This window comes from Leptidea sinapis, chromosome 1, assembly GCF_905404315.1.
Source record: "Leptidea sinapis chromosome 1, ilLepSina1.1, whole genome shotgun sequence".
NCBI lineage: Eukaryota > Metazoa > Arthropoda > Insecta > Lepidoptera > Pieridae > Leptidea > Leptidea sinapis.
Genome location: NC_066265.1, coordinates 23,066,858 through 23,211,036, shown reverse-complemented (window position 1 = coordinate 23,211,036; position 144,179 = coordinate 23,066,858). Strand labels below are relative to the sequence as shown.

General features: G+C 35.0%; 1 protein-coding gene across 1 annotated transcript; it reads left to right on the top strand.

The window, feature by feature from the left end:
• Positions 1-69,985: 69,985 nt before the first annotated feature.
• LOC126978742 (elongation of very long chain fatty acids protein AAEL008004) lies at positions 69,986-136,917 on the top strand. The gene is made up of 7 exons (XM_050827828.1): positions 69,986-70,146; positions 115,404-115,469; positions 123,335-123,525; positions 129,130-129,210; positions 129,813-129,975; positions 132,597-132,733; positions 134,636-136,917. Exons 2-7 carry the CDS (start codon positions 115,424-115,426, stop codon positions 134,885-134,887), a joined length of 870 nt encoding a protein of 289 aa, XP_050683785.1. The 5' UTR covers positions 69,986-70,146; positions 115,404-115,423; the 3' UTR covers positions 134,888-136,917.
• Positions 136,918-144,179: the final 7,262 nt, after the last annotated feature.

Genomic DNA, 144,179 nt, shown 5'->3' with positions numbered 1-144,179 from the left:
AGCTCTGACACCACGGGATGGTCGGCGGTGTTTTTCCGTTGTCGTCAAGAGTCGAGTTAGAGGCGAAAAGAGTGCACAAGAGATCGGCTTTCTCTATTGCCGTATGGGCCAGGGTGTCATTCCTCATGTGCAACGGCGGCATGGACGGCTGGCTGAAGTTACCAAGAGCAGCTTTCGACAATGACCAGAACTTGCGTGTTCCGGTCGGGTAACTGGAAAGCTGCTCGCCGATTTTGAGGACGTGTTTTGACTTTGCACGGGCGATTTGCCGCTTAAAAAATCTGGAGGCACGGTTGTATTTCCTCTTAAGAACTGTACAGTTCGGATCCTTTGTGCCCAGCGCCGCAACCCAAGTTCGGTACGCCTGTTTTTTGCAGTCAGATGCTGCTTTAACAGACGCATCGAACCAGGGCTGTGATCTGTCACCGATGGGTATTACAGAGTTTGGTATAAAAATATCCATACCCTGTAGTATCACATCGGCTACTGCAACGGCGCAGGCACTAGGATCATCCGAAGGGAAACAAACCCTGCCCCAAGGGTAGGATGCAAAAAAGGAACGCATCCTATCCCAATCTGCTGACTTGTAGTGCCAAACGCGGCGGGTCGCTGGTGGTCTGCGACGTTGGCGTCGGATAGGCACTACACTCCTGACCAGGCAATGGTCGGACGTTCCGAGAGGGGCGTCGATAAAGACCTGGTAGCCATCGGGATGTGTAGTCAGCAGAAGATCCAATAAGGACGGCATGTGGCTATCCACATCCGGGAGCCGCGTTGGCGACTCAACCAATTGGGACAGACCATACATTTTTGACATTCAATAAGTGATGTCACATCCTATTTTAAATAAAAATATTTGAATTTGAATTTGAATACATTTTCTTCAAGCATATTTTACGAAATAAATGCCACACAAAGTTTCGGCCCAGTTGTTATATTAATATGAACGTACATTTCGAAAAGGTGTGATACCTAACATTTTATAGTATTTGTGCGTATTATGTGGCTGTAATAGCTTCTCTAATTGATTGTCAGCTGGTCATCAAACACGAATTAACTAACCAGTAATTGATGTGTAGCAACCAATCTATTCTTATTGTTATATAGTACAATGCGCCCATCACACAAATTATAATAGAGATTGTATTTAAATTTTGGGATAACATATTCTAATATAATATGTGTAAATATTAGAGAGAGTTTCTTGTGCCCGTTCTACTCAGATCTCTGTATGGAATCCTAGTTATTTAGAATAAAGTTCGAATTTTTAAATAGAATAGGGGTATAAACAATTCTTTTATGAAAATAAGGGACGAGACGGGCAGGAAGTTCAGCTGATGGTAATTGATACGCCCTGACTATTACAATGCAGTGCCGCTCAAGATTATTGAAAAACCCAAAAATTCTGAGCGGCACTACAACTGCGCTCGTCACCTTGAGACATAAGATGTCAAGTCTCATTTGCCCAGTAATTTCCCTAGCTACGGCGCCCTTCAGACCGAAACCCAGTAATGCTTACACATTACTGCTTCACGGCAGAAATAGGTGCCATTGTTGTACCTATAATCAAGCCGGCATCCTGTGCAAAGGAGCCTCCCACAGGTCAGGAATAGATTTGTAGGATCCCCAACAATAGCAGAACTGGGGAGGAGGCCTGTATCTATGGTCAATGGCTAATCAATGATGATCATTATATTGAAAAACGAGTAAAAGAGAACCGTGCTCTAAGGATTGTCTTTAATGAATTATTTTACACTGGCCTGCAAAAGTAAGTATCACACTTTTCAAATTAATTTTTTTTCTTAATTATAAAAGGTAGAGATTTAAGATCAAAAACGTTTTGTTGCAAATTTTATAGGCTTTAATTCTTAGAAACTAAAATTATACATTAGTAAAATTTTTAACTTAAAAAGATAAAACAATGAAAATAGACATTTTTAGTTTAGTGTTAAAAAAATTCAACTAAAATACATGTTATTTCATTTTTAATAACTGGTATTGCCTCCTTGAGCTCTGATTAAAGCTTCGAGCCGGTTTGGCATACTGAACACTAGGTTTCGGAGCCGATGTTGGAGAATATTCTACCATTCTTCTACCAGGGCCTGCTTTAGTGCCCTGAGGGTAGTAGGTGGTGGTCTGCGATTTCTGACTAGCCTCCCAAGCTCAACCCAGGCGTGTTCAATCGGGTTGAGATCAGGACTTCTTCATGGCCAAGCCATCACGCTGATACCGACCTCCTGAATATACTCTTGTACGATATGAGCCGTGTGTGGCCGGGCATTATCATACATCAGCATCGATACATCACCCATATTTGCTAAATACGGCCCTGCATACTCATTGACAATCTCTTGACCATATCTTTGCCCAGTGAGGGTGCCATTTTCTATGGCTACTAGCTCTGTGCGACCTTCTGAAGATATGCCAGCCCATACATGTACACTGCCTCCACCGTATTGGACTCTTTCTGAGATGCAGGCTTGAAGGTATCGCTCACCAGGTCGCCTGTAAACACTTCGCCTTCCATCAGAAGTGTAAAGGGAGAATCGAGACTCATCTGCAAATAAAATTCTTGACCATTCTTCTTCATCCCACTGCATGTGTTCACGGGCGTATCGCAGTCTCGCTACTCGAGTGGCTCAAAACTCTTTCGAGTTTTGAGCCACTCGCTGGTCTTCGGGGTTTCAAATTTGCTTCAGCAAGTCTTCTTCTCACTGTACTGTCACTAATGTAGTCCCTCCGGGTCTGAAGTAGCTGTTGCTGGACTTCTACTGCATTTTGGTGGCGATTTCTTAACACAGTGGAAATAATATAACGATCTTCTCGGGCACTGGTACACCTGGGTCTGCCATTACAAGGTCTCCTCAGATGGTGTCCAGTCTCTTCGTACCTACGCTTTACCTTCTGGACCGTTCGTACGGTCACACCCACCATTCCTTCAGTGCGACGCATACTGATGCCTAGTTCCAGAAAAGCCATGATCCTAGCACATTCTTCAACTGAAAGAGGCATAGTTAAAGAGAGATAAATAAATGTTATGTGCTTTTTACCATAAATTTTTAAAACAAGACCCATTGATCTTGAAAAAAATTTAAAACAGAAAGAAAAATGTGAAGGGTAAAATTGTAATTCGGAAACGTCCACTTTGAAAAAGGAATGGTTTTGTTTTTGAAGTTTTTTTTCAGCCAATTCTTAAAGGAAGGTTACCGACTATAAAGTTTTTATGTACAAAATTAAATTCTCTTTGGAGTCCTTTTTATTTCGAAAGTATATCTTGTGAACTTAAAACTTTATCCCAATTTTAAAAGTGTGATACTTACTTTTGAAGGCCAGTGTAGTTGTATTATCCTTAAAATTTATTTTAAGCTTATAGAAGACATAAATGTCTTCTATAAGTTATTCTGTCACTTATAATTTTTAATCGTGATTCCTGAACTATTGCTACATAAATAAGTGGATTTCAGAACGACAGTCAAATGTTTATCTCCAGAACTTTGATAGGATATATTCAGTACTTTAAATTTCTTTTAAGCCTTAACTCCGCTTGTTCACAAGTAAGAATTGTTTGAATTTACCTATCAATCGTTTAATATTTATCTGACCTATCTGAAGCACTGTGTTTTATACATAATTAACTAAAATAAAACAAGACCATAAACCGTCTTGTGCGAGGGAAAACCAAATGATTGCGAAACTGAAGTTGCAGTGGGCAGGGCACATGGTTCGACGGACAGATGGCCGGTGGGGCTGAAAAGTTCTCGAATGGCGACCACGTACTGTAAGACGCAGTGTTGGTAGCCCCCCACAAGATGGGCTGACGATCTGATCAAGATCGCCGGAATAGGTTCGATGAGGGCAGCGCAGGACCGATCGTCGTGGAGATCTTTGGGGGAGGCCTTTGTCCAGCAGAGGACGTCTTCCAGCTGAAGATGATGATGATGCAAGTGAAAACGATCACTATTAGCTTCACCAGTGAGACACGATTAAGTACAGGATAGTAGAGTCCAAGCACTACAATCTGAGGTCTGTTTTAAGGTCGTATTTATTTAAATTACAACGCTTATGAGACTTAAAATTTTATCTCTCTAAGTGACTAGCAAAATTGTAGTAGCGCTCAGAATTTTAGTGTTTTCAAGAAACCCAAGCGGAAATACGTTGTAATGGGAAAGGGGTTTCAGGTTTTTTATGGAAAAAGAGGATTAAAAGGTCACCTTATCTAAAGTGTTCACCGCTGCCCACAGTGTCCTACAACGCGGGATCACAGGAGCATTGCCGGCCTTTTAGAAAAATCTATGCATTTTTTTTTTAAGTGTACCCAAGTCGTATTCTGGATAAACTTACCATTAGGAAAAGTATTGCTTGTATAAAAATAATCTGACCTACCCAAATGTGCTTTTTTTCAGTTCTATAAAACAGTTTAACAAAATATACGAATACACAATCGAATATAGGTAACATTTATACACCTTCCTGAAAGTGGTTTCAAAAAACTTTCTTTCACGTGCAGCGAAACTTGCGAATTTCCTTGTGCGGTGTTTTAAGGCCAATACACAATAGTTCTTTTTATGAAAATAAGGGACGACATGAGCAGGATGTGCAGCTGATGGTAATAGAACCGCCCTGCCTGCAATGCAGTGCCGTTCAAGTTAATTATTGAAAAACCCAAAAATTATAAGCAGCACTACAACTGCGCTCGTCACCTTGAGACATAAGATGTTAAGTCTCATTTACCTAGTCTAGCCGGCTTCCTGTGCAAAGGAGCCTCCCACTGGTAGTTTCTTTCAAACAGACCCATATTATACTCTCGAAAAGACCGGCAAATGCCGGCAAATAATTTACTTGGCCGTGTTAGCGGTGAACACTACTTATCAGGTAAAATGTGTTCTTCTTTGTCTTCAAATAAACATATGAAGTTTTTTAGGCGGCTGGCATTTTTTAGTTTCTAGTAGATACCTAAGACCTTACCCGTGAGCCACAGGTAATATTTAGGAATGTGAGTATTATCGCGAGTGCATATTGATGTGTGATAATGAGTTTCTTGCTTTCAGACAGATGACAAAGGGAGACTTTTTAGTGGTGAACGCACAAACTTGTGTCTTCTTGGGGTTGAATTGGACAAAATTTTGTCGGCCCCATTCCGAGACTTTGCAAAGCATAGTCTCGATTTCAGACACAAGTTTGTTCCGGTTATCGTCGACGCTATCCCGGGACATGTTGGCATGGCCGGTGTAGGAAGCATACCCTGTGCTGTCGTCTGCATAGCAATGAATATTGCTGATTTGCGGCATATCATTAATATGCAGAAGAAACAGCGTAGGAGATAGCACGCAACCTTGCGGGACACCAGCGTTTATGGGTGTTAAGTCGGAGCATGCACCGTTGATGCTCCGATCAGCCAAAAAGCTAGCGACCCATTTGCACAACTTCTCGGGAAGCCCATAGGATGGCAGTTTCGCTATAAGCGCTTTATGCCACACCCGATCGAAAGCCTTCGCTATATCCAAACTCATCGCCAACGCTTCTCCCTTCGACTCAACCGCTTGCGCCCATTTATGGGTGAGGTATGCAAGAAGATCACCAGCTGAGCGACCTTGACGGAAACCGTACTGGCAGTCGCTGATAAGCTGGTGCCTCTCTAGGTATCCCAAGAGCTACCGGTTGATGATCGACTCCATTACTTTGGAGAAAATTGAGGTAATGGCAATGGGACGGTAGTTGGACGGATCTGAGCGTACACCTTTCTTAGGGATCGGGTGCACTAAAGCCGCCTTCCATAATTTCGGGACTACACCTGATGAGTAGGAGAGCCGGAAAAGACGGGTAAGGACCGGCGCCAGTTCCGGAGCACATGTCCGCAGCACTATCGGGGGAATGCCATCGGGCCCGCTCGATTTGTGAATGTCCAAGGTGAGAAGCGCCTTAAGCACGGCGCCATGCCGGATTTTCACCTCCGGCATGTATGACTCGCACCGCGGAATATGCGGTGGTGGTGCACCTTGGTCATCCAGAGTCGAGTTGGACGCGAAGAGGGAGCCCAGGAGATCAGCTTTCTCTTTCGCGTCATGGGCCAGCGTGTCATCATCCCTGTGCAGTGGCGGAATGGCTGGCGGGCAGAAGTTTCCTTGGACAGCCTTGGCGAGCAACCAGAACGCACGAGTTCCCGAGGGAAGGCGTGCAAGTCTCTCGCCAATTCTGCCAATGTGCTTCGACTTCGCGTCAACAATAACTCTTTTGAAGGACCTGGAGGCATGATTGAAGTGTTTTTTTAAGTTCGCTGGAATTCACATCCTTAGGTACCACCGCATTGACCCAAGCCTGATAGCACTCCTGCTAACGGCGAGAGGCCATTTTGCAGGAGCGGTCAAAAAATCATTAGCTCAACTCTTTACGAAGTAATAGATTCAATAAGAAAAAAAAAATATTTTTTGAACTTCATAAGTGCCCTTTCTTTGAACTACATAAATAAAGTGATTTTGATTTGAAAATTTGCAGACAAAATATCATATAGTATTATTTGTTCAACATTTACTTAATTACTAGTGTAGTATTAGTTAATTGGTGTAAAATTGTATAAAATAGTGAATAAATTAAAGACATAATGAAAAAAGTGGCTTCCCCTTAATAGAGACATTAAGGAAAGTGTTAATGGGCACATTCTTTGTTTAATATATCTAGTATTAAGTTAAAGTAGAAATACTTATCAGTCTAAGTTAAGACTTGATTATAATGCAAGTGAGCAACATTATTATACTGCTACTAGCTGACCCGACATACGTTGTTCTGTTTATAATAAATAAAATAATGTTTTTATATGAATTTGTCAATAATATATCATAACATCAAAAATTACTTCGTAAAATATGGACCCTGCTGTCGTAATGAAATTGTTTCACAGCAGAACTGTCAAACCGTGCGTCAATAAATTCTCTCATAGAAATTATGTATGGACACATCAAAGGAAAAACAAATTTGTTGTTTTTAGTGAATTTAGCAGCATTTTCCTATTTATTCACCTTTTAAACCTTCTCTGGACTTCCACAAATAATTTAATACCTAAATTTGCCAAATCGGTCCAGCCGTTCTCGAGTTTTAGCGAGACTAACGAACAGCAATTCATTTTTATATATATAGACTAGTGGAACCGACAGACGTTGTCCTGTACACACGTCTTAAATTTGAAAAATCGGTCCAGCCGTTAGGAGGAGTTCACTAACATACACATGAGCAGGAGAATTATATTATATGGACGGAATTGAGAATCTAAACCAATCTCAAATTCACTGGAACACACAAAAAAATCATCAAAATCAGTCCAGCCGTTTAGGAGGTAGATTAATAGTGAATCTAAACCATTCTCGAATCCACCTGAAGACACATACCAATCTCAAATTGACTGGAACAACCAAAATCTTCATCAAAATCGGTCCAGCCGTTTAGGAGGTAGTTCAATTGTGAATCTAAACCATCCTCGAATCCCCTTGAACTCACAGAAAAATTTCATCAAAATCGGTCCAGCCGTCTAGGAGGAGTTCAGTGACATACACACGCACACAAGAAATATATATATAAAGATTATAATATTTACTAGAGAAAAAAAAATATTAACTTTATTATTTGCAAAATTAAACAATAACTGAGATATTTGTAAAAAGCAATTGTGTGGTTTTATGAAACCACGATGCAAGTGAAACCTTTTTTCACAAAATAACAGGTATTAATATCAGCATAGAAAAAAAAATGAATTTATATATTATGCTTTACATTTTCATAAGATAAAAAACCTTTATCACGTGTGTGGGTTTCGAACCTACTCTTCCACCCGAACGCAATTGCATCCAATATGCGAACTATAGGCGCCGCCCGACCGTCACGCGACATGCAACACACAGACGAAAAAGTTTGAGACGATGTAATAATAGTTTCACTTAAATTCCCTCTCTTCATCTATACATATAAATAAAATTGGAGTGTCTGTTTGTAATATTGAAATAACCGTTTTATACTACATGTATATGAATATATGTATATATTTATATTCTATATGTATATATATACCAAAATAGCATTTTTTACATTTTTTGTCTGTCTGTTTGTGCCGGCTAATCTCCGAAATAGCTGGACCGATTTTGACGGAACTTTTATTGGCATGTAGCTGATGTAATAAAGAGTAACTTGGGCTCCTTTTATTTTAAAAAAATAAAGTAATGTTGCAATGTCCAAGAAACGGACTAACTCTAATAATAATTTATATGGCAAAACAACGTTTGCCGGGTCAGCTACATAGCTAGCAATATAAAAATCATAGCATTATCGTTAACCCAACAGATGTCAAAAAGTAGCACTGTTTATTATAAGTGAAATTTTCATCGTAAATAAAAGAATGAAACCGTCCATTATTAGCAGAAATCGTGGCTTAAATACCGCTTACTCGAGTTCTTGATGTTTCGATACTGCAAAACTTTGCTTCGAAAAGTTGGATCGTTAGTATTTTTGTCTCATTTCTCATGTTCCCGGTGGAAAAATGTATAACAACTTGTTTGAACATTGTTTTGTAGCTTTACGGTTATCCATGACTGGAAATAGATAAAAGAAAAACAATAAATATAAGGATTTTTTTTACAAAGAATAAGGAAATATTACCGGATATTGCCATGACGTTTCATAACGTTATGATCATGAAGAAGATCACATAAAATATAATACACTAACTGACCCAACATACGTTTTTCTGTTCATTATAATCAATTTATTTATAGGTGAAAGTGGTTCAAAATTATAAAGTTATACTAGCTGACCCGGCAAATGTTGTTTTGCCATATAAATTATTTTTAGAGTTAGACCGTTTGTTGGATATTGCAACTGTTCTATCTTTAGCGTATAGAATGGTGTATATTAAATGCCCAGATAATTAATAAATTAATGTAATTCAAAAAGGATGTGAATTGTACAATGATCGTAGGTCAAGTGACATGAGTACAGATTGAGAGTGACAGATTACATGACAGATGTATGAAGAATTTTCATGCGCCTGATGCGGGTGCTTTGGCGTAATATTTGTGCAGGCGTTAAGTCTGAACAGCAACATTAATTATTTTTTCTAAAATAAAAGATAATAAAATTGAAAATAAAAATAATTATAGGTCCCAAATCGAAATAAAAAGTATTCTATCTCTCAAGTTGGACTTAACTGCACTTCATGAAGTAATCCCCATTTAAATCCGTTCATTCGTTCAGGAGTCGATCGCAGACAAACAACATTAAATTATAATCGATACATGCAAATAAAATTGGAGTGTCTGTTTGTTATATTGAAATAACCACTTTTTACTACATGTATAAGAATATAACTATATACGGTACGGTACATAAACCAAAATAACATTGTTTACAATTTTTGTCTGTCTGTCCATTTGTTTGTTCCAGCTAATCTCTGAAATAGCTGGACTGATTTTGACGGGACATTTATTAGCAGGTAGCTGATGTAATAGGGGGTAACTTAGGCTACTTTATTATGGATTATTTTTTATTTTAGAAAAATAAAGTAATGTTACAATTTCCAAGCAACGGTCTAACTCTAAAAACAATTTATATGGCAAAACAAAGTTTGCCGGGTCAGCTATTAATATTATAAAGAGGAAACATTTGTGTCTGTATATGTATGTTTGTAATGTTTTCACACAAAAACTACTGGACTGATTTCAAAATTATTTTCAATATAAGAAAGCTGCATCTTTACTGATTTGACATAGACTATATTACATTTAAAAGAAATAGGGATCCCTAATAATAATGCAATAATATGATGCAAATTGTGAAAAAAAATGTGATAAAAAATCTGTAATCGCGTGTGCTGCGAAAACTATTGATGATCGAATAAAAAAATGTTCGACGGTATTAAAGAACGTATCATTATCTACAAAAAAGTAGTAGATACATTTAATATGTCCATCTTCTATAGTTATGCCACTACTATGTTATAATTAGATAGATAATGCTTTAAGATAATATAGATAATTAGTGGACCCAAAAGACGTTGTCCTGTACACACGTCTTAAATTTAAAAAATCTGTCCAGCCGTTAGGAGGAGTTCACTAACATACACATGAGCAGGAGAATTATATTATATGGACGTAATTGAGAATCTAAACCAATCTCAAATTCACTGAAACAAACAAAAAGTCATCAAAATCGGTCCAGCCGTTTAGGAGGTAGTTTAATTGGGAATCTAAACCATTCTTGAATCCACCCGAAGACACACATCAATCTCAAATTCACTGGAACACACAAAAATCTCATCAAAATCGGTCCAGCCGTTGAGGAGGTAGTTCAATTGTGAATCTAAACCATTCTCGAATCCACCTGAAGACACACAGAAAGTTTCAATAAAATCGGTCCAGCCGTCTAGGAGGAGTTCAGTGACATACACACGCACACGAGAATTATATATATAAAGATTGGCATAAGGCTATAATTGCAATGTCCGCCACTAAATGTTTTCCCAAAGTTTTTAAGGAAAATACTATGTATATTATTGTTATATAGAACCCACAGGCTATGGCAAGTTTGGTGATGGACAAGTTATCTGAAAAGGATTCAATAATATTATAGGAAACTCTGTGAGCGTATGTTTTTGCAAATAATTTAATTCTTTTTATTAGGTGCCGATTGGAATGAAACAAACACTCAAAAAGGATGTAAATACCACGTAGCGGTTGCTTAGCGGCCGTTTTCAATAACGTATCTCTAGTTACGGATACATTGCTGTCACCGCTTAATGACAAGATCTTATCTATCCATAGTTATGCCCAATATAAGTAGTTATAGTCCAATGCTTTATGTCGATAAATTATTGAAATGTAAGAAAGTGTAAAAGGATAGATTTGTCTACCTCCAGTAAGACACACTAAGGATAGGAATGTTTTTTACAAGATTATAGCCGTCATCTGTCATCTATCAATGACTGCACGTTTAATATAATTGAGTCAATAATTTTTTTCTTAGAGAATTTCCCTAGGCTACAAACACTAAGTAGTACGGGGCCATTCCTACAATACATCACTGAAAACATCACATTCAAATCAATCTAGCGGTTTCTAAGATTATTGTTCATAAACAAACCTATGCCTTTGGTAATTATTTAATTCACAGACACGCCATATAGTATTTATAGTTTAAGTATTTTAATGAAAAAACTATTATTACATTGATTTTGAGAAATCCCAGACTGTAGCTTCTCATGACTAGAATACGAAATGAACAATTAAAACTGCTGGGCTCAAATAAATCAATAACATTATGATTAATTCATCTTCACAAATTGAATAGCCAAATTATGTGTAGAGCATAACTATTATAAATAGTGAATCCTTGTTGAAATCCACATTGAGATTATATTTTCTTGGTACTTCTTCTCATTAAAGCTCAACCTTTTCCGATGTGTCGGCAAATATCAAAAGATAAGAAAACTTTTGACCTTCATAAGTGTCATTCCATGAGGTTTTTTTTTATGAAAATAAGGGACGAGACGAGCAGGACGTTCAGCTGATGGTAATAGATACGCAATGACCATAAAATTGCAGAGTCGCTCAAGATTTTTGAAAACCTCTAAAATTCTGAGCGGCACTACAATTGCGCTCGTCACCTTGAGACATAAGTAAAGTCTCATTTTCCCAGTAATTTCTCTAGCTACAGCGCCCTTCAAACCTGTTGGCGCCGTTGTAGTCCCCATAATCTAGCCGGCATCCTGTGCAAAGCAGCCTCTCACTGGTGCAAAGGAGCCTCCCATTCGTGCAAAAAGGAGCCTCCCACTGGTGTAAAGTGATTTTGATTTGATTACTTTACATTATTTACATATCAAAGCATTTTTAAGATGAAATATAAATAGCCCTAAATATACGAATATTTCTCTAATTTTTGTGACCAAAAATTCATCATTTTACTCTCACAATAACATATAATGATTCTGCAAAAAATGTTGTATAATGTAAGCGACAAAGTTTTAACTCAACTGCAGTTATATTAAAATGTTGGCACTAACGAGGGACGTGGCACTTTCGTGAGATTTGTGTTTAATGTTCAGAATAAAAAACCCTCTGTAAATATTCTTAAATCATGTTTATAGCGGCAATTAAAGTTCATTAGAAATCTTTTGTTGCGTCCATATAATAAAAACTGGTATAATTTTTGTTTAAGTTTGATTGACTAAAATATTTCTTTTTTGTTAATTTTTATGGAGTAGTTTTGGATTTTATGATTGTTCTAACAAAAATTAGATAAGATCATTTTTTTAAATTATTAATTATTTTAGACACTATAGCCAAGCGTCTGAATTAATGAATTCATAATACTTTACCAGTGGGAGGATCCTTTGCGCCGGATGCCGGCTAGAAGCTGAATGCTGCCGTGAGGCGGTAATGCTTACATTACTGTGTTTTGGTCTGAAGGGCGCCGTAGCTAGTATAATTACTGGGCAAATGAGATTTGACATCTTATGTCTCAAGGTGACGAGCGCAGTTGTAGTGCCGCTCAGAATCTTTGAATTTTTCAATAATCCTGAGCGACACTGCATTGTAATGGGCAGGGCGTATCAATTACCATCAGCTTAACGTCCTGCCCTTATTTTAATAAAAAAAACTTAATGTTTTGCTCATAGCTCTTGTATCTAGAACGCATAATATATACAAACGGTTAATATAATATAAGGTCCTACTCTAGTCCAGATCTGAAGCTATTGTCTTGAAGACTACAGTTGCTGGCTTAAGATACCTGGAGAACAAACAGTGAAATAAATTTAGCATCGAAACAGTGCTTAAATACATAGTTTCCGTAGTGGCAGACAGATTAAAGTCCTGCTTCAAATACTAATAATGCCGAAAGCACGTTCACCTTCCTTTAAGGCCGGCAACGCCCCTGTGATTTCTCTAGTGTCGTAAGAGAATGTGGGCGGTGGTTATCACTTAACACCAGGTGACTCGAACGATCGTTTCTCCTACATTTCCATAAAAAAAGGGAATGGAAATAGAACTAAACTGTTAACTAAATGTACGCATCGAATCTTTTTAATACAAACAGTATTGTAATCGTGATTGGGCTTTTCTGCAATTCTAATGAATTATAATGAAAACAGCAGCGCAGGACCGATCGTCGTGGAAATCTTTGGAGGAGGCCTTTGTCCAGCAGTGGACTTCTTCCGGCTGATGATGTAGGTACACTTTCTCTATAAAGATTCTTTTCACATTGTTAAATATTTCCGTTTGTAACAATAAGTGTATAGATTAACGCTATTTGTAGTACACTCGCAAATGTTTACTTATTCTTTGGACTTGATTTGACTTGGACTTATTCCTAACCAATTGCCGAGTTACGTAACTTTAAATTGTAAAATATACACCAATCTGTACAACTGCTTGAATTTTTTAATGAATAATAACCACCGTAACATATTTCTTATTGATTAATACGAAATTTGTACATTGAAATATGAAAACTGCAACAGTCGAAATATATTTCGTATTAATATTGCATTATTATTAAATTAAAGTAATTATAATAATAATAAATTTACTACCAGAATCAAGACACATACAAAGTAATTAAACTTAACACAAATACACTTTAACATAATTGTGAATATTTGAGTACCTTGTGCGTTATATGTACTGAGTGGTGGCTCTGCACTAAGCAAGGCGCTTGTGACACAGAAGCCGGGTAACACAGTTACTAAAGAAAGTTACTTCTATTTGACTCGCGGAACATAGCATGGTAGAAAAATAATAGTAAAATTAATGAAAAAATAAAACTTCTTAACAAACAATAAAGTGTTCGTGTGTGTGTGTGTGTGTGTGTGAGTGTTCGTGTGCGTGTGTGCGTGTGTGCGTGTGTGCGTGTGTGTGTGTGTGAGTCAGTGATTGTGTGTGAGAGTTTTAATCCTTTATATAAAATTGTCTGAATGATATTTTCAGTTTCTTGATAATCTAGACTCTTTAAGCATAATTAAATTTTTCGTTTTAAATCGCGGGTAGTAAGTTTTTTCAGATATAAAATACGGAAAAGTTTATTGTGGCAGAAGAAAATACGGTAGTTTTTTGATAAAGAGGCTATTAACCTGGGGGTTAGGGATTTTAAAGACTCGTTGTTTGATTAGATCATTGTATTGCGGAGAATCTAAAACTCTGCTGTGAGTTGTAATAGTTGCTCTCAGAATGAACAGTTGACGTACGCGGAGAACGTTACTCTCTTTATATAACAAGTCGGTACTGTATCTTTATTTTTTACGTAACATTACCTTTAGGACTGCACGTTGTGCTCTTTCCAGATTGATGAAAAGAATGTTTGCGGCACCTCCCCAAACAGTAATGCAGTATGTAAGTTTTACTTGGCACAAGGTTTTGTAAACTAAAATTAAAGTATCTTTCCCAGCAGAGTATCTTAGTTTTTTCATAATCATGATAATTTTTTGGACCCGTGATGAGAGATTATTTATTTGAAAAATTTGAGACAGGTGTTCATTTATTGTAATTCCAAAGTACTTTATATTGCTGATTTGGTCTATAATTTTATAGTTGTTATGACATTAATGCATAGGTGATGGGCAAGTGTGAAGAATTAATAGTTTATTAGACGGTGGTCTTGAAGCTTTAGTTTTATGAAATGCTATGTATTATAGTTTTATCAAAATTTAATGTTAGAATATTTTGCATGAACCAGTTGCTGTTAGAAATCACCTTTTTCTGCTTTTTCATAAACCTCATTCCAATTTCTCCCTTCGAATAAAACCTCTGTGTCATCCGCATAGCAAATAATATCAGCCTTAATGTTAGTTAGTGATAATAAATCGCTCATATATAGAAGGAAAAGTATCGGTCCCAGTATACTTCCTTGAGGAACACCAAAATCTATTCGTCGTTGGTCACTGATCATGTTTCCTACACGAACTCGTTGTGTTCGATCGAGAGAACCAGTTTTAAGCTAACCCTCGTATACCCGCAAACTTGAGTTATTTAGAAATATTGGCTTTGACACTGTATCAAAGGCTTTGGCAAGATCAATGAACACTTCTAAGCACGGTTTTTTTTGGTCCAAAGCCTTCGATATAGTGTCAGTTAATAATATAACTACGTGTTCGGTGGATTTTCCGCGCCTGAAACCGAATTGGTGCTCTGGAATGATGTTATGTCTTTCAAAGAATGTTATGAGTCTGTTATTGACAATTTTTTCTAGAAGTTTAGAGAATATACTAAGAAGTAAAATGGGTCTATAATTAGATGGGTTATATCTATCGCCGTTTTTAAAATAGGGGTAACGAGCGCTTGTTTCCATATATCAGGGAAGGTACCTGTAGCTAAACTTAGATTGAAGATATGGGTAAGTGGTTTAGTTATAACATGTTTTATTGATTTAATAAGTATGGGGGTGGATTTGTCTAGACCTGGAGCGCTGTGTTGTTTAAAATTGCAAGTAAGTTTACCGACTTCGTCTTCATCTGTCGGTGTCAAGAAAAACGAATCAGCAGGGGAATTTTCTAATTTTACCGATGATGTCAGAAGCTCCTCTGTAGTAGAGAGATTGTCCAATATTTTACTAGCCAAGGTTTGGCCTATTGAGTAAAATAATTGTTACAGTAGTTAGATGGGATAGCGTGATCAGAGTTTATTTCATTAAGAAGTGAAGATTCGCGTTTTACTTTATTAATGTGAAATATTTTTGATAGTTTCCCTAAACTTTTTTGGATTATCTTTATTACTAATCAGCAAATGTTTTTCGTAATCTGATTTAAGGCTTCGTTGAAGAGTGGTTAGAAAATTTCGGTACCTTTTATAAGTGATATGGATAATAGAATTATTGGGCTTTAGTTTTGCTTGAAGATGAAGTTTGTGCCTATTTCTTTGGCATCTTATAAGACCAGCGGTGATTCAAGGCTTAAATATTGATTTTAGAGCGCTTAATAGTTACTTTTTCATGTTACTTTTTATTGAATCTTCTATAAGTTGATTAAATCTATTTGCCGCATCGTTTACATTTAACTTATCTGTGACGGTACTCAAATCTATTAAAGATAATTCTTTTGACATTGACATGTAATTAGTTTTTGTATTTGAGCGTTTCTTAAATGTCTTACTGTTTCCGATTTTCATAAATAACGTACACATGTCATTATCTGTTATATCTGTTAAGCAAATTAAACCTACGGCTTTAATCGGATTTTTAACGAAATAATGATCGAGACAAGCACTGCCGCGTGTAGGCTTGTTAATTACTGATATTAGCTGGCATTCCAGTAATAACCATAAATAATCTGAGCATTGAGTATTCAAAGGGACGGAACAAATATCTAAGTTTATGTCGCCGGTTATAGTTAAGTTATTTTTAGAAGAGCTGTTGCATAAAGCATTGTTTAGTGAGAAGAGAAAGTTAACAATATCTTTGAAAGATGGGGAGCGGTATATAGCCAAAATGAGTATTTCTGTACCTAGGCAGATTTCAAGGCAATTACAATCGTCACATTCTGATTCATTTACATTTGCGTCAAATGAGTTCTTTATGTAAGCTACCACGCCGTCACTTTTATTTATTATTTTAGTTGCATCTCTGGTATTACTGTACTTTCATTCAGCCAACATTCTGTTAAAATAATAACATCTATATCAGTATTTACTATTTTTAGTGTTACCAAGAATTGATCAAAATTTTGTTGAATACTTCTAATATTAAATGTTATTTATTTGAAATTGTGTTCATGTTGCACAAAAGTACTAGAGGTTTCAATATTTTCAAGCATATGGCAGTCAGAAAGGGATTCGTCGAGATCAGTAAAAAGACTATCTACTACTATTTAAAAGTGACATTAACTATAAACATTACGGCATATTTAATTTGGGGACTGTGTATGCTTGAATTATTAGTTCGATATTTTGTGCATTTTAGATATTTTTGTGCGATTTACACAATAACACACATATTCCTTATGTGTGTTTCTTAAATGTGTATTTGTAAGTGTAGGTAAAGTAATTCGGTTGCAATATATAAAATAATTATTTTTAAGTTAAAAATGAACCTATTCTTTTTCTTCTGGCAATTTTGCAGCTCCAATTTTGCGTTCAAGGCCTTCATAGTACGAAATTTTGATTGCCGGTGTTCCATTATTTTTTCTGAAATATACCCCTCCGTTTCTAACCCAATAGTTTTTAAAATCTTTGTCTTTTGCTCGGATACGGGCTTCACGAAAAAGCCGCCTATTTTATTTAGTTTGCCTTTCGTTGAGGAATATTTTTGAGGGCACAGCCTGTATAATGTCTTCCGTTGATAGATTTTTTTTTCTTTTGCAGCATGCAATAACGCATCGCGGTTGTGTTTTCTCACTAGCTTTATTACAATAGGTCTGTGTTTGTTAACAATTGAAGGTGACTTTTGTATGATCTTCGGGTCAACTCTTATAACATCATTTAGGTCTGATTCGGATAAATCTACTCCAATTTTCTATGAGGCAACCATTACGATATGTGTCACATTTTCGTTGTCCAGTTCAGTGACTCCAGTTATTTCTAGATCATTTTGTAATAGATCTTGGTCACGTGAACCTATTTGCAGATGGAGTTGCGTAACTGTTAATTTAAAGAATGAGATCTCTTGTTCTGCTTTATTTCTTAGATCAGTATTATCATTCTTCAATGATTATATTTCTTTTTTCGCTTCTTCTAGCTCTTGTTTCACTGTGTCAAAGATACTCAATAAATATTCTATGGATGATTGTATATCATGTAAGCCTCAGCTCTTCACGAATTTTTGTTAATTCAATACTCACAGTTTGAGAGATGATTTCTTGTACTTCGTTACTTATCGCCGAAAGCCAATTACCCTGAGAAGCTACCGTTTCTTCCGTAGTTATAGTTGGACCTGATATACTACTTCCCAACAATGTAGGCGGAGATATTTTGTTCTTACAGATCGAACAAACCCACTGGCCTAGTATAACAGGTGTTTTAGTCCCCATTGGAACAATACATTTAAAATGGAATTTGGCTTGACACTTTACACAATTAATTATTTTTTGTGTTACTAATACATTCAATTTGCAGACGTTACAACTGCTTGACATTTTATAGAAATAAATACTTCAAAATATTTGAAATAAAAAATGCTCTTATTCGTAGATTTGAACCACGGACCTATTGATTGTATATCAACTAAAATCTATCGCTCGCCACACAAAGCTATCGAAGTGTTTATGAATATTTGAATCGAAGTGTTTATGAATATTTGAATTGTATCTTATGAAGATCAAAATTTTGTGTAAACTGTTATTGTATAAAATAAAATATATGGGTACTTCTATATCAACCAGTTGCACTATTAGTCTTTGAATCAAACATAAACACTTTTTCGAGTACAAATCTTTAAAATTTTTAACTGCAAACACTAAATTTATTGATAAATATTACTTATACAAGACGCTTATTTGATATTAATCACTTTTTACTACAAAAATAATTTATGATCACGGAGCTAACAAAGAATGACTGTACTGTTCTTGTTCGAGCCAAAAAAAAACGTTGTGATTAACTTGAAACATTTATTTATATAGTACGCACATTATATCTGTACTTTTAATATCGTTCACCTATAATAATATAATATTATAATAGCGTAAGCCAAATTTATTTTCCGGTGTTTTGCATAAACATCAAGGGACTGACGTGATAGCTTTACTGCCAAGTGCAAAGAGACAGGTGTTGACATATTGACGAGTTTATGAACGACAGGGATAGGATACATCAATGTTAAGGGAAATAGGATTTAGTCTTTCATCTCGAGTGAAAATCATTTAAAATTATTATTTATAACTTAGACTTTTTACCATTATAGACCATTTAATTAGGGATTGCTTGTTGGTGGATAAAAGAGAAAACGAAAGTAGAAAAGTAAATTAAGACATAGTTTTTTTACTAAACATAAAATGCATGGACACAATTTAAAAAAGGTTTTGTCTGATAAAATAAGTCAGAATTTTATCAATCCTGAAACAAAAAATATTTCGCTTATTTCGACTTATTCTTACAGCAAAGGAATTTCTCTTCTGAATCGGTGGATGCAAATGAGTTTTATATATATATTTTTAATCAACCTTTGAAAAAAATAACCTTAGTAGTGTTCAAATTACAGGAAGAACAACTACTTCATTCGCTCGATAGTCAGTCGTCGTCAAGCATTAAGGAAACGGAGATTTTTCATCACCTTACGTTGTTCGTGACATTCGTTTCGATTGCTCATAACAGAATTGTACATAACCTCAAAAAGGATTCGTTTGCCGTAATCTTTTATTTACATCTTTGGGTTGTGTATTTTGACCCTTCCCAGGCTTATAAAATTGTGCTGCTGACTTTCATAATTTGTAATGGAGATTGTTTTGTTAACAAGTTTTGTTGATTTAATAATATTATCTTTTACATTATCTCCTCGATCACTGTTTTTAGTATTTTTTCCAACAACATCTATAAAATATGTTCCGTGATAGTTTGGAATTTTACATATGATTTATTGTTTCACATTGAGTCCTAGCAGTTCATCGAAAGATTCCTGCAACGATACACGAATCAAGTTCTAGTTAAACCAAAGAATATGTAATAGTACAAATACAGAAGTCTCACTCCGCAAAATCAATTATTAAAGAAATAGAAATGCGGTCATACAATATTGTAATTGTGGTGTAATTCAGATCCCACAGCGCTATTACAAGATATGGTGTGCGTACCAAGTACACATGTCAGAAATGAAACTACTTTAGAAAACTAATTTTTAAATCTCGTTTATATCAATTATCCTAATCTGTTCTCTTAACCAAATGTTTTTTGTCAATATTAGAAATTATTAGGTGTTCTACTTACTCGCGGCCGTGCGCTAAACCTGCACGATACAAAGCTAGTGTGGAAGACGTTCTACGTTTTCACGGCCGCGCGCTGAACCTGTACGATATAACTCTGGTAGGGAAGATGTTCTACTCACTCGCAGCCGCGCGCTAAGCCTGCATGATGCAACGCTAGTAGCGAAGTTGTTCTACTACTTCTTCTACTGGTGCCATGTGCTTTTTGCTACGTTCGCCCTTTCTTACTCTATCTTAATCAGTCTGAATCTCCCTCTCGCTCTTCTTGGATAAAAATGTCACGTCACACTTTATTGGTACATATACACACTGGATTTAAAAAATGATCCCAAATTCGTTCCATGCATCCTCGAGAGCCTCGGATTCGATATCTATATTGTTGAAATCATATATTTCCGAGGCGGCCATCTTGAATTTTAAAAATGATCCCAAATTCGTTCTTTGCACCCTGGAGAACCTGGGATTTGATATCAATATTGTTGAAATAATATATTAGTGCGGGGGACATCTTGAATTTCAAATTAGAACCCAAATTTCTTTTTCTGCACCCTCGAGAACCTCGCATTCGAAATCCATATTGTTGAAATGATGAGTTTTCGCGGCGGCATCTTGAATTTCATAAATGATCAAAAATTCGTTCTCTGCACCTTCGAGAACCTCGAATTCGATATCCATATTGTTGAAATCATAAATTTGCGCGGTGGCCATATTGGATTTCAAAAGTCATCCCAATTTCGTTCTCTGCACCCTCAAGAACCTTGGATTTGATATCCATATTGTTAAAATCATAAATAAGCGCGGCGGCCATCTCGGATTTAAATAATGATCCCAAATTCGTTCTCTGCACCCTCGAGAACGTTGGATTCGATATCCATTTCGTTGAAATCATAAATTTGTGCGGCGGCCATCTTAGATTTCAAAAATCATCCCAAATTCGTTCTTTGCACCCTGGAGAAACCTCGGATTTGATATCCATATTGTTGAAATAATATATTAGCGCGAGGCCATCTTGGATTTCAAATAAGAACCCAAATTCGTTCTCTGCACCCTCGAGAACCTCGGATTCGAAATCCATAATGTTAAAATCATAATTTTGCTCGGCGGCCATCTTGGATTAAAACAAGATGGCGCGTTACCCAAAATCATGAAAAAATTTCTCTCATGCTTCGATAAAGAAGTTCCTTCAATAGTGTCATGTTTATACATGATATTATTGAAGGTCATCTTATAAAATAGCTCAGTTTTTTCTATAATATAAATAGGTATGTACCTAATCGTAAATTTAAATCATTATTCTTTCATTGCCATATCTACATTAGTTGCAGATAGTAATGTATGTGTTGAAAGACCACGACATAGTCGAACCTACAAACGGCCGTTCCCAATATTCAGTCTATCTCTTACTTGAGATAATAATCATAACTATCGTTGACTTTTCTGTCCCAATAAACTTATCGACGGTAACTCACCTAATCCGTGCACGCTGTTTGTCAATGGGACGACGTATAGCTTACCAGTGATATAAATTTTGTATGGAAATTGCAATTCACGCGTCCCAATATAAGGCGATAAGAATGACTTATCGGGTATATTGGGACAGCTTCAGATTATTGACAGCTAATTAATAACAGTAGAAGGTAGTAATTTATCTCTATCTGTAGATAGTATATTGGGAACTGCCGTTAGTGTATTATGAAATAAATAGGTAGCTATCAAGAATGGTAATCTAATTATATTAATAATCTCTTTAAATTAGATTGTTTCAGTGTCTTAAGATAGCCTTAAAAGATTAAATTTGGATCGCAATGACCTTTTATATTGTGGTTGCTTTATTTTATGTTTCTCCATTTTTAAAAAGATGGAAAGAAAGGAAAGGAGGATCAGTGAATTAGGTGACGAAAGAAGCTCGCGCGTCGTTCGTGAGTCTTTTCTGGATACTGGATAGTGATTAGTGGATAGCTATTAGCCACACTGTCGTGACTGCAACGCATACTAACGATTTCGATGCCTACACGGGGAGCGAGACAGGTCTTACACTAATTTTTATGTTTACTCGACGCAAATATACATCAATCACGCGTCGGTACTCCTGTGACGTCATCGGTAACACAAACGCTGCACGTAAAACTTTTACTGACGCACCAAGTTAATGTACCATTAATCTTATTGTTATTAGCGACAAAAATCTGTACGTATTTTATAACATGACGTATTTCGTTTAATGAAAAGACGTTTTTACAACAATATTTTAAATATAATCAAATTTGAATTGTCGTCGTTAAGTCACTGAAAAATGGGCTTTCTGACTATCTATTGAAGACCATATTATTTAACGTAAATGGCATCACCTACGTTCCTTGACATTATATTAAAATAATCAGAAGATTTTTTATGACAATAGCGGACGAGACAGTCAGGACGTGTGGTAATTGATACGCCCTGCCCATACAATGCAGTGCCGCTCAGGATTCTTGAAAAAACACAAAAATTCTGAGCGGCACTACAATTGTGCTCATCACCTTGAGGCATGAGAAGTCTCATTTGTCCAATAATTTCACTAGCTACGGCGCCCTTCAAACCTAAACACAATAATGTTTACACATTTCTGCTTAAAGGCATAAATAGGCGCCGTTGTGGTACACATAATCCAGCCGGCATCCTGTGCAAAGGAGCCTCCCACTGGTAAAACATTTCACAACTGCCGAGAGCACATTATTTTGCGCTGTGAGCTTTTACCATTACTTTTCCTTTTACTATTTTTTCTGTGACATGAGTCATGATAATGATTTATACCAATTTTGGTAATTTTTGGATTTTGTTTTTGTTGTCTGCTTGTCATGTAATATTTGTACTTAAATCTGATCATCATTCATCAGCCGGAAGACGTCCACTGCTGGACAAAGATTTCCACGACGATCGGTCCTGCGCTACCCTCATCCAACGGATTCCGGCGATCCATCCTGTGGGGGGCCCACCAGCCACTGCGTGTTCCGATACGTGTTCGCCATTCGAGGACTTTACTGCCCGAATGGCCATCTGTCTGTCGAACTATGTGCCCTCTGAGCGACCATGTCTGCGTACCGTAAGTCATCACTGGCAACACACACTGGTTAAAAACCTTCGTCTTATATCATTGAAAAACACCAGTTTCGTCTATTCTTTAAACGTGGGTGCCAAACTTACCGTCAATTTCCATTACTACACTAGCCATAATTGTCACCTTAGATTAAGGATTAGTCAACGCTGAGCTCCAACTAGATACCGCAGGCGTAGTCGCAAATTGCGGCACTAATCTTAAGCGGGCGTACTCGGGACAGTCTACACGTTTACGTGCCACATGTTTTATTTAACTTTGCTATAAATTGAAACTAAAATGCCGGGTTGCGTAGTAAAACTGTGTAATAATAATACTACAAGTAATAATAAAGACACTGGAATGACATAGCATCAATAAGTATTTTGTATTTTATTAATTTCCATATAAAATAACACGAAGCGTATGGTTACAATATTTGAAAGATGCCATTGAGTGTGAAGATGCTACGCACACAAGCATCTAATAGTATCCGTTATAAATAAAAGCTATTGTTCTTAGGTTGTGCGGTATCTAGTTGGAGCGCAGCGAAGAGTAATACTTAATCTAAGATTATCACTAAGCATATAAAGTCGACCCAGCACTGATCCCCATAATATATAGTTATACCTATTATACCTCATAGCATAGGACATCCTACTAATATCTTCCCTTTCTTGGCGTGAGTCCGTGCAGAATGGGATGTCGCAATGCCAACTTAATGTCTGACAGGCTTGCCCTGCATGTTTCAGTATAAAAACTCTCTGTTGTCCATACTTAAACATTTCATTAATATAAAACCTTTAGTTGCGAACGCAACGAGCAACAGCAGCAGCAGAGAACGGTTACGTAAGCAAACTTCATTAATTATCTCTTTAAATAAAAATTGTACGCAGAGTTATTAAGATCGCGTTATAAAGGATTTTATATCGGCTCGAACCTTGCTTACAGCGTGCACTCCGTGTGGCAGTACAATAAGCGTCCAATGAAAATTTCATTAGCGCGCAGCTCTTAGCCGGCCACTTATTGCAAAGTAACGTCATGTGCAAAGACGTTTTAATCGACGTTCAAATTAACAGAGATTTATTTTTAAAACTTATTTATTTATTACTTTCATTGTTGAAGCATATTAATTTCATGTAACTAAATAGTAATCATATTGTGTCAGTACAATATGTGATGATTATGCACAATAAGAAACTAAAAGAGATTTATTTTAAAAATCGTAATATCCTTTTGTAAATGAATACAAAAGGTGTCACACAATGTTCGTTCAAGTAAAGTCGGCTTGAGTCAACCAAGAGAGAACGATTAGTCACAGCAAATTTTACTATAGTTATTGAAATAACACCCACCGCCTGTGAGTGAGGCGAGACTTTAGCCGTTGGAGCTAGACCATCTGCTATTCCAACTGGGATGCTTAATATGATAAAATATATATTAATATTTTATTATTGAAAAATTATATAATATGTTACATTATGAAAACAAAATATTCCATACTATTTACCTCGCCTTAATACAGTTCTACTTTTATCCTGAGCTCTTAATTACTCACCGTTTTATACTAAGCTAGCTGACCTGACAGACGCTGTTCTGGCAATAGAAAAAAAATGATCTAAGAATTTGGTGATAATGTAGTCTAGGAAATGTGTAATCAAAGTTTATTAGTTAAGAATGAAACAAAACGTATTTCTGAATGATTTTAATGAAGATTTGAACAAAAGTTCTTATCATGTAGAAAATTGACCAAATCACAAAAAAAATGGTAGTCCGTTGGAGCAAGTTCTAGCGAATACGGAAGGTGACGAATGGGTTCTAGTTGCAGTTCCTAAAGAGTTAAAACGGTTTCTTGTGCGTTATCATGGAGCATGAATGGTGAAGATCCATTCATGAGTCGGGGCTGTTTCACTGCTAGTTTTGCTATCATCGTTCGGAGTTCGGCACAGTAGACGTCAACAGTTATTGCTTGACCAGATCGAAGAAAGCTATAGTGAATAACACCATGATGGGGCATGGGACCACCAAACATTTGTGTTTTCAGGTTTCAGTGCTGTTTAGCCCGCATTTTATAGACTTACATTATTTGAAAACAAAATTTTATGAACGATGGAGGACTCGAACCCACGACCTCTGGCGTTCCGTGCCAGTGCTCTGCCAACTGAGTTAACCGTTCGAGTGACGTATCGTCATAAAATCTGGTATGCTTTTTTCAAGTCTCACGTTGTGGCTTAATATTTAATATAATTTGTGGGTTATCACTTTAAAAACATAACAAATTGTTTACAATAGACTTCTTACTTCTCTTCAATAGAATACTTATAACACATATAGATAAAGATTTCAATTTAAAATACCTCAGTGTTAATCCAAATCAGATCTGTATCGAAAAGGTTTATAATGTGACCAGCACAGTTGGAAACCGGAACGAAACCGAAAAACAATGTAAAAAGTACCGAGACTACGTATTCGTGATTTCCGATAGAATTTATGGCTCAAGGGGATATATTTGAAGGTAAGGTCCATAAATTTTTTGCTGTCACATGTTAGTTATAGTCGAGTTCCAAGAGATTCAATTATGTGCGGAATTTTCGGTAAAGATTTTCAACGGCTTAAAGCTCTCCGCAGATGAATGATAGTAATATTTTTTCATGACAGAAAAATTTTCATATCATTTGAATATTTAGCGAATAATCATTGGATATAATTTATAGGAATAACTTAGTTTGTAAGGGCGATTTTCAGAACAGTATTGGATGCCTCATAGAATTGATAGTAATTATGATTAGATTAGTTTTAATTAATGCCTAGTACATGTTGTTAGGATGACACATGATTTCGACCGCTATGAAAGACATAACTCTCACCTCTACCATACTTATGTTCTTCTGGTGTCAATGTAGTAATACGTGCGCATGAAGTAATACGTCAGAATATATAAAGGTATACTCGCATCATACATGACAATCTCTTCGTGTTGAAGAAGAGATTGTTTTATCATAGTTGTATGATCGCCTCGTACCAAAATACTGTATAATGCTTCCTATCTCATTTTCTCCCACGAAATCTTATGCATTCATGTGTCGGTCTGATTTTACCGTCTCGCTATTTCGTTTCATCAACTTTCACATCACAACGATACTAGAGAAGTTTTCACTTCAATAAACCTTTAGTACACTAAAAAATAACAATGCTGATTTTTGAAATTGCACATGCTAACTCGGGACTCGGAAAATAAAGTTTCGTTGGCAAACGACAAACCATTTTCCCGATTTGACCCATTGTTCACCGCCGCCACAATGGTTAACAATTATTTTTAAAGGCTTGCTTGAATTGGGTTCGTATAGAGCCTGTCCGGTATAATAATTTATTGCTAGACAGGCTATCATAACTGATAAAGTGGCAATTACTTTATGCGCTGATCACTTTACTTTGTGGGTATTGAATGCGACTTTGCCGACATGCTTGTCTGTGAAACGATATATGTATTGGGGAATCACTCGGCGAGAAGAATAATATTTGTTTTGTTATTCAAGCCTTGATGAAGTTTTTAATTCTAACATATTTTTTAACATGCAGTGTGTTTTTATTTTATTTTACGAAAATATGTAGACTCCTAATTATTAATATTTTAGTAGGATTCCGTGCCTCAAAAGAAAAATCCAAATGCTTATAGGATCACTTTCTTGTTCGTCCGTCCGTGTGACCGCCGCGGCCGGTATATTTGTCTGTCAAGATCTCGGAAACACGTCGAGGTATGAAAAATTTTGAAATTTAAACAATATACTTAGCTCTACAGTCAAGTCTCTGAAGCTGTGAAAAATAAGGTAATTATGCTGAATTAACGTAAAAAAAATAGGAAAACGGTTGACCCTAAGGGCCATCCCTGCAAGTTCCTGCTAATTCCATACCTAAACGTTTCAAATTGTACTTATGACGATTTTGAGCTGAAGAGTCTGATAAAAGTTAAATAAAATCCTATTGTATAAATGTTTAAACCGCAATTACTTTTGATTGAATAAACCGATTTTCACGCAGTTTTCAGTTGATCGGTAAAGCCGTTTAAAAACTATGACGCCTACCGCGATGAAATCGGTATACATATATACCTACATAGTTGTACGGGGTACGCGAGAAAAGTCAGGTTAGCTTCCTAGGACATTAAAACATCGAGATCTGAATAAAACTCGATTTTCGAAAAACAGAGTAAAACCAACAACTTCCCGATTTATGAAAATTTTTAAGAGGGAAGTTATAAAAGATACAGCCTTTCATAACATATAATTCGACACTGTCAAATCAAAAGGACACTGGGGGATTTTGTATGGACCACGTATAAATTTACTAGGACCCAACAAAAGTAAAAATACCTGATTTAGTTGCAAAACCAATGGTTAGATAAAATCATATTCCTTGTAAACAAACGCTTGTTTTGTGTATTAGAAATAAGTTTTTTTTAACAAAAATATATAGTGTGTTTATTATGAAATAAAAATCACATACTGCGTAAAAATAAGAATATTTAATAAAATAAGGATTCTAAACAAAAAACTTGATTCTTGCACTGAAAAATCATTGAGTGATAACAATGTTCAACTAAATGTTATTATTATCTAAATACATAAATAAAATTGATTTATTTATTTCATATATGATCGTATGTGCCACTTATGTTAAGTCAAGACTCTACCATAGGCTCTACTGAGAAGAGCCGGTCGAATCTCAGTAAATGCTCTTTTATAGTATCAACAATTACATGTTTCAAATCTGTTGGTGGGTGAGGACGTTTTTACCCATTGTCCTTTATAGGGTATTTATCGTTAACCTAGAACTACGAAATTTGGCAAGTAATACCGTCTTATACTAAAAGTATAGGGAAAATTCTGAAAACTATACATTTGTAATTAAATCATAAAAAAACTGTACGGACCCCACGTTGGGCGAATTCAACACATGTCCAGTTTTTTGGTACTCGAATCAGTTCCAATACACCCACATTGTTTACTTTGGTTATATTTGCTAGAAACTGTCATAACCATAATGTTAACACCAGGAACAAACATATACTTATCATGCCTAATACACGGCTAAGTCGATTTGTAAGTCTTTTGTGGTGCGAGTATATGCTTTTACAATAAGATCCCAGAAAATGTTCAAAACTATTATAAATTCAGAAAAATTGTTAATACTCGTTTGAGTGTAACCACTCAATAGCATGAATTGCACAATAATAGAGAAAGCAGTGGCTCACTGTCTCAAGAAGTATATCTAAACATCAGCGGCCTTACAAATAAACTTGGTATAAAGTTATAACTGAAGATAAACAAAGAATATGCAAAATGTTTACACTATCGTTGACAACACCGTCAGTACAATGATATTTTTAAAGTTTTCCGAATGACAAGCTGCCTTGCAAATAAACGCGGGAAACGTTATACGTCCGAACAAACTATTCGTAAGCAAAATGTCTATTTGTAAACATTTTACATATTTATTTATTTATTAGAAAAGGCTTACCAACTAGACATACAATTAATATTATGACTACTTATAATGTAACATTTCTTATATTTAATACTTGTATATCTAACTTATAGGTATGCACAGCGTTGCCTTCATTTATTAAAGTAAGTTAAGTAATACTACTACAATATGTATGTTTACTATTACTAAAAACTATAATTTTATACATCCAAATCATAAGGAATCAAAAGCGCATTTTTTAAAATTTCCAAATATTCTTGGTTTATGCTTTGTTATAACTTTATGCCAATTTTATTTATAAGGCTGTAAGAGTATACTCTTACGGCCTTTTATTCTTATTTATCTTTATTCTTATAAGAATAAGTAATAATCCGTGGCCAGACAGAAAAGGCATTCATGATTTATTATTATTATTAAATAAATAATAACATATTGTAAACTTTCTTAATATTAAACAAAAAAATAGACGCATTAGTTTTAACAGAACGTATTATTTAAAGATCCAATAAGACAGTAACGTAACATCGACATGTTTTAAATAAGTTTCACATACCTATATTAAAATATATTTAAAGAAACAATCCAAAAATGTATATCATTTTCTCAACAGGAATTCTGCTAAAATATACGTGAAATATGCATAGAGTGGATGAGGGTGCTATTAATTAACTATCATAATAGTTTTCTCAGCACCGAGGAGCATGTCTAGAATAGAAATTCGCCTCATATATCCAGGAGCGTGCCTCGAATACCTGATCGCGGAGTGGAAAGGCATTTTTATTGTCAATATCACTATAGCATTGTCTATCTGATATATTGATAAATTTCGTTTGGAAGTTATTTGTAATATTTCTATAACATCGCAAATCACACAAATATTTGTTCATTCCAATCCATGCATCCAAGCGTGTGATTCTTGGAAGATTTGTTTTTTTTTAACCGTATAAAATTATTGTTGTGGACGCACTTTTACATTATAATAATTATTATGTGGAGAAAAATGCATTCATTAAAGACAGTAAAGCTTTCGACGCAATTTCTGATAATTCAATTTGGATAGCTCTGTTAATGCAACAGGAAGATGAGTAAAAGAAAGAGAGAAAGAGACCCGCAGTTGTTGAAACTTTACAACTATTGTCGAGCAAATGGGCCCCTGCCCATACGGCAATGTCATTCCTCATGCAACTGGAAAGCTGCTTGCCGATTCTGACGACGTGCTTCGATGTAGCACGGGCAATTTGCATCTTAAATAATCTGGAGGCACGGTTATATTTCCTCTTTTGAACTTTGCAGTTTGGATCCTTTGAGCCCAGCGCCGCAACTCAAGTTCGATACGTCTGTTTTATGCAATCAGATGCTGCTTTAACTGACGGGTAGAACCAGGGCTGTGATCTGCCACCGATCGCTACTATAGAGCTTGGTATATAAATATCCATGTCCTGTAGTATCACATCGGCTACTACAACGGAGCAGGTTCTATCCCAATCTGCTGACTTGTAGTGCCAAACGCGGCGGGTCACTGGTGGTCTGCGACATAAGCGTCGGATAGGCACTACACTTCTGACTAGGCAATGGTCGGACGTTCCGAGAGGGGCGGCGACAGAGACCTGGTAACTATGAATATTGAACTATGGGATGTGTAGTCAGCAGAATATCTAATAAGGACAGCATGTGGCTATCCACATTCGGGAGCCGCGTTGGCGTCTCAACCAATTGGCTGTCCCAATTATCCCATACGCCAATGTACCAAATAGTACACTAAGAATGAAAACAAAGCCAAAAGATGTAGCCTTATCTGTTTAACATTTAAAATGGAAATGGGCTAGACATATAAAAAGGACTAAAGACGTAAGTTAGTCCAAAGTAGTAAGATAAGATAAGATAAGATAGATAAGATAAGACTTTATTTGCATTGAATAGGTTTCATTACAAGATGGTATAGTACAAATGTATACAGTATGCTATTCAGCTCTATACAAAGCATGCAAAAGTCAGAGATTTATATAAATAAGAAATTTAAATATCCATGTGACAATTCAAGAATTCACTTACATTATAATATACTGATGTCAATAGAAATTTTTTAAGAGTTAATCTAAATTTATATTCAGGTAAATTTTGTACACATTCGGGTAGGTATTTTATTAAATAATTTAACACACATTCCGTATGCGTTACGTTGAAGCAATGAAGTACGTTGTGGTCTATCCAAAACCAGTGTATGACCATTTCTGGTGCAGCGTGTCTGAACATGTATAACAGTTTTAAACAAATTTTTATGTTTTTTAACGAACATACATGCTTCCAATATATACGTGCCAATTTGTGTTAATATATTCAGCTTACGAAATAGTGGCCTACAAGATTCGTACGGGGGGAACCCTAATATAGCCCGAACACATTGTTTTTGTGCTACGAAAGCGCTTTGAAAATGAACTCATTTTGGGGACCCATATCTAAGATTCGAGGCTACGTAACCATGATATGCTAAAAGAGCTACCTCCGCAGATGCAGTTTGGTATAATCTTGAAAGAACGTAACGGAATTTTATGAGTTTATTGCAAATCTTGTCTATATGGTGAGTCCAAGTTAAGTAGGTAGGGTATCAATGGTTATACCCAAGAATGTGCTGGTTTGTACTTCTTTAATTGATTGTCCTCTGAAATTAATTCTTAAATCTAGATCAAATTTGTTTTTGTTTTAAATCTAATTAAGTTAGTTCTTGCTTAATTAATATTTAGGTTGTTACATGTCATCCAATTTATTACTAAATCAATTGTTTTGATAATGAACTGGTACTCTATAAATAAATAAAATCCTGTGTGTAAGGTAATCCTGTGTATCAGGCGTAAATTTCTCTATATATATATAATCAATACACATCAAGATATACATATTATTGTAATGTTACAAAAATATTATGACTAATGGCAATATTAAGGAAAATACAAAAGGTTTTCATTCCAACATAGCACAGTGCTTGACAGTAGAAGTCAAAGTCGAAATGTCTATAAAGCAATTGAACTGAAACTAACAAACTGAACATTTTACAAGCGCCAATAAAACCATAGAGCAGCGCGTTTCTAAAGTTAGAGTTGAGATATATAATTATTGAAGAGTACTAACTCTACGCTAACTTTCATTGAAGCTTGATAAATTGGAAAAATTTGCCAAATTTATCAGATTTAAGGATAGAGTTGCGTTCAGTGATCGAATTGGTGCGGTTGTATTAGTTAAGAACTACTAGAAATCTTGTTATGAAACCAAATATTACCCATTTAAAACCTTAAAGTTCGGCTCGGGCTGATGGTAATGTCAAGGATAAAATGGTTTTGTGGACGAGTTATAAACTCTGCTTTTCATTTCCATTGCGAGGAAATAAAACAGTAGTATAAAATGAACATTAATAACAATTTTAGCAAATTTCACGAAATTGATAAACGCACGACCAACTATAAAAACTACACGATAAACTGATAAAAACAAGACCTGTTTCCCGCCGCTAATTTTTAATCTTACTGATATTAGGCTTGGGCTCCAGACCTATACAGCCTACTAGTAAATTAATTTTGTAATATATATATATTTTTTAATTAATTAAATAACGTACCGTATTTTAATTAAAATTTTAATATCTTTTATGTCTTAAAAAACACACGAGGCAAATAAATTAAAATTAAGTAAATATTATAAAGTAACAATTTCTATCTCTGAACTTTTTATTGTGTTTGGCTGTATGGCTCATTTGCTTTGCCTTAATATGGATACATTTATAAGTACGTTAATGCACTTGTGCACATAAATCGATTTTATGCAGCCTATATCGTGCACAAATAAGCAATTTCAGAGCATGAGAAGTAAAAAATATATTTACTTACCATAGGGAATGAGTGACATAGAAGCTTCAAAATTATAGAATACATTTAGCATTTTAGCGTATAGATCAAGAAAAACTTTGCAATTTTGGCACAGTTTTCCAGATACACCAACTGCATAAATAACTTTGTAATCTCGTATAAACAAACGGGATTAAAGATTTCTTATTTTACTTATTTAAAACATAAAAGATGTTTAATATTGATATGGTCACTATAAGATGTTGTTAGGTTAGCAAATGACATAATAACTTAAGACAGAAGGACCCTTAAGTAGAGACTGAATAAGTTGAATTACATGGATCTCACAACCTTTTGACGGTAGAAGAACTGAGTTGTCAGACTTGGTACTTTTTTACAACTTATGTTTTTGATGGCTTTTTGAATCTGTATTTTTTGACATTTCATATTCTTCTTTGAATATTGAAAGACACAGAGCTGTCCCGCTCCGACATGTAACGTTAGTTCGGTTAAAATCGTTTGGAGTTAACACAAGGAATGCAATCAGAGCATTTTTTGTTCTAGCATCATAAATATAAATAAAGAACAGTAGTATTTCGTACTATTAATCGCACCACGACATAGATTTCTGTCATGTGTAAAGGTATAAAAGGCATTTATCTTCTCAAAACTGATACCTTTAGAATTCTTTTTGATGTCGCTGCGAGAGATGGGAAGCGGCGCAAGAAACTCTCCCAGCATTCTTTTTTTTTGCGCACTTCGTAATGAAAATCATGTATTTAATCTCACATCGATTTTCCTTCGATAATAACAATAAAATATGCGGTTATTAATATGATGGTTACTTTTGTACCTAAATTTATTTTCACGGTCATTATTCATGTAGCCTCTAAACATCCATTGTGATCTACGTTTGCTGTGGTGGAATAGTTGTATGTATATAGGAGTATAAAAAATCTTATTTCCACAAGCTATGACTAGGAATCATAAAATTCATAGAGTAGCAATAAAAATGCAAGACCTAGTTCAAGATAAAACCCGTGCTTGTATTCACCTCAGCATGTGAAATCGTCGGCGACTCAAATAGAATTTCATAGAATCACTGGAACATCTATACAGTCCAAGAATAACAGTAAATTATTATTACTGTCAAAGTTAAACAATATTTGAATACCTACGGTCATTTTGAACTTAGCTCATACGAACATAATATAATAGCTGCGGTATTCTCAAAATATTCTATGTTTGTTGTTTATGAAAATAAGGGACAAGTCGAGCAGGACGTTCAGCTGACGGTAATTGATACGTCCTGCCCATTACTATTCAGCGCCACTCAAAATTATTGAAAAACCCAAAAGTTCTGATTGGCACTACAACTGCACTCATTACCCTGAGACAAAAGATGTCAAGTCTCATTTGCCAAGTAATATAGTGATATTAGTTGGCAAATGAGACTGGACATCGTATCGTAGCTAGTGAGCTACGGCGGTTTGTTTCACTACCTTCAGACCGAAACAAAGTAATGCTTACACATTACTGCTTCACGGCAGAAATAGGACGTTATGGTACTCATAATCTAGCCGGCATCTGGTGCAAAGGACCTATCATGCAATTAAACCGCACTACGCCATCAAGGCATAAACATATAACAAATAAGCATTACGAGAATATAATAAAAGTAAATAAATCATGAAAAACAAAGCTGAAAACATAATGAACCTGTGAGTTTATGATGTCTTTCTCTCATACATCGAATATTTTTTGCATATTTATATTGGAAACAGAGCAAGTTAATATATGGAGACACCCATTTATAAATTTCAGTTCAGAGTCATTTGCAGTACTCAAAATATATCTTTTTGATGTAGACGTAAACGTTGCAATAAAAGAAAACTGGTTAAAAAAAACGACTCCTAAAACTGAAAATTATCAAATGACTAAAAATTTAATTTAATACACCTTTTATGCAAATCTTTACCTTTAATATTTTAATTTTAATATAATAAATTTTCTAAAATACCTTTATTTATATGTGCTACCTGTTGATAGGTTTTAAGTACGTGCCAGTTTTTTTTTTACTTTTTAATCAACCGCAATGAAAACTCCTAAAAAAGCCGTATACAAAAAACAAATATATCATCCACGTAGACCAAAATTGTCATAAATAATGTTCATAAAATTAAAACTACTGGTCCACTATGTATCTGTAACTATGTGATTTTTTTATGGTAATTACGTAAATCGGATCATAAATCTAAAAATAATAAATGAGTAATCTGTGTACATACATAAATAGAAAATACCGATCGAATTGAGAACCTGTATTTATTTGATGTAATACAAGCATAAAAGATGAAAATAAAATATGTCTATTTCTTGCAGGTCAGATCCAGATTTTAAGCATCTGTGTATTTGTGAAGTGTGTGGTTTAATAAAGCGAACGTCGCCACTCTAGACGTGACGGTATTCTCATTTCGAGATTGTAGCGTTATCGTTCTACTTTAAACTTTTCTTATTTACGCTTATTAGTTTCAGAGCATGGAAATTTATCATTCATACCGATCAGTTTTTCATTATAAATTTCAAAATTATCCAGCTCCTACATACTTATTATAGCGAAATCTCAAGTCAATTTTCTAATACGCAAATATTGAGGTTAAGTAGGCTATCAACTGTAAAGTAGATCCTGTAGGAATAGATGAAGGCACAACCTGAGAGTTGAATAAGACATATTATCAAGATTTATGAACTAAATGTCACTCGAACGGTTGCCTCATTGGAAGAGCGCTCGATTGGAACGCGAGAGGTCAAGGGGTTTGAGTCCCGCAACATTCATAAAATATGTTTAATTTACATTAAATTTGTAATTTGTCCCAAAAGTAACCCTCACTTTTGGGGGTTACTTTTGGGACAAAAGTTTCTCACAATTAACAATTTTGGTGAAATAATTTGTTTTTTAGCATGGCTTTGTTTTAATAGCAATTATTTTCAGTAATATTATTACAACTACCAAATCTTTATTTCAAGTAATAATTCTTGCATATTTAAAGTCAAGAAACTTGATCGCTATCTGGAAAGCTTCAATGTCTAATCAATACTTGACCTACTAACTAATATAATAATTAGTTCCTTCACTGATGCTGGCTGAAATGTCTACTTAAAATCTTTACTGCTTCTCAAAGGGTTATCATGTATTCAATATCACTCTGTTTGATTCGATATCTCTTTGTCATGACGTTGTCATCAACAATCATTTGTCTGAACATCCAATATTCAACAATATGTACGCTTTGCTGCATGAAAATGATATTTCCACAACTATCGACATTGTTGGTGTACTTCTGAAAAACTTTTCAGTAGGAAAGGTGAGTTTTTTTTTTCAATTTAATAAGTACACTTTTAACTTATTAATATATCTTGCCAAACTTTAACAGTTTGTTGGCAAGTTATTGTGTTTAAAAACATTTAATTATGTGTACATGCTTAACAACTACTTAGTGTAAACTAAACTATTAGAACTTAGAACTAAAAATTATTAGAATTATTACATTGAACAACAGTTAGTGTGAGTTATTTAATGCTATTCAACAGCGCTTTTTTCATTTTTAATTTAACTGATTTTTTTTAGTGTGGGAACACTCCTCAGCCACGCTATCTCGTTGTATATGACTGGCACCACATATTCATTTAAGCTTTTGCCGTAGTAATTTTTAATCTTTGGAACCATTAACTTTCCGTAGTAGTTTAGACGTTTATAGCGTCTTATACTAACACTATATGAAAGGCACCCGGTCAAAGTACATATTCCACTTATTTACCATTCATTGTTTCTAGATCTTGAACTTGACATATAATACACCAGGATAACTTAAGAAAGTTACTACTATAAAACGTTAAAACTAATGAATTGTTTTCAATAAGCTTTTTGTCGCGTGTAAGAAGCTATTGTCAATCAGTATTGATTTTCTGTTCAAAATTCTATTACCACTTCTTTTGCCACGTTTCCTGGCTTTCCGACAAGAACTTACGTAACGTTAATCGCCGTCTCTCTATTATTGTGTTTCCGATATTATTAACACTAGATAGTGCTGCAAGGTGGAATTAATCTTAAGAAATTAAACAAAATAATGCTGAAGTCAAATATCATAAAACAAGTAATAAAAACAATGTTTGTGAATTTGTTCCGAAACTTAATCAGATTTTGACCTCTGCGATGGTTACTGGCCCAAAAATCATCATTCACAATACATCGATCGTCGCTGGGCTGAGTACAAAGTTTTGTTTCTGTTTCCAGTCTTTTTTTCAAAGAACCGGTTTCTTGAAACAACATTCTACGTTCTCTGAACAGTGAAACGACTGACACCAAACCGTTCCGACATAAAACATTGAGTACTTTTACTATCTATTTGTCTACCAAACCACCACCACCTTTATATCGATGTGTCTACCAAATTACGGTATGAAATTTGTCACGAATAAAAATAGTTAATGAAAACTAAAAAACATGCTATGGTGGAAATTCCTAATAGAAGGAAAATGAAAAAATTATATAAATTAACAAAAATCTTCTTTTAAAAATGTAATGAATCTACGAAGTTTAAACGAAATCTGGCCATTTAAAGTGGGTCAAAATTGCGCCCAAATGAGTCGATAACAAACAAAAATACACACAGGTGAAGCTTATAAAAAGCGTGTAAAAACAAGTTTTAATTAATATCAATTCATTAAAATTACAAAAATTGCTGTATATTTATTTATACCACAATATCTAAACAAAAACAAAGAGGATGTTAATACTACGTATTTAGAGTTAGAATTATTAATAATTTTATTATACTTGCCAATACTTTTAAAAACTTACACTATTAATTCATTGAATGCAAGTTTTATACAAGAGAGGGCTTTTATCCCTCTCTTGTATAAGATTTCCATAGTTGTACAGAAAAGTTTTGTGCCCGTTTTTTTCATGGTGATGTTGGTTGGCAAAAAGGATCCTTGATTTAAGCGGATGTAATCGCGGAAAATAGCTATAGATCAGCTTGGTAGAGTCACCAATATTTATTACATTACCAAAACATTAAACTGTAAATAAGTCACATCATCAAGCCAAACAAATATATTATATTGTCTCAAGGGGATGCAAATGTTTTTGTTCATTAGTTTAATGTATTTTATCAGATATTAACCATAACGAGAGTTAAATATATAGTTGAGTTAGATGTCGTAAGTTGATGATGTCTGAAGCTAAATTTTTGTAGAAGTAAAGAATAGCTATTTAAATATATTAATACCTTATCTCAACTCTTAAGACTTGAAGAAGAAGATTTCATCTTGATGATGAAGAACAATCTTTGGTTGATATTATTAAGTAATAAGGGTTGACAGATTATAAATTAGTAAACTCACCATTCACGGAGTTGTCATCAAGAGTAGATAACAATTTTAAGTATCTGATTATGAAGTTTCAATAAACTGGATCTACGCCGGCTAATTGTTTTAAAAACTGGTCGTTATCAAACGTGGTCATCCCATCATATTGACGTCTGGCATTATACAACCGACATAGCCCAAATGATTGCGAAACTGAAGTGGTAGTGGGTAGGGCTCGTAGTCCAACGGACATATGGCTGGTGGAGCACAAAAGTCCTCGAATGGCGACCATGTACCGGAAGACACAGTGTTGGTAGGCCCCCCACAAGATGTACCGAGGATCTGGTCAAGATCGCCAGAAAACATTGGATGAGGGCAACGAGGACTGATCGTCGTGGAGATCGTTGTGGGAGGCCTTCCGTCTGGTGATGATATAATTCTACAACCACTCATTACCTCGCATAACCACATTGTAAAATCGACTACCGGCTGCACTTTTCCCAAACCCATGTCTTAAAGGCCGGCAGCACGTCTTTTGACCTTTGGTATTGCGGATGTCCATGGGCGGTTCCTTCACCACTTCCCATCCCATGCCTCTCGTGCGTTTCCCTGACTTATTAAAAATACTAGCTGACCCGACAACATTCTCTTGATAATAAAAAAAAACTCTTGAGGGTGGAATTTTATAAAATCCGTTCTTAGCTGACCTCTACTTAAAAAAAAAAGAATATTCCTACCCAATTTCAAGTCTCTATGCCTTATTCCAAAGATATTCTGATTAGTCAATACATAGGTGGAAATCTCTTATATATTGAATAGATAAGTTTTATAGTCAGTAGATGAAAAAAAGAGACCATGCTCGACCGAATAGAATAATATAATCATATATACCGAAATCCAATAATGATGATCAATGGCTCGCAGTAATAAAACTTTTGATTCAGTAGCTATTGTATGTTACAAAACCTTCAAGAACTTTTGCGTTCTTCATTGCAGTGCTTACAAAAAACTTGAAGTGGGAGAGTCACGCAGCCGTCAGCACAATCGGGCCAGACTCGTCCGGGTTAATTACCACACTCGCACAGAATACCAGGGTGAAGTAGCGGCCTAGTGCCGCTATGTGTCGAGGACCGGAGGCCATTCCCCCCCCCATACCCAACAAAGATTATGAAAGCGGTCCCTAAAGAGATCGGCTCTACCAGAGTCGGAGAATCCCTCCCCGAGCACTGTAGCCCGGGCTGCCCTTCGTATTCTGGGGAGGGCACAGTACCGCGCATGACCAAGGACAAACGAGGCAGTAACACCACGGCACCCCGCTCCATACTCAACGTGGGCTTTTGCAATATCAGGGAAATTCACTCCAAATTAAACGCCGTCCACCACCACCTTGAGACGGCGAAGCCGGCCTTGTGTTTCCTTACGGAGACGCAGATATCTCGACCTAGCGATACGTCATATTTAACGTACCCCGGGTACAAAATTGAGCACAATTTTTTGCCTCATGCCGGGGTATGTGTGTACGTTAGGGAGGATATCTGTCTGTCGCCGTCTCGGCAATTTTGAGGGTAGGGGCCTGTCCACTCTCTGGCTCCGCGTGGATTTAGAGGACCGCGTCCGCATCTATGCGTGTGTCTACAGGTCCCATAGTGGTAACGCAGAAACCGATCATCTCATGGGCTGCGTTCAAGCGGCAATTGACGCTAATAAAAGAAAACTCTTTAGGGGGGAATTTTATAAAATCCGTTCTTAGCTGACCTCTACTCAAAAAAAAAGAATATTCCTACCCAATTTCAAGTCTCTATGCCTTATTCCAAAGATATTCTGATTAGTCAATACATAGGTGGAAATCTCTTATATATTGAATAGATAAGTTTTATAGTCAGTAGATGAAAAATAGAGACCATGCTCGACCGAATAGAATAATATAATCATATATACCGAAATCCAATAATAATGATCAATGGCTCGCAGTAATAAAACTTTTGATTCAGTAGTAGGGGCCTGTCCACTCTCTGGCTCCGCGTAGATTTAGAGGACCGCGTCCGCATCTATGCGTGTGTCTACAGGTCCCATAGTGGTAACGCAGAAACTGATCATCTCATGGGCTGCGTTCAAGCGGCAATTGACGACGTGCTTGCACAGATCCCTTCCACTGAAATCGTAGTCTTGGGTGATTTCAACAGGCACAATGCCGAATGGCTTGGATCACGTACCACAGACTACGCAGGGTGATCTGTGCATAATTTTGCATTGGCGTACGATCTGTCCCAATTGGTTGAGTCGCCAACGCGGCTCCCGGATGTGGATAGCCACATGCCGTCCTTATTAGATCTTCTGCTGACTACACATCCCGATGATTACCAGGTCATTGTCGACGCCCCTCTCGGAACTTCCGACCATTGCCTGGTCAGGAGTGTAGTGCCTATACGACGCCCACGTCGCAGACCACCAGCGACCCGCCGCGTTTGGCACTACAAGTCAGCAGATTGGGATAGGATGCGTTCCTTTTTTGCATCCTACCCTTGGAGCAGGGTTTGTTTCCCTTCGGATGATCCTAGTGCCTGCGCCGTTGCAGTAGCCGATGTGATACTACAGGGCATGGATATTTTTATACCAAGCTCTGTAGTACCGATCGGTGGCAGATCACAGCCCTGGTTCGATGCGTCAGTTAAAGCAGCATCTGACTCCAAAAACAGGCGTATCGAACTTGGATTGCGGCGCTGGGCACAAAGGATCCGAACTGCATAGTTCTAAAGAGGAAATACAACCGTGCTTTCAGATTTTTTAAGCGGCAAATCGCCCGTGCAAAGTCAAAACACGTCGTCAAAATCGGCGAGCAGCTTTCCAGTTACCCGACCGGAACACGCAAGTTCTGGTCGTTGTCGAAAGCTGCTCTTGGTAACTTTAGCCAGCCGTCCATGCCGCCGTTGCACATGAGGAATTACACCCTGGCCTTATTCCGGCACTCTTATTCCAAAGGCGTAGTCCCTGACTCATGGGAGTCAGCCCTTGTCCATCCGATCCAAAAAAAAGGAGACAGTTCGGATCCGGCAAACTACAGGCCTATTGCTATTACCTCCCTGCTCTCCAAAATCATGGAGAGCATAATTAGCCGTCAGCTCTTGGTATACCTAGAGGGTCACCAGTTGGTCAACGACCGACAGTACGGCTTTAGCCATGGTCGGTCGGCAGGTGATCTTCTGGTATACCTAACACATAGATGGGCTGCGGCTATTGAAAGCAAGGGGGAAGGCCTGGCAGTTAGCCTGAATATAGCGAAGGCCTTTGATCGTGTATGACATAAGGCGCTCCTCTCTAAACTTCCATCATTTGGGCTTCCCGAGAGCTTGTGCAAGTGGACCTCCAGCTTCCTCACTGGGCGCAGCATACGGGTCGTTGTCGACGAACATTGCTCGAACCCGAAGCCCATGAATGTTGGAGTGCCCCAAGGCTGTGCAATCTCCTACGCTGTTTCTTCTGCATATCAATGATATGTTGGACACCTCCAACATGCATTGCTATGCAGATGACAGCACTGGTGATGCCGTATACACGGGCCATGCAGGTCTCTCTCGGGAAATCGTCGACCAGTGCCGGGAGAAACTTGTGTCTTCTATCGAGTCCTCTCTCGAGAAGGTCGCGGAATGGGGTAAATTGAACCTTGTCCAATTTAACCCCCAGAAGACTCAAGTTTGCGCGTTTACCACAAAAAAAAACCCCATTTGTCGCATCACCGCTCTTCGACAACACTTCCCTAAAAGCCTCGCCTAGTATCGGAATACTGGGACTCGAAATCTCGAGCGATTGCCAATTCCGTGGCCATCTGGAGGGCAAAGCCAAATTGGCTTCAAAGAAACTGGGCGTCATTAATAGAGCACGGCAATACTTCAAGCCGGCCCACATTCTAGCGCTGTACAAAGCGCAGGTCCGGCCACACATGGAGTATTGCTGTCATCTCTGGTCTGGCGCACCCCAGCTCGATCCATTTGACCGCGTGCAACGCAGAGCAGCGCGAATTGTCGGGGACCCAGTACTCTGTGAACGGCTGGATCACTTGGCGTTGCGTAGAGACGTCGCTTCATTGTGTGTCTTCTACCGCATTTATCACGGGGAGTGTTCCGAAGAGCTGTTTTACCTAATTCCTGCCGCCGAATTCCACCTTCGCACGACACGCCACAAGTTAGGATATCATCCTCACCATCTGGATGTGCGGTCCTCCACAGTGCGGTTTACAAGAAGTTTTCTTCCACGTACTACAAAGCTGTGGAATGAACTTCCTTGTGCGGTGTTTCCGGGACGATACGACATGGGTACTTTCAAAAAAAGCGCGTACACCTTCCTTAAAGGCCGGCAACTCTCCTGTGATTCCTCTGGTGTGCAAGAGAGTATGGGCGGCGGTGATCACTTAAGTACGTACGGGTCACCTGTTGTTAACAACAGGTGACCCGTACGCTCGTTTGTCCTCCTATTCCATAAAAAAAAAAGCCTATAATTCAGTTTGCAATTACCTTAGTAACTACTCGTATACCAGAAGTGAGGAATATGTTGTCTATAGCACACAGGTTCTTTTAATATATCTATTTATTTTTATAATATTATCACACGGACGAGTAAAAAAAGAAGGACTCCGCGCCCTGATATTAGCAAGTGAAGCACCGTTATGCCAGTGTGTGTGCGGGGGCTACTAGTTACACAATTTTTCTCCCTTAAATAATCATATATGGCCACAAATACTTATAAAGTATTGTTTTTACAACGCACGACGGCATTTTTAAAATATTTTATTGAGACGCAAACTTATCTGTCACAGAAGATAATAATTCTCATAATGGCCGCCTATCGGCCTGCAGTACCGTAAGTGTGTGCGTGGGGCTATGTATTTACACGTTAATCGGCTTGTTTTGGTGCTACACTGTTGTGTAAGGTGACACGGGATCCTTTTTTTACTAGTCCGTGTATTATCAAAGTGTATTAATTTCTATGATATTTTAACATAACTTGTTCTCACAATTAGTATAGTTAAAAATCATTCAGTGATAACACAGAGTAGGGATGGATTCTTACAATATGATACTATCGATGCTCTCTGTAAGGGCAGCTTTACTTAACGGAACATTAAATATATTTAATGATCTGCTTGATAATTTTGTGCAACATTAAATTGATTATTTTATGAAAAGGCAGATAAATCTTTACATATTGACAATATTTTTACATATAATATATAAATTGTAATGTGAGTGTTAATCTCCCATTCAATACCTATAGAATATTTTTATAATTAAAATAAGGGACAAAACGAGCAGGACGTTTAACTGATGGTTATTGATACGCCCTGCCTATTACAATGCAGTGCCACTCAGGATTCTTGAAAAACCCAAGATTTCTGAGCGGCACTACAATTGCGCTCGTCACCTTGAGAAATAAGATGTAACGTCTTATATGCCCGGTAATTTCACTAGCAACGGCGCCCCTGAGACCGAAACACAATACTGCTTCACGGCAGAAATAGGCGCCATTGTTGTACCCATAATCTAGCCAGCATCCTGTGCAAAGAAGGCTCCCACTGGTGTCTCCTCCCACATTTGTCTGCGTGTTCTAAATCTAATCATCTGATATTCGACAGCAAACGGCAAACACGCTTTATAATATCAAAATATTTTAGAAATAATATTTCCACGTGAAATTTCAGAGAGGATGTGAAAATCTGTTGCGCGTGTTGAATACTGATTTAGAAATTGCCGCCGATGAAATTCATAGAACTTTGAAAATACAATAAGGAGGCTTTGTCTTCCATATTATAACACTAAAAATAAGGGATTTCTTGTAACTAATTCTTGTAGGCTTCATAACATACGTAATAGGTAAGGGTAAATGTATACACTTTAATAATAAAGTCCCAGCCACTGTTCAGGCATTATCTGTAAATAAATTTAAATATTTTATTAAAAAATGGCTCTGTCGTAAGTCCTACTGCTCCACAGCTGAATTACTAAGTGATCCGACAATACATTATTGTATATTTGATTAAAAAGAGCTTCTCGCTTCTTATCTCTCAGAGCGCCATTTGTTTCCGTAGCGGTAATAGTGTGTAGTATACATAGGCTGCACTAAAAGTATCGGGAATGGAATACTTCCACTGTTCCTGTCATATTAAAATATTTTTAATTGAAAACTCCTTAGTTTTAAAAATCGAATACCATTTATTTTTTAAAAAAAAGATTCTCGGTCTAGTCACAAGGTCTTGTCAAACTTGTTTAGTCGTTGAGAAAATGGAGTTGACTCGAGAAAATTTTAGAGCGATGATTTATTATGACTTTCGAATTGGTTTAACACAAAAACAGTGTGTTGACCGGATGATCTCTGCATTTGGTGTTGAAGCCCCATCCAAAACCACAATTTATCGCTGGTTTGCTGAATTTCAACGTGGACGTGTCAAGCTCAGTGATGATCCCCGTCAAGGTCATCTAAAAACTGCAGTCACCAAGGAAAACGTTGATGCTGTGCGTAAGCTGATTGAGGAAGATCGACTTGTGACATACCGCGAAATTCAGGCAACCTTAGACATTGGCATGGGTCAAATACAAATAATCTTGCATGGAAAATTAGGTGTAAAAAAGTTGTTTTCCCGATGGATACCGCATTTGCTCTGAGATGAGCAAAAAGCGGCTCGCGTTACTTGGTGCGTCAGAACTCTCGAAAGATTCCACGCAGGATTCTCAAATTCTGTATACAACACCGTGTCAGGTGACGAATCATGGATATACGTGTACGAACCCGAAACAAAAAACCAGTCACGACCTTGGGTGTTCGAAAATGAGTTAAAGCCAACAAAAAATATTCGTTCACAGAGTGTTGCAAAAAAAATGGTGGCCACGTTTGTCTCCAAAATCGGACATGTTGCGACTATTCCTCTTGAAGAAGAAAGAACGGTTAATGCAGAATCATCCTCCATCACCACAATGCCGGTTCTCACACCACACACAGAACAAAAGAGTTTTTAGAGCAAGAAAACATAGTATTATTAGACCATCCGCCGTACAGCCCCGACCTAAGCCCTAATGATTTCTATACTTTCCCTAAAGTACAGAATAAATTGCGTGGTGAGAGATTTTCATCACCTGAAGAAGCTGTGGACGCCTACAAAACGGCCATTTTGGAGACCCCAACTTCCGAATGGAATGGTTGCTTCAATGATTGGTTCCATCGTATGGAAAAATGTGCCAAATTTCGCGGAGAATACTTCGAAAAGCAATAAATACATTTTTAAATAGTAATGTTGTGTCTCAAAGGAATCAATTTTGGGAAAATCAATGCTTTTTATGCCTTTTTATGCCATGTTATGGATTCATTCAATTCTCGTAACTATTTCACTTATGTAACTAGATTGTTGTTGCTAGATCAAAGAACCACGTTTTTATGGAAAAGGAGGACAAACGAGCGTAGGGGCACCTGGTGTTAAGTGATCACCGCCGCCCACATTCTCCTGCAACACAAAAGTAATGACCGTTGCCGGCCTGGAAGGTTTCCTGTCACTTTTTTTTGAAGATACCCATTTCGTACCGTCCACAGCTTTATTGTATGTGGAAGAAAGAAAACCGCACTGTGCAGGAACTCAATACATTCAGGTAATAGTGTTATATGAAGACTTCATATATGAGCATTGATTTAATTTATTGATAACAATGTTGAAGAATCTGTCTTCGAATTCCTCTAAACTGACGATCTTTAAGTCCAAGGTTGATAGTTAGGAAGTAGTGCCGTGTAGTATGACAAATATAAACATTTAGTGAGAGTTTAATGACCTGTTATAAATATGTATATGACCCTTACATTAAGGTTTGGTATCCACTGCCCACCAACTATATTCATAGGCATAGAAATTCAGCTTGGTATGAATTATTCTGTAGAAAACTGACCATTGAAAACATGTTTTCATCTAACATATATATACGTATATAAATATAATGCCAAACGGCGTAAATGAACAAAGTTTAATTGAAGTTTCTTGATTTTGCTTTCTAGAACATTCGAGTGTAAATAAATAAATTCCACTGCACGTACTAATAAACCAAGAGAATATAATATATGCGAGGTCGTCTGAGTATTAGCACGTATTAGTCCGTATACTAAAAGGCGTCTTAGTACGTAAGCTGTTATGGAGTATTTAGTGATTATAGGTGCATGTATTTTTTGGTAGTTGATTGCTGTTAGCTGTAAATTGGGTGTAAGTTTAAAACGTATGTGTACTGAAACTGCTTGGTGCATCTTTATGTCCTTATTTCTTCCTCATTTTGTCTAATACGTGTAAATTGATGCATCTGTATAATGTAATAAATAAATAGTATCTTTTATTTACAGCTTCTTCTTCGTCGGATTACTCTTAACATAGCAGTTGTGGTCACGTCAAACGACGAACGATTCTACGCCAGTTATCCCTGGCTGTCGCTTCTCTGGCACACGTGTTGAGGGGAGTGTTGGTTAGGGCTTTGATCTGGTCTATCCAACGCATAGGGGAGCGACCTCTTGACCTAGTGCCGTTGACCCTTTCCTGAACAACAAGTCTCCACGTCGTGTTGTATGTCCGAAGTATCTTAGGATACGCGATGAAAGCCTTTCCTTCACCTTGAGTTCTACAAGTATTCACAGCTATGAAGACAGAAATGAATAAAAACATTTGATTAGGAATTGCAATTAAACAATAAAATTTAAAATAAACTTGACTTTAAATGACCAATACTGCATTAGTGAGTTCATTATTTTGTAAAAATATTATTTCTCGGTGAAATTGTTTGTAAACATTGTATATAGTACTGAATATAACGCGCAGATTAAAGCTAAAGAAAATTTACGCCAAAAATATTTTGCACAGTGACCTCGTCAAATTATTACGGGAAAGACAGATGGTGCTCGGAAATCTAGATCAAAACACGTGAGGCAGAGAGAATTTAATCCCACATTTAGCCACAAATCAAGCCGGCTCTGAAATTGCGACTATTCAGCTGAATCCAGCCATTTTTTGCGGTCGCAGCGCGTTATCAAGCGAAAATATACAAGGCTACTATTGATATGAAAGTTTTGCGTTTTCATGTATGTACGTAGATATTTTTTTTAAATATAACTATTGAACTTTATTATCATAGTATACTAGGACTCACTGAGCACACATTTAAGAAGACGAAGACTTACCACAGTTCAGCAAATTAAAATATAGAGGATTATAATCCATGGTTATTGACTGGTTATGCGCAGGCCACCTAAATTGTGTAGTATTAAGTATTATAAAGTATTAATTACCTCTGATTTGCCAATACGTCCCGCGTGCCTGCAGTAGCCACTTGCTGAGCTGTTTTGGCGCCCAATCCGGCGCGGCCACTTGAAACGTGATACCCACTTGTGTTTATCGATAGTGATATTTCACTCGAGATATCTTATAAAAAAATAAAGTTAAATGGTTGATAACGGGCTGCTAGATAAATAAGCTTGGATATTAGTAAACAAAAAACGTGATTTATGATAGATTCGTGCTGTCAATGACACCGCTCTTTCAGAGTTGTACGAGAAATGGAATAATTTTTTTATAATTATATATTATTACCATAGTGGACACGTTAGAATATGATTTTATGATTTCTTCCAAAAAAAATTCACAAAATATTGTATATGTAGGCTAATCAATTTTGTTATTGTATGATTTACAGCATGGACTAGAAGTTGCTTATTAATTCTTCTCCCCATGTCAAATCTCATTCATGAACTTATGTATGACGTTGATCGAGTGGTGTTACAACATTTTATGTTATTGTCACTCCGTATAGTGAATAAATATATTTTCATTCTATTCTATTAGCTGAATACGATTATTAACCTATTTAATAAATATTTTGCTTTGTGCTTACTTACGGCCCATTTCAATATTTGATCTCTGGTTTCTTTTTAATTCAGTTTAATCTAAAAATACAACTTATACATCATTCCACAAATGATTTGATGATTTCCACAAAAACTTATTTACTCTATGGCTGACAGCTCAAAATGGCCTTACCCTGTGTAACCGGGTAATATTGGGGATCGTATGGATGCGTAGCAAGTGTGTTTTAAGCGTACATCAAAGGGGCTTCCGTTAATTCACGATAAGAGCACCATTTTTGTGTAAATGCATGTCTGAAACACCAATAAATAATTAAAAACAATAAAAGAGTAAATTCAACCCGACTTCTAGTGATTTATTGCAATTATTGAAGGGATAACTACTTATGGGAGGATAAACTGCTTCGTAACGTAACGCGTTACAGCGTAAGTCTGTCTAGCCTCCCTTTCTCTCACAAATACGGCAGCGGTAGGCAGCATAGAAATCTTAATAATAAGTGCCTTATTATTAAGATTTCTATGGTAGGCAGGCTCCTCCTCTCTCACTCTTACCAATTGTTACTTTTATAGGATTAAATAATGATACTCATAGTATCATCATCATCATCAGCTGGAAGACGTTCACTGCTGGACAAAGGCCTCCTCAAAAGATCTGATCGGACCTATTCAAATTCAAATATTTCTATTCAAAATTGGACTCAGAATCACTTAAACGTCAAAAACTACCACCCATTCAAAATAGACTGCATCAGACCTGAGAAGAACGCGCGCAATAAACTAAGCGGGCTTTTTTTTATATATATAAATATGGATTACAATGCGATATTGTACAATAAACATTTATAATTAAAGAGCCTGAGGGTATTCGCTTCATTCTCAGTCTGTGGTGTCATTAAGAAAATGGTTTATGCTATAGTAACCTTTCTCACACAAACGTTTTTTAACAATTCTTTTAAATTTCGTAACACATTTGTTTTGTACAATTTCTGGGATCATATTGTAGAAGCATATACATCGCCTAATAAAAGACTTACTAACTTGACTTAACCGAGTAGTAGGCATAACAAGTTTATGTGCTCATGATGATATGGTCATGGAAATCTTTTGGAAACGCTTTAGTCCAGCAGTGGACGTATTCCGGTTGATGATGATGACATTATCATATTGATATAAATAAAAATGATAAGCTTTTCTCAAGTTAAACAAATTCAATTTTAAAAAGTTCAACTTAAATTAATTTAAGTTATCATTTCTGTCGGGTGTCCTGAGACGCACACTTTTTTATCTTATAATAAATAATTTCATACATATAAATATAAGCTAGGAAATTTTTTTATAGTTTATTTTTTATAAATAAGATAATCCTAAAATGTTAATGCCAGTATAAAATAATAATAAATTACAAATAATGCCAGTAATCTTCGAAACCATGTTTAGGAGGTATCTTCGCAAAATGTGCCCAATTGAAGCTGTTATAAATTGATGTCGCTATTACTGATTATACCTTACAATCCTATTTTAATTCATTTGTTTCTTTGAGGCTTAAAACGATTTTAATTTATAGAGAGATTGGATTAAAGATTGGATATAACCCCTAATATTGGATTCAGCACAGTATAAAATATTATACGCAGTAAAACCCGTTTAAGATGATTTCACAGGGACCCATCGAAAAACCCGTCTTAAGCTCTCGCTAGCCGAAAGCGTGCGGGAAAGGGAGATAGAACCTACTACATATTATATTATATATATTCTGATTTCGTATATGTAGGAAGCCACAGCCTGAGAGTTGAACAAAGTATACAAGATTTTATGACGATACGTCACTCAAACGGTTAGCTCAGTTGGTTAGAGCACCGACACGGAACGCCAGAGACGACCTCCGGGTTCGAGTCCCGCATTGTTTTTTTGTTAAAATTTTATTTGTGCATTAATTCTAGAAGTGAGGGTTATCACTTTAAAAACATAACAAATTGTTTAGATTTACAAAAGCGACATCTCAAGTCAATTTCCCTATATGCAAATATTGGGGTTGAGCAGGTTATCAACTGTAAAGTGGATCCTGTAGATGAAACCACAGCCTGACAGTTGAACAAAGCATACAAGATCTTATGATGATACGTCACTCGAACGGTTAGCTCAGTTGGTTAGAGCACCGGCACGGAACGCCGGATGCCGTGGGTTCGAGTCCCGCATCGTTCATAAAATTTTGTTTTTCAAATTTTATTTGGGTAATCAATTATACATCTACTAGCTGACCCGACAGACGTTGTTTTGTTCATAATAATAAAAACTTGTAATTTCGTAAAATCCATTCTTAGCTGACCTCTACTCGGTGAAAAGAATATTCCTACCAAATTTCAAGTTTGATTATATTTACTACAAAAATAGAACGATTTAAAGTTACTTTAAGTTAACTTTAAGACAAAAAATGTTTTACTATAGGAAACTATATATACCTGCAAAATCTTTATGTCATAGGAAAAAATGGAAAAACAAAATAAAGTCGTTTATAAAAAAAAGAGTATTGTTATTTTGGGAATCGATGTCCTTTCCAATAAAAAAAGAATCATCGAAATCGGTTAGCGCGATATTGAGTTATTCGTAAATTTACTCGGACTACACGGGAAGCACCAGCTTTCAAATACGAAAAATATTATCAAAATCGGTACACCCAGTCGAAAATTTTGAGGAAACAAACATAAAAAAAGAACATACCGATGAATTGAGAACCTTCTCCTTTTTTGAAGTCGGTTAAAAATGTATTAAATTAAGCAATTTATAGTTAACCGCGGCATATGCAAAATATTATTATTCTTAAAAATAAAAATAACGTACAGTAACTATTCCACGCGGACGAAGTCGCTGGTAAAAGCTAGTATTATATAAATATGAAACTAAAAAGATTATTGGTCAGTTCAGGTATTTTATTAAATAAATAGTCCAGGAATTACATAATATTTAATCAAATATCATTTCTTCTTACGTAAGATTTATTCGATTCATTCGACTATAGTCGTAGAACGTCATTAATTCGAATCAAACGTCTCTCCAAGAAGTTTAAAATACATAAGAAATGTTGAAATATTGATAAATGCTATTTAAAATCTGTGTCAGATTTATATATACGATCAGTTAAAGTTTGTAAAAATCACTTTCAAGTTATTTTCCCGGAATTTTACTAAATAATTAAGAGACCAATTATAAATTAATTGACGAAGCGAACCAGATGTAATGGAATATTAAACAATACTTCAAGTGCTTGAGGGCAGAATCGATGCCGAAATGCTTAATCATAACTCCTAATTCCAGTTTCACTGCCGCCATATTTAATTTAAGCAATTTGTAAGCGAAACTGAGAAATAACTTCATTGTTCCGTTTTATTACTTCACTCCATTTGAAAGGGAAAAAGTTTTTGAAATTATACTGAAGTTGTTGGACGATTTGGTCCACGTTTAACATAATGCAAATAATAATGTTGGATATATTATGTAGTATGTACATACGGCTTGGCAGAAGGTTTACTATAAAGGGAACTTCCCTTTAGAGTAAACCTAGAAAGTTCCTTGAGAATCGAATAGAAAATTGTTGCTACAAAGGTGAGGTTGATGGATGGATGTTTTCTGATCATATAACATTACGACTTATATTATGTACTTTATGACTATATGCTAATAGGAATCTTCATTGAAGAAATGTTGTTCATATCTTCTTGTTTTATTTTTGTTAGTAATTCTTAAATTGTTTCAAATACTCTATAATATGTTTATAGTAAATTGACTTGTCGGAGTTGGTACCGACTAGTTCTACAACTCGGATCATTGGGAGGTCCTTCTTTAAGGTGAGTGTAGTGAGTGATGGTTTGTCTCAAACTTGGAACTAAATCCGACAAATCGTGAGTTAAGCCGTTTTAGACAAATAAAGTTATTTTGATATCATTTGTATTAGCTGATGTAACGAATGATTTGCTTAGATTAATAAATGTGGACACGTTTTGATTGTTGAGTTCTTAAATAAGAGTGGGTCATAGAATATAATCACTTTATTTTTTCAAGATCATTGGTTTGAATCAGGTCAAATAGGTCCTAAGAACACTCCCAAACGGAGACAAATAACGGCGCGTTTCCATGCGATGGCGAGGGATCCAACCATTGGCAGAGTAAATTATTATATTCGAAATGTCCAGATGATGAACTAAAGTGAAGAAGATGATATAAGAAATATAAGAGACATAAGACAAGATATCAGATAAATATAGTGATATGCTTGAATTGTAACCCATACCCTAAACGAAAGTCGAAGACATTTTAAATGTTACTGACATAAGACGAGATAAATGCTAGAAACGTCGGATATGCAGCCCAGAACTCATTAATCTAAGAACATTTTAAATTTGAGAGCCATAAAGAAAAGATAATATAGAAGACGGAAGGTATATAGTTGAATTGTCTGGGATACAGACCCAAAAGTAATGCCAAAGATATTTGAAATGTTAGAAACACGGGGCAAACAGTATAGAAGACGAAGGGGTATAATTGCTGAAACTCTCTGATACCCAGTACCATAACTAAACCTAATGACATTTGTATAAGTCGAAGATTTATTTATACCTATATATACTCCAATTGTCGTAGATTCAGTCTTAAAATTAAAACCCGATAACATTTTGTAATATTACAGACATGAGACATGAAGCAAGAAAAGACTGTCGTTCATTTTTGAAGTTATACTTCTTTAGGCGTATTATGAAAAAAATATGAGAGTGAAATTTAAAAAGCGCGCGCATAACTGTAACACAAAAGCAACAGGGTGAAGTTGGTTCCTAAAATTTTCTGACGTATGCGACAATCGTAATTTTTTTTTCGTTTCTTCGTCCATTATTAGGACAGGCAGAGGGTTCAAGCCCATACAGCCGTATTCATTATTTAATGATTAATTGTCAAACCTATCTTTAAAAGATTTTTACAAAATTGATCTTTCTGTAAACGTAGAATAGCACGAGGAATAAATAATTTTAATGATTCATGCTTCGTTAGTTACACACACACATTTTTTTAATATCCTGCAAATAATTAACAGGTGACATCTTCATATGTGTCTAAACGGACGCGTGGTGTACCAAAATATTGTAACAATTCCTAACTGAATGTCACAGAACAGTGGTTATCATAAGTTTGTAAGTGGCAGCAGTCAGCAAGTTAGATACTACAACTTAGTTAGCTTCTCGGACATTTTAGTACTTTGAGAGCTGTACCAACTTAGTTACACTACGTTAATAACATCTTTAAAATCGTTTTGCTGTGGCGGTTGATTTACTTGATTGCTTAGATAGTTTTTAGTTTATATTATATTCATATCATATCTTATATTTTTAAACGAGCAATTCTTGTATATTTATATATATAATCTGAATCTCGGAAACGGCTCCAACATTTCGGGGGTGATAAATCGGTATAGCTAGGTTTCTACTTAAAAAATGTAGTTTTATCCGTGTTTTAGTGAGAAACAGCTACACTAACATCAGGTAAATTTCGCCACTATATACAAGACTATAATAGCTCAGATGGGATATTGGGTAATCCGGAAAGTAGAAGACCCCGGTTCGAATCCAGATGTCCTATTAGTTTTACAATTTTATGGTCAAGTTTTCCACATTCTTAAAAATCCGAGAAAGGCTCGGCCGTCCAGGTACTTTTAGTTAATTAATTTATTCATGTATAAGTGATGTTGAGAATTTATGCTGCGGAAATCCATAATTTTCTAAATGTTTTGGGTCATCCTGGAAAACACCTTAACATCATGGAGAAGAAGAACTTATGACAGGAAAACGTGGAAAGATCTGGTGGAGGCCTATGTTGGCGGACAAGCGAGCGATGAATAACATAAGAAATAATGTATAATAGGTGAAATATAATTAAAATAATTTATAGTCGGAATTATAATTCGAGATCAAAAATGTAATGAATGGTCTTGCCAACCACAAATAATTACCTATTTTATTGTGCGTGTTTAAATATACTTAAATATAATTTTAAAATTATAAGTGTAGTCTATATACATATAATTAAATATTGCACAACGTTTTCTCTTTGTAATATAGCATAAAATACATCCAATATTTAAAATGTAAATTTATTGTGCAAACATTGCTATGACACTGGCAATACGATAGAAGCTCTAAACATTTGACTCGTCTAAAAAATACGTAAGTAATGTTACAAAAACTCATGATCGTAGTGACAGGTATGCCCAGTTGCCATATTGTTTTGTTTATTCGGCTTCTGACAATCATTGTGATTGAATGTAATTAGTATTTTATATGTCTATATAATAAATATGGCTCAATGAAGGTGAGTTAGTGTGTCAAGATGCTTTTCAGACCCCACATAAGAGAGCGAATATTAATATGGAAACTATTTATTTTATATATTTAGTAACCATAATATTTTATATATATATATATATATATATATATATATATATATATATATATTTTACGTATTATATTTATGTAATTATAATATTATGGTTGATGTATTATTAATTAAAATAAGTTTATTATTAAACTACCTAGAAAAATGTTGATAATCTCTGAATTGTCATTTTGACAATGACATTTCATTGTTTACATTTTTGATCTCGAATAACATTTCTGATTATAGTATAATTATTAAGTTGTAGCATAAGTTAAAAGTGGACTCTTTTTAGTTTGCTTCCAATAAAGGTTTCATTCATTCATTTGTTCATGGGTCATCTTAAGTGTACCGCCGTAGGCTAACAAATCTTAGCGGTATTAACACTTGACATAACTGATAACCTTTAGACGTTCTTATTTTGTTACATTCTCTATGTCTGAATAAAACATTAATAAGTTCAAAACTAAAAACCGACTATTGAAATATCACACTAAATAATGAATCGAGAAAAAAATCTCATTTCTAATATTGGTATTTATACACCTACTATTTAATAAATCGTCTATTCAATAAGCAGATTGCACGTTATATAATACTAGCTGACCCGACAGACGTTGTTCTGTAGATAATAAAAAAAAATACGGTTTTATAGGAATTTGCCAATAATATTTCAAAACAACAATTGTTTCGTAACAAATGCTCCCTGTTGTTATAAATGTTATAATGAAATTGTTTCACATCGGAACTGTCAAACCGTGCGTCACTAAATTCTCTCATAGAAAATATGTCCATAAAAACAAATATTGAAAATAAAAATAATTATGTGTCCCAATTCGAAATAAAAACTATCCTATCTCTCAAGTTGAACCAAACTGCACTCCATGAAGTAATCCCGTTATTAGATCCGTTCATTAGTTTAGGAGTCTATCGCGGACAACGTGTCACGTAATTTATATATTTATTATATATTTCTACCCACGTTCATACCTAGCCATTTTCTGATTAGAGCTGCAGTAATTTTGATCTAAATGTTATAATCTCAGGATTTTATTGCCTTGTTTTGCATAAACAATTTTGTTGAAGCGGTTAATACAAATAACCACACTTCGAGTAATGTATTTAGTGCATGAGTTTATGTTATACAAAATAAAGGTGAGAGTACACACACATATTTCATGACTGTAGTATATCAGAAAAAAATTATAATGGGATGCATTGTGATGTTGACATAAAAATTGTTTCGACCACATTACAGCAAAGATATTACAGTCATAATATAAAGCTCATATTTGTTTCCAGGACGATACGACATAATTAGGTACCTTCAAAAAAAGCGCGTACACCTTCCCTAAACCTTTAAGGAAGGTGTACGCGGTTTTTTACGACTACGCTCCTGTGATTCCTCTGGTGTTGCAAGAGAATGTGGGTGGTGGTGATTACTTAACAGTAGGCGACCCGTACGCTCGTTTGTCTTCTTTTTCCATAAATTAAAAAAAATGTATTGTTGTTTAATATAGGTACTACTTGCAAATGTTCAAATCATGCATCATAAGAATATGACTACCATATTCGTACAATTTAAATCGATACTATAATCTAAATGTAATACACATTTAAAGCAGATTAAAAAAGCCTAAAAAAAATTGCGAAATAAATAAGGAAGCATGGTAGCAGTCTATTAATAATAACTAATATGTAAGACTGCTACATGAATAAAATGACAAGTATATTTTCCAAGTTGTAGCAAGATTACCTTCCTTAACCTAACCTAACCTAACCTAACCTAACCTAACCTAACCTAACCTAACAGTAAGGGTAGTATAATAATAAAATAATAATATATAACCTAATTAATCATTTTATGTTGAAATACATATATTGTAATAACTAATTGCTGATTTGAATGTTGTGATGGGATGAACGATGAACTTAGAATAGTACCGTAATAGACAAACACTCTCCTCTTTACGGCGAGACTAATTTTAAAATGTTTATTTGAGCTAGTTTTACAGATGTGTTAGGTAGTGAGTTATTTTACAACCCACATTTAACCAACGCGCCGGTGGGACCAATGGGACTCAAATGAAACCCACGTGCCTACCCACTTAACACCACCTGAGGTTGGCTTTGGAGTTTGGGCATGTGCTCACTAAGCCTTCATTGGAGGCGACTTCTCTTTGGAAGAGAGAGGGAAAAACATACGTCATTCTTTCCTCAGTGCCCCCTGGGGAAAGCGATCATAAAAAGGTAATACTTCACCGTTTTCAATGCATTATAAAATTTTGGATTAAAGTGCCATCTGTTACAATTTTGATAAACTAGTTTACTTCATTAATGTGAAAATTCGCCATAAAAATTACCTTTCTTATGGTCTTTCAGAAGGTGACACTTATAATAGAATTGGAATTAATAATACTTATTCAATATAGTATTGCAATTAATATTAAATTATCAAAAATGTACAAATATCTATTTTAATTGAAATAAAGATAAAGGGCATACTTATGTAATAGCTGCCATCTGTTAACAAATTGAGAAACTACGTACGTATCAGTCCTAAGCTTGAAGGTGAAAGCAAAGCCCAGGTAAGTAATGTTATTCTATATTACTAGGTAGCGCTACAAGATTAAATGAATTGTGGCCTGAAATAACGTATAATTATTAATACAATATTATTTATATTATGTGAAGCTACAGTCTATGTTGTTCTATCCATATTAAATACATTTTAGTTTTCATTAATTAAACAAGAGCAATTACAAAATTGGTGATTTTCCATTATTCCTATACTTAATAATATTTTTTATTTACTTGTCTAATAAGTTTATTCTTCACTTTAAATGTATTTTTTCACTTGAAATTATATACTTTTTTTCCCACCTCGATGAAAAGCTCTCTTTTAGTCCCTGGTACAAGGGACAAAAGTGGCTGATTCTGTCCCGGCAAGACGACTTATGTCCCTCGTACCAGCGATTCCTACTAGTACTAAAAGCGAACTTTTCCTCCAGGTGGGAAAAAAATCGTATACGCACCTAGGGAGAAAAGTAGGTCATTCTCACCCGCAGAATATTGACAATCACGGGTGGCAATGTCCTACTTATCTCAAGTGGTGCGTATACGATTTTTTTCCCACCTGGATGAAAAGTTCGCTTTTAGTACTAGTAGTAATCGCTGGTAGTAAGTCGTCTTGCCGGGACAGAATCAGCCACCTTTGCCCCTACTATAATATACTATAACTGCATCTCTCACAATAAATGTATAATTTAATTTTGTGTCAAAATAATACTAATAATATGTTATGTGACTGGTGATCTAATAACCAGTTGTAGGCAAATTAGGTGAATAAAATATGTGTCATGTGAGACCTAAGCGAATTATTTTATCTACAAGTGTAGCATTATTTGCAGCCATGATAAGGTATATTTTTGATTTGAAGTTTTGGTTGCTATAATAAAGCGATTAAAATTGAAAAAAAAAATAAAAAAGCGATTTAAATAATTATTGATTATCAAAAATTAAATTTGCAAACATGTAAATTAGTAGACTTAAAAAAATCGTTTGTTTAATTAATTAACACTCCTGATCGGCACTGTATTTTAATGGGCAGGGCGTTTCACGATAATCAGGTCAACGTTTTTCTCTTATCGTCATCTTTTTCTCATAAACTATAATATATAAAAAAAAAAAACAAAAAAGTGATTTTTGAAGTGTTTATATAGTTGTGACGTCACCAAAATGGCGGGTTGCCTCTCTCAGAAATTGCGGTAATTATCTTGTTTAATTACTATTCTTATAACATACAGTTAAATTAAATTATTACTTTTTCATAAGTAACTTTCTTGCTATCCGCTTTTATAAATAGTGTTGTTCTACGTTTACGCATAATATAATATGTTTAGTTATGAACAACTACAAAATATTTTAGCACACCCATTCAGTGTACATATTCGGAAACAACAATGTAAACACAAAATGTTCGCAATAATTAACTGTGGTCGTTTATACTTGACCCGAAAACTACTTAATTTAAACCATGTAAGTACATTTTAAGATTACCCAACGTGTAATATGTAACTCAGGCTAAGATAATGAGATAACATTAACATATAAAGGCTTGAATAGATTGTTACAATTCATTGCTATTTTTTTTAAAGACATCCTTCCAAAATTGTCAAGTGCCCCCGCGCCGCGGTATTTCTCAGATCAGATTTTGGCTCGCATAAAACGTTCTGTTAATGCATTTTAAATTAATATTTTACGTGTATTAAGGCTGGGGACCGAGGCAATGACCTTGAGGAATTGAACGGGGCTAGCTTACCTCTCTAGGACAAGATCGCCATTGCTTAATTCAGAATTGCATTGAAACAGCTGGGCATTGTGACTAGGCTCTCTACCATCTGCTTGCGTAGGGTCCTAGAATACTTCGGTCACATCGCCACAAGGGATGAAGACAACCTGGAGAGACTGATGGTAACAGGGAAGGTGGAGGGAAGAAGATCAAGAGGAAGGAGCCCCATGCGATGGACCGATCAGATTCGCACTGCCCTTGAAACCACTGTCCACGACGCTTTACACTCTGCTTCCGACAGGGGAAGATGGCGGCAAATAATACGCAAAAAAGTACTCTGTCGAGATGATCACGACCCTCAGCACTGAGGAAACCGACGCGAGGAGGAGGAGGAATTCAGAATTAGAAGCGTTTTTTATTTATAACAAACACAGTACAGTTTACTTAACAAAACTATGTTATGTTAAATAGTATTGGTGTACAATTTATAAATTTTCGTAGAATTTTTATCTAGATTGAAAGATTAGTAAGTAAAGGGTGGTATTTTGGTGATCTTTTTTCACACTGTCTATAAAAAAACGCGATATAATCATGCAAAATAAACAAATTAATAAATAATAAATAATCAGAACTTGATGAGGGATTAGTGTGCCGTACGGCACTTTCGATTTTCGTGTATCTCAAAAATCTGGTGTCGATTTCGGAAGGTTAATAAAACGAAAAGTTTCCCGCTGGAAAATCAATTTAATCATCAACATAAAATACTTGCAATAATATAGTACTTTTTCGATTGGCGAGTTTTTCCTTCCACCCAAACCTACTATCAAGATGTGTGATTGAATCTTCCTAAATTTGAATTTGAGTTATACGTTTAAGAGTCATATAATTTTTTTTATTATTAAAAAGCTAGTTTCTATATTATTCTCTAAATCAAAGAACTTGGATGGTGTCTTGCTATTTAATAATAAGACAACAGCTGGTATTCATAGGAACTGCAAAGACTGTATGAAATAAATAGTAAGAGATCATTTAATTAGGTGAATCATGATATATCTATTATTCGCTTAAGTAAAAACATAATATTCTAAGCTTTTTTTTATAAAGTATGATCCACAGAAAATATAATGTAAATAACACACATAACATTAATGCTGCAAAAATAAAATAAAATTGAGGTAAACTAAGAATCCGGAACGGTCAAAGACTGCAATTTAAATATAATAATTCAAAAAACTTTGAGCAGGAAGTTAATTCTGCGTTTGATACTTTTGCCTGATATTCTATGTTATTCATTCACCACAACTTGTCTCTCGACCAGCACATGAAACCGTTTTATTTTCTCATGTGCCACCAGCCTCCACCAGAGTTGCTGACCCACTATTTTTATACGCTTTTTATTAGCTTCACCTGTATGTATGTTTGTTTGTAACCGACTCAATTGGTCGCAATTTTGACCCAATTTAAACAGCCAGATTTCGTTCAAATTCCGTAGATTATCCGAGGGCCGATGACAATACATTAATTTGATAAAATTATTCAAATTTTACAAAAAAATTTTTTCATATATTGTCGTTAAGGTAGGAATTGATGTAAATTTTAAATTTCAACTATTATATTTTCAACCAAAGCGTGTTTTTTGTTTTTTTTTTTTTTTTGAAACTATTTTAATTGGAGAAGTTATTTTATGTAATAGGACCATATTTTGTAGTAGCTGAATACAGCTACTACATGACGTTCCTAATACAAATCAGTCCAATAATCAGATCGCCTAGCAGTTGTGATCCAAACAATAGTTATTTAGTTCGTCCTGTTGCGAAGTTACCGACTCTCAGTAAAAATTTTGCACACTATTTTGAAATGAATAATATTGTGTACTGGCTAAGTGCTAATAATCTAATGTAATTAATAGCAAGATTGCAAAATATATAAGGTATACATTAAATTGTAGATACGATTGTTTCAATCACCGGAGATGATATAAAACCTGCAGAATCTGTTATATTTATCGCCATAACTCTTGATTCCAATTCTGATAAAGACAAATTAAAGGATCGGCCTATAAACGCAGCTCTGCATGATGCATTGTTGAACCAATAAGACTATTTACCAGTGGGATGCTCCTTTGCCCAGTATGCCGGATAGATTATTCGTATCATCACAACGGTGCCTTTTTCTGCCGTGAAGCAGTAATGTGTTAGCATTATGTGTTTCGGTCTGAAGGGCGCCGTAGCTAGTAAAATTACTGATTAAATGTGACTAAGCATGTTATGTCTCAAAGTGACGAGCGCATTTAAGTAGTGCTGCTCAGATGTTTTGGGTATCTCAAGTATCCTGAGCAGCACTGTATTGTAATGGGCAGGGCGTATCAATTATCATCAGCTGTGAATGTCCTGCTTGTCTCGTCCCTTATTGTCAAAAAAAACTATTATTTGACATCGGCTCGCTTTGATTTGAAGTGATTTTCATTGAATTTTATATGAGAATGATTAGAGAAAAAATTTAAGAAGGAAACATATAAACTATTGCTTTTAAATATCATCATATACACACAGGGAAAATAGCGATTTATTTTGTGATAATTAACTTAAATTAATAACAAATGTAATAATATAAAAACATAAAGTTAACACCAAAACCGATAGTATATAATATGTTATGGATTTACTCTAAACTGCTCAGTTAAGTCCAGTTAGTAATTATTTTTGAAGCAAATTATTTGGTGTCATAAAACAATCCCAGAGGATATATGTTTCCAAATTCAAAAGGATTGCCAAAAAAAATTATCTGGGTTGCTATAGCAAATATGAGTTTTTTAACAGCCCCAATTGAATATATTTTCTGTTGTTATATTAACACAAAAGAGGCTCGCCGAGGTTCTCTCGAATTTATTCTGAATGTTTATATATTTTAAAAATATTTCAGACTTAATGAAAAAGTGTTATATCCATGCAATTTTCTTTTTATCTCACCATAACGTAATTAGCATAAATTATATTTTATTTCTATATTTTTTACACAAAATAAAATTAAAATATATGAGCTACATTAATTATTTTTCTAAAAATATTCATTCATTAAAATGCGATATAAATAAGTGAATTTGAAATTATATAAGTAAGTGTGTGTACTGCTTAGTGATAGATCAATTTAGCTACTATGTACCTTAATAATTACCACTCTCATTGAAATGTGCGAAAAATAAGAGTGAGCACGCTTGATTTAAATATTAATTGTAATATTTAAATTCGATTCGATTAAAAATTCAAATAAAAGCGAAACAAAGCTTACAGCAATTCTCTCGACCGATGTGACGGCAACTGAACTTCTAATAAAAATTGTTTTTATTACAAATTTCATGTGTTCAAATAATAAATTATTGTATTTTTTTTTTTGGTATACTCTCATTTATAAATTACAAATAACTTCGAAATATTGTAAATGTAATTTATCTTTTAGTTTATAGCACCTTCTTTTAAACATTATATTTTATGTTGAAGTTGATATTTTTTGTACCTATGTTTTATTTATTTACTGCCTTATTTTTGCTGAAATGGCTCAGAGGCAAAGCAACCTTTGTAACCCTTGTTTGACTGTGAGCCACGGCAAGGTATCGTCGAACAAAACTCTATTCTTAAATATATTACGTTCTCAGTGTTTTTGACGTTAAAGTCAAGGTCAATTGGCATAAACTCATCTTATATAAGAAATTTCAAATATCACATTGACTACTACAAAAAATCGAAATCATACATAACAGATAATAGCCTTAAGGGTAAATGTATACACTTTTACAATAAATAAAGTTCCAGCCACTGTTCAGGCATTCTCTATACATAAATTTAAATGTTTTATTAAAAAATGGCTCTGTCGTAAATCCTACAACTCCACAGCTGAATAGTAGTAGTATCTAGTTCATTAGAAATGACATAAAAAGAATTCTAAAGGAATCAATTTTGAGGAAATAACTGCCTTTTATGACTTTTAACCGATGAAGCGAACGATGAAAGTTTCGAGACTCTTATCGTAATATTATTGTTTGAAATGTATAGATTAAAAAAATATTGTCACAATTGAGTTAATGTTAAGGTTAATTGATTAATTTAAATATTATTCGGATAGAAAATTGTTTTAGTATCAAAAAATGTAAGTATCTAAAGAACTGTATTTTTCTTGAAAAGTAACTATGAAGTCTGTTCCAATATTAAATTGTTTTATGCGGAGGTTGTAAAAAATTATGAATATTTAAATTATTTCGATGTACTTATACAATTTTATTTTTATATTGTGAAATGATAACGATCCATATAGCCCAGTTATTAGTGACCCTGCCTACTGAGCTAGAGAGCCCGGGTTCAAACTCGCTCCGTTAGGTGCAAACATTTAAGTATTTATAAGTTAGTTTATTATAATATATCGTTGTCTTGTACCCATAGTACAGGCTATGTCAAGTTTGGGGCAAGATAATTCGTGTTAAAATATTGACACACTTTTAGAAAAATTATCTTGCCCCAAATTATGCATAGCCTATAACTATGGGTACAAGACAACGATATATTCAATACAATATTCTTACTTAAACATACATAAATATATATAAAAATCCAAGACTCGGAAAAAAACAGCCATATTCATCATATATATAGATTGTAGTAGATTGCACCTACCGGGATTCGAACCCAGGACCTCTATAGCTTACTAGTCAGGGTCACTAACCATTCGGCTATATGGGTCGTCAATTAAATATTAATATACAACTAATATTGTCTCCCAGAAATGAAATGACAATGAATTACAAAAAAAATTTGAATTACCACATTCCATGAAGTTAAGTTGTTTTTGTTCTTTCTTCAAACTTTATAGACTCCTACGATGCGAGGTTTCTTTTCGGTTCAATAACCCATACACTTTTTCCATATCTGCTCCAATAAGCCAAACATTCTAGTAATAAACACATAAAATCTTTAAAATGTTCCAATTAATTTCACATAAAAGTTCATGCAAGGCATCGAGTTCACTACAATACTGAGAACCAGTCAAACTTGACATAATTACAAAACAGAATGATTTGCGAAAACAGGCATTATTTGCAGAAACAAAATATAAGCATGACGATGTCTTAACTTCAGATAGCAAGGTCGAAAGTTGTTTCAAAATAGGTGTAGATCAGTATTTCTTGAGCAACTTGGAGCACTGGACGTCCCAGGTCCATGTGTGTCGTAGGACCAAGACCTTTATTTAGGGGGATCACGATTGACGACCGGATTTGTACCACTCTTGAACAGAAACCATCGCGAAATAACGGTGATGCGCTTCCATGTTTCGCATAGGTTAATTTCGAAAACTGACGTTCAATAACCAACATCCCTCTAGCACCATATGACAACGGTTCACATACAGAGGTTACTCTAGTAGAGTACCGAATCTCGCAAGCGTTGATAAAGAATTATATTCTTATTAATGAGTCCATTCTATTAATGAATGATACATATTAATGAATGCATTCCTACTAAAACGCCCGGTGTTGTATTTATTGTCATTCTGTATTAAATTACTTTTTTACAAAATTAGCCAAATTATTAAAGTGTTGCCCAGTTATTTACACAAAAATTTATTTGTTTAGGTAGTCTGCTTATCGCTTAGTTTTCGGATAGTAATCTCAGTTATCTTTTCTTAGTATTTGCCATTTATTTATGCCCACTTCGTTCCAGATTAACCCGACGTCAGCCTGCACGAAATTAGAATGGGCTGTGTTAGGGCCTGGTGCTTGGTGCTTAAACACAACAAGGCGCCGATGATCATGGAATTACAGCCGATCTTCTGAGTGCTCTTGGTGCTTCTGTGCTTAAGATCCTCCAGAAGCTGTTCAATTCCGTCATCCTCGTGTTGTTCACCACAGCATTGGAAAACGTCTTTAAGGATCTAGATTGGAACGGGCTGGTAATTAATATCAACGACGAATACATCACTCGCCTTCATTTCGCAGACGATATCCTTCAAACAGCTTCCCAGCGTATCAAACATGGACAAGTCGAAGATCATGTCTAATGCCTATGTCGAACCTACTCCCGTAACAGTTGGGAACTATACTCTCAAAATTATTAAGTACGTCTTGGACAAATAATTCAGTTAGGCATGTCCAATTTTGCGAAAAAAGGTTACTCATCGAATACAACTCGACAATTTCAAGATTTTATTAAATCTTCTCGTCCAAAATACCATAGTGTCTTATAACAAAGGTTTCAACCAGTGCGTGTTGCCATTTTAATTATGCGTTCTGCAACTGTCGCTAATTATTGTAAATAAAGTTATAAGCATTCTTATTTTCGTTTCATTAACAAAACTATTAAGATTCCATATCAACAAGCAAAATAAATATGCAACATATAAAATGTGATTACTCAAACATTATTGTATTCAGTTCAGCTCCCAAAGACTACTTGGCCAGAAAAGTAAAGATAGTCGGATAGACGTCATACTGAGAAGATTATTGGCATATATAACAACTTTGCCCCTTAACATTTCGGTTATTATATTGATACCAATCTGACCATGCACTTTGATTTCTTTATTAAAGATCACCGGAAGATATCGCGACCTTCCTTCACACTTCATATTGGTATTTCTGGTTTACCATCATTCTTATGAAAACATTGTTTATACTTAAAGTTATCAAGTGCGGGTCGGTTACTCGGTTCAAAATCAAGAGCGTGTTGTGTCCAATTTTCAGGCGATTCAATTAGGGATTTAAAAATATTTATTTATGTATTTTCTCGCTGTGCTAGTTGGTCGAGTGTTATGTGTTTGTCAACGCATCGCGCGTGGGTTGCAGATTCAGTACCTACTGGGGAAAAATGCATCTTCGGAAATAATAATTTCTACCAAATCTGCTCTCAGTTATAGAAAGTTGGCAATGTTTCCAGCGAGAGTCAAATTCGCCACCCTTTTCTAGATAGCCATACATATAAAATATCTTTATCAACTATTCCTAACTCAACAAGATATAAAGAGCACAATACAAAAAGCGGGACTGTAATGGGCAAGACTATGAGCCAGGAAGATGAAGGCCTGATGGTAAGTGTCTAGGTCAGTAGACACTTACCATCAAGTCCGTCACTTTTTCTCATAAAAAAACCTGCTTGTGACCTTATAAAATAAGCAATGGTGGTTCCATGTCACATCAGAGTTCATTGAGTCAATATTATAAACATGCATTTTTTTTATTTATATCTGCAATCATATTTATTATATTATTTACCAGTGGGAAGCTCCTTTGCACAGGAAGCCAGCTAGATTATGGGTACCACAACGGCGAATATTTCTGCCGTGAAGCAGTAATGTGTAAACTTTACTGTGATTCGGTCTGAAGGGCGCCGTAGCTAGTGAAATTAGTGGGCAAATGAGACTGAACATCTTATGTTTCAAGGTGACGAGCGCAATTGTAGTGCCGCTGAGATTTTTTGGGTTTTTCAAGAATCCTGAGCGGCACTGCATTGTAATGGGTAGGGCGTATCAATTACCATCAGCTGAACGTCCTGATCGTCTCGTCCCATATTTTCATAAAAAAATCAGTTCCCAAACTATGAGCAGATGCTTTGAATATCTAGAATTTTTTGGGAACCTTTCCTCCCTTTACTTTAAGTCCAATTCGATAATGCTTTTCGCTTTAGTCTATTTGGATGGATTATAGTGAGTAGCTCCACTGCCAATGGGTTTGGATGATGATGATGATAGGCAGTCTTTGCAATTTGAAGAGTTTTGTTTAATTTCTTAATTTACTGTTTTAATTATAAGTTCTTCGTCATGTTCATTGTTTTTTATTGTCCAAATAGGCTTTGGAAGTAAGTAGAAGTAGTTTTTTGATGATCAAAGAAAATTGTATATCACAAAATAAATAAATACAAAACATTAGAGAGAGATTAGATATCCGTGTTTAATTACATATTATTGATAATATTTTACAAATCATAAGATAAATTATATTAATTTAAAGATGACATTAAATTTAACTTGTAATATTACATCAAGAATAAGTAATAGTATTTTACATTATCGAAATGTCGTGCGTAATAAATATAATTTATTGCAGCATTTGTAACTATAAAAAGTTAAACATTATGTTGAAAATTATACGTTTTTTGTTATTTCTCTCGTCAACAAAATATTAATTAGAAATAAAACGAATGCGATTTATTAGTATTAAAACCCCAGAACAAAAGTATATTTAATACAAAACCACAGTACAATTAATTCAAAGTATGTCATAAATTTTGCAATATTATAAAGAAATACTAAAGATTAGACTGTCAAAACTGTCTTCGAATTTAATTATTACGAAGATATACTGTTTTTAAAGTATATTTACTGACAAATTCACCCCTCAGAGATGACCTGCCTTTAAAGTTATACTTAAGGCTATATACCCACTAGATTTTGAAAGTTTTTTATCTAACGTAACATTAAAATATTAGAAACCGTTTCAAGTAAGATGAATTTGTTGATAAAATCGCCTGGAAAACACTTTCTTGAATAATTGGTCGAGTCATCCAAGTTGAGCCACGACACATTGAATATCACTTGAACAATTATACAGTAATTATAGTGAAATATAACTTAATTGGTGGTCAGTACAAAGCTGAAAGATGAAATTTATGTTAGTAATTTATTTTTTAGTATATACAGACATTTTATCGTATAATACATGGAGCACACTAAAGGTTTTGCACTTCTAGATAATCGGAACTATTTGAATTTCGAATGTTATATTATTTTAAAACGTTGCAACCTTCTTACAAAAAAGAAAACAATTGGCTGGAAATCATTTGTCATTTGTTTTTTATTACACATCAAAGTTCTACGTACGCAACGAAAATGGTATTAAGCCGAAAAGATTTTAGAGCGATGATATTTTATCATTTTAAAAGTTCTCTCTCTCCACGAGACTGTGCCGCTCGTCTTCAAAATGCTTTTGGGAGAGAAGCACCTTGCTTGAGCACCGTGAGGCGATGGTTTGCTGAATTTGAGAGAGGTCGGGTTTCTTTTCATGACGAATTTCTTGAAGGGCGGCCTGCAACTGCCGTCAGCGAAAATAATGTGGATGTCTCGTTGGATCCCTCATAAAGTGACAGCGGAGCAGAAGCGGGCTCGCGTGGAATGGTGGTCACAGAAGCTAATGAAGTACGATTGTCACAGGAGACGAAACGTGGATTTATTGTAGTAAGCAACCTTGTGAATGGGTGTTTGAAATTGAGAACAGGCCAACAAAAGTGAGGCGAGAAGCGTTAGTAAAAAAATTATCGCATTTTATTTCTCAGGTACGGGTCCCTGTATCTGTACTATTTCACTTGAAGATCAAAAGAGTGTTAATGCCGAGTGTTATTCTACCATTTGCTTACCCAGGGTGTTAAAAAATGGTTCGATCGCATGAAAAAATATTTAAAATGTTATGGAGAGTATTTTTAAAAGCAATAAACACAATATTTTGGTTTTAACATGTTGTTTTTTTAAGTCACGCAAAATTTTTAGTGTGACCTACCTATTGGTCCCGACATAGCCTGTCCTGTAGGCATTCTATGGTTACCAATATAAACCGAAAGGTCAAAAGTGCAGTCTGTGTGTGTGTATACTTCAAAGTATTAACATTATGCGAATGCTAACCTATCACTAAGAATAGCTTCCATGTATACATAAGTGAGTGTGTGAAACCATATCTGTATTTTAAATTTGACCTGATGGACCGAGCAATTTTTAATACAACAGCATAAGTTTACTTTGTTACATATATATTGTTGTACAACAAGGTATTCTTTTAAGTATTTGTTCAAATGTTCCATTAAATATTTCTCTCAATACTGTTAATCGTTAAACTTTAAAGATATCAGTATGAGAACGCAAAGAATCCTTGAGGTCCTGTACCCCTAGTTGTGGCAGAGACCGTCCACTGAGCTCTACCATCCTGTAGGTTCAGGTTATTTCGCTTTGGGAATGATAGAGATTTATAGTTTCCATAGTAACACCAATCTTGCTTGATTACGAAAGTTGTCTTCGCAACTGTTCGGAGTGGCTACCAATTAAATGTTTTCCCTGTGACATAGATGACTAGAAAATTGGACTTTTTGAATATCCTATGTGCATAAGACTATTATACAATTATCGTGCTTATAAATATATAAATTTAAATCGTAAAAATTCGGCAGTGGCAGTGTGAGCTTTTTGATTTTAATGATTTCAGTTTGAATTTAACAGAAGTAAGCTGATTTTTGCACAGGCCGTGTCAAAATATTATTTTCTTGATATGATGTCAATTGGATAGGTTCACGGGCTATTTGATTTATTTATTTTTTTGAGCTCAGTGTGAGTTGGTGAATATTACACACAGCCTTTGAATTTCTTCGCAGGTATGTGTAGGTTCTTCTTCTTCTGTGTATTTTCTTTTTCATATTCTAAAATTGAAAAATGAAACGTGGGGCTGGGGATGGAACCTTTATCTTCCGGATGAGAGACTTCGCATTCGAATTCGCTGAATACCAATTAGAATAGATATTACTGTGTAATGTTTTAAAATGGCCGAGTACGACACCAGAAGACACGGTTCTTACGTTTACTGCTAAAAACTTTCTTATCTCTTATATCTGTAGTTTTCCTGAACCGATACGACTTAGTGACTTTTAAGGTAACAGTATAATTCTAATTTATAGCTCAGCAACGCATTTCTTGCGCCCTGGTGTTGCGGATGTCAAATACAGACTTTACCCCTTCCCATTACGTTGTATGCCCTTTTCTCCTATGCCCCTTTCTCCCTCTTATATTAATATATATATATATACAAGTCTCGCTCAGTTCTTCTACCATAAAAAGTTGTGAGATCCATTTAATACCAAGTCTGCCAATTTATTTAGTCTTATTAATTTGTGAGACTTATTCACCAATTTCTCAATCTGGGAGATTCTTATTTTTATATAAATACTAGTTGACCCAGCAAACGTCGTATTGCCATATAACATATTTAAAAAAATCTATTATTAAAAGATTGGGAATAAAAGAGAGATGCAACCGATTCGTAGACCTACCAAATATATCGTACTACAATTTTTGTATTCGATTCCATCCTGCAACCCTATATCGGTTTTGTGGTTGTAACAGAATAATATAAAAATCACGATACAAAAATAATTGTAGATCGTAGAAGGGCGAAAATTTAATTCGTATGTATTTTTTAATGCTGAATAATAATAAAATAAAAATAAAAAATTGTCAAAAAATTAAAACTACCCAATACGCATACAAAATTCCATGAGAATCGGTCAAGCCGTTTCGGAGGAGTTTAACTACAAACACCGCGACACGAGAATTTTATATATTAGACTAGCTGCCCCGACAGACGTTGTTCTGTAAATAATAAAAAAAATACTGTTTTTTTTATTACTAAAAAGTATAAAAATAATTGCGTATTTTTATACAATATAATTAATTAATCTAATTCTAGTTCCGATTATTGTTATTTTGTATCGATTGTAGAAGCATATACGAGTACATCGCCCACTAAAAAAAGACTCGACTTAACCGAGTATAGGGCATTTCAAGTTTATGTTTGTTCTTCGTGAATTAACGACCTATTATACGACCCTAGCTAGGATTGAACTGATATTAATACGAAATTTTTCCAATCCACCAACATCGGTTTTGTTACGAAACGTGTGACGTCGAATAACTTCGTACGTGAGAATTGCTAGCGAATGGGACGTTGAAGGCATTATCACCTTTGTTTATTATATGAGCGCCCGCATCGCCTGGCCGCATAATATACTTGTGGAAGCTGGTGATCGGTCTACCGTCGATACGTACCGAAATCAAAAGTGCGTATCTGAACTTTTGTGTTACAACTTTTGTGATAATTAAGTGTTATTTGTGTGCGTTTGGATTTATAGAGTAAACGGTAAGTTATAATTTTTCTTAACTCTTAAAGTATTATTAAAACGTTAAATATTACAAAAAGGATTTAAATATATCCTTTTGGTATATTAGTTTATATAAATAATAATATTATTTGTTAATAATATTAATAATTATTTTTTATTATAAATAAAAATTGCGTCAGTTTCTATTATTATTGGAAGAAATGTATATTTTCGAGTAATCAATCACTTACAGAAATGTACATGTAGGTACTAAACTTTTTAAATATTTAATATACAGAATATTTTTAACACTTACAATAAAATGGACTATAGCTACCTCTAAGATCAGCCGTTTAATCCATAAACCATACGTGTTTATCTTTATGACGTATTTATATATAACTAGCTTTAACCGCGACTTTATCCGCGTGGAATAGTTACTTTTATTTTGGGATACTTCGCTAATAATACACATACAAACTGCTCTTTCCGCTGCTGGTGGCGGTCTTCTGTGACACAGTGGATATCCCTTGTCAATGTGGACAGTCTGGTTAATAAAGTTTGTTACAAAGTTTTATGATGTCATATTCGATAATGAGGAACTTCCATACAAACTTCCATCCCCTTTCTCAACCGCTACTTTTTTTTTCTCAACCAAAAAGTAGCCTATGTGCTTTTCCTAGCTATAGTCTATCTTTGAACTAAATTTCATAAAAGTCGGTTCAGTGGTCTAGGCGTGAAAGCGCGCCAAACAAACATCACATTTATAGTATTAGTAGGTTTGTTCTAATTCTCTGAGTTTGTATATGAAACTTTGCGTGTTTGTTAAAATTTACCCCTCAATGGTAGTAAAGTAAATCTTATACCTGGGCTTGATAAATGTTGCGACAATAGAGTTCCAGGTATTGAAATTATATTATTTTTCTAAGATTGTTCGTGTGTCAGAACATAATGTGTCAACATTTCACCCCCCAATTATATTCTCTTAACTTTGTATGCTATTGAAAGCTAAGAATGGAATGCACATATTTTTTCGTATTGTTTACTGACTAACTTTACGAACTCCTCTCATTTTCAACAGCTTTTTTTTACCAGTGGGAGGCTCCTTTGCACAGGAAGCCGGCTAGATTATGGGTACCACAACGGCACCTATTTTTGCCGTGAAGCAGTAATGTGTAAGCATTACTGTGTTTCGGTCTGAAAGGCGCCGTAGCTAGTGAAATTACTGGGCAAATGAGGCTTAACATCTTATGTCTCAAGGTGACGAGCGCAATTGTAGTGCCGTTCAGAATTTTTGGATTTTTTGAGAATCCTGAGCTACACTGCATTTTAATGGGCATGGCGTATCAATTACCATCAGCTGAACGTCCTGCTCGTCTCGTCCCTTATTATCATAAAAATAAAACAGCTTATAAATGCAATGAACCTTACACATGACATTTCTATTTTAAGTACGTGTTTCTCAGCGTACGAAACAAGATCAAGGTGAACAAAACAGTTACACAGTTGCTTAATTAAACATTTAGACTATCTAAAAATATATTTCAATTACAACCCATACCATCCTCCCGTCCTTATACCCTAGTGGATATTGTTCGTAGGTTTACATTAATTGTATTTTGAATAGGTAAAAAAATACATTGTTTTCGTTATGTATCGATGCGTTCACTGGCATTATTCGACATGCTCGTTTAAATGTCAGTGTTTGTTGCGTCGTAATAGAGCATCCGACAGTTCCCTTACCTAAATTATGAAGGAAGTGATGGCTGGTCCATGCGTCGTGCTTTTGTTGGTAAGCTTAAAATATACCATTCGTAAAGATTTTTATTTGAGATAAATAAATGTTACACTAATACATTTATTTATTTGAAGTGTTCATAGATTTATCTTCAATCCCAAATGACCCTTTTAAGTACTTTTTTATTAAAGTGAAATTTTTATCATCCTTAAATCACTCTAGCGATAGCCAATTCTCATTACAGCAGAATAATTACGAAAGGTGTTTTTTTTTTTATTTCTTATTTTGTAAGTGTCATTTTAAATGAATAAAATTTTACAAGTAAGTATCGTTGGCGGTCACCCAGAAGTTTACCAATATGCCTAGTTTAGGGCTAGTTAATTTCAATTAAAGTAGATTTTTATTATTGTGTGCTTGGGTGCCATAGAAATTTAATATTCCCCGCGGCGAGAGAAACTTGCAGCATGTTGCAGAAAAGGCAAACATGCATTTTGTATCCACTAGACCATTATGGAAGTTTAGTATGACAAGTGAGCGACTCATTTAATAGCAGTAGGAGTGAAAACGTACTGCATCTGTACAAAGGACTATCTTCGGATATGAAAGATGCAGGCATTTTTAATTTATTCAAGCTCCGTTTAGCCAAATATTTTACAGACGACACTATCTTTGTCTAGTGTACACACTTATATTTAGTTTTATACATATGTTTATCATATGAACGATTCGTAGATTCTTATTTATAAATGTTGTTCTCATGTAAGTGACAGCTTATATGTTTTTAATGAGGGCATGAAGAAGAGCATATAATTGAAGGAGAAGTACACATGCCAACGAATTTATGTACCTAAGCGATATATTTTTTTTTTTCGAATTGTAATACATAATATTATAGATCGGTAAAGGCTGGGGACCAAGCCAACGCCCTTGAGGAATCGAAATGAAAACCCCAAAAATTCTGAGCGGCACTACAATAGCGCTCGTCACTTTGTGACATAAGATGTCAAGTCTCATTTGCCCATTAGTTTCACTAGCTACGACGCCCTTCAAACCGAAACTCAGTAATGTTTACATATTTCTCCTCCACGGCATAAATAGACACCGTTATGGTACGCACAATTTAGCCGGCATCCGGTGCAAACGAGCCTCCCACTGGTGGTTACAGTAACAATAGATTCACTTATCTTTTCTTCTTTGTCATATAGTCTCTGACCCCGCACATCTACATTGAACCCATCGTAATTAAAATTTAGCGCAAGTAACTTCAATTTTTTTGTACTATTAATAAGTAAAATAATTGTTCCTCAATCAAACGTCTTATTCTAGACAGCCTGCTTTGTTTTGATCAAAGATTATTTACGTAATGGTTCTAGTTATTATTTAAATTGATTCTGTATACGATAAACATGTTTTACGTATAACGAAAAACAAGAGTGTTGCATGTTACTGCTTTGCTTATAAATTTTAGTCTAGATTCTTTATTATGTTGTTTTTATGCCTATTTATAGATATTTAATTATGTTGTGAATGGTTTTACGTTGAGGTGTGTGGTAAGGAATGTTTCATATAGTTACTGGTGGCGTTCAAACAACGAGGAACGTTTGAAGTGCTATTTCTGCACACACTAACTAACTGAAACCCTGATTTCAATTTTAATTGACGTTATTATAAACGCATCATTTACTAATACTACCGAGATGTTTGTGGGGATCTAGTGGTTATGCTGCTACAGAAATAGGTTGACCATAAACAGAGAAATAGTAAAGACTCCATGCGACGACCATCATGTTGATGCATCCAATATACGATAATTTATATTTATGCAGTAAATTCTTTATTACTCTTAATGAAAAAAATTATATTACTTAAACACGATTAATACATATATTGGATGCAGCACCTTATGCAAGGAACTCTACCAGTATTATTTTTTTGCGCTCTTTTTAATAAAATATAGAATATTTTACTGTCATTGTTATCTTTATATATATAATTCTTGTGTGCGTGTGTATGTCACTGAACTCCTCCTAGACGGCTGGACCGATTTTGATGATATTTTTGTGTGTTCCAGTGAATTTGAGATTGGTGTGTGTCTTCAGGTGGATTCGAAAATGGTTTAGATTCACAATTAAACTACCTCCTAAACGGCTGGACTGATTTTGATGACTTTTTTGTTTGTTTCAGTGAATTTGAGATTGGTTTAGATTCTCAATTCCGCCCATATAATATAATTCTCCTGCTCATGTGTATGTTAGTGAACTGCTCCTAACGGCTGGACCGATTTTTCGAATTTAAAACATGTGTACAGGACAACGTCTGTTGGGTCCACTAGCCTATATATATATAAAAATGAATTGCTGTTCGTTAGTCTCGCTAAAACTCGAGAACCGCTGGACCGATTTGGCTAATTTTGGTCTTGAATTATTTGTGGAAGTCCAGGGAAGGTTTAAAAGGTGAATAAATGGTGAAAAATGCTGCTAAATTAAATAAAAACAACAAATTTGTTTTTCCTTTGATGTGTCCATACATAATTTCTATGAGAGAATTTATTGACGCACGGTTTGACAGTTCTGCTGTGAAACAATTTCATTACGACAGCAGGGTGCATATTTTACGAAGTAATTTTTGATCTTATGATATATCATTGACAAATTCATAGAAAAACATTATTTTATTAATTATATACAGAACAACGTCTGTCGGGTCAGCTAGTATGCTATAAAATAATCATAAACTAGTCCCAGGCGTTTGTTATGTATATAAAAGCCATCTTAAAATACTCTATTTGATTGAAAAGAGTGGCCGTTGAGTTTCTTGTATGATCTTCTCACAAGCTCAACTTTTTACGAACACAATGTAAACTCAGTAATGTAAGGGAAATATTTGTAGTGACGATTCAAAAGCGCTTACTTTAAGCCTAATTGAATAAAGGTTATTAGACTTTGACTTTGATGCTGGAGGAAATATTTTGATGTAATAATTAAAATTTAAATTAAAAATAGTGTAAAAAAATATTATATATATCATTATAAAAAAAGCGTGGGATGTAGACGAATTATTATTTTAATAATATCTAATATTTAATATTTTTTAGAAATATATAATATTTTTTACACTATTATCAATTTAAATTTATTTTCTATTTTTAGTTGAACTTTATATAAAGCGTGTTCTTTAGTTTTTTTTTAAACTATTATTTATTTTTCATTTTTTAGTTAATTTTTTTAGATTGAATGAAGAGATTTTAATATTTGCGAATAAAAATATTTTAGTTATATTGAATGATCACTTAATTCAGCTAGACCGAGATCCCGAACTAGCTCTTGTAATAATTAGCTCAGTTAAATCACGCATTAATAATTTATAATGGAAATATAAATTCACCGCCATCTATTCGCTTCTAAACGAATTAGATACTTTAATTTTGTGAAACTGTCTTGACATGTCGCGCGTTTCTTTGTAGTTTACAATAAATTACTAGATAGCGCTTATTAGTGATTTATTTATTTAAAAATTATATAAATTAACAAAAATCTTTTGCAATTGAAAAATTGAATGATTTTATCAAATTAGTGTAATGTCATCGGTCCTCGATAAATCTACAAAGTTTGAACGAAATCTAGCGGTTTAAGGTGGGTCAAAATCGCGCCCAAAGAAGTCGGTTACAAACATACAAATATACAAACATACAAGTGAAGCTAATATAAAGCGTGTAAAAAAAAACCAACATACCCCGTACCTTTACAGTTGGAGCCATGCTAATCATTCAATCTAGATAAATATTGTACGAAAACTTATAAATTATACATCAAAAGTATTTAACATGACATAGTTTTGTAAAGAAAATTGTATAATGTTTGTAATAAATTAAAAATGCTTCTAATTCTGAATTCGAAATTTAAAATATAGCGATCTTAATATGCTAGAGATGTAACCTAGGTCCGCTCGATTCCTCAAGGTCGTTGGCTCGGTTCCCAGCCTTAATCGCAACGCTTCGCACTTGTTCCTTTGATTCGCGCTCAAAAAGCCGACAAAATAGGGGCACAGTGAGGAGATCACAGGTATTGTTGCACTAAGTCTCTGCCTCCAATCCTCACTACTTTCCATGAACACTCGTCGAGTGTATATCATAGGCCTATTATTTGATGCAACAGGAAACTAGAACCCAAAACTCAATTTCACGTGAGTTAATTTAATTCGGAAACGTATCAGAGAATTATGAATAACGAACATGAAATGTTACTGTTTATATGCATCAGAAAAACATAGTATTATTAACATTTTACACATAAATGCGTCACTAATAGTATAATTGCTATAGTTACGTACCATACCATGGAAAACTAAAGTTCTTTATATCCGTTCAACTGTGCTATTACATAATCGAACAATATTAACACTTCCTTAACGATCTGTTGATTTATTGAGATCATCAATAGTATATAAATAAAGTCTATGCAGACGTTTGAATATTGCTTTCGATTTATTGCACTTTTCAAGCTTTTGGTAAAAAGACAGTCATCTTACATCTTTATCTGTTAAGGAAAGTTATGTAAAAGCCAAGTTGTAACAGTACATTAAATTCCTAAATTACTCCAGCTATCAACTAAAGTGCCAAATGTACATCATATATATTTTTTTATGAAAATAAGAGACGAGACGAGCGGGACCTTCAGTTCAAGGTAATTGATACCCCCTACCTATTACAATGCAGTGCCGTAAAATTCTGAGCGGCACTACAATCGCGCTCGTCATCTTGAGACGTAAGTTGTTAAGTCTCATTTGCCCAGAGTTTTCATTACTGCTTCATGGCAGAAATAGGCGCCGTTGTGGTACCCATAATCTAGCCGGCTTCCTGTGCAAAGTAGCCTCCCACTGGTAAATATATGATGTTTCATTTCGTTGAAACATTGTTAACTCTCGTTAACAAGATATCTCTATCTTAAGGTAAAACCTTCCACAACATAATTAAATATCTATAAATAGGCATAAATTAACATAATAAAGAAACTAGAATGAAAATTTATAAACAAAAAGGCAATTCAACACTCTTGTTTATTGTTTTAAGTAAAACATGTTATTTATTTATTTATTGGGTCTACCAACGATTTTACATAAATAATATTAAACAATTTGTTATGTTTTAAAGTGATAACCCTCACTTCTGGGATTAAGAACACAAACAAAATGTAGAAACATAATTTTTTGAAGATCGAATCCGTGACCTCTCGGGATTTATCCCAGAACTGAGGGTTATCACTTTAAAACATAACAAATCGCTTAGATTTGCAAGAGCGACATTTCAAGTCAATTTCCTAATATGAAAATATTAGGGTTGAACAGGTTATCAACTGTAAAGTAGATCCTGTAGATGATGCTACAACTTGAAAGTTGAACAAAGCCACAAGATTTTATCAACGATACGGCACTCGAACGGTTGGCTCAGTTTGGAGAGCCTAAGCTTATAAGCATCGTTCATAAAATTTTGTTTTAAATTTTATTTGTATAATTAATATTTCCTAAACTATTTACAATTTCCATAATTAATTATATGCACAGGGCATGCAATATCACAAGGCAAACACTACATGCTAACTAACTAACTAATGCATAATGTCGCTTTATAAATCTAAAAGTGAGTTAAAAAGAGGAATCAACTAAAACCAGAGAATAAAAAAAATATTCAAAGGTAATTTGAAAGTCTTCAATACCATGTTTATCGTATTCACATTCAAGGAGTTAAATAATCTTCGATCAAAACAAAGCAGACTGTCCCGAAAAAACGCTTGATTGTGGCAAAATTATTTGATTTATTACTTTAGGTATTTTACTTTATGTATTTATTGCTTGAAATATTAAAACCTCTAATTAAAACAGTCAAATGTATTATCATCCTAATAGTAAAATAGTTCATCCTTGGCCTTTTCTTGCTGATTTTGGCTTGGTTTATGTAGTACATTTAAATTTTGTTGAGAAGGCCCACTGTTGCTAGATTTAATTTTGATATCACCTAAGGTCTTCATAGGGGCAATGTCATCCTTCACCTCTTTTGATATAGTTCCACCCTTTTCACTATTACTTACAGTATCATGAATTAGTAGTTTGTCAGAATTTTCTTTTTCAATCTCCGATGTTTTGTTTTCGTTTTTAATGTGGTCGACAATATTGCCTATTGATAATTTCCTTTTCATATTTTCAGTAAAATCATCCATTTCTCAATTGCACAGAGAATATTGCCTGAAAAATAAAACAACTTATTATTAGTACAAAGAGTTGAAATTGGATACTTTTTGAAATTTAAATTTTTGTTTAATTAGACCATTCACGGCATTGACGACTTACCCCCTTATTCATAACGGTCCGCTAACTTAAACAGCCGCTAAGGAGTGTTTTTTCTCATTCTGACTTAGGTCAATAGAAAAAGACTGGGTGAGAATTAGCAATGCTAATTAAGGGGGGGCAAGGGGGTTACAATATAGTAGCGTAAAGAAAAGAAAGCAAGCGAGAGAAAAAAGGGATCGAAGCAGAATAGTAAAGGTAAGCGAATTAATTATTGTCACTGTAACCCATTATGACTAACGCATACATTAATAAATAAAAATTGGATATTCTTAGTCTGTCTGTGTGTCTTCTACCGCATTTATCGGGGAGTGTTCCGAAGAGCTGTTTCACCTGATTTCTGCCACCGAATTCCACCTTCGCACGACATGCCACAGATTAGGATATCATCCCCACCATCTGGATGTGTGGTGGTCCTCCACAGTGCGGTTTTCAAGGAGCTTTCTTCCATGTACTATAAAGCTGTGGAATGAGCTTCCTTGTGCGGTGTTTCCGGGACGATACGACATCGGTCTCTTCAAAAAAAGTGCGTACACCTTCCTTAAAGGCCGGCAATATCCTTATGATTCCTCTGGTGTTGCAAGAGAATGTGGGCCGCGGTGATCACTTAACACCATACACACCCGTAAGCTCATTTGTCCTCCTTTTCCATAAAAAAAAAGTCTATGAACTGGGTAATTGAATAGATTAAATGAAAGTTGTAACAGTACATTAAACTCTTTAGTTGATCCGGTTATCCACAAAAGTACCAAATTCACTTCATATGCATAGACTCATAATCAACTTTTCGAAACAACAAATATAAATTCGTCTGCTATATCAATTACCTACATTTACGAAATGCAGAGTCAGTAAAATATATCATAATAAATTCCTTGAATATTAAAACGGAATGATATGCGACCTAGAACTTACAGTGTTGAAATAATTCATAAATTGTACAAACACAACGAGCGTATATAAAAGTTGCGAAAGTATTAATGGCTAATCCATATTTAAATTTGAATGTCTAAAGTTGGCGCAATATTTAGATTCATTATTTGGAATCCTGGATTATAATATTTGTAAGATTAAAAAAAAATGTGATCTTAGTCGTTATGATCTTGCATTTTTTTTAATATAGAGGACGAGACGAGCGGGACGTTCAGCTCATCGTAATTGATACGCCCTGTCCATTAAAATCTGGGCTGCTCAGGATTCATTTGAAAAGGCCAAAAATTCTGAGCAGCACTACAATTATTGCGCTCGTCACCTTGAGACATAAGATGTCAAGTCTCATTTGCCCAGTAATTTCACTAGCTACAGCGCCCTTCAGATCGAAACACAGTAAAGTTTACACTTTACTACTTCACGGCAGAAATAGGCGCCGTTTTGGTACCCCTAATTTAGCCGACATTCTGTGCAAAGGAGTCCTCTGTCATTCCCACTGGTATGAGAGAGATTAAAAATAAAATAAAATGTACAAATCTGAATTAGTTTTAAATATGGATAATTTATTCTTTATCGATATGTAAACACTGGTTTATTATAATTAAAATATTTTTCTATGGACTTTCTATAGTTATAGAACGTTACTTTTTATTTTTTTGTTAAAACTAATTTCCACTTCTGTAATTTTTGCTGTAGTCCGTTTTTATTTTTATTTTAAATCTATAATTTTTAAGAATGAAAGCAGCACTAATGCGATTCTAATTAATAAACTAGATATACTGTTCATAAATAAAACTTTTTTTTTTATGCAATAGGAGGACAAACGAGCGTACCTAGTGTTAAGTAATCACCGCCGCCCACATTGTCGTGCAACTCCAGAGGAATCACAAGAGCGTTGCCGGCCTTTAAGGAAGGTGTACGCGCTTTTTTTGAAGGTACCCATGTCGTATCGTCCCGGAAACACCGCACAAGGAAGCTCATTCCACAGCTTTGTAGTACGAGGGAGAAAGCTCCTTGAAAACCGCACTGTGGAGGACCACCACACATCCAGATGGTGGGGATGATATCCTAACTTGTGGCTTGTCGTGCGAAGGTGGAATTCGGCGGCAGGAATCAGATTAAACAGCTCTTCGGAACACTCCCCGTGATAAATGCGGTAGAAGACACACAATGAAGCGACGTCTCTACGCAATGCCAAGTTATCCAGCCGTTCACAGAGCATTGGGTCTCCGACGATTCGTGCTGCTCTGCGTTGCACGCGGTCAAATGGATCGAGCTGATACTGGGGTGCGCCAGACCAGAGATGACAGCAATACTCCATGTGTGGCCGGACCTGCGCTTTGTAGAGCGCTAGAATGTGGGCCGGCTTGAAGTATTGCCGTGCTCTACTGATGACACCCAGCTTCTTCGAAGCCAATTTGGCTTTGCCCTCCAGATGGCCACCGGATTAGCAGTCGCTCGAGATTTCGAGACCTAGTATTTCGATACTAGGCGAGGCTTAAAGGGAAGTGTTAGCACCGGCGTCAACTAAGGGGCACACCGTTCCAAGCATGATTGGAGAAATGCCAACCGGCCCGCTCGACTTCCTGACGTCCAACGAAAACAGAGCTCGCCGAACAGTTTTCTGTCTGAACTGTACTTCAGGCATGGAGCTCTGACACCGCGGGATGGTCGTCGGTGTATTTCCGTTGTCGTCAAGAGTCGAGTTGGAGGCAAAAAGAGTGCACAGGAGATCGGCTTTCTCTTTTGCCGTATGATCCAGGGTGTCATTCCTCATGTGCAACGGTAGCATGGACGGCTGGTTGAAGTTACCAAGAGCAAATTAAAAATTAAAAAATTAACTGTCTTAAGTTGTCAAATATTTCATCGGCACCGGTCCTTGATACATTGTGAAAATTTCCAAGTGAATCTCGAAGCTGATGAAAATGACTTTGAATGATTCTGTTACATAGATTTTTACAGTACCTACATGATGTAAAGCGAATAAATATCTCACTTAGTAACGTTAACTAAGTAACGCTCATGACATCGTCATTGAAATAGTCAAGAAAATATCAAATATTATTAGATTTAATTCTAATCCCTTTTCGTTTTCGTTTATTATATTTTTTTAATTTGAACTATAACGGATGTTAACATTTTTGTAAATCTACTTACTTAGTCGATAATATTTTGATAAGAAACGTTTAGCTATCACGAACACTTACATTAATAATTTGTGTATACTTTTACGAGAAAATTGGTTAAGATAAATTTTATTATTTATACTTCACTTTCTCGTTCGGTGCTTTCGTATTAATGTGACAACTGAAAGTGCATCTTATTACGTATAAATATGCAGGTGGAATAGTTGTATCAAAGTCTTATACTAACGCGTTTTTTTATTTGTTTTGAATTGAATATTACAATATATAATGTATGATACTGGGCACTTAAAATTTCAGCGGCAGCTTTGCGTCAGTATAGACAACATTCAGAGAGCAATTAAAAAGCAAAAATAAAAAGAATTTGCTTGTACTCTCCTCGTATGTGGAATACATAGAGTCCAGTAGTTTCCATGTATTGAGGCCCATTAACAAGTATTGAAGGGGAATTGAGCGAACACCCTCAGGCTCTTTAATTATAATTGTTAAATGTACGATATTACATTTTAATCCATATTTTTATAAAATTGCCAATGAGTTACTTGCGTCCGTTCTTCTCAAGTCTGAGGCACACTATTTTGAATGGGTAGTAGTTTTTGACGTTCAATAAATGATTGGAAATCCTATTTTGAATAAAAATAACAATTGAATTTGAATTGGAATATTTGTGTTAAAAACTCAAAGAAATATAAATGGATGAAATATAATAATAATAATAATATTGACATACTTTTACCCAAATTATCTTGCCCCCAACTAGGCATAGCCTGTATATACATAAATACATATAAACACCTATGACTCGGAAACAAACATCCATTTTCATCATGTAAATGTGTGGACCCATCGGGATTCGAACCCGGGACCCCCAGCTTAGTAGGCAGGGTCACTAACCACTGGACTATATGGGTCGTCATATTGGGAAAATTTTGAGAACAATAACCAATTTACTAAGTATCTATTGCGCGCAATCAAACCATATCTTGCAATTATTGAACGAAACAATAACTGTACTTTTTATACCTTCATATTGTTCCGTTCTGTTACTTCATTATGATAATTATTTTAAGATTGACACATGCAAATGTTGATATTGTCCTATGAATAGTACATTTACTTTACATTGATAGACCAATTGAAATATTTTTATTAAAAATTGGATTGAAAATCACTCATTGAACGTCAAAAACTACCACCCATTCAAAATAGACTGCCTCAGACCTGAGAAGAACGGGCGCAAGAAACTCAGCAGGATTTTTTTGAATAAAAATATGGATAACAATAATAATAATATCGTACAATAAACATTTATAATTAAAGAGTCTGAGGGTGTTCGCTTCTCAGTCTGAAAATCGTTTATGCTACCTTTCCCACACAAACGGCTTTTAACAATTCTTTTGAATTTCGTAACACATTTGTTTTGTTCATTTTCTGGGATCATATTGTAGAAGCATATACATCGCCTAATAATAGAATTACTAACTCGAGTTAACCGACTTCACTTATTACATGTTACATATTATGGAGAACTAAATAAGTTAATAATATATATAACTAGTGGACCCGACAGACGCTGTTCTGTTAATAGAAAAAAAAATATATAAGTATTCGGGAATGATATATTCTAAAGCCATCGGAAATATGTAATCAATGTTGTTGAGTTGAAACAATATGTATACGTACAAAAAATGAAAAAAACGTTTTTCTGAATGATTTTATAATATGTAGTAATTAAGAAGAAAAACAGCATTAAATGTTTCATTATTTAATTATTATTTTTAGTTTTATTGTATTATTAACTCAAAAACTATTAATATTTAAGGAAATTTTATGGAAAAACCCTTAAAAGTAATGAAATTTCAGATTAAAAACTTTTAAATCTCGAAACTCTATCTTATTCATAAAAAATATCTATATTAATTATTATTATTATATATTATTAATGGTACATTAGATATTTGTACGTAGCTTTAGCGGGAGAGCTCCCATAGAGTAGTGGCCGCGCGGAGACCTATTTTCAGCGTTGAATTAAAATTAATATAAAAAATAGAGATACAACTCTGGAAGTTAGAAATTTTATTGTTAATTAGGTGATACGCGCGACTTTGCCCGCGTTTTCGTATAACTGAGCACGTAGTGTATATAAAAATCGTTGTTTCTTAAATCCTTTATATTAAATGAAGATATCGAAATATTTTTTTTAGATATGGGCCAAGTATAGAATGAGCTTCCTTGTGCTTCCGAGACATTCAAAAAGCGCCTACACCTTCCTTAAGGGCCGGCAACGCTCCGGTGGTTGGTGTTGCAAGACAATGTGGGCGGCGGTGATCACTTAACACCGGGAGACCCGTTTGCCCGTTTCCCCTTCTTTTCCATTGAAAAAAAAGTGTCGAAGAAATAAAACTTATAAGACTTAATTGAAATCGATTCAGTAGGTAGCTTTTCCATGATAAATGAAAACGTCTACCAATTTATTTGTCCTCCTTAAGAATCTTTTTTCAAAATTCCCTATATATTATTAGTTTTTGAATTATTAACGATAAGATAAATACTAACTTCTTTTCATCCTTACTTGTTATTAACAAATGCAATTTTTAATATGTTTACATATATTTTTGATAAGTTTTTCTAGACGTCATTCCGAATTGAATGAGCCATCATGTTTTTGAACTTTTCGACGAGACTTAACGAAGGTTTTCAAGTAGGTTAGTTATGAGATTAGTTTTCATCGTTTTTAAGAGCTAAGCTAGCTACGAGCCATACATAAAATGCAACGCTCTTGAAGACAAAATATATAAGTATTTATTTGGCTTTAGCTGGCGGCGGCCATTTTTGTTTAGCTTACAACATTATTTTATGTAATTTTTAGAAAAAAAAAAATTTTTTTGAAAGAAATCAGATTATCTTATAACGTGCCAATTTAGTAAAAATAATACAAATAATTTAATTGCAATATTTTTATTTTGACACGTTTAGCAAAAAAGTCACAATTTCTCGTAAAAGCGGTTCAAAGTTCTCTGAAAGAGCGGCGACATCACAGCACGAATCTATCATAAATCACGTTTTTTGTATACAAAAAATATTGTATACAATACTAAGCTTGTTAACTAGCAACCCGTAACATAATCGACATAATGATACCTCCACTATTGTAAACACAAGTAGCTATAGCGTCTCAAGTGGCCGCGCCGGGTTTGGCGCCAAAACAGCTCAGCATGCAATAGGTCGTAACATATTGCGCGTGGGACTGCATTATTAGAGACCTCGCAAACTGCAGACTTTAGATCGGACTATAGTTTGGTTGGGTTCTTATTCTATGAAGATTTATGAGAGTGCGCACATTATAACGATTAGGTATTGGCCGACAAAAAAGTTTGATGGGCTACACGATTGCCTTCAAACTGAACCGTCAGCAAACTATCGGCCGACTGGTAAATCAGTACAGCGCTCTTCTAGGCGCGCACACCACCGATTGTTTAGTCGGCCAGACTCATCAACAGCCGATTTAAAACTAATAGCGAACCGTCCCTAAAACTGTCGGCCGATAGTTGTCTAGTGTGCGCTCTCATCACAGACCCAACTGTTTAGTCGGGTCAGTGTGCGCACTTAACAGCCGAACTAAACCAAACTATCGGCCGATCGAAAGTCTGTAGGTTGCGGGGTCTCTTAGTGTTATCTGACTAAAGTTATTCTGCGACAGTCATATGATTTCGGTCTCTAATTTCCAAAATAAATGTGAGAACATAAACTATGAATAAATTATAACATTTGCTAAATACAACTAACTGAATACTACTTTAAATTAAAATTTAAAATTAATAACATTCAGGTGTACTAAGCAGCCAAATCAAAGTATTCCCACCATCTGAATAAATAGAGATAATTAGTTATATCATAATTGTAAAGAACACCACATTAGTTTTTTCACGTGAGAACTTCAAATTAATACATCTATGAAAAATGCATTTTATTCCTTTTTTTATGAATGATGAGATTTCTTGTATAATTTAATAAGATATTATCATTTATACTAGTTTTTTGCTTTATTAGTCATTTGCTAATATAATTATATCATTAAAGTTGTAATAAATTTTTAATCAATAAATCAAATTGTCAACACTTCAGTGATGAAAATAATGTAACTTTTTTAGTTTTGGCCGATTGTTTTGTAACATTTTGGTAGGATATATTACGTGCAGGTGCTGTAACGGTAAATTATTTCTAATTATGAAGCATCATTAAGCATTGCGGGCCTTTTATATATAATATAGATAATGGGTACCACAATGTAGTAATGTGAAGCAGTAATGTGTACGCATTATCGTGTTTCGCTATGAAGGACGCTGTAGCTAGCGAAATTACTGGGCAAATGAGTCTTAGCTTTTTATGTCTTAAGATGACGAGCGCAGTTGTAGTGCCGTTCAAAATTTTTGGGTTATTCAATAATCCTGAGTGGCACTGCATTGTAAAGGGCAGCGCAGGACCAATCGTCATGGAAATCTTTGGGGAGACCTTTGTCCAGCAGAGGACGTCTTCCGGCTGATGATGAAAGTTTTTATTGAAACCCTAGGTGATTATAATTATTCTATAATGTAAAAAAAAAACAATTTAAATCTGCCATGTAAATTTTTGAGAGATAAATTGAACTATCGTACCTGATTCAAATGGATGGATGATTTTTTTAATTTCATTGATTGATGATTTGATCGACTTCAAATTTTGGTTAATTGGTAATTTATGCATGAGCGCGGATGTCTAGCGTCGGAAAATGAAAATAAATTGTCGTCCTCTGATGATTGTAATAGAAGGCAACGTACTCGATGTGAAAAAAATAATTCAAGGAAACAGGCGGATTACACGGAGAGTTTCAGAATACACTTCGGCTTTTAATTAATTAACACGATTCGTGAGCACTATCAACAAGTTACTAGTGATAAATTTGAGAATGAAAAGAAAACATCTTAAAATAAGATATGATAAAAGAATTTCAAATGCCGTCATGAAAATAAAATCGTCAAATTACTTGTAATAGGCCACAAAATATAAACTCAAAACAATCAACTTGCTTATAAATTGGTTCTTATGATATATTTATATAATATAATATATATTTCATGCTATCAATTAGTCACCTGTCGCATTTCATGACCTTAGATCAATTCGCAATGGTGCAATGCCCTATAAATATTTGGTAATATATTATAATTCATATCTAATATGTATTTATAGTGATGACTTACGGTACGCAGACGTGGTCGCAAACTAAGGGCCTGAAAGGGCTATGCTCAGAATTTCCTTGCGAGATCGAATAAGAAATGAGGACATCCGTAGGTGAACCAAAGTCACTGACATAGCCTAAATGATTGCAAAACCGAAGTGGCAGTGTTCAGGGCACATAGCGATGACCCGTGGGGCAGAAAAGTCCTCGAATGGCGATAACGTACCGCAAGACGCAGTATGTAGTACAAGATGTACCGACGATCTGGGCAAGATCGCCGGAATACGTTTGATAAGGGCAGCGCAGGACCGATCGTCGTGGAGATCTTTGGGGGAGGCCTTTGTCCAGCAGTGGACGTCTTCCGGCTGATGATGATGACGTATTAATATTGCAAATTTCTTGATCATCATTATGGAGACCGAGAAATGTTGAAATATGCATTTTAGATTTAAACCAATTTGTACTTTTAATATAAATTATAATAAATATATCTTAAAACACAAGTCACAAATTATTTTAAACTCCGTTCTAATATAAATAATTTGAGCAGGCTTTCAGTAAAAACGACGCCACGCCATTGACTCACACACTGGCATCGCGCAACCATTCAAATATAAATAATCTATTTGCATTAACAGAAACAATCATATAACTGTAAATATTAAATTAAAATTTGTGCAATATTTAAAACAATCAACCTTGGGTGTGATTATTTTTAAACCAGTTTTATTTCGATGTTCGATTCAATGCCAAACTCACCAATTGTGAAAGTTGCGATGACCTTTGTAAAACTTGTAATAACCTCCAAAATGCCGACTGGCCACTCTTATGTAAACTGTTATGTGTGTCAGGTTCAGAAAACTTGCATAAGCGATAGTGACATCAATTTTTATATATCATAGTAATTACACAACGATATGCACACTGTAATATAGAACGTATAAATTCAAAATATATATTCATAGATCGCTTGAATTAAAATCTATTTAATTCCAGAATTAATTCTCAGATCTGAGTAGAATAGATTTATAAATCTATTCCTTTCAAAATCTGTGAAAGTATTAACAAAATCATTCATGTTGTAGAAACTTTTACCTCATAAACGTTTTTTAAGAATTCCTTTCAAATTCGTAGCATATTTGTTTTGGTAATTTTTCTGGGATCATGTTGTATAAGCATAATAATAATAAAAGCCTTTATTAACAATCCTTAATTAAGAACAATTTTTCCTTACCTAACTAATATAATCTAACCTATATTTAAATTCTATTTATATTTATTATTATACGCTTTATATAAGCTTCACCTGTATGTTTGTATGTTTGTAACCGACTTCTTTGGGCGAGATTTTGACCCACTTTAAACGGCTAGATTTCGTTCAAACTTTGTAGATTTATCGAGGACCTATGACATTACACTAATTTTATAAAATTATTAAATTTTTCAATTTGCAAAATATGATTTTTGTTAATTTATATAATTTTCATCTATAGTCGATAAGGCAGGAATTGATGTTAAAGTACTTAATAGTTTTAAAAATACGCTTTTATAGAAAATTTAACTAAAAAATTAAAAATAAATAATAGCTAAAAAAAACTAAAAAGCAAGCTTTTTATAAAATTAAACTAAAAAGTAGAAAATAAATTTAAATTGAAAATAGTGTAAAAAAATATATTTTATTGTATATTTTTAACTATTATTTATTTTTACTTTCATTCGTAGGTAATTACTATTTACACCGGTAATTGTTGGATGACCTTTCGGCATAGGCCTCCCTCAAATGATTTTATGTCATTTTCCCATCTAAGACGTCTGCCTGATTTCCTTTTATATAGTCGATACCATTCCGTACTATACTTTTCGACCATAATATAATATTTCACTTCAATTATTTTACACAAATTATATATTTTGTAAACAAAGTTTATGAACGATACGGGACTCGAACCCGTGACCTCTTGCGTTACATGCGAGAGTTGTAGCTTCAACCTGAGAGTTGAAGCAGACATATCAAACTTTATGAACGTTACGTTACTCGATTTGTGGCCCAGTGGAAGAGCGCTCGCACGGAACTCGAGAGCTTCATATATTTTGTTAAAAAATTAATTTGTATATTTAATCCCAGAAGTGAGGGTTATCACTTTAAAAAAAATATCAAATTGATCAATTATTTATGTTTCTAGTGCCTTAATGTTTTTTTTTGGCTAGGCTCCATGTTTGACAGCCGTAGGGGTAAACTGCATGTATTAGAAATTTTTCTTTTTACTGTAATTGGTATTCTCGGATCCTTGGATGCTTTGTTTATTATATGGCTACTCCACAGCCGTATGTAATGTTGCAATACCTCAATGAAAAAAATTGAAGCGATGTGATAAGAGTTTCATTTTAAAAATACATGCGTCATAATATTCTATCTTGCGTCATAGATTGTTTGGATCATTCGTGCGTTTCACGGAACACTGTTTCTAAATCGCATTTCACCGGTTCGTAAATTTGGACGTTCGGTAAATGATTTTAAAATTCTATTTTGAATAAAATTATTTAGAGTTTTTAAATTTTGTGAGGTACGACAAAATAATGGTTAATAGTCACCTGAACGACTGGTCAAAAAGTACTTTTACTATTTGAATAAAACAATTGTGCTTCTAGCACAGTTACTGCAACAATAATATTTTTAGAAATTGTGTATCTCTGAAATATTCATAATATGAACACTATTTTAGGTGCACTGTACCTATATTTTGTTGGTTTTTAATGAGACTGAGCTGTCACGTTCGGATATGTAGGTAACGCTTATTCAAGTAAAGTCGGTTCGAGTCATCTAAGGGAGTGCAAACAGTCAGATCAAATCAGAGTATTTTGTACACAATTATAATTATATATCTTTAACTTAAATATTATGTTATTACATATTACTATATAAATTAAAAAAAAATTGTTTGTGTACTTACGCAAGCACGCAAGAAGTTATACCTACTTCTTTGGCCTAACGAATCAAAAATCATTCAATGATTTATTCCTCGTGCTATTCTACGTTTTTAGAAAGACCAATTTTGTTAAAATATTGTACAGATGGTGTACCAGCTATGCGTTTAACAACACTTTATTTAAAACTGACCAGTCCACTACCGAATATATCAAGTTCTGAATTGGTATCGTTTAACTTATTGTACTCGCGAAGAATTCGAGCGAGAGGTGCCTGAACTGTCCCAGGTTGGTTTTCAGTTTTTTTAAGTAAAATTTTCTACATTAATTTTATTGAACTCTACAATGTCCCTCATCTATAACGCTATCTTTTTAGAAATAATATATGATATAATCAGATATATTTGTATAGCGATGATCTGCTAAAGCTCTGAAGATAAAATTCAGTAAAACACGTTCTAGGCCTTTAGATGTTTAACGTATTTTATTTGCATGTGATTACTGTTAACCTTAAGCACCACTTGTTATGTCACCAAGTTATGCTACTTAAGCTCTGTGTTCGTTGTAAAACTAGTCACTTAGATTTTTCGCTTCCTAAAAAATCCCCGTTTAGTAAATTTATCAAAACAATTTGTTATGTTTTAAAGCGATAACCCTCACTTCTGGGCTTAATACACAAATAAAATATGAAACAAAAAAAATAATTTGCTAGCATTTTCTTAAAGTGATATATAAATCAAATCCTTTTATCAGTATTATTATATTACTCTTTTTTTGGCCATCCAAAACCCTAACTAGCGTCCAATATATATCCACTACGTGAGATATCCACTATAAAACAAAATGAAAATTACAAAATCAACTATAATCAACTAGAATTACATACATACATACACACACTGACGCCTTGTTCCCGTCGGGGTAGGCGGAGATAATAGAATGCCATTTGCTTCTATCCTTACAAACCTCACGCGCTTCCTCTACATTCATTACTGTTTTCATACATGCTCGCCGGTTGCGGGTGCTTCGGACCTCTCCTTTTCCCAAAACGTCCCCAATTTGGTCGACGAATGTTCTACAAGGTCTCCCGCAACCGACTTGCCCATACACACACTTGCCTTATATATTTGATGCGTCATTCTTTCTTCACTCATTCGCTCCACGTGTCCAAACCATTAGAATTAAATAACAATTAATGTAATTTTCTACTAATCTAAATAATTAGTCTTTTGTCTCTTTCAATTATTTATAGTGGAAAATTTTTTACAAACATAATGCACATTAAATACACAATGTTGTACCATATTATTTCTAGCATACATTTACGGCAAAACTTGGAATTACATGAAGATAATATTCATACACGTTGTGCAAATATAATTAAACCAACGGCATAAAAATAATGCCATATAAATGTAAGGTCAATACCACGACCGTAATAATGTAAGTGAAAGAATTTTATTTTAATGCAAGTATTGTTTCATAATATAATGCAAGGTCTAATATTATTGCTTTAATCAGAGATAAGATTTGTTTGAATTCGTGCATTTTTTTATGTGTACGTTATTTGTAAATATTAATATGTTTTTGTTCCGTTTTACGATGAGTGAGTTGATAAGAATTGAGGTGGCTTTACAATTCTTTATAACTACTAGCTGACCCGACAGACTTTGATATGTGCATAATAAAAAAATATTGTTTTTTTTATATTGTCAATAATATTTCATAACACCAAGAATTATTTTGTAAAATATGCCCTGTCAATGACGTTCTATATCATGTATAGAACGTATTCCTCCCTGTTGTTAATTGCTTCACAGCAGAACTGTCAAACCGTGCGTCAATAAATTCCCTCATAGAAAATATGTCCATACAAAACAAATATTGTAATCTATATATATATATAAATGAATTGCTGTTCGTTAGTCTCGCTAAAACTCAAGAACGGCTAGACCGATTTGGCTAATTTTGGTCTTGAATGATTTGTGGAAGTCCAGAGAATGTTTAAAAGGTGAATAAATAGGAAAATGCTGCTAAATTAAATAAAAACAACAAATTTGGTTTTTCCTTTTATGTGTCCATACATAAATTCTATGAGAGAATTTATTGACTCACGGTTTGACAGTTCTGCTGTGAAACAATTTCATTACGACAGCAGGGTGCATATTTTACGAAGTAATTTTTGTTGTTATGGTATATTATTGACAAATTCATATAAAAACATTATTTTATTTATTATATACAGAACAACGTCTGTCGGGTCAGCTAGTTATAAATAATTATGGGTCTCAAACCATCCTATCTCTCAAGTTGGACTAAACGACACTCGATGAAGTAAAATCCGTTCATTAGTTTAGGAGTCCATCGCGGACAAACAACGTGTCACGTAATTTATATATGTTAAAATGATGTGATGTACTTACATTAACTCTTATAATGACATAGTTTGGCCCAGTGGTTTTCATGTTATGAACATTTTTATGAATATTTTTTGTTTACATGGATGGCGTTATTACAAGTTTGTGTAACGCTTTTTAGGAGTTCTCATTTAGTTTGATTATAATATTTTATTATTAATTTGCCAAAAAGTGGGTCTTAGGCTAACTCTAATTCATAGCTAACAAAGATTTTCCACGATATTTCAGTGTCTCACAAAAACGTGAAATATGGGATCTATATTGTTTAAGGCACGTGGAACTTTTCGTAGGCCTACCCATAGTTACTTAAAAAATACTATTTAATAATTATATGAATGATGTATACCTGTGTAAGACACTAAAAAGTAAAAATTAAAAAAAAAAAACTACGTTTAACCGACTTCAAAAACTCAAAAGTATAAAATAACTTAATAGAGATTTAAATTTAATACACCTATTATGCAAATCTTATGACTTTTATATTAATTAAATTCTATGATTTGTATGTCCTACCTATTGATAGGGTTTAAGTCGATACTTGCCTGCTTGGGTTTTTTGGTCACGCATGGCGAGTGTAGGTACATTTGGCTTGGCACCGACAACCGAAAGGTGATGTTAAGTATCTTTATATTAATTCAAATGTTGACACAATGTAGGTGGATTACCTATTATACCCAATAGCTTTTTTTAGGATTAACTAGTTCATTTAAGTACCCACTTTTTAACTTAATTAATTAATCCGAAACGTTCGGGTTCTGTCTGTCAAGACCCTTTGTCACAGGAACGCGTAGAGGTATCAAGTTGAAATTGATGCTATATGATGATATATTTCGACATTCTTGAGGAAATCAAAACTTATAAGGTATTATAGCTGCTGCCCGTGACGTCACCCTGCTAAATGCTGTAGAGCAGCAAAAAAACCTAAAACCTAAGTAGCCTATATGTTGTCTAAATCTCTTATTATTATTCAAGCAAAATAATAAATCTATTCAGTAGTTTTTAAGTTTAACCCGGACATACAGACAGACATTCTATAAAATACTTATTTCTATTCTGTATCTTTTTCATTTTAACGATTATTTTATATGTACCTAATAGTCATTATGGTTAATTTGGATAGTTGAATAAAAAATATATTTAACTAAATACCAATTTCTCAAAGGCTTTTATTTGTTGGAAAGCAATAACTTACAAAATTATTAATCAAATTAGATGATACGAACACCAATATAAAGTTTGAAGATGTAACAGAACAATATGAAAAGTGAAAAAGTTCTAAGGAATCATGCCCATGTTGGTTACGTTTTCTTTATTATAACACTTATTGCACAAATAAAATTTGAAAAACAAAATTTTATGAACGATGCGGGATTCGAACCCACGACCTCCGGCGTTCCGTGCCGGTGCTCTAACCAACTAAGCTAACCGTTCGAGTATCGTCTTGTTATAAAATTCTGTTTGCTTTGTTCAACTCTCAGGTTGTGGCTTCATCTACAGGATCCACTTTACAGTTGATAACCTCCTCAACCCCAATATTTGCATATTGGGAAATTGACTTGAGATGCCGCTCTTGTAAATCTAAACAATATGTTAGATGAAGTGAGGGTTATCACTTTAAAAACATAACATATTGCTTATAACTCTTATTGGTTTTAAAGGTATCGCTCATCTCTTATCAAGTTATCTATTTTTATTACAATTATAATGGCAAAGACTCAGTGCGTCTTTTATTATTTAGTTACAATGATATATCTATTTGTCTCACAAAAGATCTTACACAAATACAGTAGCTATATGAGTGTTACAGTTTTAACAACTGGTATTTCTTAGTAACTGGTGTCTGAAGTAGGCTTACATACGTTTCCTTCTTTCGGTTAAAACTTATTATTTTAATAAAATAAAGTTTAGTCTATAATCTGACTCGGTTTTGCGTATTTTTTTTCTTTGTACAGAAATTTGATCTCTACAGATTTATTATAAGCATAGATGTTGATTATCACACTTTTATTTTATTAATATTTATAATGCTTATCGAAAATTAATGACTTAAAGAAAGAGAACGAGACTTAGGTACTGGTATATATATTCGTAGCTGAATTATCCATGGAATTTTCAAGGACAGGTGTAAAAGATAAGGCTTTAAATTTACAAGTAATAATAAAGTTATATCAATATCTAAGCAAACTATTTTTACACACAAACACGAAGAATCTCACATAGGTAATACAATGTACATGATATGTTAATTAAATCATGTTAATACATTGACGTAAGTGTTATAATAACAACACAATCAATTAAACAGTCGATAAAAACAAACGGCAGACGGCTTGAAGTATTGTTCACCGGAAAATCATTAATTGCATATTTTCCCATGCTATAATTGCAACTAGAAAATTCTGCATATACTTTTATCTAGAAATGGTGCACTCGATTCTTGATGAAATCAAAGTTTACGTTAATATTTATGAAGTGGATCTTCTTTATTTTATAGCAATGGTGTCACAATTTTCAGTTACGCCACATGTTGGTTTTTTTTCCAAAGTTCAGTATATTGACGTAAATAATAATGTACTATTTTTTAAGTATATGAGATATAATAAAATGACTTATAATTTTTATGCATGTCTATAATTGTAAAATAGCTTTAATTGAATGTTACTATCTTTATATATATATATTACAACATAGACTAATACTTTGATATGAAAGATACTAACCTATGTACTCTACATAGATAAGAAGTGAAATGTCTTTACAAATATTTTATTCTACTATTTACAACTTCACAGAAATATGGCAGATAAGGCTAAAGAAAAAAAAAATCCATAAAATATTTATATAATAGTAGCGTACCGGACAGAAGGTCGCATGTATAGACGTCTTAAATTTGAAAAATCAGTGCAGCCGTTAGGAGTAGTTCACTAACATACACATGAGCAGGAGAATTATATATGGATTGAATTGAGAATCTAAACCATTCTCACTGAATTCACCGGAAGTCCTCGCATGGCGACCACGTACCGAAACAGTGTTGTTAGATCTGTAGATCGCCGGAATACGTTGACAGCACAAGACTGAGCGCCGTAGAGATTTTTGGGAGAGGCTTTTGTCCAGCAGTGGACGTCTGATGATGATGATAAAACGGCATATGTGTATCAATGCGTAATTATGGTGTATTTTAGTATATTATTATTATTTGCAATCATAATAGGTTATTAACGGAGATTCTTCAGTTGCCTATCAACATAATACCTTCCATCGGTTAGTCTTCTTAAGCTGTTTTTAATAAGATGTATGAACATAACTTTTCAATAAGAGATTCTCATTTGACTTTTGTATTGTCGTCATTGTTCATTTGCTGCACAAGTCCCTCAATATCCGAAGCGTTGCAAGCGTACAAAGTAATATTAGTAATATGGTAAATGGCTTAATTCTTCTTCATATACGTTGTAAAAGGCACAGAAAAGCATATATTGAACTCGCATATGCTGTTAGTAAGTACTTCACACAGTTTAAAATGATATGAAAATTATTATTTTCAGTGACTTATGACCAAAGTATAATATATTATAATAACAATTCATTTGTTACATAATATGACTTCACGTTTATGTTTGCTTGACAATATTGAATGCTCAAATAATACAATCCTATGACAACTTAGTTCAAAGAAATACTGCTTGTTATGGCAATTTGACATAGCATAAACCTTAATAAAGTACCTTAAATGTGTTGCTCTTAAGTACGTATGGGGAAGCTCTTATAAACAAAGTACGTATGGGAAGTTAAATAAATAACTAATATTTAAACCAAAAGAAAAACTAAGTAAATTTCGGCTGGTAAGAAACAGAATATCTTTTGTTCTCTGTGCTTGAAAAATTTCAGTAAGGAACGAGTTATTCATGACATAAAAGATAATTTAGGTACAAGTGCTCCACTGTATTCCACAGTTATTCCACGTGGAAGAACATTAGAAGTGGTGGCCAGGTCCCCTAATGGTTACAAAAGTTGTTGCAGTCCATTTATAGTCTATAGGTATGAAGATTTCGATTTAGATTTAGATTCGCAGTGTTCATAGCATTTAACACTTAGAAATGAAAATAAATCCGCGCGCTGATCACATATATCAAAATATAAAAACTTTTTAATTAAAAGTTTTTTTATATCTAAGAGGTATGAGGCCACGTAATGGGAAATGGTCAGGTAACCGTCCTGGTGTTGCAAGAGATTGTGGGCGGCGGTGATCACTTAACAACAGGTGACCCGTACGCTCGTTAGTCCTCCTATTCCATAAAAAAAAAATGGTCATACCGTGAATGACCATGGACGTCAAGGACGTGGAGTGTCAAGAGATGCGTTGCCGTCCTTTGAGTTAGGAGTAAGGATCATAAAGTGTTAAGAAAGAGTCTCAAATAATGCGATCCTATGACCACTTTGTCAAAAATTATCGTCATGGTTTTCAGAAAATTCTATATATCGTTAGTCTTAGGGCACATGTCTAACAAAATCGGCGAAGAATCGCTATTGAGCGAAAGTGATACCGCAATAGACTTTAAATATACTAGCGTATAGACTTTCTGACAGCCCGGTAATGCGTGACAAATTTTGACTTGTCAATGTGTGCGTTTGGTGGTGGTTTAGTCAATATGTTATGTTTTTAAAGTGATAACCCTCACTTCTAGGATTAGAACACAAATAATATTTGAAAAACAAAATTTTATAATCGATACGACCTACTATGGACTCGAACCTACGACCTCCAGCGTTCCGGGCAGGTGCTCTAACCAACTGAGCCAACCGTTCTTGTTGCTTTCAAAATCTTGTTTGCTTTCTTCAACTCTCAGGTTGTAGCTTCATTTCATTTCTTCAATTTTGTTTTTCAAATTTTATTTGTTTAGTGGTTAAAATAAAAATACTAAGGAGTTAATGCTAAAAGTGTCTTACTGTTTACGACTTTTCAATCAAAATCGATTACATTAACAATAGAAACGCTTACCATTTCTATCTTGCTGTATATCCGTTAGAGAGAATCTTCGAGTTTAAACGCATGTATATTTAAAGTCTATGGGTGCCGCGTCAAGTAAAACAGAAGGAAGACCTTTCGTTTGCCGTTGTTCTTTATAATGTGAACTAGGCCTTACAGACGCGGCACGCTTACGATTTTATTGTATGTATAGATAACACAACAAGGTTGAGTCGAGCGCGAGTTGGTTCAATATAAATACTTGCTACACTAGGCTATGTCCATACTTTCTTTTGTATACAGAAATAAGAATGTATGTTTGTAAGTTTTTTCCCTATGCGTTTTTTTTTTTTTTTTTATGGAATAGGAGGACAAACGAGCGTACGGGTCACCTGGTGTTAAGTGATCATCGCCGCCCACACTCTCCTGCAACACCAGAGGAATCACAAGAGCGTTGCCGGCCTTTAAGGAAGGTGTACGCGCTTTTCTTGAAGGTACCCATGTCGTATCGTCCCGGAAACACCGCACAAGGAAGCTCATTCCACAGCTTCGTGGTACGAGGAAGAAAGCTCCTTGAAAACCGCACTGTGGAGGACCGCCACACATCCAGATGGTGGGGATGATATCGTAACTTGTGGCGTGTCGTGCGAAGGTGAAATTCGGCGGCAGGAATCAGGTTGAACAGCTCTTCGGAACACTCCCCGTGATAAATGCGGTAGAAGACACACAATGAAGCGACGTCTCTACGCAATGCCAAGTTATCCAGCCGTTCACAGAGCATTGGGTCTCCGACGATTCGTGCTGCTCTGCGTTGCACGCGGTCAAATGGATCGAGCTGATACTGGGGTGCGCCAGACCAGAGATGACAGCAATACTCCATGTGAGGCCGGACCTGCGCTTTGTAGAGCGCTAGAATGTGGGCCGGCTTGAAGTATTGCCGTGCTCTATTTATGACGCCCAGTTTCTTTGAAGCCAGTTTGGCTTTGCCCTCCAGGTGGCCACGGAATTGGCAATTGCTCGAGATTTCGAGACCCAGTATTCCGATACTAGGCGAGGCTTTAAGGGAAGTGTTCTCGAAGAGCGGTGATACGGCAAATGGGGTTTTTTTTAGTGGTAAACGCGCAAACTTGAGTCTTCTGGGGGTTAAATTGGACAAGGTTCAACTTACCCCATTCCGCGACCTTCTCGAGAGAGGACTCGATAGAAGACACAAGTTTCACCCGGAACTGGTCGACGTTTTCCCAAGAGAGACCTGCATGGCCCGTGTATACGACATCACCAGTGCTGTCGTCTGCATAGCAATGCATGTTGGCGGTGTCCAACATATCATTGATATGCAGAAGAAACAGCGTGGGAGATAGCACACAGCCTTGGGGCACTCCAGCGTTCACGGGCTTGGGATTCGAGCAATAACCGTCGATAACGACCTGTATGCTGCGCCCAGTGAGGAAGCTGGAGGTCCACTTGCATAAGCTCTCGGGAAGCCCAAATGATGGAAGTTTTGCGAGGAGCGCCTTGTGCCATACACGATCAAAGGCCTTCGCTATATCCAGACCAACTGCCAGGCCTTCCCCCTTGCTTTCAATAGCCGCCGCCCATCTGTGTGTTAGGTATACCAGAAGATCGCCAGTCGACCGACCATGGCGAAAGCCGTACTGCCGGTCGTTGATCAACTGGTGACCCTCAAGGTATACCAAGAGCTGGCGGTTAATTATGCTCTCCATAATTTTGGAGAGTAGGGAGGTAATAGCAATAGGCCTGTAGTTTGCCGGATCCGAACTGTCTCCTTTTTTTGGGATCGGATGGACAAGGGCTGACCTCCATGAATCAGGGACTACGCCTTTTGAATAAGAGTGCCGGAATAAACGCGTTAGCACCGGCGTCAACTCAGGGGCACACGTTCTAAGCACGATTGGAGAAATGCCATCCGGCCCGCTCGACTTCCTGACGTCCAACGAAAACAGAGCTCGCCTAACAGTGTTCTGTCGGAACTGTACTTCAGGCATGGAGCTCTGACACCGCGGGATGGTCGGCGGTGTTTTTCCGTTGTCGTCAAGAGTCGAGTTGGAGGAAAAAAGAGTGCACAGGAGATCGGCTTTCTCTTTTGCCGTATGGGCCAGGGTGTCATTCCTCATGTGCAACGGCGGCATGGACGGCTGGTTGAAGTTACCAAGAGCAGCTTTCGACAACGACCAGAACTTGCGTGTTCCGGTCGGGTAACTGGAAAGCTGCTCGCCAATTTTGACGACGTGCTTCGATTTCGCACGGGCGATTTGCCGCTTAAAAAATCTGGAGGCACGGTTATATTTCCTCTTCAGAACTTTGCAGTTCGGATCCTTTGAGCCCAGCGCCGCAACCCAAGTTCGATACGCCTGTTTTTTGCAGTCAGATGCTGCTTTAACTGACGCATCGAACCAGGGCTGTGATCTGCCACCGATCGGTACTACAGAGCTTGGTATAAAAATATCCATGCCCTGCAGTATCACATCGGCTACTGCGACGGCGCAGGCACTAGGATCATCTGAAAGGAAACAAACCCTGCCCCAAGGGTAGGATGCAAAAAAGGAACGCATCCTATCCCAATCTGCTGACTTGTAGTGCCAAACGCGGCGGGTCGCTGGTGGTCTGCGACGTTGGCGTCGGATAGGCACTACACTCCTGACCAGGCAATGGTCGGACGTTCCGAGAGGGGCGTCGACAGAGACCTGGTAACCATCGGGATGTGTAGTCAGCAGAAGATCTAATAAGGACGGCATGTGGCTATCCACATCCGGGAGCCGCGTCGGCGACTCAACCAATTAGGACAGACCATACGCCAATGCAAAATTATGCACAGATCGCCCTGCGTAGTCTGTGGTACGTGATCCAAGCCATTCGGCATTGTGCCCGTTGAAATCACCCAAGACTACGATTTCAGCGGAGGAGATCTGAGCAAGCACGTCATCAAATGCCGCTTGAACGCAGCCCATGAGGTGATCCGTTTCTGCGTTACCACTATGGGACCTGAAGACACACGCATAGATGCGGACGCGGTCCTCTAAATCTACGCGGAGCCAGAGAGTAGACAGGCCCCTACCCTCAAAATTGCCGAGACGGTGACAGAAGATATCCTCCCTAACGTACACACATACCCCGGCATGAGGCATGAAATTATGCTCAATTTTGTACAAGGGGTACGTTAAATATGACGTATCGCTAGGTCGAGATATCTGCGTCTCCGTAAGGAAACACAAGGCCGGCTGCGCCGTCGCAAGGTGGTGGTGGACGGCGTTTAAGTTGGAGTGAATTCCCCGGATGTTACAAAAGTCCACATTAAGCGTGGAGCGGGGTGCCGTGGTGTTGCTGCCCTGTTTGTCCTGTGACATACGCGGTACTGTGCCCTCCCCAGAATACGAGGGGCAGCCCGAGCGCGAATGCTCGGGGAGGGATTCTCCGGCTCTACAAGAGCCGGTACCCTCCTGGGGTAATTTATTTTTTATGACCGCTCTCATATTTTGTTGGGGGGGGGGAAGGACGGGGGGGAATGGCCTCCGGTCCTCGACACTAACCTATGCGAAACATAGCGGCACTAGGCCGCTACTTCACGCCGGTATTCTGTGCGAGTGTGGTAAGTAACCCGAACGAGTCTGGCCCGATTGTGCTGACGTCATAAGACAGCAGCGTGACTCTCCCACTTTAAATTTTTTGATTTTTTGATCAGATTGTGATGAAACTTTGATGGTATTCTGTATATGCTCGCTATGGTAATTCCCAGCGTGTCTTAAGAAATTTTCACTTCAGTTACTTATGCTGATTCACTGATTCAATGACCACTGGGGTCACAAGCTTAAAAATTGTACCAAAATGACTTAAACAAAGACAAAATCGGAAATTAAGTTTGTAACTTAATCATATTTTAGGAAAAGTAGATGTTATTTTACAGAGTTATAAATTACGTAAACTTGTGTTAGTCTACGTGCAGAATAAGCCAGCCAAGGATTGGCTTCTGTTGAACTCGACTCAGAGTTAGTCGGTAACGTGAAACTCTACTTAAACCAATTCGACACTTTTTCGCATCTATCGAGGTATTCTATTTACAAGGATTATTTTGTGTGGTTAGAGTTGAAGATTCGCCGAACTCTGATGAATAATGTAATGCAATTATATAGAGGACGAACGGTTATATGGACTTTAAACTATTTTCAAAATAACGAGTATAAAGCCTCCTGCCTCCTTCTGGTAATAAATATTTTCATAAATAGGTGAAGATCAGTTGTTAAGTGGGGGCTGTCTCATTGCGAGTTTTACTCCTATTACCGAGATTAAGCTACATAATACTATGGAGTGAACCCCAAACAGTTTTCATCGCGTTTGTATGGGTTCACCTAAGGGTATTTTTACGGTATTTGATCTGAAGTCAGCAATTGCGATCTAAGCTTGCGATTTTCGTATTAAATCCGCTTTTCATCACACGTCAATATCGCTCCAATATTCCTTCATTTCTGTGCCAATTCTACATGGCAAGAAATCATGAAGCACCAATTTTTCAATCTCTTTTCAATGCTTACTTCAAACCATGTCTTGGTAGTTTGATGCGAATAGGCTTTTACCATCGCTACCCAAATACTATGAGCACTAATTCCGCCAAATTAAATCTGAGAGGCTGAAGAATCTCGTTTCAGATTTCGGCGAGTCAACGTGACGAGATTACTTGGCGTATTTAGCGCTGAAGAAAAATTCTTGATGTTTAGATGATTCTTCTACCATTGCAATCAATTCAATTTTCATACATTAGTAGCTGGCCTTCCAACCACAGCAATGTCAGTTATTGCAAGCTGTTTCTGCTGCATAATTTCCCGTCGTATTAAAATATAACTCTAATTTTAAATGTTTTTTTATTTACTTTTAAAGCTTTGGCTTTGAGTAAGGCTTTTTAGTCAAACTATTAGTCAAATACTTATTATTATGTTATCAATTATATTAAAAAAAATCACTCTGATCTGTGATAGTTAGTTTGCTGAAATGGTAATTTCATCTCCTCCTATTCATGCTTGCTTCATGTCCATGCTTTAGAATTCAAAAAAGTGTCTGTTACAAAAATATATGATATTTCTTAGAGACTTCTTCTGTTTCATATAAAATTTGAAATGAACAAAATAATAACCAGTCCTGGTGTTTTTCCGATTGTAGGGAGTAATTAAGTATAATAACAACTCAAGTTATTTTTGTAAATCCTTCTTTATTGAAATAAATGGTAATAAAAAAATTGTTAATTAACAATAATTAATCTAACATTATTTTTGTTAAAATTATTTACAAGGTAAGATACTAGGTAAGTTTTTTGGATTGCATTGTATTTTAATATTTATGGTAAGTATGCATATGTTCATATAATAATCATTTTTAATTTATTCTATATTATTGTTATCAGTTTTTTCACAAGGTTTATTGTGACTTATAATAACATTGTTAATTATTAATTATATCTTACCCATAATACTTACTATTAAATGCATACTAAAATTTTGCAAAAATAGTATCATATTTTTGTGCAAAAATTATGATAATCGCAATGTTTCAAAGCCACTTAGTGCTGTCAATATCAGAATTATTTTTTTTCATATTTACAAGTAATGTTTTGTATCGTGTTTGAGAAGGTAATGTGATTTGGCATAATCATTGGAATATCGTACGTGAAAATCCGCGTAAACATGATATTGTTTTTATGCAAATTTTTCACCATCTCCAACTATACCAATCAGAGAAATAAACTTCTTTGGAAAATCTATTCTAAACTAAACTGTTATTTTTTTAATAATATGGCAATAATTAATTAAAAAAAAGATTCTTATTTATTCGTATTGCCGTCATTTTGCACACCATTGCTGCACAAGTAATATTATAACTGGTAACGTAAAAATAATAATAGTCTTTATTAAAAGGTATATACCCAATACAACGTATGTTACTTAAAAAATTTATTAAAAATATAAATAAAAATAAAAATTAATAATTAAAAATTGCCGATGGTAATAAGCTTATCATAATAAAAATTTTGTCGTCACTCTAAATGCAAATTGGTCGTACCTGTTATCTTATGTTATGTGGTACCTGTCGTATCAGGGCTATTTTTTGTTCGCCTCCCGGTGCACTGAGTGCCAGTGCCTGAAAATGGAACAGTTCAAATCCTCCGCCAATGTACTGAGAATCTCGTTACTAGAAGTACGGAGACGACTCCAAAAAGATGCTGTTCGTGATCATATGATCGCGAAGAAGTCTGGTACTCCGGCCTTAGCTAACATGTCCGACGCGCTGCAGTACCGTTGCAACTTAATCAGGATACGATACGCGTCATTGTATTGCACCCTGATATTGTTGAAAGCACGCCTGGTGAACTTGACCCAAAGTTGACATATGCTCTAAACAATGTCACCTTTACTTCGTCACTGCACTTTGCGAAGCGACGTGCGAGCATGTTGCATCTAACAGCCAGAGCACGACGTTCCCTCTCTATATCTTCATCGTCAACGAGATCCTCCGTTAGTATATGTCCGAGGTATCTGAACCGATTAACCCTTTCTAGTACATCTCCGTCGAGAAATACCGCTGGAATCGTCTCCGGACCACTGCCCGAACGGAACACCATCGTAACTGTTTTCTTAACATTATACTTAAGGCCATGTTTTGTGGCGTAACGCTCACATGTTGCTACAAGCTTACGAAGCCCCCTGATTGAGGGGCTGAGAAGCACCATGTCATCTGCATAGCTGAAATTATTCATGCATTAGGACCCTATGTGACAACCGACCTTGGTGCTCCTCTCTCCGCAATCAGGTCGTTCACGTACAGGCTAAAGAGGTCCGGAGAGGTCAATCCACCCTGACGAACACCGCATTCTAGCATGTACTCACTAGATGTCGCGTCGCCCCATCTAACACTGTTAGTTTGGTTTCCGTACCAATACCTAGACAGATTCAACGTTTTTTTAGGCACATTAGTGGCGTCCAGTTTCTCCCAAAGTAAATTATAATTTACAAGGTCAAAAGCACGACTTAAGTCCAGAAAACAGGCGTAGACCGACGTACCTCTGCTGACGTAGTGGTTTACGGTTGCCTTTAAACTAAAAATCGCAGAATCTGTCGAAAGCCCTGGACGGAAACCAAACTGTGCGTCATTCAACTTAATATTTTCATTTACACTTCGATGTATCAACCTTTCCAGTATCTTACCTAATACTGTGCCTAACGATATTGGTCTCTTAAGACTGGAAAGGTCACCCGTTTTATTCTTTGGTATTGGAACTACCATAGTTTTCATAAGTTGTTTTGGCAGGTAGCCAAAATTTATGCAGGTATTGTATAAGGTGGCTAAAGTCTCTTATATTGCCTCCCCGCATACAAAACATGTTCTTAACTTAAACCGTCTATTCCTGGAGATTTACCCCTTTTCATTTTAAGTACTACTGTAGCCACGTCATCAGCAGTAAGATTTACATTGTCAGTTACATCTGTCTTTGTTAAATTAAGCATACATGTAGCACGTGCTGGCAACGGATTGACCCTAAAGTGGTGTGAAAATAAGTCGGCAATATTTTCTCTGTCGCTGACGCCTTCCACGGTCACCGGTACACTCGTTTTATACTTTAAAGAGTTCGTGGTACGCCAAAATTTAATAAAATTATTGTCGGATCTGTGCACTGCTAAAACATCCAATTTTATGTTGTCCTCATTATTCTGACACCACTTCAGTTTATTTTTAAAAGCCTTACGGCTTGCAATCATATTGTCGTACAAATCACCAGTACTAGTATCTAGTAATGTATGTATTTATTGTCGCTCAAGGAATTAGCACTTATAACTATTTTATTGTCTCCCTCCTTATAGGCTATATTCATATTGACTTGATAAATCAACGAGGATGTAAATACTACGTCATAAGAGGCGAAGCTGCTTAAGTAAAACTGAAATTTAGTTTAAACATAAGTTTGAAATAGTAATTACAGTATGGCGATTGGCGACGAAGTATAATTCGTCTTAGTTTGAAAGCGAACAGTTACTTGAAACGTAGTGGATTTCGGCTACCTCCATTTTTTTCAAGATTATAGCCGTCATCGGTCAATCTATCAAGGACTGCACGTTTCATACAATCAAGTGCGTCGCTTTTTTCAGTAGAGCTTCGCTAGCCTGTGATTAATATTCTTGATTTAAGTCTTAATACATGTTGTCATCCTGGAGCCCTTGTAATCTATATTAATAGATTACAAGGGCTCCAGGAATCTTTTATAAAAACAAAGCTTGTGAGGTTGCAGGGGATATCCTCTGGATCTACTGAAACAATTTTGGAAATTCTGTTACCAATAGAAAGCCACATTATTTCTTAGTATCAAAGGCTATATATTATACTGAAAAATGAAAAGATTTTGATAACGATCGGATGACAACGTTTCTTGCGAACACTGCCTTAACGATAAGACATTAAAATATTTATTATGATTATTTTCCATATACCTAATATGCATGATGGCAGCTTTGGAATACTAACTAAAATAAAACTGAAAACGAAATTTTATGAACGATGCAGGACTCCAACCCGCGACCTCGCGATTTCCGTGCGAGCGCTCTTTCAAACTGAGCCAACTGTTCAAGTGACGTATCGTTGATAAAATCTTGTATGCTTTGTTCAACTGTCAGGTTGTGGCTTCATCTACAGGATCCACTTTATAGTTCATAGCCTGCTCAACCTCAATATTTGCATATTAGGAAATTGATTTAAGATGCCGCTCTTACAAATTGCAATTTAAACAATTTCTTATGTTTTAAAGTTATCATTTTAAAACATCAATCGCCCTCACTTCTGGGATTAATTACACAGATAAAACTGAAAACACTTTATTAATAATTTCCAAATTTATTAGGGTATTATTTAAACTTTTATGTTGATATTTATGATGAATATTGGAAAATAATAAGGTAATCAACAATAGAAACTATTGGAAAATTGACAAAATTTTAAAGTTATACCATAATTTCAAAAAAATCGCAGCAAATAAATGACAGCATACGTCGCAAATATGTCGGTCTTAGTGAGTGTAACAACTTTGTGCCGTTTGGTGTCGAGGCACTTGGCCTGTTGGGCCCAGAGGCGCAGAGAAGTACAATTGACTATCTACGCACCTCAATAGGCCTACTGGAAACCATACCGCTGGCAGCGGTCAACGGATCAGCCTAGCTACCCAACGCAGAAATGCTGCCAATACTCTTGGTATACTTCCCCGTAAATAGTATTGTAAATATAGTTATCAGCATTTCTTTTTGAATAAAATGTATGTGGCATAATTTTTGTTAATATACAACAGTTATATCATAAGGTGCACTGTATTTTTGCAGTCTCGGAAGTCATTATTTTTGTATTGAAAATTTCTTTCATGATTTTTCTCAATATTTCTGAAATATGACTAATTTTTGAGTAATTGACGAAAAATGACATGCAATGTTTTTTGTGCAGTTTTATACGTGATTAATTTTCCTAGACCTAATTCCAAATCGCATGAGCCATCGCTAGTAATATTTTTAGAACTTTTGACAAGTTTTTTACGTCGTTGAATTATATTTGAATTTCTATGATTTAAACTGAGGAAATTATAATTTATATCTTATTAAATTGTATTACAATGTACAATAACTCTACTCTTTTTGAATCACGTCATTTATAAACGTATACATTAAAGTGATTTATATTACAATGTAAATATACAATCATTCTCATTGAGAATTACGTAATTTATAAACTCAAGTCGTGTCGCAACGGTTTGTCTAATATATAATTATCTAGCGTTTGTTTCCAGACTTTGTTTGATGATAGTTGAAGCTTAATAACACTTCAGGCAGTGCATTCAAAAGAGTGTAGTTATTTCGAGGCTATACCTAGTCAGTAGATGTTAAACAATGCAATTGGTTTTCTTCTACTTTGCGAAGAAACAATATCTTGAGAAAACCTCTTTAGGTGCACTGAGCACTTTGCATGTGCGTATTGATTGACACTGATCCTTCACGTTTGGATTGAAACGCTGGTTTGAATGATCTAAATGATAATACCAGTAACGGAGCAACGATTGATGGATTTTTTTTGTACATATTTAGCAAAACTTCAATGAATGATATTCGTCTTATGTTTTAGTAACAACCAAGCTATTGTCTCGGTTTTTACAGTAGGTACTAAGTACTATACCAATAATAAAAATAATAGAATTAACAAACATTAGTAATAATAATATATTAAATTCTAAATGTTATTTATTACCTACTTCAATGAGTATTTGACAAAACATATCTTTAGCCCTCATGACGTTTAACTTTTTTAATGTGGCACTCATCGTTTTAAAGTGAAACTTGTTTTACATTGCCTTAAATATTTTCCGTGCGTCTATACTATAGCATGTCACATAACAGACTTCCGCGAAGTAGGTGTGAAGCTGAATCACAAATTTCTACTGCTTAGATTAAGCGTAGGTGCAACACTTGATATTGTTTTTTTTTAAATAATTTGATCATACTTTCAGTTATAATTTTGATATTTATGTCTAACATTATATTGTTATCGGAACACTGCGCAATCGAATCATTTTCAAATTCAAAATAGAATATTAAATGATTTATTTAAAGTCTAAATTACCACACATTCTGAAACAAATGTTTTAGACCTCGGATGAACGGACGTAAGAACACAGCATACCTAGCATTATGTAGCAACTAGGAAGATAGCACTTAAATAAATTTAAAATATACATATCGATTAATAATAGGTAATGAAATTACAATAATCATAATTAACTTCTATTTATTTTATCAGGTATAATATCTTTACATATTAATGTACAATTGCTAATTACCTAAGTAATAAAAATTCCGAATTAGTACAACCACAGCGCCAGCATATAATGGTTTGATAATAACAATCGCATATTTCATTATGGATGGAATTAGTTAAAATTTTATAGAATAAGTGTTAAAAGGCATAAAAGGCATTTATTTTCTCAAAATTGATTCCTTTAGAATTCTTTTTGATGTCATTTCTAATAACTTCTAGATACTACTACCGCTTCGGAAACAAATGGCGCTCTGAGAGAGAAGAAGCGGCGCAAGAAACTCTCCCAGCATTCTTTTTTCTGCGCTCTTTTCAATAAAAATATACAATATTGTACAGTCGCTATAAAATAATCACAATCTAGTCCCAGGCTGTCCGATCATTTAGATATTCAGCAGTGGAGTAATAGGATTTACGACAGAGCCATTTCTTTATAAAACATTTAAATTTATTTATAGATAATGCCTGAACAGTGGCTGGGACTTTATTGTAGAAGTGTATACATTTACTTTTTAGTTATTAGTTAGTATATTAGTTTTTCGCAATTTTGAACGTTATACCTGAGAATAAACCAAGAATATGCAAAATGTTGACTATATCACTGACAACACTGTCAATACAATGATATTTATGAAGTTTTCCTAATGTCAAGCAGGCTTGCAAATAAACGCGGGAAAATTTTAAACGTCCGAATAAATCAATCATAATTTACTTGTCTATTTATTGTAAACATTTTGCACATTCTTTGTTTATTATTAATATATGGATGGATGGAATATATGTATGGATGGATAAATGTCTCAAGCTGTAGACAGTCGAAAGAAGCGATTCCTGCACTATAGCCCAAACTGACGCGACATCATGGTGGCTAACTTAACGGGTCCCACATCACTACACAAGCACCTTTTCACAATTGGCGTAACAGACAGCCCAAAGTGCAGAGGTTGTCTGCTCGAGAACGAAACGGTCACTCAAGTAATCCTGGAATGTGCAGGTGTGACAAACCAACGGGCAAAAGCCTTAGTAAATGCAAGGTCGCTCTGAAAAGTCTGCGAACACCCCAGGAGTGTTCTGAACTTCTGGAAGGAGATGGGCGGGTTGGAATGACCCAACTAAGTAGTCTGTTTTTAGTTTTGTTTCATACATTTTTTATGTTCTACACTTTATTTCTATTATCTTTATTATTTATTTGTATTCTTGTGTATTTGTATTGTGTTGCCCTCCCTGTATTATTCCAACCAATCAGAGAAGAGAATGCGCCGGATTCAAGAACAAGTGACGCTAACGTTATAACGGTGAAGTGCTTACTCTGGTTTTGAGCATAAGAGGAAAAAACTGGTTCTCCTTAAATATTTCATTTCACTTCTCGTATATGTCTGCCGGCATGAACTCTTTCTATATTGATGGACTTATTTTGATGATGTTTTAGAGAGAGAATATGAATGGCTTAAATTCACATTAGCTCCCAATGGGTGCCGAGGTTTCTTATAGTTCTATGAAGTTTTGAATAATTATTGCACTATTAAGCAACATTTGGTCTGGGAATTGTAATATAACTAAACAGTTTTCACTTTCCAGATCCGTACCCACCAACCTTGTTAGTTAATCATAAATTTGGCGCGAAACCCATCGTACTCACTTTTGGTATGTGTTAATCACTCGATCGGCTTTGACACGTTTAAATGTGGGTTATGGTTCACATATCACTAAAACCATGGTTAAACAGTTTGTAAATGTAATTAACGAGTTGTAGCATGAATTGTGTGTATAATGTATTTATTTTTGTACCTACGTTATGATGATGCAATATAGTTATGATGTAAGTATACTTAGATTATTAGCGTTATTTTCCCCACATAACTTGATACCTCGTATGGTGTACGTCGTAAAAGTCACGAACAAAGGTATACTTATAGAAACGTTTAATATATGGGCAGCGTGAACCTTATGTAAACATGATCCTGTGTTTGATATTTGCCTATTAAAGTTGTATTTTAAATTGAGTTCATATTCGTATGGACATAATTCAATGAATTTTCATACGCAGATCTTAGTCACATCCCAAACCTTATTATATTATCTAATATATAAAATTCTCGTGTCACGCTGTACGTAATTGAACTCCTCCGAAACGGCTGGACTGGTTTTCGTTAATTCAAATTCAAATTCGAATTTCAAATTCAAATATTTTTATTCAAAATAGGATGTGACATCACTTATTGAAAGTCAAAAGAGAAGAATGGGCGCAACAAACTCAGCGGGCTTTTTTTTTCATCGAATAAATATGTTTACAAAGTAATATTGTACAATTAAACTTATTATTTAATAGCCTGAGGGCGGTCACTCCATTCCCAATCTGTGGTATCATTAAGAAAGTCAATTTAGCATAATCTTAGCGTGCATATCGGCTAGGGTGGAGAATCGGACAACATCAATTTTTCATCCCCCTAAATGGGGGTCGCTGGCAGCAATTTCGGTCAATGGATCAGTATTTTTTATGGAAAAGGAAGACAAAAGAGCGTACGAGTCACCTGGTGTTGGGTGATCACCGCCACCCACATTCTCTTGCAACACCAGAGGAATCACAGGAGCATTACCGGTATTTAAGGAAGGTGTATGCGCCTTTTTTGAAAGTACCCATGTCGTATCGTCCTGGAAACACCGCACAAGGAAGCTCATTCCACAGCTTTGTAGTTCGTGGAAGAAGCTCCTTGAAAACCGCACTGTGGAGGACACCGCCACACATCAAAATGGTGGGGATAATATCCTCATTTGTAGCGTGTCGTGCGAAGGTGGAATTCGGCGGCAGGAATCAGGTGAAACAGCTCTTCGGAACACTCCCTGTGATAAATGCGGTAGAAGACACACAATGAAGCGACGTCTCTATGCAACGCCAAGTGATCCAGCCGTTCACAGAGCACTGGGTCCCACTCACAGTCTAGCTATCCAACGTTTAAAAGTTTCTAGTATTCCTGTTACACTTCCCTGTAGCAATAGTTTTAATTTTATAATATCATAGTATTGTAAATATAGTTATAAGATTTGTTTTGAATAAATATGAAACAAATAATTTACTAAATAGGTATATTGTATTCATTACCATATTAAAACAACTATTCACGTCATTATGCCCTTTAACTATCAATAATAACCAAAAAAAAAAAAAACAATAATGATTTCTGAGCGGCACAGATTGTTGTTGTGCTCAGGAGTTGGTCAACCAGATTTTTAAGGCAAGGTTTTGAAATAAAAACAAGAGTCTAAAGGACAACTGTGTATGTTTGGTGTACAATTAATAGTATAATTGGGGCAGTGAATAAATTAGGTACAAGTACACAAACTGCTGCAAAAACACTGGTAAATTAATTGCATATATCATGTCAATCGATTTTGTACTAACAGCTTCATGTGATTTTTGGGACTAAGAGGACATCGGTTCTCTCTAACACTGAAACCCTTACGGATATTTTGTGGCCTTTGCGCAATCGTACGATATGTTTACAGCATCTCTCTATAACGGATTATTATCCGTAAAAGATATTTCTTTGAAAAATTCTGTTGGAAGTTTATGTTCTCTTTACTTTCTGCTCTTCATCATCAACATCATTCGAAAGACGTCCACTACTGGACAAAGGCATCCCTCAAAGATGTCCATGATGATCGGTCCTGCGCTGCCCTCATCCAACGTATTCCGGCAATCTTGAACAGATCGTCGGTATATCTTGTGGGTGTGTAAAAACATGACAGACAATTATCGCTCTTAAGTGGCCTCTATGAAGAGAAACTTTAGGAGTTTTGTTTTTATTTAAAGCCCTTTAGCATTGATTTATAATATTTTGTCCGAAGTAAAATAAACTTTATTGAAATAGGCTTGAGCTAAGCGCTTTTGAATCGTATCTACCATAATATATTCCGAAAAAGTAGAGCTTGTGAGAAGAATATACAAGAAACTCAACGGCCACTCTTTTAAACTTCTATGAGTAATTAACAATAACTGTATTATCCTTACATTTTAGTTTGTATGGAGCTACATCCAATATATCCTTACCCAGTACTGAACCCAATTTTATAGCAGGCTTAGGTAATACTAAGTGTAATATAAAACATCAGTTCTATATAGAGCTTACAATTTTTCATTAAAATAGTTTAAAAACGACATAAATATAATTATTATCATAGTCGCTAGAAGTATTATTGTAGTTAACACCTGGAAAGGTGACAGTTTGGAAAACATTCTAAAAACTACACAGTAAAATAATCTAAGTAAGCCCCAGACGTTTAACGGTCGTTCCCAATATACTATCTACAGATAGTGATAAATTACTACCTTCTACTTTCAGTAATTAGCTGTTAATAATCTGAAGCTGTCCCAATATACCCGATAAGTCATTCTTATCGCCTTGTATTGGGACGCGTGAATTGCAATTTTCATACAAACTTCTATCGCTGGTAAGCTATACGTCGTTCCAATGATAGACAGCGTGTGCGGATAAGGTGAGTTAGCGTCCATAACTTTATTGGGACAGAAAAATCAACGATATTTACGATTTTTATCTCAAGAAAGAGATTGACTGAATATTGGGAACGGCCGTAAGAGTTAAGACGTTATGATATTTTATAGGTAACAAAAGTCAATTTTATGATTAAATAAATTGATTAATTTATTTTGAAATAAGTTATTTCTACTCACAGCAACACTTTTCTACATATTCTGGGAAATAATATCTACACGTATTGATTAATGATCACATTATTATATTATGATAAAATATATTCAATTCAATTATATTTCAACAAGAAATATAATTAAAGATGTGGCAGATTTGAAAAATTAACTGACAATGAAATTAAACATGTAATTAGTAAAATTACATTAAGACTCTTAATGTTTTTGTTAGTCAGTTTTGGTTGGACTTTCTGTTAGATTGTTGCGATAACATACAAATAGTCAATATTTGTGTTAAGAATTGTAAGTATTGAAATTGTCTACAATACAAAATCAGTTTATATAAGAATAAATTTTAATATAATTAAGACTATCTATTACAATAATTATAATATTATAATCTATATAAACTACAATTTTATTAATGTTTTTAATAAATATACTTAATGTTAAATTTGTAAAGTAACACAAGATGAAGAGTTGATAATAATATGTGTGCTTCTTTGACTTTAAATGGGATAATTTTAGGAACACCTGAGAGTTTGTGTCATTCGTCAAGACGAAGTCGATGGACCCGAGTAGTCGAACCTACTTTTCCGCTAGTGCTATATTACAAATTATTTTAGTTCTTCATAATTAATTGTAAAATATTATATTACTGTTGGAAATACAACGAGAAAAGACTTTTTGAAGTGTGTTTGACCCCTCTTAAAAATATATAAAAGAGAGTATGACCGATGACCTGAAACCTCGTTTGTTCTCCACTTTTTTGAAAAAAATGATGAATAGCCATATATTTTATTTTCATTCTTTTCTAAAAACATTTATAAATTTTGAAAATTATTTATTAATTATATTATTTTATTTATTTTTATAAGCAAAACATGTACATTATGTATACCTTTTTGATGTAATTGAATATAAATTTCTACTATTACGGTGTGCGCACACAACAACATCTAAAAATAAAAGTTTTCAAAAAATTTCTGACGTTTACGACATTAATTAATTTATTGGGTTTCTTCGCCCATTATTAGGATAGGCAAAGGGTTTAAGCCAATACAGCCGTATTCGTTAATATTCAATAATTTATTTTACGATTTTTACTATATTGTTCTTTCTACAAACGTAGAATAGCACGACGAATAAATAATTTTAAGGGTTCGTTTTGTTACGCCAAAGAAGTAGAACTTCTTGCGTGCATAAGTATACACACACTTCTTTTTGTTTTACACAGTGGAATTCAGTGGAAACTACGCATTTTTTTTTGTAAATCAGTAAAATTAATATTTTTATAATAAGGAACTTCGTTGCTATCCGGTGTCCCACGACACCACACGGTTTTTTTTATATTACTTACGCCTTGAACCACCTTAGTAATGGACTTCTATAGGTACTAATATTTTGCTTGCATATTTGTAAATTAGGGAGACATTGTCAAACAGGAGTCGTGTAAAACATATTATCACTATAAATGAGTTTAAAAAATTTTACCTTTCTAATGCCCATATTATTATGTTGTTGAAACCTTTATGGCAGTTTAAAGTATATTTTGCAGGTTGCCATTTTATCTGCATATAAATTATTGCAATTCTTGTGATTTAGTATTAGTATCGTTTTCTGTCCTCAAACACTCAGAAAAAGAAACAATTAAAAAACATGTTCAAAATTTATTACCATTCATTTTTTTTTCAATGGAAATGCTGGACGGACAAACGAGCGTACTTGTCACCTGGTGTTAAGCGATCACAGCCACCCATATTCTCTTGCAACAACAGAGGAATCACAGGAGCATTGCCGCCCTTTAAGGAAGGATTCTTTTCTTAAATTAGAACGTTTTTTGGTAATACTTTTAGAGTCACCTGGTTCGCTGCCAAACATATTGGCAGTCTTAGGGCCTGGTAAGGGAAATATAAAATTGAAGTTCCTTTGATTTTGATAGGACTTCTCATAATATAATTTTATTATAATATGATGATAAGTAAAATGACTATTATTATGTTTAAATGAATAGTAATTAATACACAAAATCAAATTTATAAACAAAATTTATGAACTATGCGGGACTAGAACCCACGACGCTAGAGGCGTTCCGGGCGAGTGCTCTTCCGCTGAGCCAACCGTTCGAGTGACGTATCGTTGATAGATCTTGTATATGTCTTGTAGAACTCTCAGGTTGTGTGGAGAGGCCGCGGGTTCGAGTCCCGCACCGTTCATAAATTTAGTTTGTAAATTTAATTTGCATAATTATTAATTCCAGATGTGAGGGTTATCACTTTAAAAGAAAAATTGCTTTGTAGTTTATTAATATTCATGACTGTTTATGCCCGGAAATAAATATTTTATTATTTTTATTTAAAAAAAATAAAATAAAAAAGAAACTGGACTCAAAGGTCCCGTACATATTATTAGGTACCTACCTTTACTTATAAAAAAGGGAAAAGTGACTCTCCCACTTCTAAAAGCCCTAAGTCGCCTCTTACGACGCCCTTGGGCATGGGACATCCTATTCTTCCTCAGAAGCACAGGTATAAAATTAAAGTAAAGTAAAAAGATGTTAAGTCTGACTAGCCCAGACTAGAATTTATAAGATTTGGTGTCCTTCGAATTCGGTGTACAATAATGCCTGAAAAATTCTCCTAAATAGAAGAAAAGGCGCTGCTGTGCAAAATAATTATAACATCCTCACAAAACATGCAACCATTAACTACGAGTAGGAGATAATTAACCAATGAAGCAAATAAAACCTACAAAATATATTTTTTATAAGCAATTATATGTAATTAGTTGAGTAATTGGTTATTTTGGTATTAGCAATTATCATAACTTATCTTTTTAAGAATTTAAGTGATAGAACTTAATTAATGATAAATTTTGTCATTTTTGAAGTTTATTTATTATAATATTGAAAAAAGGCGAGGTCAAGAGTACCCTAAACCGGAGAGCATGTATGAAAGGAATAATGAAAGTGGACGAAGCGAAACAAGTATGTAAGGATCGTAGCAAGTGGAAAGAAGTGGTCTCTGCCTAACCCCTACGGGAAAGAGGCGTGATTTTATGTATGTATGTATTTATTCTTTAACGTTAATTTTTTGGTTCTATTGTTTCAGGAACTGGCTTCAGTTACAAAATGTCGTTCGTCGATTCCTACAAAACCTTTATGGAAAGGAATAGTGGTAAGTGTGACTGACATAATTTATCACTTAAAAGTATTAATTACCTGTGTCAAATATTATAATAAATTAATATTATAAAAAGTGTCGGAACATGCAACGACAACGCTGTCTAAACCTATTGAGTTATAACAAAATAGTATTTGGTGGAATTTTGTATCTTTTATAGGTCTACAGAAAAGTAATCTCTTGAGGATAACATACTATTCAGAAATATATTTTTGTTTCGTTAATAACTCATTAACCTTTCCAATCGCTTTGAATTACTTTATTCCCGAATACTAACTTGATTTATTTTTCTATTAACAGAACAGCGTCTGTCTGTATAAAAGCTATTAGATAAAAGTAACAGGAGTGCATGTTTTTTTTCTAACAAGGCAATATTTGGCGGCAGTGGGCGACGCGAAATGGGATGTGGTTGCATCAAACGAATCGGGAGTCGCCTGATATTTCTTGTGCTTTCGTTTTAATATTTCTATAACTACTTTTTTCCGTGAAGCAGTAATGTGTAATAGTCGTGTAACTGTGTTGCAGTCTGAAGGGCGCCATAGCTAGTGAAATTACTGGGCAAATGAGATTTAACATCTTATGTCTCAAGGTGACGAGCGCAGTTGTAGTGCCGCTCAGAATTTTTGGGTAATTCAAGAATACCTGAGCGGCACTAAATTGTAATGGGCAGGGCGTATCAATTACCATTACCTGAACGTCCTGCTCGTCTCGTCCCTTTGTATAAAATATAGGCCTGTCATGATATGTTTAAGGTAACTGTGGGAGTATACCAGTGAGAGGCTCCTTTGCACAGGATGCCGGTTAGATTATGGGTACCAAAATGGCGCCTATTTCTGCCATGAAGCAGTAATGTATAAGCATTACTGTTTTTCGGTCTGAAGGGCACCGTAGCTAGTGAAATTACTGGGCAAATGACACTTAACATCTTATGTCTCAATGACGAACGCAGTTGTAGTGCCGTTTTTGGGGTTTTTTCAGGAATCCTGAGCGGCTTTACATTGTAATGGGCAGGGCGTATCAATTACTATCAGTTGAACGTCCTCCTCGTCTCGTCCCGTATCATAAAATAAGAAAACTAACGTTTTCAATTTGATAAGGCTTAATATTGAATCCATTGAAATAGCTTTCCAATTAGCACATTATTAAATACTATATGAACATCTTTAAAAAACAAAAATCTAATGATATCAGATACAGATATACCTCAAAGGGATTAAAGGGATTTTCGAAAACTCGGTTTGAAGTATCATTGATGAAATAAGTTCTGAATATTGTCGTTCAATATTGGCCGTTGGGGCAGTAAGTCCTCGAATGGCGACCACGTACCGGAAGACGCAGTGCTGGTAGGCTCCCCACAAGATGGACCGACGATCTGGTCAAGATCGCCGGAATACGTTGGATGAAGACAGCGCAGGATCGATCGTCGTGGAAATGTTTGGGAAAGGCCTTTGTCGAGCAGTGGACGTCTTCCGGCTGATGATGATGATTGTCACTCAAAAGTTTTTGATATCATAAATCTATCATAAACATTAAAATAATGTGCCTAGGCTACGAAGTACCTGTCGTCTGTCGTTGATAACATTAAACATGTTGTTTTTCAATAGTGCAAAATTTTCTACTGAATGGGCAATTTTTAGGGTTCCGTAGCTAAATGGCAAAAAACGGAACCCCTATGGATTCGTCATGTCTGTCTGTCTGTCCATGAATATCACAGCTACTTTTTTCTGAAACTATAAGAAAAAGTATACTGTTGAAACTTAGTAGATAAGTAGATGTATTCTGTGAACCGCATTAAGATTTTACAGATTGTTGGGGTTCACCATACTTAAAACTGAAACTCAAAAAATTTTTCATTAAACCCATCTATGGAAAGATATTTAAAAATGATATTGAGGCTTCTAATACAATTTATTTCTAAACTAAATAGTGTGCGCAAGAGATACTTCCAAAGTGGTAAAATGTGTGTGTGTGTGTGTGTCCCTTAACTTCTAAAATAAGAGAATGATAAAACTAAAAAAATATACGATGTACATTATCATGCAAATTTCTACTGAAAATTGGTTTGAACGAGATCTAGTTCATAGTTTTTTTTTAATAAAATACGCAGTTTTACTTCAGGAACTTTTATATTATGTTACTTGCTGCTACGGAGCCCTTCATGGGCGAGTCCGACTCGCACTTGGCCGCTTTTTAAACATTAAATTCTTCTCGTGTGGAATTTTGAAACTTAGCGGAATTTATACTTAAGAAAAGTCACAACATTTGAATAATTTACGTCCATAAATAAATTTACCAACCACAGTATAAGCAATGGTTTTTTTTTTATAAGATATTATGTCATGGTAACGAGAACTTTAAGCCAATTCTTATTTTCGGGCACTAATTTTCAATCGTGTGTTGTCCACTTGTTCACTCATAAATATTTAAATAGTTCCCACAGTATTTTTAACGTATTTGTATAAAGCAATTGTTTTTGAGAAAATCACACAAATGGCAGCGGGAGGTATCACTAACACCTTATTCTATTAATGTTATTTATTTATGAAAATAAGGGACGAGACGAGCATGACGTTCAGCTGATGGTAATTGATATGCCCTACCCATTACAATGCAGTGCCGCTCAGGAATCTTGAAAAACCCAAAAATTCTGAGCGGCACTACAATTGCGCCCGTCACCTTGAGACATAAGATGTCAAGTCTCATTTGCCCAGTAACTTCGGTAATAATTTGAAGTATGAGTAAGTAATTTTAAGTAGCAATTTCACTAGCTACGGTGCCTTTCAAACCGAAACACAGTAATGTATACACATTACTGCTTCAAGGCAAAAGTAGGCGCCGTTGTGGTAGGTACCTACCCATAATCTAGACGGCTTCCTGTGCAAAGGAAGGCTCCTTTGGGAGGCCCACAGATAAAATTCTATTATACTAATCTATGAAAGATGAACAATTGATTTGCATACTTGAAGAAAGTATGGTTCATGTCAGCGAATAAGTAATGGTTATTTGTATGCAAAAATTGTAAAACATTCAATGCACTTCTGTTAGTTACTATGAAAATAAGCAAACTTCAATAAATACAAAATGATAATATGTAAATTAAAACCGGTTTTGTTGAACAACTATAATCTTACATTGTTGCTCACATTTATAGTGCAATTTTATAATAACTGGAGCTAGAGTTCAGTTCAAGTTGTTACTCATTGAAATTATTTACTTTTCTTTCAATGGCCAAAGTGCAGAGATTTGCATAAAGGTGAACAACACTCCTTTAATGTCTCTGGTCTTGCATAATACAGTAACCAATATAAAGTCGACATTGGTAGGGTTAGCAAAAAAAAACGAAAAATCATCTTACATTTTATTATTAAAATAAGTGACGAGACGGGCAAGACGTCTAGCTGATAGTAATTGATACGCCCTGCCCTGTATTGCAATGCAATGCCGCTCAGAATTCTTGAAAGATCAAACAATTCTAAGCAGCATTAGAACTGCTTTGAGACATAAGATGTTAAGTATCATTTTCCCAGTTATTTGACTGGCTACGGCGCCCTTCAGACCGAAACACAATAATGCTTACACATTACTGTTTCACGGCAGAAATAGGCGCCGTTGTGGTACCAATGATCTAGCCGGCATCCTGTGCAAAGCAGCCTTCCACTTTTAAATTTGTTATTAAAACTACCACTAATAAAACAAAACATTAAACGATTGTAACCTTTAATAACATATTATATTATGCCCTAACTATACACTCAGTGCAAATGGAAGTCATAATATAAAATAACAGCGTCTATTATTAATAATAACAGTATTTTTGGCACAACAATTCCTTTCTCTATTGTGCAAGCAACCTTCGAATTCTTAAAAGCTAATAACTTAATTATATTAATAACTGCAAGATTTTGCAATTCACTAAGTCACGCTGCAGACGCTTGGTTCGCAAACCAATTAAAAACTTTTAAATTTAATGTCATTGCAATACATTTCTAGGTGCTATGACGACCTGTATAGCCGAGTGGTTAGCGATCCTACCTACTAAGCTAGAGGTCCCGGGTTCGAATCCCGGTAGGTGCAAGCATTTATATGATGAATATGGATGTTTGTTTCCGAGTCATGGATGTTTATATGTATTTATGTATGTTTATATAAATATATGTATGTTTAAGTAAGTATATTGTATTAAATATATCATTGTCTTGTAACCCATAACACAGGCTATATATGCTTAACTTGGGGCAAGATAATTTGTGTAAAATGTGTGTCAATATATTATTATTACCCTTGTATATTTATTTCTAAAATTGATTATCTTTAATACTTTAGTATATATTATTACTTTTAAAAGTTCAAAATAAACCCAATCAATAATACCTTATTAAATTATTCTATAAAAATAAACCAAGTCAACAGTCTTTGTAGTCAACCCAAATGTTTTTAAGAATACCCTCAATTTTATTACTGGCCGCTCAAGTACTAACCAATAATATGTATGATAGACAAATGTTATTTATTTTCTCGTAGAACTGTTATAAATTGTTTTTATTAAGTTAAATTCTTATATACGCTTTTATGTACTGAAGTAACTGTAAAATACAATGTGTCTGGAAGTAACTAGTATTAAAATAACATTCATATAACGTCTTCACAGATAGACAACCGCCTTAACTTAACTGTAAGCATTATTCATTAACTAGGTGACCAAATAGTTACAAGTATTTATTTATTCATTCATTCAATATAACATTCTACATATTTAATATTTGTCTGTAGTTTGAACTTGTTTCCTTTTTCTTTTATAATTGATTAAGTATTACACTTCAAATTTAAATAATATTATGTATTTGACGACCTTTTGTACACGGTAAAACTCGAATGAGTTTATGACTGTACAAGAATTTTGATATCTGTATATCTACAATATTATGTTATTTGTTAATCTATACTATATATAATATTATAAAGAGGAAAGATTTGATTGTATGTTTGTATGCATTGAATAGGCTTCGAAACTACTGAACCGATTTGAAAAATTCTTTCACTGTTGGAAAGCTATCCCCGGGTGACATAGGCTATATATAGCCTATGTCACACTAACTGTTATAACAGTTTTAAAAAAAATCGGGATCCTTAATAAAACTCCGATAATGTAACCCAAAGTGTGAAAAAATTATCTAAAACTAGCAGTTTACCCCGGCTTCGCTTCTTCGTTATTTAACAAAAAATTTAAAATATAACATAGTTAAATATATAATGAATTATTGTAGTACAATATTTATATATAATAATGAATTTTATGTACGATATATTTGGTAGGTCTGAGAATCGGTCGTCATCAATTTTTGTACCCCATTTTAAGTATCGATTTTCTTCTAATTACTTTATATAGCAATGGAACGGTTGCTGGGTCAGCTAGTAAGACATACACATACATACACACACTCAGGCCTTGTTCCCGTCGGGGTAGGCAGAGACAATAGAATGCCATTTGCTTCTATCCTTACAAACCTCACGCGCTTCCTCTACATTCATTACTCTTTTCATACATGCTCGCCAATAAGAAATAAAAGTTATATGTTTTCACACTGCACATATAAAAATATTTGTTACACATCTAAGAAAATGTACGTGTTCGTAAATTTAATCTGTTTATTTGTAGTAAGTCATTATTGTGATATACAATTATGCATTCTGTTGGTGTGTTTATCTAAGTAACTACATAATATTTGTATGCAGAACTCATAATTTTATGAACTGTACATGAATAAATACTTCAACACAATTTTTCCGCGTGGCTAACTCATTATATAGCTATGATATATTAAAATAAGTACAAGTTATATTTATGTTTACATTAACAACTTTATTTTTATAATGTCTTATAACTGGATCGAAGTCTCTTATTTTTTGCAATTTTAACACATGCCAAGATAAAATCACAATATATTAAACCGAAAAGTAGCCATTCGTATAATCTACTGCATAAAATTATTTTTTTAATTTACATTTTGATAATATTTTTCTGGTACATTGATTAGTGATTATACTTAATTGTTTGAGTAATCTTTGTAACTACAAATCTCAAGTAAACAAATTCTTTTATATATTAAATCGACATTAAGTAATATTTATAAAAAAACTTTGTATCAAGAAGCTTTCAAAAGTCTTAATTAAAAGTGTTTGTTACTCTTTTATTTCAAGACGTGGATAACCACATGCCGTTCTTATTGGATCTTCTGCTGATGTCACATCCAGAATGGTACCTGGTCTCTTGACACGTGCCTCCATTGTCCATTCAGGAGTATAGATTATGCCCATTATACGCTTACTTCGCAAAACACCATCGATTTGCCGCGCTTAAAAACAACAAAAAGGATGCAAACTTTGGGGCAGAAACCTTGCAACAATTTGGTCTACACGTAGGGGAGCTAAATAGAAATGGTAACTGTAGGTAAACCTTCTTGCTAACCCAGGCCCAAGGTTGTCATATCCGGCGCCCGTCCTCCCGTTCCTCCCCTACAGTATGACAGCGATCCCCAAAGAGATTTTAACCCAAGAAGGTACCAGTTCTACCAGAGCCGGAGAATCCCTCCCCGAGCATTCTCGCTCGGACTGTAGAGGACTCGCGCATGTCCGATGACAAATGAAGCATCGACACCGTGGCACACCTAGACACGGTATTACGCTTAGTATGGACTTTTGCAACAATATCTGGAATCAATTCCAATTTCAACGCTTTCCACCACCACCTCGAGACCTTCGCATTGTTTTCTCTTACGAAGACCTCGATCTCACGAGTATTAAACGTATCCCGGGTACAAAATTGAGCACAAATTTTTGCCTCATATCGGGGTTTGTGTGTTTCGTTAGTTTCGATATCTGCTGTCGCCGTCTAGGTGAAGGGAGGTATTGAGGAACCTGTCTAATCTCTGGTTCAGTGTAAGTTTTGAGGACCACGTCCACACCTATGTGTGTATCTACATGTTCCATATAGGTAACGAAGAAACGGGTTATCTCATGGGCTGCGTTCAAACGGCAATTGACGACTCAGATCCAGTGCATAATTATTCATTGTCATATGGTCTGTCCCGATTGGTTGAGTCGTCAACGCGGCTTTTAGACGTGGATAGCCACATACCAAACTTATAATATCTTCTGCTGACTACACATCCCGATAGTTACCAGGTCTCTGTCACCACCATCTCGGAACGTCCAACCATTACCTGGTCAGGAGTGGAGTGCCTATCCCACAATCATGTCATGCTTGTGAAAAATCGAAGCATGAATAGAACACGCAAGTTCTGTACATTGTCGAAATCTACTCTGGTTACTTCTGCCGGCCGTCCCAAGTGGCGCTGCATATGAGAAATTGCCATATGGCAAAAGATATGGTCGTTCTTCTGTGCACTCTTTTTGCCTCCAATTCGACTCGTGACGACTACAGATGGAGACCACGAAAACATCCTAGATGGTTGATGGTGTTTTCATCATTCCAGTTCTTAATCTTAACCCCTAAGTCGTTGATAAAATTTAATCCAAAAATTGCTATTCCATTCGTACAATCGAATAAAGTTATTGAGCGAGTCTATAAGGATCGTTATCTAGGAATAATATTTGAAAAGAATCTTAGATTCGAGAAACATATAAAATCTACTGAAACATGTACCATCTAGGATGGTTGACAGTGTTTTCTTAATCCATCTAAGGCCAAATTAATGTTACTGGGAACCCCTAAAGTCAAACTGTATTGGAATAGGCAGATCGTATCACTTAATATGTCTATTGACCAATAAAAATTTAAAGATTATCGTGTTATGTACACCTCGCTGTGCAAAAATGACATATCATTTCTCTGTCCACAGATCCCCGCACGGAGAACTGGTGGTTGATGTCAGGCCCTGGACCACTTATCACTCTTCTTGCAACCTATTTGTATTTCTGCACATCAGTCGGACCTCGGTACATGAGAGACAGGAAACCGTACTGCCTGAAGAATACTATTATCGCCTACAATGTATCACAAATACTTATGAGCATGTTTCTAGTGTACGAGGTAAGTGTTGTGAGATATTTCAATATGAACTAGGTGGTACGAATAGTAGTTAGTAGAATAGATAAATTTTAATATTAGTTTTTAAAATATTTTTATCTGCAAACCAGTGGGAGGCTTCTTTGCACAGGATGCCGGTTAGATTATGGGTACCACAGCGGTACCTATTTCTACCGTGAAGTAATGTGTAAACTTATCGTTTTTCTGTCTGAAGGGCTCCGTAGCTAGTGAAATTACTGGAAAGATGAGACTTAACATCTTATGTCTCAAGGTGACGAGCGCAATTGTAGTGCCGCTCAGAAATTTTTGGGTTTTTCAAGAATCCTGAGCAGCACTGCATTATAATGGGCAGGGCGTATTACTTATCATCAGCTGAACGTCTAGCTCGTCTTGTCCCTTATTATAAAAAATAGGTATATTTGCACAGTTTGCCCGCTAGATCGGTACCGCAGGGGTCATGGTTTCTGCTGTAAAACTGTTATCTGCAAGCATTTCTGTGTTAAGGTTCGAAAGGTGATGTCATTTGTGAAATTAATCTTAGAATGTACGAAAGTAATGCAATGCCACTCAGATTTTTTGCTAGAATTTAAAATTGGGGTAGGTTACCATAAGATGAACTCCTTCCTCGTCCCGGCACAAAAAGTGAATTTGCACGTCAAAAAATGGCAAACATAATATAATAATAATAATATAGTAATATTGACACACTTTTAAAGAAATTATCTTGCCCAAAACTAGGCAAGGCCTGTACTATGGGTACAAGACAACGATATATTCAATACAATATTCTTACCTAAACATATATAAATACATATAAACATCCATGACTCGGAATCAAACATCAATATTCATGATATAAATGATTTCACCTACCGGGATTCGAACCCGGGACCTCTAGCTTAGTAGTCAGGGTCACTAACCATTCGGCTATACCGGTCGTCGAACAACATGTACTTTATAATATTTATGTAACATCAATTTAACATGTTTATGCAAATAAGAATTTGACTTGGATGATATTAGATTAATTAAATTTAAATATTATTATTTTAAATAGTATATAATACTTATTGAAAGTCAAAAACTACCCTACCCTTTCGAAAAAGTATGTCTCAGAACTGAGAAGAACGCGAACAAAAAAACCCAGCGAGCTGCTATTTTAAAATATCATATGGTTACAAGCCCGAGGGCAGTCACTCCATTCCCAATCTGTGGTATCATTATGAAAGTAACCTATGTTAAAGTAACCTTTACTACACAAACGTTATTTCACAATTCTTTTGAATTTCGTAATACATACATTTGTTTTGAACATTTTCTGGCATATTGTTGTAAAATAAAAAAGATAAATAGAAAACATCACCCACAAAAGACTTACTAAATCGACTTAGCCGAGTAGTAGGCATTATAATTTCATGTTTGTTTCTGGTGTTAACAATATGGTTATGACATTAAGCAAATTGAGAGGCAACAGTCAATTTTTTATCTTTAAATTTGCTCTCAATGATTCTCTAGGACCTAGGTTATAAGTAGTGCAAATAGCCCACTTCTCCAGCACAAAGATGGTATTGATATCGGCAGCATTGCCCCATTAATATTGTATGTAGAAAAAATGGTGTGCGAATTACCAAACTTGGTTATGAAACATTTAAGTTATAACAGTTCCGAGAAGCGTACCTTTCTGAGAGCCAGGCAGTGCTCCTGTGACTCCTCTGCAGGTTTTTCCAGAGGATGTGGGCGGCGGCGATTACGTAATATCAAATACGCTCCGCTCCATACCGGGCCAAATACGCTCATTTCACCTCCTCTTCTATAAAAAATTACACCTCCACGAAATAATACGTAAGAGATGGGCTATGAATATGGTGCAATGATAGAAAACGGAACCGTTTGCTAACTACATTTGCGTACAATACATTTATTATTCAGTAAACATGACTTTGAAATATATATATAACATATTGGGCAATAATAATATAACACATAACACCGCTGTTACGTAAGAATTATTACAATTTAACGAAATATTTATTCCTTTTCAAAGGAAAAGGAATAAATAAATCAAAGTTTGACAGGCATATCATTTATTATTAAGGTCACGTGGAATTTAGTAAATTATTTGATTGTTGTTTTCATGTTCGTTTGTCAATTGATCACGTTCGTTAAATTATTATAATATTTTGTTAATCAGAACGTTTTCCTAATGTGTGGCATTGAGATCTGTCATTGAATTACTAGTTATTTGCGTAGCTATATTTCCTGTGGTTGTCCAAAGTCTTACTATTTCCATAGGCGTCAGAATTTTAAGGAAATTAAATGCTTCGTAAGGCGTAATTATCATTGAGTTCATGTTGAATGTCAGAAAACCACTATTGATTGATCCCATTACAATAATTAATGTGTTGCTGTTTTGTAAGAGTGTTCTACCAGTGGGAGACTCCTTTGTACAGGATGCCGGCTAGATCATGGGTACCAGAACGGTGCCTATTTGTGCCGTGAAGCAGTAATGTGTAAGCATTATTGTGTTTTGGTCTGAAGGGCGCTTTAGCTAGTGAAATTACTGGGCAAATGAAACTTAACATCTTATGTCTCCAGGTAACAAGCGCAATTGTAGTGCCGCTCAGAATTTTTGGGTTTTTCAAGAATCCTGAGCGGCACTGCATTGTAATCGGCATGGCATATTAATTACCATCAGCTGAACGTCCTGCTCGTCTGGTCCCTTATTTTCATTAAAAAAACGTTATTATAAATTTTTGGTTCATATGAATGGAGAGAAGACTATTAAGAAAGGTTAGCGCTAGGAACCTGCAAATTTATAGGCCTATTTCTATAACTTGTTTAAAACCATGAATACATTTATGTTTGCCATCTATTATATTAGCAGACCATTGATGATAGACAGTGTATTTTTCGCTTTGGTCAATTGTTTCCCAATCTATATATATAATGAAAATGGTCTTTGTTTGATGCTCAATCATGCCTAAACCATGATCGTATCGACATAAAACTACCACCATTTGATGCGAAATTTATTCTAGATGGCGAATTCTAACGTTCCTTCCTTTTAAAGTTTGCCCAGCGAAGCACGCGAGAACAGTTAGTATATATATAAATATATGACAACATTATGTACGTTCATACTGATAGTCTCTTGAACAGATGGCATCAAAATTCACTTTCATAAGTGTAAAAATTGTACCTAAATGATTAATGAAATTTCATTTCATTTCAATGCAATCTTCTTGTCCTTCTATTTACTCGTCCGTGGATTCAGTATGGGGTTTATTTTGAAACTTTCATTCTTTGGACTTTCCGATAGTTTTTGCAATAGGATCATCAATTTAAATGCAACATGCAGGTCGATGTCAATGGTTTTAGCACTTACAGTAATCCGTTGAGCACTAAGATAGTACTGGAGATCTAACTTCTCGGATAATCGTTGAATAGCGCTGGAAGCTTATATCTTCTGTTGAAATAACTGAAATGAATCAAATTCTATTTGACTCGCAGAAAACTCGATTTTGAATTCTCTTAGAAAACCCCAAACATTATTTTTATCACTAACCTCTCAGAAAATGGGGTTTCAAAATTTCTAGCGATTGCCAATTATGTGGTTAATTGGCTTCAAGGAATACATCGATATAACGAGACAATAGTCTTATACGTTTCATATTATATTGGAAATTTCACACACATGATATGTATTAATGCTGACTCGTCTAGCAAACTTCAGTATCACCTCAAACCATTTGCTGTATGCAATGCTATGTGAAAGTCTTAATCAATGCGTAAAGGGAAGTCTTCACTGGTGTGAGTATTCCAAATGGCACTATTTGCTATACACTAAAATATCGTCCTTACCATCAGTTTCTAAAACCGTAGCCCGGTACATACGACATTTTTACTTCATAAAAACCAAAAGAGGCCGAAAACGTTCCCGTCACAATACAAGTAATAGAACAGAAGCTTAACTCAACGGTATCCTTGAAACTTATACCTACATCTAAGCGGAACGATATCCTAGGGTTGGTACATACAAAGGATTGACACCGTGGATGGTACAGCGCAGCTCATTTAATTCGGACAGCCACCAGTCTCGGTGGCGTACCACTCAATAGTTTTGTCTTCCCAAGAGTGCTAGGTAGCCATGTAAATCGTGTGCATGTGTGCGTGCGTCGATTCGGGCGCTCTAGAAGATTGTTAAAGAATTTTTCTATAACTGTATTGAATTTCTGTGATGTCACAATCAAGTACGGGTTGCGGAAATTATTTATCATCATGTTACCATTACGCTTGTGTACCATTACGCAAAAGGGGTGTGATTTAACCAAAGGCTAATGAAAATATTTGAATCATATGATCAATTTGAATTTCGAATAGTCTGTTTCCACGTATCAACAGTCGCGTCACTAGTTAGTTATAATTCACAATGTAAATTTTTCACACGCACTTGGCGATGGTAAATAACACATATATGCGAGCTATAATGGCAAACAAAAGTATTTAATAACATGACGTCGTGTGTACCTGACAATACAATTAGACATTTAGTAATATACGTAAGTATCCATCCCACTGACCTGTATAAATACCACTGGACAGGCTGTTTCATATGTTTGACAGCAATTTTTGTGCCTATTTGAAGCGCAACTCGCGAGCGTCCAAAGAACCAATAATTTTGACACATAATGCAAAGCAACGTACAATACTCGCGAGGATGAAGCCACAACCTGAGAGTTGAAAAAAGGGTACAAGATTTTATAAACAATACGTCACTCGAACGGTTGTGTCAGTTGGAAAGAGCGCTCGCACGGAACGCGAGGTCGAGTCATTCATCGTTCATAAAATTTTATTTTCAGTTTTATTTGTGTAAATAATCTCAGAAGTGAGAGTTATCTCTCTAAAAACAAAACATATTGTTTAGACTTTTTGCTCCTCAAAAGTCACAACAAACAATTACTCTGATCGATATTTGTCTACTCTAAATACACAATTCATTGCTCAAAACAGTTGTTAATATTATATAATTTATCTGTATACATTTTATTACACCTTCTAATGTAAATTAAACTTTATCACCTTAACGTAAGGTTTTAATTGAAAACCTGTTTATAAAAGCAACTTATGAGCAAATTATGAATATAATAAAAATACACAAATAAAATTTGAAAAACAAAATTTTAGAACGATGCGGGTTTCGAACCCACGACCTCCGGCGTTCCGTGCCGGTGCTATAACCAACTGAGCTAACCGTTCGAGTACCGCCTCGCTATAAAATTCTGTTTGCTTTGTTCAACTTTCAGGTTGTGGCTCCATCTGGTTAGAGCACCGGCACGGAACGCCGGAGGTCGTGGGTTCGAAACCCTCATCGTTCATAAAATTTTGTTTTTCAAATTTTTATTTGTGTATTAATCCTAGAAGTGAGGGTTATCACTTTAAAAAACATAACATATTGTTTATAATAATAATATGTTATCTAGAATTATACGTCTCTAAGAATTCATGCTATTTATTATCAATTAGTACAAAAAATAACTAAAATGTATTGGGTAAGATTGTGAAAATTTAAGGAACTTAAATATAAGTTTTATTTTTTTTTATTTTCAGGGTTTGGTTGCGGGTTGGTGGAACGACTACAACCTTACATGTCAGCCAGTGGACTATTCGGACGATCCGAAAGCACGAAGGGTAAGATTATATTTAAAGCAAAAAAGTTAAAGTCCAGTATGACAGAGATTTTCTCGATTATTTAAAATCGCTTATGTCTGGAGAAAACAAACACCACTTTAAAACACTCAAGTATAATATGCATGGCACAACAAATTTATAATAAATACCAGAGCATGTGAGATACTGGCCTAAAAGGGATTTGAAGCGTTGAAGTAATATTGACAAATTTGTATTTAGTAACTACGTATTTTGAACATATGTTTTAATTTAACTATGACATTTATAATAATTTTTCTTAATAATGATATGGTCGCTCTTATTTTTAACTTCATGATGCGACTAATTTAATTTAACTTTATTTAATGATGTAATCAATTTAGTTTTATGAACATTATTATGATTTGATTATAATTTATATATATCAAATATTGGTATGCTCAATAACGGGCACGACTTGAAGAGCTAAAATATATTTAAATCATCTATAATGTATTACCCTTGTCAACAAATAAATACATACTTACTCACTCTTTACTATCTTTGGTTACCATGCTTTCTTACCTTTAATATACTTTGTATCAAATATAATTCTAAAGTAAGTTGTTTTTTGTTTTGTGCAGATGGCGGCAGCGGTATGGTGGTATTTCTTTGCGAAAATTGTCGAGTTACTCGACACTGTCTTCTTTGTGCTCCGAAAGAAGAATAGGCAGATATCTTTCCTCCATCTGTACCACCACACGATGATGCCAATTTGTGCGTGGATTGGAACTAAATTCTTGCCTGGTAAGTTAGAGTTGAGGTCCTGAAGTTAATATTATGTTTATATTCTTTTTCCTTCCAGGTCTTTGAGGGGTCAGAGAATAATAGCTTTAGAAGGGTATAATAATCGTCATTAGTTGATTGTCATCCCTGATATTAATTACGTAAAATCATAATATCTGTATACAGAATAGGCAACACAAAATAAGTTCTGTAAACTTTGGATACCAAACGTAAAATAGCTCGTGTGGAGAATAGTAACATTTGAACATATAAGAAAATACATATTTGTTTCTGTCACACTATTCTTCAAACTTATTCGGGCGCACAATTAACTTGGTATAAAGTATATACCTGCGAATAAAATATTTAAATTATATTATTTTTTACATTTTGCATAAGAGTACTTCTAAGTCTTCAGAACTATCATTGTTTTGACAGTGTTGTCAGCGGAAGAGTCAACATTTTGCATATACTTGGTTTATTCTCAGGTGTAAAGTTACACCAATTTTATTTGTAGGTAAGGCTGATTAAAAATAATTTACTACATTTTAGTTTGGTATTCTATGAAAGAATGTTTCTCTTAACTTATATTTGCTTTTGCATTTTATTCTTATTTATTGCAAAGTTTAATGAAATATTTAGTATAATTATTTTTGTTTATTTTTAGTATTGCGAGTATTTTACGAACTACTTCAAAAGGGAGTTCAGAATACCGCAATACGAATAGATGCGTAGTATACGAAGTAACATAATGTACTGGCAAATATTAAATAAATGAACGAAAACATAATAAAATAAGTATTAAAAAAAATCAATGTATTAATATTAATTTAATTATTTAATAATGAATACTAAATATTATTAAATTAATGTTGATAGCAAATAAATGGCGTCACTATATTGTGTCTCTTTTTAATTACATAAAGTACCATTACCATATCTTTCTAAGGATGAAAGCGTCTGGCTTCTTTTATTATTTAAGCAAGAGTGGTCAAAATTAAGAGATTTAAAGCACATTTAACGATAATATTTTCTTATTTTTCTTTAAAAGACATATTTTGTTTCTGTATTGTATGATTTCCCAACAAATAGTTTATCTTCTTGCGAGACTGCAACAGCATTTAAACCTACAAACAAACAAAACTCTAGTCACAATGCCGAAAACAACCACTCCGAGTAGTTTTTTAATTAATTTTAAATAAAATGGTTGGTACTCGACTTCTACTGTATATAGAACGCTGTTTTTTTACTGGCTCATCATAAGGGTACTTTTCCCCCGATGCTAATTTATGGTTTTGTTCTGAGACTGTATAGAATTTGTAGCGTTCACAACACGGGGAATTATAAATTAAATTGTGTATGTTTAAATTAATATTAATTAGTTACCGATGATGTGACGCTTGTGGACTCAAATACAATGATGTTGTTTTCTGATTTACATTGTAGCTTTTTGGAATACGCCACTTGGTGTTTTTGTTACTACAATATTAATAATATACCTAGTCTTGCCAGAAATATTAAAACACACAAAAAAAATCTATTGCAAATAATATTTATTACTTTTGCAGTGTGTTGGTTTAATACATAAATATTTTAAAATATAAAAACCTTATTCGAAGTGGTCTCATTTGACTGCAATACAGTAATTGTTGAGGCCAGTTATCAATAGAAGCACACACTCACACGCAATCTTTCCATGGGAAAATTCTTCACTGCCAATCGTATTGATTGTTTTAGGGACTTCAAATTATCATGGCATTTAGAGCAAGCCGTACTCTCTAAAACTGAGCATAAAACATAATCTAGCGGATTAAAATCCGGACTAACGACGGCCATTCTTCAGCTCTGATAAAGTCCAAAACGTTCGTCGAGGTTTACGACCCGGCACCGAGTCTTCCTGGAAGGACCATTCTTGGCTATTGAACATGGTGTTGTTAAGGGGCTTCACTACCATCTCAAGAATGTTATCTCGATACACTTGTGCCGATGCTTTGATACCTTTTTCACAAAAGTATGGCTCAGTCACTCCTTCATAGCTAATACCACCAAACCATCACTGAAGTCGGATAGTGCCCACGTTACACTCTGTCGACTAATTGGGAAGCATCATTAGAGCTTTGAACATAAATACGTTGGTTAAAATATTGCAAAAATTGTCTCATCTGTAAACACAATTTTTCTGTAACCTCCCTTTGCGTGTCGGTTCAGTAATTGTTTCGATTTTACCACCCTATTCTTTTTATATTATCAGTAAAGAAACGACCAGTTCTCTTAAAGGCTACAAGTCCTAAGTCATATTTTAAAATACACGACATGGTTCTAGGTGATATCTTCACGAGATGAAATCTTTCCGAGAATTACACCAAAGGCACCGAGTAAATTTTTATTTATGTTAATAAGGGACGAGACGAGCAGGACGTTCGGCTGATGGTAATTGATTCGCCCTGCACAATGGTGTGCCGCTCAGGATTCTAGAATAATCAAACATTCTGACCGGGACTTCAATAATTGCACTCGTCACCTTGAGACATAAGATGTTACGTCTCATTTGCCCAGTAATTTCACTCGTCCTGTGCAAAGGAGCCTCCCACTGGAAAACCTTCGTCTACCTATAGGAATTAATATAAAGTTGTCTTTTACAGGTGGCCATGGTACGCTTCTTGGAGTCATTAACTCATTCATCCACGTCATAATGTACACATACTATTTACTCTCTGGTCTTGGTCCACAGTACCAAAAATATTTGTGGTGGAAACGACATGTCACAACCTTGCAATTGGTAAGTTTGGCTAACGATAACGTTTTATACTCATTAATAATTAATAAAAGAAAAGTGTGTGTTTGTTTTTTTTTATGGAATAGGAGGATAAACGAGCGTACGGCTCACCTGTTGTTAAGTGATCACCGCCGCCCACAATCTCTTGCAACACCAGAGGAATCACAGGAGCGTTGCCGGCCTTTAAGGAAATTGTACGCGCTTTTTTTGAAGGTACGTCGTATCGTCCCGGGACCACCGCACAAGGAAGCTCATTCCACAGCTTTGTAGTACGTGGAAGAAAGCTCCTTGAAAACCGCACAGTGGAGGACCACCACACATCCAGATAGTGATGATGATATCCTAACTTGTGGCGTGTCGTGCGAAGGTGGAATTCGGCGGCAGGAATCAGGTTAAACAGCTCTTCGGTGTGTGTACTTATGTATGCACGCAAGAAGTTATACTTCTTTGGCCTAACGAAGCAAAAATCATTAAAATTATTTATTCCTCGTGCTATTCTACGTTTGAAGAAAGAACAATATTGTAAAAATCTTGCAACGATACCTTTGACAAATAATTATTAAATAACGAATACGGCTGTACGGGCTTGAACCCTTTGTCTATCTTATCCTAATAATGGACGAAGAAACCAAAAATAAAAAAATGGATGTCGAAAACGTCAGAAAATTTAAAAAATCAACTTCACCCTGTTACTTTTGTGTTACAGTGATGCGCGCGCATCTTAAAATTTAATCTCTCATCTATTTTTCATAACGCGCCTAAAGAAGTATAACTTCAAAAATTTAATTTTAAGTTCCTACGGGACAACGAGATAAACACACTTCGCTCTGACTAAAGTCTAAATGTGACAGTATAAGAAATAAAAAAAATTATCGCCTGGCCTTTTTTGACAGCAAAGTATTTCAAATCAAAATTGGCTATGAATTTATTGATTTCTGAAATGTCTAATTTTAAAAATATAATAAAAGTTATTTTAAAAAAACCTAAAAAATACGCTTTGTTGAAAAAGATAATGGTTGAAATTTAAAATGAACATCAATTCCTGCCTTATCGACGATAAATGAAAAAATTATATAAATTAACAAAAATCTTGTTTAGCAAATTGCAGAATGGAAGAATTTTATCAAATAAATGTATTGTCATCGGTCCTTGATAAATCTAGTTTGAACAAAATCTGGCCGTTTAAGATGGGTCTAAATCGCGCCCGAATGAGTCCGTTACAAACAAACATACATACGTGAAGCTAATAAAAAGCGTGTAAAGATACAATCCGTATGTTAAATGATAATGTAGGTTCATTTGATTTTATTCCTTATAAAAAAATACGTAGTATGTCTTTAATATATTAGTATTATAGTAGTATACACCGGTATGAAATAAGTTTGATAAAAATTTCATATTTTACATTATTTATATTTTAAGTTGTTGAATTATCTTGATAACTTTTTTTTTATGGAATAGGAGGACAAACGAGCGTACGGGTCACCTGGTGTTAAGTGATCATCGCCGCCCACATTCTCTTGTAACACCAGAGAAGAATCACAAGAGCGTTGCCGGCCTTTAAGGAATGTGTACGCGCTATATGTATAACTATTTTGGTTCTAATATTTGTATATGAAGAGATCGCTGGCTGGGCTTCGGTCTTATTATAATGTAATTGAAGTAATTACTTGAACATAATATTATTAAAACAATTTGTTCTTTCGTATCTATGAAAGAACGTACCTCGGTACTCGTATTAACATTTAATTTTATTAATACGCGAAAAAATGCACTGGCCAAATTTACCCTTCTATTCTATTCTAATCCAAATATTGTTGGGTTTTAAATTTTCAATACTATTTTAATTTGACTTCAGTTGTTGTAAATGAAGTGTGTAATTAATTAAAGGTATTTTTTTTTCAGATACAATTCATCATAATATTCTACCACAATTTCACCGTAATGTTCTGTGATTGCAACTATCCAAAGGGTATCAATTTCTTACTGTCGCTCAACGCTGGTCTGTTCTTGTACATGTTTGGTAACTTCTACTATAGAAATTATATAAACATTGATAGAAGAAATATTAAGTCTATTCCTACTTCTAATGGGGTTATTTCAAATGGAGCAGTTAGCAACGGTGTCCTTACTAATGGAAAGGCGAAAGAATGCTAGTAAACGCTTAGAATGCTCAATTAGCTTTAAGTTATTAATTAATGTGATGCAAATATATTGAAACATGACTAGATTAGTGTTTGGTATTCATCTGTAGGCTAGTAGGAATAATAAATAATTTGACTGTATGAGTAGGTATGATACTAGACCTGGATTCCAGTTGTGATAAATTTATATTTTATCTTTGTTTTAACTACGCGAGAAATTGTACAGGCCATTTATTTTAAGGTTTAAGAAGGTATGTTAATAAATACCACGCAAATTTGCATTTACAATTATTTTTTTTACTTGCAATCGTTACAAACAATTTTTCGTATACGGAGTCAAGGCCAAACTAATGAATGCCATTTTAAAATGAACTGAATTAATAAGCATATTTTATTGTCTGAGTAATTATAATAATTTACGGCAACCCAATTGTTTAGAATCTGTCCGCAATTTAACATATTATTATCAAGTAGTGATATAGAACAAATAATCAACTCATTTATCAAAAAATTAAATGAACTTTAAAAACCTAAATAAAATATGATTTAATGTAAATAGACTCTACAATTAATACATTACTGGTAAAACACAACATATTATATGTTTTTATAGAACTACGCCTAAAAGCCTTTAGCGTGGTTGCAATATAATATGATTATGATAATTGACAAATAAAGAAAAACATCTTAGAGCAATTAATTTAAACTGCAGTATAAAGTTTTTGATTGAATTAATTAAGAAAAAATGCAAAGACAGAACTGTAAATATTAATATTATATCAGTTGAAAATAGTATGTGGATTGTAAATATTAATTTCAACGTACTATCATACCATTTAAAGCGCTCATAGTAAAACTTATTAATTTTAATACTTTCTTACTAAATACTTATAATTATTCTGAGGCATCGAAACTTACTTCATACTTTACTAAGGGAATTGATATATTCCTATTATCGTGCGCAAAGTTGGATTTTGCGCATGCATTTGCGTTCGCAAAGTACCACTTTCCCACACGTTGACAAGAGCGTGCGGGAATGTTTGAAAATAATTATAATGGTCGAACTTTGCGCAATTTAATAGGAAAAATAGTGTACGAGACTCGTGCGAACGTAGGTCATCCTACGTGGACGTGGAAGCTCAAAATGTACGCCTGCATTGAAAAATATTTGACCTTATGATTTTTATAGTTAAGCATATATGAAAAACTATACACAATTAAAAATAGAAGTACAATTATGAGGAATAAGATAAATATACGCAATAACATATTCTATATACCCACTGACCTCTACTTTATACCACTGGACTGGTGGCTCAAAAGTGTCAAAGTCCTTTTGTGTCTATTTGATATTCGCCATTTTGGCGCTGTTGGCCATGTAGCGAGAGTCTGCGGTACTAAAAATAGTGATGTCAACCTCAGCAAATATCGATTAATGGTGGGAAGCAATTTACAAAAAAATGTGTACTTATTTACGTTGATTCTTGAAGTATAAATAACACGGAAAACGAACGAAATTAATTCATAATGCAAAAACACTTCAGAGTATTGTACGTTCTTTCGAAGCCATTTGTATTTTACGTCAAAATTAGTTCTCTGGATGCCTGCGAGTGGCGCTTCAAATAGGCACAAAACTGCTGCAAACATATGGAATAGCCTGTCCAGTGGTATTTATACAGGTCAGTGTATAAACCAATTAATTTTTTTCTGATTTAACTAAATTTATTACTTATGATACATAAAAAACGGGCACAGCTATGTTTTTGTTGTTGAGCCAAGACTGGCTATAATAGGCGTACAAATGATATCAGTGTAAAAAAGAACTCAACCTATTTTATATTACATGAGATTGGTTGAACTACGCAACCAACTGTGAAATTATTATTTACGCACACCCTAGATTGGAAAGGAGATAGGACATTTTATCGGGAAATGCTAAGATTTCCCGAGTATTCCCGCAGGGGCAGAATATAATAGTCATATTATGTAGCCTATAATTATCCATTCACATAATTTTACTATATAAGATTGTGCTTCATAAGTCATACAGACAGACTGACACAGATTACAACAATTATAGAATTGGTGTCAGTGAGTCATATAAAGTTTATTTATTACAAAATAAATGCTATATTACAGACAGAGGCTACGGATTAGCAAAGTAGTATTCATAAGTTCCCTGGTAGAGAGTACTAGATCTGATATATACAACAAAGTTTTAACCACTGACCTCTACTATTTACCACTGGACTGGTAGCTGTCAAAGTGCTTTTTTGCCTGTTTGATATTCGCCATTTTGACGCCGTTGGCTATGTAGCGAGAATCTGCGGAACTAAAACTAGTCATGACAACCGCAGCTAAACAAACGTCAATAGGAAAACTATTTTCAAAAAGAAATTTTGTACTTTATTACGATGATTCCTGAAATATAAATAGCACGGAAAACGACCGAAATTAATTCAAATTGCAAAAATACTTCAGAGTATTGTACATTTCCCTCGCAGCCATTTGTATTATACGTCAAAATTAGTTCTCGGGACGCTCGCGAGTTTCGCTTCAAATAGGCACAAATAAATTGCTGTCAATCACATGGAACAGCTTGTCCAGTGGTATTTATACAGTTCAGTGGTATTAACTTATTATTTGGCGCAAAAATGGAGTAATATTCCTCACTTCTGGGATTTAAAATACAAATTTAATTTCTACCAAAATATATAGACGATCTGGGACTCGAATTGGCATTGAGCATGTTATATGTAAAAGTCAGAATTGAATAAGATATTCCAAGATTTATGGTGGTTGCGTCATTTGGACGAACATTCGTATAAAAACTTTAGCTTTTTAACTCATTATTATAATTTGTACAATGGAAATATGGTATAAAAATTATATTAACGAAATAAATTTGAAATGCGATAATCGTGTAATCAATTCCATTAATGTTGAGTGGTGATAATAGTCAAATAACTTTAATGTTATCTAGGAAGCATTTTATACCGATAAATGTATTTAAAATAATATTCGTTTTAAGACTTACTTAGGTATAAGAAAAGGAATTAAAAGTATTTTTACCTAGTTGTTGTTTTAATTCATTTGATTTCATGATGTATTTAGATCACGTGATAACTTAAGGAGGCCATCCTTCAAATATAAAACGCAAGAATTGTATGGTAAGACTCCTTTCAGATCGTAAATTTGTTTTAATGTTTAGAAATTCATCCTATTCATATCAAAAAATTATATTATTATATTTAGAAAAGGAATTGTAAGTTTCACATGAAGAGAAAGTATTGGAAAATCGTTAAAATGCAGCACGGTAATGCTATGTTTTTGTATTATTTTTTATTTATTTTTATGGAAAAGAATGAGAAATGAACACTGCATCCCACATTCTTCTCCAACACAAGATAAAACGCATAAAAAGGCATAAAAGGCATTTATTTTCTCAAAATTGATACCTTTAGAATTCTTTTTGATGTAATTTATAATATAATAGACACTACTACCGCTTCGGAAACAAATAGTGCTCTGAGAGAGAAGAAGTGGCGCAAGAAACTCTAAGATGAGAATAATAATAAGTGCTGCCGGACTTCAAGGTCGAAAATGGCGTATATAATTCCTAATTAACTTATTCCTTACATTGATTGTATGCGACATTGAATACCACTCTCACGTAACATTTCCAAAAGGTGGAATTCAGCTGCAGAAATTCAAACCGATATCTCTACGTAACGTCTTATGATTTAGGTGTTCACAGAGCACTGGATCCTTGAAATTTCGAGTAGTTGTTGTTACTAAGGCGAAGAGTAAGCAGAAAACACGCAAACATGGTGTTTTTAGACAAGTTTTGTGGTGAAAGTATAGCATTTCGAGCTATGAACACTATTTAATCTTGTTACACATATCCTTAAGTCTTATTTGTAGGTTGCTCATGCCTGCTGTTGGTTATAGTTAACACTGCCGAGCCTTTTTGTACTACCACATTTCTTTGAAGTTAAACAAGTTTTTTGTTAAAGTTATTCTTAAAGCTTGTACTATTTTGTGTAGGTTCATTTATTCAGATTAGTAGTGAATAACGAGGATTGTAAGCATATAAACTGTTTTCCACGCAAGAATTTTGAAAATATTGGCTTTGTTACATAGACGGTGGACCGGCAGCCGTGAACTCATATCGCTCAAGGTCGCTAGCATTTAGTGTCGCCATTCTGTGACCTTGAGAGAGAGGCATCGGTGGAACATTCAATTTTCTTCCTGTACTGGAAGACGATTTCCGGAGAGATACCTGCATTTACTATGTATACGGCATCTCCATTACTATCATCATAAATTTTGAACATATTGATATTTTGTGCACGTCAGTTGGAATGTTTAAAAAACAAATAGTGCAACCATTGAAATCATAACTAATAACCTTTAATATTGTTTAAAATTTATAGTTTTTTTTAATTTTTTCCACTCTCTTTTTTTGTATCTATTACAATTTCACTTTGTAATGCTTACCTTTCTCAATTTTTATAATTATTCTGTGGTTAACGATACTGGTGGCACATTTAGTATTACCATATAATGTACTTTAGTTAGTAAGATCTAGTTTTTCAGTGTTTTCTTACCCCAATAAATAAAAAAAAACTGTTTAACAATACATCAAACATATTATTGATATGCAGAAGAAACAGTGTAAGAGATGCCATACAGACTTGGAGAGCTCCAGCATTCAATACTTCGGGTTCAAGCAATATCCATCGGTAACAACCTGAGTGTAAAATATTATATTATGATGCACGTAAGGAGGCTGCCACGAAATGTTATAAGAATAGGTTCAAGCTTTCATACATTTTTGTAAAAAACATCTACAGTTCCAAGGTTATTCGAATAATGAATGGAGATAGATATAGATTAATAATTTTTGAAACTCTACAGTTTCAATGTGTGCAAATCGAGTAGGTCTGAGAATCGACCAACATCTATTTTTCATACCTCTAAATGATGATAAATTATGATTCAGCATTGAAAAATACACCAAAATTACAATTTTTATCTCTCCATATTCAACACCTATTTTATATCACGATTCTTATACACACACATCAAAAAGTCTAAGCAACATGCATGATATTACAAATCTACCATTTATATTAATTAATTTCTAAGTCTTTATTCACTCAAAGTGCATGGGTATGTAAACTTTGTTGTTATTGATGACATACTGGCTGGTTGTGAAAAAAAAATTCGATTATGTTTTGTTTTCTTCATTAAATTAAATGAAAGGGAATTTGTTTGAATTTAAGTGCGTATTTATTGCTACGTTTAGTCTTGATTTTATAATTTTACCAACCATTTAAATAAAGTTAGCGACAAAATTGAATAGTTAGATATTCGTTACGTCATGGAGCGACGTCATTTTACGACAAATGAAATTCAAACAGCCGTAGGGATGTTGCAAGCGGGAAGTAATCAATCTCAGGTATCTCGGCATTTTGGCATTCATAGAAGTGTTATTTGTCGTCCATGGCAGCGCTACAATAATACAAGGGAGCCCGCTGAACAGCATTCAGGCCGTAAAAGGAGTACAACCACTCGGCAAGACCGGTACATACAACTGACTGCAAGACGCCAGCTGATGTGTTGATGTAAGTTCCCAAACTGTGCGAAATCGACTGCATGAGTACGGCCTACGAGCTCGACGCCCAATTAGGTGCGCACCGATAGGTCACGGGAATCCCGTTCGTCGAAATGAATGGTGTAGTGAACGCAGAACATGGACCCAGGATCAATGGGATATAATTATGTTTTCCGATGAGTCGCGATTCGGGTTTAGGCCTGATACAAGAAGGGTGCGAGTGTACCCTCGGCCCGGAAATACTGAAAGGCTCAGCGGCTCAACAGTTATGGTATGGGCGGGTATTATGAATAACACGCGAACTGAGCTCGTTTTTGTAAATGGAAACATGAACGCTAAAAATTACGTTGAGGATATTCTCCGACCTTATGTCCATCCATTTGCACAAAACTTTACTCCGATTTTACGTTAATGCATGACAATGCGCGTTCACATACAACTCGGCGAACTAGTCAATACTTGGCAACGGAGAACGTCCGGATATTGCCTGGCCTGCACAATCGCCAGACCTCAACCCCATTGAGCACGCATGGGACATGCTCCAGAGACGTGTTTTGAAGGACTTGGACGGAGTGACAACAACCCAACAGCTGAAGGATTTGCTACAATTCCATTGGGAGCGAATAACGCAAGATGACATAAACAGTCTCATTAATTCAATGAATAATCGTTGCCGACAAGTTCTGAATAGCAGAGGAGGCCATACTTTGTATTAAATTATCCTATTCTTTCAAAATAAATTCATTTTCTTTAGAAATTTCATTCTGTCAAAAAAAATGTTTAGTTGCTTATTTACCTTAGTTTCTGCAGTATATTCTAATATTGTTAATTTCTGTTATTAAAAGAACTTATAAAGACAACAGCTGTTATTTTTACATCATAGGACCCTAAAAATATTATTTTAAAAATAAAATACAACGTTATATGTGAAAAACCATCCTAAAATTTAAATAAGTACATGTTGCTTAGACTTTTTTGATGTGTGTATTATTCTATACCATCCACAAATCCGCGATAGGGTTGCAAGATTATAATCGAATACAATTATTGTAGTATGATAAATTTTATGTACGATATATTTGGTAAGTCTGAGAATCAATGGTCATCTATTTTTTAAACCCAAAAAAGGTTTTAATTATTGTAATTCTTTTTTTTACTTTATATGGAAATTCTTTTTGATGTAATTTATAATATAATAGACACAACTACCGCTTCGGAAACAAATAGTGCTCTACACATAAATTTGCTGAGTCAGCTAGTATACTATATAATTTGCTTCACGTTCGGTGAATTAATTATGACAACAGTCAACTTTTGTCAAAGATCATCCGAATTACTAGTTTAATTAGTATACTAAGATACAAGTGAGTTTTTACTCTTCACAGAGCAAATGAGGTATCCATCGGGAAAACAACTTTTTTACACCTAATTCATAGTTCATGAAGGATTATTTGTATTTGACTCATGCCAATGTCTAAAGTTGCCTGAATTTCGCGATATGTCACATGTAGATCTTCCTCAATCAGCTTACGTACAGCATCAACGTTTTCTTTGGTGACTGCAGCTTTTGGACGACCTTGACGGGGATCATCACTGAGCTTGATACGTCCACGTTGAAATTCAGCAAACCAGCGATAAATTGTGGTTTTGCATGGGGCTTCATCACCAAATGCAGAAATCATCCAATCAACACACTTTTTTTGTGTTAAACCACTTCGAAAGTCATAATAAATCATCGCTCTAGAATTTTCTCGAGTCAATTCCATTTTCTCAACGACTAAACAAGTTTGACAAGACTTTGTGACAAGACCGAGAATCTTTTTTTAAATAAATAAATGGTATTCGATTTTTAAAACCAAGAAGTTTTCAATTAAAAAGATTTTAATATGACAGGAACAATGGAAATATTCCATTCCCGATACTTTTAGTGCAGCCTATGTAGTTTGGTTTATGGCCCTTCGAACGATGTAATAAGGGTCACTTTACGATCAAGTTTTGGCAAGTGTATTGAAAATATTTTTATACTGCTGCATCATCATTAAAAAATAATTCTTATAAATATAATCCATATTTGTTCCAACTTATATCTCTCCTTATAATATTCATTTGTTGTACCTACTGTTTAACTAAATTTTATGACGTCAATTTTATATTACATTATTTAAAGTATTCAATAATCAATCTTATATTTATTTTGCATGATTATCAACATTCAGTCCAATAAAATATAGTGAACAGCCAATTTGGCTTTGCCCTCCAGATGGCCACAAATTGGCAAACGCTCGAGATTTCGAGACCCAGTATTCCGATACTAGGCGCGGCTTTAAGAGAAGTGTTCTCGAAGAGCGGTGATACGACAAATGGGGTTTTTTTAGTGGGAAACGCGCAAACTTGAGTCTTCTGGGGGTTTAATTGGACAATGTTCAATTTACCCCATTCCGCGACCTTCTCGAGAGAGGACTCGATAGAAGATACAAGTTTCTCCCGGCACTGGTCAACGATTTCCCGAGAGAGACCTGCACGTATACATGGGATACGGCATCACCAGTGCTGTCATCTGCATAGTAATGCATGTTGGAGGTGTCCAACATATCATTGATATGCAGAAGAAACAGCGTAGGAGATAGCACACAGCCTTGGGGCACTCCAGCATTCACGGGCTTCGGGTTCGAGCAATATCCGTCGACAACGACCTGTATGCTACTCCCAGTGAGGAAGCTGGAGATCCACTTGCACAAGCTCTCGGGAAGCCCAAACGATGGAAGTTTTGAGAAGAGCGCCTTGTGCCATACACGATCAAAGTCCTTTGCTATATCCAAGCAAACTGCCAACCAGCCGCCGCCCATCTATGTGTTAGGTATACCAGAAGATCACCTGCCGACCGTCCATGGCGAAAGCCGTACTGTCGGTGGTTGATCAACTGGTGACCCTCTAGGTATACTAAAAGCTGGCGGCTAATTATGCTCTCCATGATTTTGGAGAGCAGGGAGGTGATAGCAATAGGCCTGTAATTCACCGAATCCGAACTGTCTCCTGTTTTTTGGATCGGATGGATAAGGGCTGACTTCCATGAGTCAGGGACTACGCCTTTAGAATAAGAGTGCCGGAATAAACGCGTTAGCACCGGCGTCAACTCAGGGGCACACGTTCTAAGCACGATTGGAGAAATGCCATCCGGCCCGCTCGACTTCCTGACGTCCAACGAAAACAGAGCTCGCCTAACAGTTTTCTGTCTGAACTGTACTTCAGGCATAGAGCTCTGACACCGCGGGATGGTCGGCGGTGTTTTTTCGTTGTCGTCAAGAGTCGAATTGGAGGCGAAAAGAGCGCACAGGAGCTCGGCTTTCTCTTTTGCCGTTTGGGCCAGGGTGTCATCCCTCATGTGCAACGGAGGCATGGACGGCTGGTTGAAGTTACCAAGAGCAGCTTTCGACAACGACCAGAACTTGCGTGTTCCGGTCAGGTAACTTGAAAGCTGCTCGCCGATTTTGACGACGTGCTTAGACTTCGCACGGGCGATTTGCCGCTTAAAAAACCTGGAGGCACGGTTATATATCCTCTTAAAAACTTTGCAGTTCGGATCCTTTGTGCCCAGCGCCGCAATCCAAGTTCGATACGCCTGTTTTTTGCAGTCAGATGCTGCTTTAACTGACGCATTGGACCAGGGCTGTGATCTGCAACCGAT

Coding starts and splice junctions, on each gene's coding strand:
- LOC126978742 (XM_050827828.1), top strand. CDS start 115,424: ATGTCGTTCGTCGATTCCTACAAAACCTTTATGGAAAGGAATAGTG. Junction 129,211..129,812: donor ACGATCCGAAAGCACGAAGG/GTAAGATTATAT, acceptor TGTTTTGTGCAG/ATGGCGGCAGCGGTATGGTG. Junction 129,976..132,596: donor TGGAACTAAATTCTTGCCTG/GTAAGTTAGAGT, acceptor TGTCTTTTACAG/GTGGCCATGGTACGCTTCTT.